Genomic DNA, 139528 nt, shown 5'->3' with positions numbered 1-139528 from the left:
AGGGATATTGGTCTGTAATTTTCTTTTTTGGTGGGGTCTTTGCCTGGTTTTGGTATTAGAGTAATGCTGGCTTCAGAGAATGAGTTTGGAAGTATTCTCTCCTCTTCTGTTTTTTGGAAAACTTTTAGGAGAATGGGTATTGTGTCTTCTCTAAATGTCTGATAAAATGCAGCAGTGAATCTATCTGTCCCGGAGATTTTGTTCTTGGGTATGTTTTTTTATTACCAGTTCAATTTCATTGCTGGTAATTGGTCTGTTTAGATTTTCTGTTTCTTCCTGGGTCAGTCTTGGAAGGTTGTATTTTTCTAGAAAATTGTCCATTTCTTCTAGGTTATCCAGTTTGTTAGCATATAGATTTTCATCATATTCTCTAATAATTCTTTGTATTTCTGTGTTGTCCATCATGATTTTTCCTTTCTTATTTCTGATTCTGTTTATATGTGTAGATTCTCTTTTTCTCTTAATAAGTCTGGCTAGTAGTTTATCTATTTTGTTTATTTTCTCAAAAACCAGCTCTTGGTTTCATTAATTTTTTTCTATTGTTTTATTCTTCTCAACTTTATTTATTTCTTCTCTGATCTTTATTATGTCCCTCCTTCTGCTGAATTTGGGCCTCATTTGTTTTTCTTCTTCAGTTTGAATAATTGTGAATTTAGACTATTCATTTGGGATTGTTCTTCCATCTTTAAATAGGCCTGGATTGCTATATACTTTCCTCATTGAACTGCCTTCGTTGAGTCCCACAGAAGTTGGGGTATTGTGCTGTTGTTTTCATTTGTCTCCATATATTGCTTGATCTCTGTTTTTATTTGCTCATTCATCCAGTGATTATTTAGGAGCATGTTGCTAAGCTTCCATGTGTTTGTAAGCCTTTTTGTTTTCTTTGTACAATTTATTTCTAGTTTTATACCTTTGTGATCTAAGAAGTTGGTTGGTAGAATTTCAATGTTTTTTAATTTACTGAGGCTCTTTTTGTGGCCTAGGATATGATCTGTTCTGGAAAATGTTCCATGTGCAGTTGAGAAGAATGTGTATCCTTTTTCTTTTGGGTGTAGAGTTCTGTAGATGTCTATTAGGTCCATCTGTTCTGGTGTGTTATTCAGTGCCTCTGTGTCCTTAATTATTTCCTGTTTGGTTGATCTGTCCTTTGGAGTGAGTGGTGTGTTGAAGTCTCCTAAAATGAATGCATTGCATTCTATTTCCTCCTTTAATTCTGTTAGTATTTGTTTCACATATGCAGGTGCTCCTGTGTTGGGTGCATAGATATTTATAATGGTTATATCCTCTTGTTGGACTGACCCCTTTATCATTATGTAATGTCCTTCTTTGTTTATTTGGATTTTTTAAAAGCCCTTTTTAGTTGTAAATAGAGATAACAAAATATACCATCTTAACCATTTTTAAGTGTCCAGTGGTATTAAGTTCAGGTTTTATTTTAAAGCTTATAATCTCATCAAGTTTAAATCACGTCAGTTCTCTGTATAAGGCTCAGAGCCTCAGGACTCTCCGTTTTCACCTACTTCCAGCCCACACTACAGATTTTGCTCCTTCTGACTCTTTCCTCAAAACCACCAGGACAGAGCAATCTGAGTCAGGCTGCCCTTGTGACCATCTTTTATAATACACTAACATTTCAACATATTTTTGTTGGTTTTCACATTAATTGGCTGTCATTTTGAAAAATAAAATATTAATGCTTAGTAAGGGTTGTGTTGTGGTCAGGCTGCTTGCCAGACCAGGAACTTGTATCAACACTTCCCCTGTTCCTCCTGCATATATGGCTTGTGTGACTTTGGGCAGGACCCTTCCCTTATTTAGGACTCACTTGTCATCTGTCAGTGACTGAGTCAAGCTAGGAATCTCTGGAAGGACTCCAGCCACTGATGACATTCTGTCACACCCTTCTAGCTCCCAGGCACCTCCCTCAGCACCAGGAGAAAGGAGCCTGGAGGGCAGCTGTCCAGGCTCTTGGAGTCTGGCCTAAACCTGTTTGATTTTGTTTGTTTGTTTTTTAAACTTCTAATTCAATTTTTAAACCTATCTATGCTCATTATCAAATAAGAAAAGATCAGAGAACATTTACAGTCTTCCGAACTTAGAATTAGGTAAAAAAAAGTGATCAGAAAGATGGAGGAAAGTTCTTTTTTTTATTGAAGTTTCATTGATATACAATCTTACATTGGTTTCGAATATACAACAAAGTGGTTCAACAGTTACCCATGTTATTAAATCCTCACCCTCACCCCCACTAGTCTGGTAACTATCTCTCAACAAAGAAAGATGCTACAGAATCATTGGCTATATTCTCCATGTTGTACTACCATCCCTGTGACCAACTTATACTATGATTGAGAATTTTTGTGCCCTTTTATCCCCCTCACCCTCCCTACCCAACCCCTGCCCCATGGTAACCACCAGTCACTTCTCAGTGTGTATGAGTCTACTGCTATTTTCTCTTTTCTTTTTTGTTTCTGTATTCCACAAATAAGTGAAATCATATGGTATTTGTCTTTCTCTGCCTGGCTTATTTCACTTAGCATAATACCCTCTAGGTTCATCCATGTTGTCACAAATGGCAGGATTTTTTTAAATGGCTGAATAATATTCCATTGTGTATATATACCACAACTTCTTTATCCTTTCAACTATTAATGGACACTTTGGTTGCTTCCTTATCTTGGCTGTTGTAAATAATGTGGCAGTAAGCATTAGGGGTGCATATATCTTTTCAAATCATAGATTTTGTTCTCTTTGGGTAAATTCCTAAAAGTGGAATTATTGGATCATAAGATATTTCTTTTAGTTTTTGAAGACCCTCCATACTACTTTCCACAGTGGGTGTACCAATTTACATTCCCACCAACAGTGTAGGAGGTTTCCTTTTTCTCCAAATCCTCACCAACACTTGTTATTTCTTGTCTTTTGGATGGTGGCCATTATAACTGGTGTGAGATGATATCTCATTGTGGTTTTGATTTGCATTTTCCTGATGTTTCATGATGTGAAGCATCTTTTCATGTGTCTGTTGGCCATATGGATTTCTTCTTTGGAAAAATGTCTTCTCAGGTCCTCCACCCATTTTTTAATTGGGTTATTTGATTTTTTGGTGTTAGATTTATGAGTTCTTTATATATCTTGGATGTTAGCCCTTATTGGATATGGTTTACAAATATATTTTCCATAACTGTAGGTCACCTTTTTGTTCTTTTGGTGGTGTCCTTTGCTGTACAGAAGCTTTTTTAGTTTGATGTAGTCCCACTTGTTCATTTTTTATTTTGTTTTCCTTGCCCAAGGAGATATGTGCAGGAAAAAATTGCTCATGCTTATGTTCAAGATATTTTGTCTGTTCTCTTCTAAGAGTTTTATGGTTTCATGTCTTACATTTAAGTCTTTGGTCAATTTTGAGTTTAATTTTGTGTATGGAGTTAGACAATAATTCAGTTTCATTCTCTTACATGTAGCTGTCCAGTTTTCCCAACACCAGTTATTGAAGAAACTGTCTTTCCCCGTTGTATATTTGTGGCTCCTTTATCATATATTAATTGACCATATATTCATGGGTTTATAGTTGGGCTCTCTACCATTGATCTATGGGTCTGTTCTTGTGCCAGTACCATACTGTTTTGATTACTTAAGCTTTGCAGTATAGCTTGAAGTCAGAGTGCATAATCCCCCACCTTTGTTCTTCTTTCTCAGGATTGTTTTGGCTATTTAGAGTCTTTTGTGGTTCCATATGAATTTTAGGATTATTTGCTCTAGTTCATTGAGAAATATCATTGGTATTTTGATAGTGATTGCATTGAATCTGTAAATTGCTTTGGGCTGAATGGCCATTTTGACAATATTAATTCTTCCTATCCATGAGCATGGGATAGATTTCCACTTATTTGTATCTTTTTAAATTTCTTTCATGGGTGTCATATAGTTTTCAGAGTATATGTCTGTCACCTCCTTGATTAGGTTTATTCCTAGGTATTTTATTCTTTGTGAGGCAGTCATAGATTGAGTTGTTTTCCTGATTTCTCTTTCTGCTAGTTTGTTATTGGTATACAAGAATGCAGCAGATTTCTGTGTGTTAATTTATTTCCTGAAACTTTGCTGAATCCAGTTATTAGTTCTAATATTCATGGGTTTTGGTAGAGTTTTAGGGTTTCTATATACAGCATCATGTTGTTTGCACATAGTGACAGTTTAACTTCTTCCTTACCAATCTGGATGCCTTTTGTCTCTTTGTGTTGTGTGATTGCTGTGGCTAGGACCTCCAGTACTATGTTGAATAAAAGTGGTGAGAGTGGACATCCTTGTCTTGTTCCTGATCTTAGAGGAAAAGCTTTTAGCTTTTTGCCATTGAGTATGATCTTAGGTGTGGGTTTGTCATATACGGCCTTAAGTATGTTGAGGTACTTGCCCTCCATACCCATTTGGTTGAGTTTTTATCATGAATGGATGTTGAATTTTGTCAATTGTTTTTTCAGCATCTACTGAAATGATCATGTGGTTTTTATCCTTCTTTTTTGTTAATGTGATGTATGACATTGATTGATTTATGAATCTCCTTCTTATGTATATTTGGATTTGGTTTGCTGGTGTTTTGTTCAAGAATTTGCATCTATGTTCATCAGAGATATTGATCTAAAATTTTGTTTTTTTGTAGTGTCTTTGTTTGGTTTTGGTATTAAAGTGATGGGCCTAAGCCTGTTTTTACACCCTGGACTCCTCCCAGAGGCCTGACATTGTTGCTATTCACGCTTCACCTCACAGATACTTTCCAACCAAAACCCAGGGCTAAATGGGTCTAAAAGTCTAGGAGATGTTCATTCATGAAAAGTATGGAGAAGGCTGGATCATGAGGGATAGCTGTGGGGGCTGGGGGCAGCAGTAGGTCAGTGGAACCCATTGGGCAAGACAGGGATGCAGTCACAGGGAGCAGGCAGAGCCAAGGGCTTTGGGGTTCTGGAAGCCCACTGGCCTGTGTGTCTTGGCCTCCAATGAGTATTCTGGGACCTGGGGCCTGCTGTGGGTGAAAAACAGTTCAACAGAAACACTGCCCATTCTGGCCCCACCTCTCACCAGGAAACGCCTCCCCACCGCAGTGACCACATCCCTCAGGTTGCCTTGGAAACACTCCGCAGGGGCAGGGGAGTAGGCACAGTTGCATAGCAACAGGTCTTGGCCTCCTTCCGCTCTCAGCTGAGGCTCCTGCCCTGTGCTCTCCTGGCAGGCAGGCCCGGGAGAGCACCTCTGAAGGGGCAGAGGGGCGCAGGCTGACTGTTGCCAGGGAGGCCCCTGCAGGCGGGCACAGGGACGGAGGCAGAGAGATACTCTGGGAGCCGGTGGCCAGAGAAGGCACCACGAGAGGCGGAGGTGACACCCGAGCGGGGTACAGCAGCAAACTCGTGGAGCCTGCGGAGAGCAAGCCCAACTCCAGGGGAGCTGCGAGGGCACAGGTGCCTTCAAGGTGCCAGCAAGGCGGCGGGAGGGGGACAGGCGCAGGGGTGGGCGTCGGAGGGGTGGTGCTCCTTAACTCACCCACCACTTCCTAGGGAGACTGAGCAAGGCCCAGTCTGGGGAAAGAAGCCTCTGGGGCCCTTAGAGTTTTGTCTGAGGAACCCTGGGGTCTGGGAGGGGAATGGGCTACTGAAAGGGGCTGGGCAGCCTGAACAGAAGGCCTGTCTGCGGGTGAGGCAGCCCCCTCTCTCTCCCACCATCTGATTCTCTCCTGCCGTTCTAGGTCCCCTTGGCTCTTCTGCCCAGGTCTATTTCTAGGCTGTGCTGCCCCTGTCTCATTTCCTTCTTCTCCTGACCCCTGTCCCTCCAGATGCCTTTGACTCCAGTACAGCCTTCTGCGCACATGGAGCCCTCTGTGTCGGAGCCGCTTTCCTGGCCTCTGCTGCCCTGCGGGCCCTGTGTCCCCATCATGCTGGCCCTGGCCTCCCTAGCTGCCCTCTTCCTGGTAACTACAGCTGTGTTGGCTGAACGCCTGTTTCGCCGCTCTCTGCGCCCAGACCGCAGGAGCTACGCACCCACCCTAGTCTGGCGCCCTGGAGGAGAGCTGTGGATTGAGCCCACGGGCACTGCCCGAGAGCGCTTTGAGGACTGGTATGGTTCTGCCGTGCCCCTGCTGATGGACCGGGCCCCAGACCCTGCCACACCCCAGGGCACCTTAGAAGCCCGAGCAACAGCCCCACCTGCCCCTTTAGTCCCACACTCCCCTCCCAGTTCCTTGGTCTCCCAGACCCCACCTCAGGCTCCAGCCCCACACTCTCCTCCCAGCTCCCTGGTCCCCCAGACCCCATCCCAGGCTCCAGCCTACAGCACCTTCTGGGAGGAGAGGGCCCAGGCCCCAGGCCTGGTAAGCTGGGCTGAGCCTGAACAGAGGCCAGAAGTCATAACATATTTGGGGAACCCCCAGACCCGGAGGCAGCAGCCAGGAAGCCCTGATCCTGAGTGGCGCCTCCAGCCTCGGGTCACTCTGGAGCAGATCTCAGCTTTCTGGAGGCGCGAAGATCGGACGACTGTGGGGTTCTGAATCCCCAGGGCCTGGAGGACTGGTCTCCCAGAGACCCCTGAAGAAGGCCTTACCTCAGAGGGTCCCTCTGAGACCTTAAGACCCTGAGGTTCCTGCCTATGAACCCAAGCTGATACCTGAGGCCCCACAAAGAAAAATGCCCCTCCCAGGACTTTTATGTCTGGATTTCAATTTCCCAGTCTGGGTCTGGACAGTCTGGGTGTGGATGGAGCCTGTGCTGCTGGAGAGACCAGAGGGGCTTCTGCTTGACTGCTGGGGTTGTGTGCAGAGAACTGGAGGTAGGACCAACTCTGGCCAGAAGCCTCCAAGATCTCACTCCATGTTAAAACTTGAGACACCAGACAGGAAGGAAATGGCATCAATGCAGCAGCTTCCACCTTCCTTCAGCATGCTCTAAGATACCTGTGTCAGAGTGAAGGGGTCCCCATGGCTGCCAAAGCACAGATGAGTGGGGGAAGATGAGTGTCAGTCTTGCTAACAGATGACAGGATGCCAGCTTCCCAGAGCCTCCAGAAAAACATAAAAACCAGGCCAAGGAGCATTTTATTGCATATGAACTGTGACTTTGACCCCCTACTCACAACAGGGAATCTTGTGAGCCAAGCTAGAGAGGCCCTCCTGTGCCTGCAGGTGGGACCTCCAGTCAACAAAGACCAAAGGGCAGCCTGTCCTATTAAGGCCAACATCTCTCAGCCCTCTGAATCTTACCCTCCAGGGTGAGGCAGGCCCATGCCAGGGAGATCTGAGTTTGATCCACTGTGGCAAAGAACACTGTCACAGGGCAAGGCAGCTCCCCAAATGCAGCCTCTGGCCATCTTCCCTCCCAACTTGCTGGAGCAGTCCAGAGAAAGATTAGCCCCAGGACTGGATTACTTACAATGCTTCAACCATAGAAATGGAGCACCAAAATGTCCTTGGCCCTATAGCAAGCCATCTGTATCAGTTGACCTCTCTTTTGGGAGAAGAGCCAGGGGTTGGGGAGAAGGGAAGAAGTTTCCATTCCTCAGGAGTCTGATTTCCCAAACTTAAGTCATGAATATTAGGATTTCTGCCATATCAATTTAACACCTGTAGTATTATTTACTTTGTATTCTTCTTTAAGTTGGTTTACTATTTGCTTAATAAACTTATTTTAAAAGCAATCTATTTTTTGTATCACTTCTGTAAATGGAAAACCATATCACTTGCCATAAATAGAAGGTAAAACATGAAAAGAAAAAGAATGTAAACAAAGATATTAAGTTCTAAGTAGACATTGTTCCCTGCTGGGGAGTATTCATTGACCCAAACATCTGTTCTTTCTTTAATAAAAGGGGGATGGATGGATGGATCATTAAAATGATAAATTTGTGTTATGTATATTTTATTACAATAAAAAGTTTAAATAATAATAATATAGAAAATTGAAACATAGAGAAGAAAATTATTCCTTGTAATCTCCTCACTCCCAAATAAACCTGCATTATTTTTTATAGGCTTTTGCAGGTTGGGGATCAGAACTAGGGTTCCTTCCATTCTACCACTCAAGAATTTCTGAAAAAAGGAATGAGGAAATCACTCAAGGAGTGTGTGCAATGGAGAAATCTCTGGGACAGAAGTCTATAAAACAGGCCTCTGGAGCAGGGCTGGGTGTTTTCCAGGTTATGCAAGTGTTCTTGGGGCCAGGCATTCTGGGATGAGCCCTACTGTGCCTGGAACCAATGAGAGAAACTGCTCCTCATAGACTAGTCAGCTGGCTTGTGGGCTGGCATGTACAGTTCTGTTCTTGGTGCTCTTCCCTCCTAAGTCTACACAGTGGTTTAAAAACATATCACAAATTTCTTGACACTCCTCCTATCGTAATAGTGAGTCTAATCCCTTGCCTCTTGAGTATGGGCTGGTTTCGTGATTCACTTCTCAAGAGTGGAATAGAGCAGAAGTGACAGTGTGCTTCCAAGGATAGGTTAAAAAAAAGGATAGAGCTCCCACCTGCCTTACCATCCTCCCAGTCCTTCCTACCCCACTTGCTCTTGGAACCCAGTCACCATGTGTCAGGAAGCCCAAGACACATGTAGACGCTCTGGTTAAAGTCCCAGCTAGAGTCCCAAGTGACAGTGAGCATCAACTACCTGTCCCACAAATGAGTAATTTTTCAGATGTCCCCAACTCCAGCCTTCAAGCCAGCCACCCCAGCTGATGCCAAGCAGAGCAGAGGTGAGTTATCCCCACTGAACCCTGACCAAGAGGTTTAGAAGAAAAGTAAATATTGCTCTTAGGTCACACTAAATTTTGGGGTGATTTGTAATACAGAAATAAATGGAACACCCTTTGTCAATGGTTCTCACCAATTGAGTAAGGACAGTGCTTCAGAATCACCTGTGGGCTTTCTCCAGCGTTCTCTCTTCCTCCCTATGCCCCTCCAGCCCCCCCCACCTACTTCATCACACTGCTTTAGGGCCTGAATCAGGTAGGTGAGGAGGAACACAGCAACAAGAGCACTGAGTTGGTTAAGAAACCCCACAGGTGATTCAGATACGTCCTCCACCCTTTCGAGACCCACTAGACCTGCTCTGTCCAATGTAGTAGCTGTTAGCCATGTGTGGTTCTTCAAATTCAAATAAAATAAAATGTTTAATCTGCAGTCTCAATAATTTCATTTCAAGTGCTCAACAGACACAGCTACAGAACATCTCTGCCACCGCAGGAAGTTCTACTGGGTGGTGCCGCATTAGAACATTGCTGCCCAGAGAGGACTGAGGGCCAGCAAGGCCAGCATCATTTGGGAGCACATTGGAATACAGACTCTCAGGCCCACCCAGACCTACTGAATCAGAAGCTGTATCTTATCAGGATACACAGGTCATCTGCAGACACACGAATGTTAGAAAAACATGGCATTAGCCAGAAGTTCTCAACCGTGGCTGTATTTAGAAGCTTTTTTAAAAGGCTGAGGTGTAGCCACACCCCAGTGTCTTGTCTGAGGGTTTTGGCCCCAGGCAAGTTCACTATGGATTCAGGGAGACTGAGAAATTATAATGGAACATTCTTGGGGTTAAACGATTTATACATGGCTTTATCCTCCTGGCAATAGGTTGGGCACTAGAATCACATCTGCATCCAGTGGTCTGCAGGTCCATAACCCACCTCCATTGCTGCCTCGGCCCAGAGTACTGGACAGAACTCTTTATATATTGACTCAGTCAATATTAGCTTATTACCTATGGGTGTGGAAGCATTAGCCTACCAGTAGGTCAATTACGTGATCAAGTAGTTTAGAGTATGTTGAGGATTCTGGCCATAGAACTTCCATTTTCCCCACACTCGGACCAAGAAAATCAGAATCTCCAGGGGTGGGAGTCAGCATCAACCTTCTTTAAAGTTTTCTGGGTGATTCCAGTGTGCAGCCAAGGCTGAGGACCACTGCTCCAATCTATATTCTCTGGAGGGTCCAACAGCTTCTGCCCAGCAGTGGGCACCGGTTCGATCATTTGACCAGCACCACTATGTAACAAATTGTCTTTTCTGAATAGCTGCAGTAAGAGCTGCTGCTTTCCTGCAATGTCAAGCACCACTGAGCCATGAATCACTGGGTTAACACCTCACATGAGCTGGACCAATTAGTTCCTCCCTTGGAATTTTGGAACTGAGACTCAGTGCCTCTGGGTGACTGAATCTATCAAGTTTAAAAGTTGGGAACTGTGAGTGGCCCCCTCCCATCATTTGGACAGAGAAGTAGAAGAACTAGCCAGCAAGGAGGAGCACTGGAGAGAATATTTCTGTGGTGTTGGAGTCCCCGGTTCCAGTTCCTTCCCCATGTGAAGATTTATTCCTATCCTTGGGTTTCTGTGTCCTTATAATACATTTCTCTTTGAGCTTAATAGTTTTGGCTGGGTTTCTTTGACTTGCAACCAAAAAATTCTAATTCACATAATCCTAGGTCTGTTAATTATGTTCCAGGACAGAATTTCCAAAAAGATTCTTTAGGTAACTCAAAACTAATATGTAAAAACAGCTGTATTATTATTATATGGTATATTTCTTTCAACTTTTCTATATTTGGAATTGTGATATAATGAGCTATAAGAAATACTTATTTGGTCATTCATATGTTCTTGAAAACACTGCAGCCTTAAAGGTGTAAAAGGTGCTTTTTCATGTTAATGAGAAACTTTTTTTCACACCCCCAAACCCAAGGGCTGGGGCTAGAGGCTGAATCAGCCAATGGCAAATAATTTAGTCAATCACGACTGTGCAATGAAGCCCTCACAAAACCCATGAGAAAAGCTGGCTCTTTCTCTCTCTGTCTGTGCTTTGCTCTGCTCTGCTCAGTTGGATCCTGCTTCTTGGTCAGAGAGAGCACCTAAGCTTGGGGAACCAGAACACCTCCATGTGCCACCAAGCCAGGCCCCAAGCTCCACAAGGACAGAAGCTCCTTTATTTGGGACCTTGCCCAGTGTCTCTGTCCATCTGGCTGTTAATTGGTGTCCTTTATGGTATCCTTTCTTAAACTGGTAAATGTTAAGTGTTTTCCTGAGGTCTGTGAGCCGCTCTAGCAAATGGATTGAACTTAATGGGGAGGTTGTGGGAACCTCCATACTGTAGCGGGTAGGTCAGAGCACAGGTAACTGCCTGGGGCTTGCAACCTGTGTCTTGATTTGGGGGTGGAGGGCAGTCTTGTAGGACGAAGCCCTTAACCTGGGAATCTGGTGCTGTCTCCAGGCACATAGCACCAGAATTGAGTTGAGTTCTCCAACACCCTGCTGGTGTTCAAGAATTGCTTGGTGTAAGTATGTGTGGGAAGACCCCCTCCCACATATTTATGCACATTGGAATTGGGTCCAGGTACCCAAATGAAGTTTTATTACTATTATTGCTGTGTATAATATTGTTATTATTATACACACATGTAGGGAAAAATACAACGTTGCATTTGGTGTTGGATGAGTGGCAATCAGAGAAATTCTATACAGAAATATGTATAGAAATAAATATATTTCCATATTTAATATTTCATAATAAAAAGCTTTTAAAAAGCCACCATCTCTTCCCTCTAAACTTATTATTTGGTCTATCTGAACTAATGGCGTCATGACCTGCCCAGTTTGCTGAGGTCAGAAATGTGGGAGATTTCCTGAAATCTATCCTCTTCCTCATCCCTTTCAACAGTTGACCAGCCCAAGTGCTTTTATATGTAAAATACCCTGCAAATGTATTTGCTCCTTTCCATCTCAACAGCTATGCCTCAGTGTCTTGTCTGCCTGTCTGAACAGACTTCTGATGTGGTTTCCCTTACTCTCATTTCTCCCCTAACCCTTTTTCCAGAGTAATCTTTTAAAGAGACAGTTCTGATCCTATCACCTTCCTGCTTTGAAATCCCTGAAGGCCTACTACTGCCAACAGAATCAAGTTGAAATTCCTTGGCTTAGCACACAAGGTCCTTCACAGTCTAGCTCCAAAGCCCCCTTCCCAGCCTCAGGTTCACCACTTCATCCCAGCCTCACAATCACACAAACTCATGGCTCCCTCAGCCCACTGTCTGCCTTCTTCACATACATACTTATTTATTTGTCCATCTATCCAATAAAAGTCCAGTTATGTGGCACTTCACTGGGTGCTGGGGATAGAGTATCCCCTGAGATTGGAATACCCCCTAATCTGGCTAACCTTTACTAGTCTGTCAAGACCCAGCTAAAAATCAGCTCTTTGAGAAGCCTTCATGATTTCTCCAAAGTCTAAGCTCTGGAGCTCTCTGTGGAGGGTGGAAAGGGTGCACAGGGAAGGCTTCCAAGAGTAAATGATGCTTGTCTATCCACTCAGGACCTCCTTAGGAATGACTTCATTTCTGGACTTGACTCTAGAAAAAAGATCAGGAACCATCTAGGATGGGTTGGCCTGGATTTCCAGAAAAATCAGCCAAGACACATTCACTAGCAGGTATATCATGCTGGAAATATGGCTGGACACCTAATTTTCAGGAAGAGAAGCCAGTGTGGGTTGGAGTGTGGGTGGATGGGTGGTCTGTGCACATGTGCTGGTGCTCATGCATGCCAGGGTGTGTCAGAATCCTTGATATTGGGCTGAATGGAGCAGTAGTCAGCAGGACAGCTATGATTATGCTCCAGGGAACCCCTCCCTGCCCAGGGACTGCTCACTTCGCAGGGAAAATCACCCTGTCAACCCTAAACAGGGACATTTTGGCTATCAGTAAAATCACAGATGCAAGCAATACGTATTGAGTACGTATTATGTGCTGGGCACAGAGATTCAACAGTGAACAATTAGACATAGTCCTGCACTTGTGGGGATTGCCTGGGGGAAACAGACAAGGAACAAAGCAATTATAGACCAGGGTCTTAAGCCCTAGCAACCAACACCATCCAAGCTCCTGCAGGTCTCAGTGGATATTAAATATGTGCTCTCCTTTGTGTGTGGAAGACGTGGGAATGCTTCCTGGAAAAAACTGCCTGATTTATTTGGGGGCAGGCAGATATGGGAGGGGAGGAAGCAGGTTTTTCCAGCAGTGTAGCCTCTCTGAGGAAACATTTGTAAAACTGGAGGCCACAGCTCTGGGCTATGTCCTCTGCAATCAGAAGGTCCAGGAGATGCCAGGACCAGTGTACATGATCCTCAAAGGGACAGAGATTTTGGGGGTGGTTGGTGAGCTACACCCAGGGTTCCTCTTACATTCAGCCTAAAAGACTTGCCAGCTGACCACCAGGTACCTCCTCCACTTTTGATGGGATCCCACCTCTATACCTCAACAGCTCTTTGCAGCCCTAAACTGAAGCTGAAGCTCACAGGGCCCCTCAGGAGGTAATGGGCCCTGATGAATCTCAAGGAAGCAATAAGCTGAGCTGAGTATGTGTAGGGGCCCTGTTTTCACATGACCACTTGTGAATTAGACTTGGGTCCCATTTATCTGCCATCATGCCACTTGGAAAGTCATTGAGGTCCATTCCAGACTGAGGCCTTCAGTGGCCAGCCTCTGGCCCGACACCCTGTGATACATTGCTGTCCACCAATGTTCTTTGGAGAAAAGACAGCCAAAGGGGTTACCACATCTCTTCCCAACTCCTGTTCATAATGGGCCTGACCATACTCAGGTTCTTAAAATGAATCTGGCAGAGATGGATGTGCTCAAGAAAACAGTAAGCTTCACAACATACCTGGCCATCACTACCCCATTCATCAGAAAGGTTTATGACCTCCATAGGCTGTTAGCCACCTGAGATTCAGCTGGAGGGCCACTTGTTCCCTGGTTCCAGGAGACTCATGTATCCTCTTGCCCTCCTGTCCCAATGCCAAGGGGTATCAACTGGATCCTGAATACATCACTCCACTGCTGTACTTTCTACATGTAGCAGGACTGACTGGCCAAACTTCATTTGTTACTATTTTTATTGAGCAATAATTCAAATGCTATAAGTTTCACCCATTTAAGTGTATAATTTAGTGGTTTTTAGTATATCCATAAGATTGTACAACTATCATCACTATCTAAGTTCAGAACATTTCCATCACCCCAAAAAGAAATCCCATACTCATTAGCAGTCACTCCTGATTCCCTCCTTCCCTGGTAACCACTATCTGCTTTCTGTCTCTAGTCTCTATAGATTTGCCTTTGTGCTTTCTGGATATTTCATATAAATACAATCATATAATATGTGGCCTTTTGTGTCTGGCATCTTTCACATAACATATGTTATGCATGAATCAATACTTCAGTCCTTTTTTATAGTGGAATAGTATTTCAGTGTATGGATATACTACATTTTAAAATCCATTCATCAGTTGATGGACATGTGGATTGTTTCCACTCTTTGGCTTTTATGAGTAATGCTGCTATGAACATTCATGTGCAGGCTTTTGTGTGGACGTGTTTTCAATTTCTCTGTGGCATATACCTGGCAGAATTTCTGAGTCATCTGATAACTCTCTGTTTAACTTTTGGAGGAACTGTGGGTGGTCAGATTTACAATGGCTGAGTTCATCCACTTCTCTTACTTTCTGCTCATAACTCACCCTCCCACAGCAATAAGAGCACCGCACCTTCTCCCTCACATGGTTGAATACCACTACAGACCTGGCTCCTGGGCAAAACATGGAGGCCACCAACCTCAAGCAAGAGGAGAATCAATAGCAAACACCACGGGAGACAACCCTTCAGGAAGATTTTGCTCTTTTGGGGCCATGCTTCTGCCACCCATCCTGGCTGAAGCCTGAAACCTCTTCTTATGCAATGGCACTGTCACTGGAGTGCTGGGTTTTATGTGTCAAAGCTGCCTTCATCCATGCAACCCCCATCTCACTGCTGCCAACTGAGCATGGTGTGCTTGGACCTTGCCACGTTCACCCAGGACAAGGCTGCAGCCAGGAACAGGAGAGGAGGTGATCGACTGGGGGGCTCATACTTTGTGGTCCAGGCCACACCACCAGTGAGGGTTCCAAGCAGCATGTTGCTGAAAAGTTGCTTTGCACTTTATTAGTTCAGCTTCAGCAGAAGAAGGAGGATTCAGTCGACTTTGAGCTTCTCCTGACCAAATGAAATTAATTGTTCCCTGCTCTTGTGTTCTCTGAAAAGCACAACCCTAGGTAGTGAGAAGCAGAGGAGTAGGCAGCAGATAGCCATATTTTATACTTAGAACTGAGGCTTAGAGGGGTTGAATAGCCTGTCTGGGATGACCAGTCATCCTGTTTTACCTGGGACTATCCTGATTTTAACACTGTCTTGCCAGTGGGTTTCAGCCCCGACAAGTTCACTATGGATTCAGTGAGACTGAGGAATGACAATGGAATGTTCTTGGGATGAAAGGATTTATTACCTGGCTTGTTCTCCCCACCATAGGTCGAGCACTAGAATTATGTCTTCATCCAACAGTGTGCAAGTCTGTACCCCCCCCCTTCATCTCTGCCTCTGCCCAGAGCCTTGAGTGGAGTTTTATATATAGTGACTCAGTCAATAATAGCTCATTGCCTACATGTGTGGAAGCAGTAGTCTAGCAGCAGGCCAGATACATCATCAAGTAGTTTAGGTTCAGGTAAGGATCCTGGCCATAGGAACCTTCACTTTATCCACAAGCACTGAAAGTTCCACGTCCTGGAAAACTCTTAATTCTGGGCCAATTGAGAAAGCTGGTCAATGTCATTCAAAGTCATGCAACTCAAGTGCTGGGGCTGAATATGAACCTAGATCCTACCATCATCCCCCAGCTGAATGAATGGCTCACTGAGCAGATCAATCACTTGAAACATATTCAGAGCTTCAACAAGATCCCAGGTGCTTCCTGTTTCTCCTCCCTTCCCTCTCACCATCCCTGTAGTGGTTCCAGGTGGCAGTTCCACCTGGAACTTACCCAGGGCTGCTATGCTGCCAGCAGGGAATAAAAATAGGGTGAGCTCTAGAGAGTTTCATTACTGCTCAGGGCCTGCCACATCTCACCTACCTGGCTGCCCTGGATCCCAAGAGTCAGATATTTGGACCTTGAGAGTTATGAAAAAAGATGAGGAAGGATTAGAAAGGTCCCAGGTACCACTTCTTTGGGGAACTTGGGGTGGTAGAAAAAAACCTGACCTTTGGAATCAGTCAGCCCTGGGATTAAGTCTGAGCTTTCTGGCTAATAGCTGTGAGACCCTTGACAATCTACTTAATTTGTGTCTGTATTTCCATTTTTCATGAATCCTTAATTTGAAGGGCAGTTGGGTGGATATTTACTTAGATAGCTTATATAAAGCACCTCATAAGGTAAGCACTCAACCCTTTGGTCCCCTTTCGCCTTGACCTAGCATTGCTTTTCATCTCTGTAAGACCACAAAGGATTTTCCCCTTCACATTAGGGACCCATCTTAACTCTTGTTACCTGTGGCGAAGTTGGGGTTCTATGGCCAGGATCCTTACTGAACTTAAACCACCTGATGATGTAACTGGCCTGTTGCTGGGCTGCCGCTTCCACACCTGTGGGCCATAAGCTATTGTTGTGCTATATAGAGAGCTCAGCCCACTGCTCTGCACGGAGGTAGGGACGCTAGTGCTCGACCTACCGCTGGAGAACAACCCGGGTAATAAACCCTTTCACCCCAAGAACGTTTTGCTGTCGTTTTCTTTGGTCACACTGAATCCACAGCAAACTTGCCTGGGGCTGAAACCCGTTGGCAGGATTCACTGTTGACCAAGGGAAAAGACAGAGTGCCCTTATGGGAGGGGCGCTTCAGCAGGCAGCCCCTGTGAATGGGGAGACAGTGGATCATCCCCCAATGGGTATGTGGTCTGAGGTGGCTTGCCTCCTAGAGAACTGGGCCCCACCCCAGGACTGGAGGCAAGTGAAGGTGACACCTGAGGCAGTAGGGGTGGCCCTTGGTATAGTAAGCAGATCCTTTGAGGAGCAGAGTTCCCGGGAGGCAGCAGGGACTGTGGGTTGGCTCCTTCTCACGGTCTTAAAAAGGTCTACAGAGGAGACCCAAGAAATGGTGGCGTGAGAACGTGAGCTGCAAACTTCAGTAGATTCCCTGAGGAGGGAAGTGGAATTGTTGCAAGAGGCAACACGAGAATGCGAGCTGCAGACTTCTGTGGATTCCCTGAGGAAGGAGATGGCCTTGATGTGGGAGGAGGCAGCACAAGAGCGCCGGCAGCAAGGTGCCATTGGAGACGAGATGGCAGCGCTGCCAGGTGTTCTGAAGGAGGAAGAGGCCATCAAGGAAAAAGATGAACTCCTGAGGAAAGCACAGGTGGAGGTGGCACAAGAACATCAGCTACGAAGCATTGAGCTGAAGGTAAGAGACCTTCTAAAGGCAGAGGTAGCATTGCTGCGAGGCACAGTAGAAAAGGTAAAGGTTGTAGCAGAGGAGGCACTCGGGGGAGAGGAGAGAAAGGTGCTATCAGCCCAGAAATGGAGGAGCTGGAGAAGGATGAAGGGGTGGTGCCGGAGGCACTGGCCCCTCCTGTATTGAAAGCACCAGCAGTGGTTGTAAAGAAAATAAAGACCCAGCAGCTGAAAGTTCCCCAAGAAGAGGAGCAGCCCCCTCCCCAGGTCGTGGAGCACTCTATGGTCCGCCCCTATACTCAGGCTGAGCTGGTGGATTTGGGCTCCCAGTTTAGGCAGAAGCCCTCGGAGTCAATATCAGCTTGGCTCCTGCATCTGTGGGACTTAGGGGTGGATGGAATTGTTCTGTCAGGATCAGAGATGGGAAAGCTGCCTTCCCTGACAGCGCAGCCTGCCTTGAGGCAGCAATTGCAATATGCACATCAGACCCCAGGGAGTCACTCCCTCGATTGGCTTATGGCTGCACTTCGTGCTGTATGGCCCAATCCAGGTGATCTGCCATCCTCTCCTGTTAGATGGCAGACATGCTGATCTCCAACAGGTGCTATGAGAGCGAGGCATAAGAAATGCTATCTATAGTCCAGAGAATTATAACCCAGATGAAGAGATTTTCACTACTGGGATGAGAAACATTGTACTTCAAATGACTCCTATATTCCTCTTTGGTTCTCCAGTGACCATTCTTACCCCTCACTTAGGGCAGCTCATAAGCAAGGTGATATGTACAGCAGCAGACTTAGGAGAGGCAGAAGCAACGAGAATCCAGAAAGAAATAAGACCTGTTATTCACAGGAAGAATTTATAGGGCCCTATGAAGGTTATGAAGACCCAGATGTGGGTTGATTTAATACAGGCAGGAGCAGATTGAAGGAAATTAGATGGGAAGTCAAATAGGATCTTACTAGAGCTATGGCAACAGCTGAAACCAGAGCAGCAGTTCCAGCCATTAAGGCCAAAGAGGCAGAGGTCAGAGACAGAGCCATGAGTCCAGCCTGTGTGTTTGCAAGACTTCCTGCTGGAGAACAAGCCAACCGCACTTGAGCCCACACAGGAAGGTGATTGGGGAGAATGGTTTGACTCAGTGAAAGGTCAAGGTATCTGCCCTGAGGGACCAGGGGGGAACTGGAGGCCACATGTTGAAATAGCTATCCATTGGTCCCCAGTGAACATACGTGTCCTTGTTCTGGTGGACACTGGGGCTGAATGTTCACTGATTCATGGTAACCCTGAGTGGTTCCCCAGGAGTCCCACTATCATAGATGGATATGGGGGGAAGGCTATCAGGGTGAAAAAAGCCCAAATCCCTTTGGGAATAGGGCATCTACCCCCAAAAGAGTATACTGTGTATATATTTCATATCCCTGAGTATATTTTGGGGATCGATATCCTGCAGGGTCTATGGTTGCAGACCACTGAAGGTGAGTTCAGACTGAGAGTATGTGTGGTGAAGGCAGTTCTGAGGGGACATGCTAGGCAGCCACCCATAGCTTTGCCTGTGCCTCGTTGGGTGACTAATACCAAACAATACAAACTGTCTGGAGGGCATAAAGAGATTGCAGAAACTCTCCAGGAGCTGAAAAAGGTGGGTATTATAAAGCCCACCCATAGTCCTTTCAATTCCCCAGTGTGGCCTGTAAAAAAGCCAGATGGTAGGGGGAACCAAGATGGCGGTGTGAGTAGAGCAGTGAAATCTCCTCCCAAAATCATATATATTTTTGAAAATACAACAAATACAAATATTCCTAAAAGAGAGGCCAGAAGATACAGGACAACAGCCAGACTACATCTACACCTGCAAGAATCCAGTGCATCAAGAAGGGGGTAAGATACAAGCCATGGCCTGGTGGGACCTGAGCGCCCCGCTCCCCAGCTCCTGGCAGGAGGAGAGGAGTCAGAGCGGGGAGGGAGAGGGAGCTCAGGACTGCTAAACACCCAGCCCTAGCCATCCTCACCGGAGCACAGACACACAGTGCATGCGTGGGGTGCTGGAAACTAGGGAAACATGACAGTAAGACCTGTGAGTGGGTCCCCGCAGCCGGCGCACCCAGGACAAAGAAAAGCGAGTGCTTTTTGAAAGTCTTAAAGGAACAGGGACCCCACAGCTGGACAGAAGCGTCCCGGGACACTTAGCCTAGCAGCTGGGAATCCCAGGGAACTCCGGGCACCCTAACCCCCTGGGCAGCAGCGCAGCTCAGAGGTCCCTCAAGGAGATAAACAGCCTCCCACCCTTTTCCCCTCTGACGTGGCTCAGCCATATTGGAGAAGCAGCCTGAGGCTGGCCACATCCACAGCAACTGCAGAGCTCCACAGCAGCCGGGCAAGAATTAGAAACCCTGTCTACACATAGCTACCCAGCACAAGCTGTTAGGGGTCGCTGTTCTCCCAGGAGAGGAATGCCACAAACCAGAAAGAAGGGACTTTCTCTTAGCCAGCACACCACCAGCTCCCAAAAAATACCTCTATTGCCATGAAAAGGCAGAAGAATTTGATACAGACCAAGATCACAGAGGCAAACCCTGAGAAGGAGATAGACCTAACCAATCTCCCTGAAAAAGAATTAAAAATAAAGCTCATAACCATGCTGACGGAGCTGCAGAGAAATATGCAAGAGCTAAGGGATGATGTCTGGAAGGAGATTACAGAAATGAAACAATCTCTGGAAGGATTTATAAGCAGAATGGATAAGATGCAAGAGGCTATTGATGGAATAGAAACCAGAGAACAAAATGCATAAAAGCTGACGCAGAGAGAGATAAAAGGATCTCCAGGAATGAAACAATATTAAGAGAACTGTGTGACCAATCCAAAAGGAACAATGTCTGCATTATAGGGGTACCAGAAGAAGAAGAGAGAAAGGGATAGAAAGTGTATTTGAAGAAATAATTGCTGAAACGTCCCTAACTGGGGAAGGAAATAATCGATCAGACAACGGAAATGGCACAGAACCCCCAACAGAAGGTACCCAAAGAGGACAACACCAAGACACATAATAATTAAAATGACAAAGATCAAGGACAAGGACAGAGTTTTAAAGGCAGCTAGAGAGAGGAAAAAGGTCACCTACAAAGGAAAACCCATCAGGCTCTCATCAGACTTCTCAGCAGAAACCTTACAGACCAGAAGAGAATGGCATTATATATTTAATGTAATGAAACAGAAGGGCCTTGAACCAACAATACTGTATCCAGCATGATTATCATTTAAATATGAAGGAGGGATTAAACAATTCCCAGACAAGCGAAAGTTGAGGGAATTTGCCTCCCACAAACCACCTCTACAGGGTATTTTAGAGGGACCTCTCTAGATGGGAGCACTCCTAAGACTAAATAGATGTCAGCAGAGAAAATAAAATCACAGCAAAGAAAGCAGACCAACCAAATACTAACTAAAGGCAAAAAATAAAATCAACTACCCACAAAAGCAGTTAAAGGAAACACAAAAGAGCATAGAATAAAACAACCAACATATAAAGAATGGAGGAGGATGAAATCACCAGTGTTTAAAATAGCTCAATAAGTGAGTTAAGTTAGACAGTAAGATACTAAAGAAGATAACCTTGAACCTTTGGAACCACGAATCTAAAGCCTGCAATGGCAGTAAGTACATATCTTTCAATAATCATTCTAAATGTAAATGTACTGAATGCACCAATCAAAAGACACAGAGTAATAGAATGGACAAAAAAGCAAAACCCTTCTATATGCTGCTTACAAGAGACTCACCTCAAACCCAAAGACATGCACAGACTAAAAGTCAAGGGATGGAAAAAGATATTTCTTGCAAACAACAGGGAGAAAAAGGCAGGTGTTGAAGTACTAGTATCAGGTAAAATAGACCTCAAAACAAAGAAAATAACAAAAGATAAAGAAGGACATTACATAATGATAAAGGGCTCAGTGCAACAAGAGGATATAACCATTATAAATATATATGCACCCAACACAGGAGCACCAACATATGTGAAAGAAATACTAACAGAACTAAAGGAGGAAAGAGAATGTAATGCATTCATTTTAGGAGACTTCAACACGCCACTCACTCCAAAGGGTAGATCCACCAGACAGAAAATAAGTAAGGACACAGAGGCACTGAACAACACACTAGAACAGATGGGCCTAACAGACATCTACAGAACTCTACATCCAAAAGCCACTATTTGCAATAGACAAGAAATGGAGGCAACCTGCGTGTCCATCCGTGGATGAATGGATGGGGAAGGTGTGATACATATACACAGTGGAGTATTGTTCAGCCATAAGAAGAAAGCAAATCCTGCCATATGCAACAACATGGATGGAGCTAGAGGGTATAAATAAGCCAGGTGGAGAAAGACGGACACCGACTGATTTCACTCATATGTGGAGTATAGGAACAAGGAAGCACTGAAGGAATAGAACAGCAGCAGAATCACAGAACCTAAGTATAGACTAATGGTTACCAAAGGGAAAGGGACTGGAGAGAATGGGAGGGAAGGGAGAGATAAGGGTGGGGGAAACGAAAGGGGGTATTATGATTGGCATGTATGATGTGGAGGGGGGGCATGGGGAGGGCTGTGCAACACAGAGAAGACAAGTGGTGATTCTGCAGCATCTTGCTACACTGATGGACAGTACTGTAGTGGGGTTTGTGAGGGGGACTTGGTGAAGGGAGACCCTAGTAAACATAATTTTCTTCATGTAATTGTAGATTAATGACCAAAAAAAAAAAGCCAGATGGCTCCTGGCATATGACTGTGGATTATAGAGAACTGAATAAAGTCATACCCCCTATGTATGCTGCTGTCCCCTCTATTGCAGACTTGATGGATACCCTCAGCCATGAAGTAGGAACATACCATTATGTGGTAGATCTTGCTAATGCCTTCTTTTCCATTGACATTGAGCAGGAAAGTCAGGAACAGTTTGCTTTCATGTGGGAAGGACGGCAATGGACTTTCACCATCCTTCCACAGGAATGCCTCCACAGCCCCACCATCTGTCATGGCCTTGTAGCCCAGGACTTGGCTACATGGGAGAAACTGCCAATGGTGCGGCTGTACCATTATATTGATGATGTCATGCTCACGTCCGATTCTCTTTCAGATCTAGAAGGTGCAGCACCTAGACTGCTGCAATATTTACAGGAGAAAGGATGGGCTGTGAACAGCACCAAGGTTCAGGGGCCTGGTTTGTCTGTTAAATTCTTGGGGGTCGTCTGGTAGGGTAAGACCAAAGTGATACCAGAAGCAGTTATAGACAAAGTCCAGGCCTTTCCTACTCCCACAACTGTAACATTGTTACAGGAATTTCTGGGTGTTCTAGGCTACTGGAGAGTGTTTATACCGCACTTGGCGCAAATTCTGAAGCCCTTATACTGGTTGGTATGAAAGGGCGTCAGGTGGGACTGGGATGAGACATGTGCATCTGCCTTTACTACAGCAAAACGGGCAGTCAAGGTGTGCAGGCTTTGAGTGTGATAGACCCATCAAGGCCCTGTGAGCTGGATGTTCATGTCACTGAAGATGGTTATGGCTCAGGTCACTGGCAGCAGCTTGAACGAACCTGCCAACCCATTGGATTCTGGTCACAACTCTGGAAAGGGGCAGAGGTATGATACACTTTGATAGAGAAACAACTGGCTACCGTGTATCATGCCCTGCTGGCTACAGAACCCATCACTGGAATGGCCCCGATAAAGGTAATAACCATCTGTCCCATCTTGGGGTGGGTACGAGACTGGACCCAAAAGCCAAGGAGTGGTGTGGCACAAACACCCACACTAGCCAAGTGGGGTGCTTACCTACAGCAGTGTAGTGCTCTCTCTAGTAGCCCCTTGAGTGAAGAACTCCAATGCTTGTTGGAGCCAGTGACAAATACTAGTGAAAAGCAGGAAGAACTTGCTTTTGAACCATTAGTAGCAGAGAGTCCCTATCGGGAGGGAAGAGACCCTATACCCGAAGATGCATGGTATACAGATGGCTCCAGTTGTGGGCAGCCCCCAGAATGGAGGGCCATAGCTTTCTATCCTAAGACTGAGACAATATGGATGGAAGATGGTGAGGGGAAGAGTAGCCAATGGGCAGAGTTGTGGGCTGTGTGGCTTGTGATCAGCCAGGAGCCCTCCTCTATAGTTGTCTGCATTGACAGCGGGGCTGTCTATCGGTGCTTGACCCTGTGGCTACCAACCTGGTACCATGCAAACTGGCTGGTTGGTCACCAACCCCTTTGGGAGCAAGAATTATGGCAAGACTTATGGGCTTGTGGTCAGACCAAAATAATTACAGTATACCATGTGACAGGTCATTTGCAACTGGCATCCCCAGAAAATGATGAGGCAGATAAATTGGCCCAGATACATTGGTTAGAAGGAAAGCCTGCCTCTGATGTAGCCCAATGGCTACATCAGCGTTTGTTGCATGCAGGGCAAAAGACAATGTGGGCTGTAGCCCGTTGGTGGGGCTTGCCTTTGACCTTCGAAGAAGTTAGTAGAGCCCTGCAGGAGTGTGTTGTGTGCTCCAAAAGGGACTTACACCAAGTTCCATAGCAACATGGAACAATCGCTAAGGGGCCTATATCCCTCATCAGGTGGCAGATAGACTATATTGGCCCTCTACCTGTATCAGAAGGATATCGATACATGGTGATTTGTGTGGGCACAGCTGCTGGACTTCTGGTTGCTTTTCCTACCCGTTGTGCAGACCAGCAGGCGACCAGAAGAGGCCTGGAGTGTCTCTTTGCTGCCTATGGTTGACCACAGGTAATTGAGAGTGATCAGGGCACCCATTTTACTGGACATACACTGCAAGAATGGGTACGACAGCTGGGAATCAAGTGGAAGTTTCATGTGCCATACAATCCTACCTCAGCGGGCACGATAGAGAAGCACAATGGCTTGTTAAAATCTGGACTAAAGTCAGATACCAATAGTCTGTGGGGATAGTCAGTCTGCTTATGGACCGTGCTACAGTGTTTGAATGAGAGACCCTGAAAGGGAGCTTTGAGCCCTGTACACATGTTAACACATGTGGCTGCCTCCCCCATACAACTGCAAGTACAAGCCAAGGAAGAATCACTGAAGCCAAGGTTTGGCCACCAGAATAACATCTTGCTGCCAGCACCAACTGCACTGAACCCCGGAGACTCCATTGAGTAGACGTGGCCTTGGACCTTTCAACACATGGACCAATGATGGCTAGCTCTCCTGGCACCTTGGGGACAAGGCCTGGAAGCTGGGCTCCTGTGTATTCCTGGAATAACAGCAGAGTGGCTGGCAAAGGTCACAGTAGTATATCCTAAACAGCCAGAAGGTAAGGGCATCTTACTGGGGAGTTTGGTTTTATCATTATGGCCAGTGCATGCACCTCCAGTAGCACTATACATAGACCCTTCAGTAACCCCCACGGGGAAAGGAGTAAAAGTATGGTATACTAGACCTGGGAGGGACCCCCCTTCCTGCTACAGTCCTATCACAGGACCACTCTCTTGCATGCATCCTACCTGATGGACAAGATTTGCCTATGTTGGTGTCATTAAAACATGTGTCTTATCACCCCTAAAGTCTTTGTGGATTGGGAACTTCCTCTGGCTTGAGGATGATTATAATTTTTATTACTAGGGACCTCCTCTGGCTTGAGGATTATTATAATTTTTGTATCAAAATCTTGCTGTATCTTAATTTTTATTATTATCTCTAAGTTGTTGTTATCCTCTGTTGCTATTGTGGAATATGGTTACAGTGCTCCAGCTTTCTTACACAGGGACCACTGAGGAAGACTGAAAGTGTGTAGACTGTAAGGCTAGAATCCTGGAGGGGTGGAGTGTGGGAAAGTTGGGGTTCTATGGCCAGGATCCTCACTGAACTTAAACCACCTGATGATGTAACTGGCCTGTTGCTGGGCTGCCGCTTCCACACCTGTGGGCAATAAGCTATTGTGCTATATAGAGAGCTCAGCCCACTGCTCTGCACGGAGGCAGAGACGCTAGTGCTCGACCTACCGCTGGAGAACAACCCAGGTAATAAACCCTTTCACCCCAAGAACGTTTTGCTGTCATTTTCTTTGGTCACACTGAATCCATAGCAAACGTGCCCGGGGCTGAAACCCATTGGCAAGACATTACCATTCAGAATTGCCCTATAGTGACTGTCAAATCCCCCAAGCTCTGAGCCTCTCTTTTTCCCCACTACACCTGCTGGTCCATTTTACTGACACTTCTCTCTCCTTAAACTGACATCCTAGAGTTTATCTCTGACCTGCCTTCCCTGATGTCACTCCTCTTCCTTTATAACCTTGACTTTATAGACACATGCTTCAGCCACTCTCTTTCCAGCACTTGCCAGCCTTGTCCTTCTGCCATGCCTTCCTCATAAATCTTCTGCCTTGGACCAATGCAACCACCTTCCTTTTGTCTTATTACCAGGTTAGTGTGCCCTACTGGAGAAAATCACACATCGCACCCCATTTAGTGTCTCTAAGTCCACATAGTCCTTCAGTTATCCTGTAACAGGGATCTGGGCAATTCTTTCCCTTCCCTACAAGTTGTTCTTCCAAATCTTTCACACCTCCCCTAAAGTGCCCCACCCGACTCCAGCAACTCTCTCCATCAGCTGGTATCCTCCTCTGTGTCTCCTTGAGGAAAGCAGAGGCCTTCCAACAGGAGCTCCAGCTCTCCTCCTTGTTGATTCTCAGCCTCTGACAGTGGGGTTGGCCTCTTTCACTCCTTATCCCCACCCCAGTGAGGATAGATTAGTAATCATAAACATCACATTCAGCTCTTAGCTCCATTCATGGCTTGTCTGGGGATTCTTGTTGGCTTCCTCTAGTTCCTGCAGCCCATCTGCCCTACTTTCCTTCAGTAGGGAAGGCAGATGGGCCCTGTGCTGTGATCTGCCCTGATCTGCATACCTTGTTCAATGACTCCACTCCTGCACTGCTGCTCCCAGCCATAACTGACGTGTCTTCTACAGGCCTAGCAATTTACTAAGCATGTTTTTGTATCTCATTTAATCTCCTAAAACAACTATTTGAAGTGGATTTTATCCCTTATGAGGAAACCGAGATTCAGGGACTTCAAGTAGCTTACCCAATATATGTGGCTGAGCTGGATGTCTGCCAGCTTTTCTCTTTTCACTCCACAGTTACACCACCTGTGGCCATACTTCTCTGGTCACAGGCAGGATCCTCATTCCTTCCTCCATGCTTGACTGAATCTGGTCTTCACTGCACTTCTAAAGAAGTGTTCCTTTATGCTTGCCCCTCACTGGGCTGTGAGCTCCTCCAGAACAGGAAACTTCATTTCCATGTCCCAAGAGCCCTTCAGTAAATGCTTCTGATTACATCAAGTTCAAGCCATTTGGGCCTGTGCATCAGAGTTTGGGGTTAATTGGCTATTTTGACCTTTTTCTTTTATAAAATGAATGGAAGTGAGAAAATGATGATCCTAGAGGGAAGACACGAGACCTTATAACGTTGATGCAATAGGAACATAGTTGAGACACACTGTGGATGTGAAAATCAGTGACTCTAGCCTCAGCTGAACACACAGTGGGTTTTAGTTGGTCTGCAGTGTATGAAAATTAATATAGGAAAATCTCATGAAAGTGGAGTTCAGAGGCCAGGAGGGGGAGCCATACCACTCCATGTCAAATACCAGAAAAATTGTCAGTTACAGACACCAACAGAGGAAGCCTTAGTAGGGAAGAATCATCAATTACAGGTCCCAATAGGAAAAGATGTACATGGCATCTCCTGTAAGAAATCGACTACCTCTGCAATTCAACCAAGGAAAAACTTAGCCTGCACTCTTGCTTTTCTCCAATGGATTTTCTTCAAAACACCCCCTCCCAACGTCCACCTCCTCCATAAAGTTAATTCTCCTCCTTTGTTTGATAGACTTGCCTGTGGGTTTGCTGTAGCTTGCTTGTCCTGAAATGCAATTCTCTGCTATTCCCAAATAAATCCATTTTTGCTGATAAAATAGCTGACCATTTTATTTTTAAGGTTAACAAATGTTGTCAGTTGGGAAGGAAAAGAACAAAATTGAAGCATATGTATAGAATGTCAGGAATATATGATTTAGATTTATAACTAAAACATGAGGGGTAATTAGGACTTTTATGATATTTCTCATTTCCACAGGATGGAGCCACCCCTTAGAACATGAGACCCTTGTGTCTGTGCACACTTGATTCATACAGAAACACTTGGCTTGGCATTCACCATAGACCAGGCAGTGCTCTGGAGCTTTACCTCTATTAAGCATTTAATTCTCCCAACAACCTTAAGAGGTAGGTCCAAAGAACACTTTTCCTTAAGATAAGAAAATGAAAGCAAGGAGAAGTAAAATAGCTTGCCACTGGTACATGGCTTCTGAATGGGGTCTGGATTCCACTACAGTCTGCATTCTACCCTGGTACACCACGCTGCCTTTGCTTTAATTTGTTTGCAGAGCACACAAGAGCAGATGACTGTTTGGACTTCCTATGATATATAAAGAAAGCTAAATCTACTTATATATATATATATATTTTTGGTTTCATTAATCTACAATTACATGAAGAACATTATGTTTACTAGGCTCCCCCCTTCAACAAGTGCCCCCCACAAACCCCATTACAGTCACTGTTCATCAGTGTAGTAAGATGCTGCAGAATCCCTACTAGTCTTCTCTGTGTTGTACAGCCCTCCCTGTGCCCCCCCACTAGACATGCTAATCATAATGCCCCCTTTCTTTTTCCCTGCCCTTATCCCTCCCTTCCCACCCATCCTCCTCAGTCCCTTTCCCTTTGGTGACTGTTAGTCTTTCTTGGATTCTGTGATTATGCTGCTGTTTTGTTCCTTCAGTTTTTCTTTGTTCTTATACTCCACATATGAGTGAAATCATTTGGTACTTGTCTCTCTCCACCTGGCTTATTTCACTGAGCATAATACCCTCTAGCCCTATCCATGCTGTTGCAAATGGTTGGATTTGTCTTTTTCTTATGGCTGAATAATATTCCATTGTGTATATATACTACATCTTCTATATCCATTCGTCTACTGATGGACACTTAGGTTGCTTCCATTTCTTGGCTATTGTAAATAATGCTGCGATAAACATAGGGGTGCATCTGTCTTGTTCAAACTGGGCTGCTGCATTCTTAGGGTAAATTCCTAGGAGTGGAATGCCTGGGTCAAATGGTATTTTTATTTTGAGCATTTTGAGGAACTTCCATACTGCTTTCCACAATGGTTGAGGTACCTTATATTCCCACCAGCAGTGTACGAGGGTTCCCCTTTCTCCACAACCTCACCAACATTTGTTGTTGTTTGTCTTCTGGACGGTGGTGATCCTTACTGGGGTGATCTGATATCTCATTGTGGTTTTAATTTGCATTTCTCTGATGATTAGCAATGTGGAGCATCTTTTCATGTGTCTGTTGGCCATCTAAATTTCTTCTTTAGAGAACTCTCTATTCAGCTTCTCTGCCCATTTACTAATTGGAGTATTTGCTTTTTGTTTCTTGAGGAGTGTGAGCTCTTTATATATTTTGGATGTCAGCCCTTTATCAGATCTGTCATTTATGAATATATTCTCGCATACTGTAGGATACCTTTTGTTCTATTGGTGGTGTCCTTTGCTGTACAGAAGCTTTTCAGCTTGATATAGTCCCACTTGTTCATTTTTGCTTTTGTTTACCTTGCTCTGGGAGATATGTTCATGAAGAAATCACTCGTGTTTATGTCTAAGAGATTTTTGCCTTTGCTTTTTTCTAAGAGTTTTATGGTTTCATGACTTACATTCAAGTCTTTGATCCATTTTGAATTTACTTTTGTGTATGGGGCTAGACAGTGATCCAGTTTCATTCTCTTACATGTAGCTGTCCAGTTTTGCCAGCACCATCTGTTGAAGAGACTGTCATTACCCCATTGTATGTCCGTGGCTCCTTTATCGTATATTAATTGACCATGTATGTTTGGGTTAATGTCTGGAGACTATTCTGTTCCACTGGTCTGTGACTCTGTTCCTGTGCCAGGACCAAATTGTCTTAATTACTGTGGCTTTGTAGTAGAGCTTGAAGTTGGGGAGTGAGATCCCCCCACTTTATTCTTCCTTCTCAGGATTACTTTGGCTATTCAGGATCTTTGGTGGTTCCATATGAATTTTAGAACTATTTGTTCCAGTTTGTTGAAGAATGCTGTTGGTAATTTGATAGGGATTGCATCGAATCTGTATATTGCTTTGGGCAGGATGGCCATTTTGATGATATTAATTCTTCCTAGCCATGAGTATGGGATGAGTTTCCATTTGTTAGTGTCCTCTTTAATTTCTCTTAAAAGTGTCTTATAGTTTTCAGGGCATAGGTCTTTCACTTCCTTGGTTAGGTTTATTCCTAGGTATTTTATTCTTTTTGATGCAATTGTGAATGGAATTGTTTTCCTGATTTCTCTTTCTGCTAGTTCAGTGTTAATGTATAGGAAAGCCATGATTTCTATGTGTTAATTTTGTATCCTGCAACTTTGCTGAATTCTGATATTAGTTCTAGTAGTTTTGGTGTGGAGTCTTTAGGGACTTTTATGTACAATATCATGTCATCTGCACATAGTGACAGTTTAACTTCTTCTTTACCAATCTGGATTCCTTGTATTTCTATGTTTTGTAAATTTGCCATGGCTAGGACCTCCAGTACTATGTTGAATAACAGTGAGGAGAGTGGGCATCCCTGTCTTGTTCCCGATCTCAGAGGAAAAGCTTTCAGCTTCTCGCTGTTCAGTATGATGTTGGCTGTGGGTTTATCATATATGGCCTTTATTATGTTGAGGTACTTGCCCTCTATACCCACTTTGTTGAGAGTTTTTATCATGAATGGATGTTGAATTTTGTTGAATGCTTTTTCAGCATCTATGGAGATGATCATGTGGTTTTTGCCCTTCTTTTTATTGATGTGATGGATGATGTTGATGGATTTTTGAATGTTGTACCATCCTTGCATGCCTGGGATGAATTCCATCTGGTCATGGTGTATGATCCTTTTGATGTATTTTGAATTCGGTTTGCTAATATGTTGTTGAGTATTTTTGCATCTACGTTCATCAGGGATATTGGTCTGTAATTTTCTTTTTTGGTGGGGTCTTTGCCTGGTTTTGGTATTAGGGTGATGTTGGCTTCATAGAATGAGTTTGGGAGTATTCCCTCCTCTTCTATTTTTTGGAAAACTTTAAGGATAATGGGTATTATGTCTTCTCTGTTTGTCTGATAAAATTCCAAGGTAAATCCATCTGGCCCGGGGGTTTTGTTCTTGGGTAGTTTTTTGATTACCGCTTCAATTTCTTTGCTTATAATTGGTTTGTTTCGATTTTGTGTTTCTTCCTTGGTCAGTCTTGGAAGGTTGTAGTTTTTTAGGAAGTTGTCCATTTCTTCTAGGTTTTCCAGCTTGTTAGCATATAGGTTTTCATAGTATTCTCTATATTCTCTAATAATCCTTTGTATGTCTCTGGGGTCCATCGTGATTTTTCCTTTCTCATTTCTGATTCTGTTGATGTGTGTTGATTCTCTTTTTCTCTTAATAAGTCTGGCTAGAGGCTTATCTATTTTGTTTATTTTCTCAAAGAACCAGCTCTTGGTTTCATTGATTTTTTTTCTATTGTTTTATTCTTCTCAATTTTTTATTTATTTTATGATCTTTATTGTGTCCCCCTTTCTGCTAACTTACGCCTCATTTGCTTTTCTTTCTCCAATTTCGATAATTGTGACATTAGACTTCATTTGGGATTGTTCTTTCTTCTTTAAATATGCCTGGATTGCTATGTTAAGGATTGCTTTCCTCTTAAGACTGCTTTTGCTGCGTCCCACAGAAGTTGGGGCTTTGTGTTGTTGTTGTCATTTGTTTCCATATATTGCTTGATCTCTATTTCAATTTGGTCATTGATCCATTGATTATTTAGGAGCATGTTGTTAAGCCTTCATGTGTTTGTGAGCCTTTTTGCTTTCTTTGTACAATTTATTTCTAGTTTTATACCTTTGTGGTCTGAAAAGTTGGTTGGTAGGATTTCAATCTTTTGGAATTTACTGAGGCTCTTTTTGTGGCCTAGTATTTGGTCTATTCTGGAGAATGTTCCATGTGCACTTGAGAAGAATGTGTATCCTGTTGCTTTTGGGTGTAAAGTTCTACAGATGTCTATTAGGTCCATCTGTTCTAGTGTGTTGTTCAGTGCCTCTGTGTCCTTACTTATTTTCTGTCTGGTGGATCTATCCTTTGGAGTGAGTGGTGTGTTGAAGTCTCCCAAAATGAATGCATTGCATTCTATTTCCTCCTTTAATTCTGTTAGTGTTTGTTTCACATATGCTGGTGCTCCTGTATTGAGTTCATATATATTTATAATGGATTTATAATGGTTATATTCTCTTGTTGGACTTATCCCTTTATCATTATGTAATGTCCTTCTTTATCTCTTGTTACTTTCTTTGTTTTGAAGTCTATTTTGTCTGATACTAGTACTTCAACACCTGCTTTTTTCTCCCCGTTGTTTGCATGAAATATCTTTTTTCATCCCTTGACTTTTAGTCTGTGCATGTCTTTGGGTTTGAGGTGAGTCTCTTGTAAGCAGCGTATAGATGGGTCTTGCTTTTTTATCCATTCTATTACTCTGTGTCTTATGATTGGTGCATTCAGTCCATTTACATTTAGGGTGATTATTGAAAGATATGTACTTATTGCCATTGCAGGCTTTAGGTTTGTGTTTACCAAAGGTTCAAGGTTAGCTTCTTTACTATCTTACTGTCTAACTTAACTCGCTTATTGAGCTATTATAAACACTGTCTGGTGACTCTTTATTTCTCTCCCTTTTTATTCCTCCTCCTGCATTCTTCATATTTTGGGTGTTTTGTTCTGTGCTCTTTTTTGTTTCCTTTTGAAAGGAAAGGAGTGACACACAGCAGCAATTCACTGGAGAATTCCGCTTTATTAGGGAAAGGTGCTGGGTTATATAGGAAGGGGCATGGGGTGATTGTGGTGTCACTTCTACAGGGCTGGTGGCTATTGGCTAGGTGCTGGGAGTGGGAGTGGGGAGAGAGGTGATTGGTCTTTAGGTGGCGCCGTTGGGAACTGAGGACCCGGAAGAGAAGCCGGATGTTGGCCATCTTACTGGTGGGGGCCCTTCATTCCCCCCTTTCTCCTCTATGGGGTTGTGGACGTTGCTTTCTTTCTGACTGCTTCCTGCTGAACAGGGGCAGAGAAGGGAGTGAGGGCTTGAGGATTGGGGGGAAAGGGTTGATAGGACTCCCCACAGTAAGGACGAGTAGATGTGGACTTCTTCAGGTTGGAAATTAATGAAGGTTCTTTGTAACTATAGGTTGAGGACTTGTTGATTCTAATGGTGCCAAGAGGATACGGGTGCCAGAAGTCAGGCGTCTGTGGCCATTGTTTCCAGGAACAGTTTCCAGCAGAGAGTGGGGTCCATCTCAGCGTGTGGTGAGGAGGTTACATGAGGGTGAGGGATCTTCTGTGGCCAGAAGCTGATAGTTCCTGAGTAAAAGCTGGTTGAAAGTTTGATTAGAGATTTTTCCGACTTGGGATTTGATGAACTTTATTATACAGGGTAAGAAGAGACAGGTGAGAAGAATGATTATTATGAGGCCTGCAATGGGCCAGAGCCAGGTAAGGTGGGGGTTTGTTAGTATTGAAGAGAATGGGTTGGAATTGGAAGCAGAGTGGAGGCTGGAGGCAAGGTTGGTGAGTTTGGTAATGTCAGTTTCTACAATGCCGGATTCATTGATGTAATAGCAGCACTCTTCTTTGAAGGAAGACGCAGTGCCGCCCTTTTTGGCTGTAAGCAGATCTAAGGCCTGTCGGCTTTGAAGGGTGAGTTTAGCTAGCGAAGTGACCTGTCTTTGGAGAGAGGTTAGGGAATCGGCAGTGGATGTCAGGGCTCCCTCAAGTTTGTCGTTGAGATTTCTAATTGCCCATAGAGAGTGACTCAAGGCTCTTCTGGAAAACCCTGCCCCAATGGCTGAGGTGGTCAAAGAGATACCAACCATGATGGGAAGGAAAGCAGCCCTTTTTGTGCACGAGGGCAAGGGAGGTTGGAGCTCAAGAAATTCTGCCATGCTGTAAAGTGTAAGCGGTGGGATTAGGGTGACGAGAATGCAGGGTATATCGGAATTGGGAGGCAGTGAGTTGAAAAGACTGCCATTACACTAAAAGAAGTGTCCCGGTTGAGTGAAAGTCTTAGAGCCGGAGGTAGGGGTGTAGACAGAGAGGCAGTGAAGTGCGCTGGAGGGGGGTGGAGCTGGGCCTACACAGTGGTGGATGGTGAGATTATCTGCATATTCTGGTTCTCATAGGGGTATGTCTGCCAGAGGGCAGAGGGGTTGTCCTTCTGCATGGAAGGAGTAGTTGGAAATATTAAGGGGCATGGTGGCCAGCAATGGGCACTGTAGTGATGCGCACAAGAAACAATTGGCGGTGTTGAGGGTGTGGTTGAGAAAGATGGTGGTGTCTTGAATAAACTGTAACCAAGAGTAGGAGGAATAAGAAGATGAAGAAGTGCCATCAAGAGTTTAGATAATGACTTTTTCGGAATGTCCGATATCTGATGCAACTTGAGAGATCTGGGAGTGAGAGGGAACATACTCTCGAGAGATATGAAGGGTACCATGAGGGGTCGAGGACTCCCCATAGTAAACTGAGGCTGTGACCCCGGTGGCCCACTGAGAGTCCCAGGGATCTGGGATTGATAAAGAGAATGAGCTGTTGGGGTATTTCATGAAACGGTTGGAAGAGTAATACTGTGGGTACTGGGAGTTACTCATGTAGTGAATGGCGCAGACCAGTAGGGACATCCCCCGTAGGTGTCTTGCCATCACCTGCAATAGGCTTGTCTTTGGTCAAAGAGGAAGCAGAGGTAGGGAGAATAAAGGTAGCTGCTAGTGAACACTTCGGTGGAGGGAGGAAAGTGGAGGTATAAAGGCTCAGAGCAGCTTTTCAGAGGGCAGTCTGATGTGGCAATGAGAGCAGTAACTTTTGTTTGATGCTGTGTGTAAGTCTGTCTTACTTTGAATCGCCATACAAAGGAGGGTGGGGTGGCGGGGTAGACAATAGGAATGAGGAGAAAAAGCAAGAGAGCAGTAAAGGAGGAAAAAGTCATGATTCGGGTATGGATGGCAATGGAGGTGAACGGGATTTTGGAGGAAAGAGGACAGTAAGGTCAGGAGTCTGGAGGGAGGGAGAGTCTGTAAACTTTTGTAGGTTAAGAGATCTTTTAGGTGATATGGGGACAGAATGGTAAGGGACGCCCCAAATGTCAGTTTATGAGCTTCCTTCTGCAAGAGCTGTCCAGCGGCTAATGCCCGTAGGCAGGAGGCCCATCCCTGAACTGTGGGGTCTAATTGCTTGGAAAGATAAGCTACTGGGGCAAAGGATGGGCTATAATATTGGCCTAGGACTCCTAGAGCTTGACTGGACTTCTCATGAATGTATAATGAGAAGGGCTTCGACAAATCAGGAAGATGGAGAGCTAGGGCTTCTACAAGGGCTCTATGGAGCTTAATGAAGGAGTGTCGGGGTGAGGAGGATAATGGTTCTTCAGGGGGGCCCTTGCTGAGGTCGTATAGGGGTCTTGCCAACAGGGAGAAGTTAGGGATTCACGCTTTAAAATACTCAGCCAGGCTTAGAAAGGAAAGGATTTCTGTCTTGGTTTTGGGAACAGGCAGGTCAGAGAGGAGCCGTATTCTGTCTAAGGTAATGGACTTTCTTTGTTGAGATAGAAGAAATTGGAGGTAAGTGACAGAAGGGGAAGAGATTTGAGCTTTGACGGGGGATACTTGGTAACTTCTGGAAGCTAGAAGGTTAAGTAGGGAGGCAGTGTCAAGTTGAGACTGTTCTCACGAGGGACTGCAGAGTAGAAGATCGTCCACATATTGTAATAAGGTGGACTCGGAAGCTTTGTGGCAAAACTGTCCAAGTGAGTTGTTCAGAATATCTTGTGTATGGGTCCGTCCAGGTGAAGGCGAAAAAATCTTGGGAGGAGGGGTCTTGGGAAGCCAAGGCAGGGCAGCGATAAAAGGGTGTATGGATTTGGGACTAAGGGATGGATAGGGACGATGGCCATGTTGATGAGGCGAAGGTCTTGGACGAGGTGGAAAGATCTGTTGGTTTTTTTAACAGCTCATATGGGGGTATTAAGCGGGGAGTGAGTGGGTCTGAGGTAATTTTGTTTAAAAGATCTTGAATGATGGGTTGGAGGCCTATGAGGGCTGAAGTGGTTAGGGGGTATTGGGCCTGACAGATATACTGAGAGGGGTCACGTAATTTGATAGAGGCAGGAGGACATAGAGCCACGGAGGGGCTTGTAATGTCCCAAACTCTGGGATTTACAGGGTGTATGAGGGCAGAACTGGAGCTTTCATTGGGTAGAGGGGGGTCGTCGGCTATGAGGGCCATTAGAAAGGGAATACTGGGGGCTGTGGGAGTGGATATAGTTATGGAAACATGGAGGAGAGAAAGGATGTCTCGTCTTAGTAAGGGGATGGGACACTGGGGCATAACCAGGAAGGAGTGGGAGAAAGGTATGGGATTGTCTTGGATTGTGCATAAAAGGGGGGGGTTTAATGGGAAAATCTGTTTACTTTTTACCCCGACTATAGGAGTAATGGCAGGCGTGGTAGGGCCCCGGTATTCCCACAAGACTGAGAAGGTGGCTGCTGTATCTAGGAGGAAGGAGATGGAGCGACTGTCTACTATTGAAGTAACCCTGGGCTCTTGTTTGGTGATGGAAATGGTCGGGCGAGAAGCTCCCAGGCCCCGTCAATCTTATTCTGCCAGCCCCACTACAGAGGGCTTAGGATGGGGGTTGTTCGTCCAGCCTCCCCTTCGGGTGGCTGGGCAATCAGACCTCCAGTGGCCCTTTTTGTGGCATCTGGGGCATGGGGTGGTAGGAGATCTGGGGGAGGGGCACACCCTTGACCAATGTCTTTCTTGTCCGCACTTAAGACAAGCTCCTGTGGGGGGCTTGTTTGTAGAAGAGTGCCCAGGTTGTGGTTTTATCAGCTGGGCCAACATTTGGAAATTGGCCTGATCAGCCTTTTGTTTACGGCGTTCTTTCTCCTCCTCCCAGTTATGGAAGACTTTAAAGGCCACTGTTAGGATCTCAGTCTGTGGGGTAGCGGGGCCCTGTTCTAACTTTTTGAGTTTAGCTTTAATGTCGGGGTAGCTTTGAGCTAGGAAGTATGTCATAAGGACATGTCTCCTGTCAGGCGTTTCTGGGTCCAGGCTGGTATACTGTAATAGGGCTTGAGTGAGTCTAAGAACTCGGAGGGAGCTTTTGAAAATTGACTATTTATGAGCTGCTTTTTTCAGACCTGCTATTAAGCAGCAGGTGAAGATATCTTGAGAGCGGAGACTCATGGTGGTGTTATAATCTCAGTGTGGGTCTTGTTCGGTGACAGCGGTGGGGCCAGGGGAAAGGTGGGGTCAGTCCTGTGGGTTTAGGTGGCGTGCATTTGGGCAAAGTCTCAAACTCGTCTGTGCTCTTCAGGAAGGAGGGTATTGGCCAGGAGCATGAAAATGTCATGATGTGTGAGGCTGTATGACTGGAGGGTCTATTGAAACTCTCTGATATATGTTGTGGGATCAGTGAAAAAGGAACTTAGGCATTTCTCAAGTTGGGCTAAATCTCTTAAGGAGAAAGGGACGTGGACGCGCACGATGCCTTCGGATTTTGCTACCTCTCGGAGAGGGGGCGATAATTTTGGGAGGCACTCGGGACTGAGTCTGAGGAGGACTGAAGGGTTCTGGCTCAGTCTGTGGGGGAGAAACAGGTGATGGGGGCAAAGACAGAGGAGGCTCTTGGAACTTAGTTAGAGGGGGGCTGAAAGGCTCAGGCTTGAACTGCAAGGGGGGTGAGGTGGGGGAGGAGATGGTGGTGGAGGAAGGGGGAGAGGTTGTTGTAGGAGAGGAGGGGAAAGGGAGTGAATGGGAGGCTTTTGCGGGGGAGACGGCTTGCAGGCTAGGAGAACTTGAGGGGGGCGGGGGGAGGTGGCGGAAAGCTTCGGTATAGGGAATCTCCTTCCAGTTTTTCAGGCGCTGGCAGTAGTTAAAGAGATCGCGAGTGATGTTAGGATCAAGAGTTCCCCCTGCAGGCCATTGGTTGTTATTGTCTAGGGGGTATGTCGGCTAATCTTGGGAGGAGTATTTGCGGAGAAGTTTTGGTTTTATATCAGGCGTCAGGGAGAGGGTGGCTAGATACTTGATCAGGCATTCAAGAGGTGAACTTTCAGGAAGGGATGAGGAGGCTCCCATGGCTAAAGGACAGAGAAGGAGACAAACAGGGGAAGACGAACGGAGATCCTTAGACTGGGAACAGACCACAAGGAGACAAAGGGCGTCCCCGATGATCCTTGGTGGTCTGCGGAAACTCGTATATGAGTCGGTTTCTTAGGAAGTGTGGGTCGTCACCCAGACTTCTCTAAGAAGGCAGAGTGCCAGAGTCCAAGGTACCTAGTACTAAGAGTTTACGGCGGACGGAACGGATTTTGGCAGGTAGAATGAAAGGAGGAAGTGGAAAAGGGAGCGTTCTCATCCACAAAGGAGTCACCTCGTTTATGGCTGTTGGAGGAGGGGCCTGAGGGTCTGCAGCAGCTGTGAAGGCCGGAGGTGGCAATTTATGGCTGTTGGAGGGGGGCCTGAGGGTCTGCTGCAGCCGTGAAGGCTGGAGGCGGGGAGAGTTCCTTCTTCGTCCCCGAGCGTCAGGGCCTTGCCAGACGATCACAGTCAATGGCACTGCGATAGCTCGGGGAAGAGTGGCCCACTCTGGGGGAAAACTTACCTAAAGGCCAAAGAGGAGTGGTGAGTGTGAGGAGCCAGTGCCGGAAAAAGAGGACGAGGGCAAGCTGCTGCTGGTGTCGGTGGGGAAGACGGGGCCCAGTTGGGCTGTCCCGTCTCCCGGGTTTCGGCACCAATGAAAGGAAAGGAGCGACACACAGCAGCAATTCACTGGAGAATTCCACTTTATTAGGGAAAGGTGCTGGGTTATATAGGAAGGGGCATGGGGTGGTTGTGGTGTCACTTCTACAGGGCTGGTGGCTATTGGCTAGGTGCTGGGAGTGGGAGTGGGGAGAGAGGTGATTTGTCTTTAGGTGGCGCCGTCGGGAACTGAGGACCCGGAAGAGAAGACGGAAGTTCGCCATCTTACTGGTGGGGGCCCTTCACCTTTGACTGCTTTTCTGGGTAGTTAAATTTTTTTTTTTGTCTTTAGTTAGTATTTGGTTAGTCTACTTTCTTTGTTGTGATTTTATTTTCTCTGGTGACATCTATTTAGCCTTAGGAGTGCTCCCATCTAGAGCAGTCCCTCTAAAATACCCTGTAGAGGTGGTTTGTGGGAGGCAAATTCCCTCAACTTTTGCTTGTCTGTGAATTGTTTAATCCCTCCTTCATATTTAAATGTTAATAATGGTGGATACAGCATTCTTGGTTCAAGGCCCTTCTGTTTCATTGCATTAAATATATCATTCCATTCTCTTGTGGCCTGTAAGGTTTCTGTTGAGAAGTCTGATGATAGCCTGATGGGTTTTCCTTTGTAGGTGACCTTTTTCCTCTCTCTGGCTGCCTTTAATACTCTGTCCTTGTCCTTGATCTTTGCCATTTTAATTATTATGTGTCTTGGTGTTGTCCTCTTTGGGTCCCTTCTTTTGGGAGTTCTGTGTGCTTCCATGGTCTGAGCAACTATTTCCTCCCCCAGTTTGGGGAAGTTTTCAGCAGTTATTTCTTCAAAGACACTTTCTAGCACTTTTTCTCTCTCTTCTTCTTCTGGTACCCCTATAATGTGAATATTATTCCATTTGGATTGGTCGCACAGTTCTCTTAATATTGTTTCATTCCTGGAGATCCTTTTATCTCTCTCTGCATCAGCTTCTCTGCATTCCTGTTCTCTGATTTCTATTCCATTAATGGCCTCATGAACCTCATTCAGTCTGCTCTTAAGTCCTTCCAGAGATTGTTTCATTTCTGTAATCTCCCTATGGACTTCATCCCTTAGCTCTTGCATATTTCTCTGCAGATCTATCGGAAATCATTATGACCTTCATTTTGAATTCTTTTTTGGGGAGATTGGTTAGATCTATCTCCCCTGGTCCTCTCTCAGGGGTCATCTGGACTATTTTGGACTGGACTAAATTCTTCTGCCTTTTCATGGTGATAGAGGTAGCTGTTGGCTGGTCCTGCATGTGTCAGCTGGGAAAACAAAGTTCTTTCCTGTTTGCTGGTCACCTTGTCCTTATCCACTGCTTGTGTCAGTTACCCGCACTCCTGGAGCAGCTTCTGGGTTAATTCCCTAAACTGCTGCGGGCGGGGTCTCTGTCACAGTAGCACTGAGCCCTGTGGGGAGTGGCAGGCATGCTGGTTGCGCTCTCCCATGAAAGCAGCGCCCCTGCCGGGCAGCTGTGTGCCAACAGCAAACTTTGGGTCTGGCCCGTACAGCTGTGTGCCAGGCTGAGCAGCTGCTGGTCATGCGGATGCTCCTGGGCTTCTCCTCCGCCGCCGCTGGCTCCCATGGGCCACTCCCATGCCCCTCTGGTGCCGCTCCGAGCTCACGTGGGCCTCTACTGGGCCCCTCTGGTGCCGCCGCTGCTGGTATGAGTGGGCCACTCCTGGGCCGCTAGGTCACCGCTGCCGCTGGCTCGCGCAGGCCACTTCCGGACCCCTATGGTGCCTCCACCCCAGGCTTGTGTGGGCAGCTCTGTTGCCGCTGCTGCTGGCCCACGTGGGCTGGTCCCAGGCAGCTCAGGTGCTGCTGAAGTGGGCTCACGCAGGCCGCTCTGTCAGCGCCACTGCTGCCACGGGCTCACGCAGGCCGCTCCTGGTTCCCTCTGGCACCACCTCCCCCAGCGCGTGCTGCCGCTCTCCCACTACTGGGCCCGTGTGTTGGGGTCCGTGCTGGTTGGGGGAACGACTAGCAGGCTGCTTATTGCCATGAGGGGCTTCAGAGCTGCGCTGCTACCCTGGGGGTTAGGTCACCTAGAGTTCCCCAGATTCCCAGTTGCTCGGGTGCATGTGTCAATGACTTCATCTAGCTGTGCGGTCCCTGTCCCTTTAAGACTTGCAAAAAGCACTCGCTTTTCTTTTGTCTCAGGGGTGCCAGTTGTGGGGACCTGCTCACAGGTTTGCTTTTCTGTTTCTCTAATATCCAGCACCCCGTGCACTGTGTGTCTGCGCTTCAGAGTGAGTGGAGTGTTGAAGTCTCCTAGAATGAATGCATTGCATTCTATTTCCCCTTTTAATTATGTTAGTATTTGTTTCACATATGTAGGTGCTCCTGTGTTGGGCATATAGATATTTATAATGGTTATATCTTCTTGTTGGATTGACCCTTTTATCATTATGTAATGTACTTCTTCCTCTCTTGTTACTTTCTGTGTTTTGAAGTCTATTTTGTCTGATACAAGTATTGCAACTCGTGCTTTTTTCTCTCTGTTAGTTGCATGAAATATCTTTTTCCATCCCTTCACTTTTAGTCTGTGTATCTCTTTGGGTTTAAAGTGAGTCTCTTGTAGGCAGTATATAGATGGGCCTTGTTTTTTTATCCATTCAGTGACTCTATGTGTTTTGATTGGTGCATTCAGTCCATTTACATTTAGGGTGATTATTTAAAGATATGTACTTATTGCCATTGCAGGCTTTAGATTTGTGGTTATCAAAGGTTCAAGGTTAACTTCCTTACTATCTAAGAGTCTAACTTAACTCACTTAATATGCTGTTACAAACACAATCTAAAGGTTCTTTTTTCTCATCCTTTTTCTCCCTCCTCCATTCTTTATATATTAGGCATTGTATTCTGTACTCTTTGTCTATCCCTTGATTGACTTTGGAGATAGTTAATTTAATTTTTCATTTGCTTAGTAATTAGCTGTTCTACTTTCTTTTCTGTGGTTTTGTTACCTCTGGTGACAGCTATTCAACCTTAGGAACACTTGCATCTATAGCAGTCCCTCCAAAATAGACTGTAGAGATGGTTTTGGGGAGGTAAATTCTCTCAGCTTTTGCTTATCTGGAAATTGTTTAATCCCTCCTTCAAATTTAAATGATTATCTTGCCTGATAAAATAATCTTGGTTCCAGGCCCTTCTGCTTCATTGCATTAAATACATTATGCCACTCCCTTCTTTCCTGTAAGGTTTCTGTTGAGAAGTCTGATGATAGCCTGATAGGCTTTCCTTTGTATGTGATATTATTTCTCTCTCTGGCTGCTTTTAATAGTCTGTCCTTATCCTTGATCTTTGCCATTTTAATTACTATATGTCTTGGTGTTTTCTTCCTTGGGTCCCTTTGTTGGGAGACATGTACACCTCCATGGCCTGAGAGACTTTCTCCTTCCCCAGATTGGGGAAGTTTTCAGCAATTACCTCCTTGAAGACACTTTCTATCCCTACTTCTCTCTCTTCTTCTGGTATCCCTATAATGCAAATATTGTTCCGTTTGGATTGGTCACACAGTTCTCTCAATATTCTTTCATTCTTAGAGATCCTTTTTGATCTCTGTGCCTTAGCGTCTTTGTATTCCTCTTTTCTAGTCTTTATTTTATTTATCATCTCCTCCACTGTATCCAATCTGCTTTTAATACTCTCCATTGTGCTCTTCAAAGATTGGATGTCCAACCAGAATTTATTCCTGAGTTCTTGAATATTTTTCTGTACCTCCATGAGCATGTTCATGATTTTTATTTTGAAATCCTTTTCAGAAAGATTCATGAGGTCAATGTCATTTAAATCTTTCTCAGGAGTTGTATTCATAATTTTTCTTTGAACCAGGTTCCTTTGGCATTTCATTTTTGTATATGGCTCCCTTTAGTGTCCAGAAGCTCTACTCTCTGGAGCTGCTCAGCCCCTGAGTCAATGTCGGGGGGGTCACAGGAGAGTAGTATTGGTGCCTGGTGGAGGAAAGAGCTGTTTCCTGCTTTTTGGCTGCTATGCCTGTGTCCACTGCCTGAACCAGTGGGCCGAGACCACAGCTATAAGCCTGTATGCTTTGCATTTGTAGTTGCTGTAGACAGGTCTTCCCTCTGATCAGCCAAATGCCAGGGTAGTGTTTGCCAGTTGTGAGCCGAGTGGCGCTGGCTGGGAGAAAGGAATAGGCTGCATATCATGGAGGGGTCCTTGGAGCTGTGTAGCCAGCCAGGGAGCTGGAGCACCTAAAGATTGTGAAAGCTCCCAACCTGCTGGGCAGAGTGCACCTGGACAATTTTGTCTACCTGTCCTTTCTCCTGAACATGAAGCTCTGGGCAATCCTTGCCCCTTTAGCAGCCCTCTTGCTTTTAGGAAGTCTCTCAGACTGCCCACCTTTCTTTTGTCCCAGAGCAGCTGGATATGGATCCCTGCTTTCCACAAGCAGCTGGAATCTCAGTCTCTCCAGGAATTCTGCCTCTCTTAGCTTTCCAACCCCCAAATCACGAGAGTACCATGCAAGCACCATGAAATATAGGTTTGTGCTCCTGGAGCAGATCTCCGGAGTTAGATATTCATCAGTTCCACGCCTCCTTTCCCTCCCTGCTCCATTTCTCTTCCTCCCACCAGTGAGCTGGGGTGGGGGAAGAGCTTGGGTCCCACCAGGCCACAGCTTTGGTACATTACCCTGTTCATGAGGTATATTCTTTTCTCCAGGTGTATGCAGTTTGGCGCAGTCCTCTTTCCTGTTGCTCTTTCAGAATTAATTGTATTATATGTGGTTTTAGGAGGAAGCCTCTGTCTCACCTCTCATGCCACCATCTTGAATCTCTGTTTGTCTACTTATTTTTTTAGATGAATCCTTCCTGACACAAAGAATGAGTGCATCCTTGTGATATCATTCCATGGTGCCCACTTTGATAGCTTATCCAGCATATGTGAACGGTGGATGTGGCTAACTTGGACAATTCAGGTGGAGACTGCATCCCTTTGATCGTTATATTGTTGTGTGCTCTGGAGAGTGACTATTCTTTCAGAGGAGGAAAATGAATAAAAGAAACAAAGTAAAAATAAACTAAACAAAGAAAAAAAGTTGCAGTTGATCAAGCATTTCAGTAAGATGTGTGCAGGCTGAAAAGGAAATTAAAGCCAGGTTCCCAAGGGACTTTAACATCAGTGTCCAGACCAGTCTACACAAAATTCTTTTTCAAGATGTGTTTGGCAAGATCGTCAGGATCTGAACTGAAGCTAACCCCTAAAATAAAGCTAACTGCAGAGGAGAAAGATAATGGCTGCCCAGATCAATTGTATCTGAGAGACTAAAAAGAAAGGCCATGTGTGGTGAAAATCTGGAGGAGAAGAGAATAAATATTTACTCAGGACCTGACATGTGCCACACCTGTGCCAGAAAGTTGACAAAAATTGGTTGGTCTCATTATCTCCAACTTACATGTGAAGAACCTGAAGTTCATAGGTCATGAAGCGAGTAGGGGCTGGAACCAGGCTTTAAGTCATGTCTCTCAGAAGACAACATTCTGTAGGTGAATTATTGGTACACTACTGTAGGTTTCTGACTTCAGAAATGACTAACTCATTTCGCAATATATATACATATGTCAAATTATTACATTGTATACCTGAAACTAATACAATGTTATATGTCAATTCCATTTCAATTTAAAAAATGATTAACAATGTATACTTACCTACCCTGAGTCTGGGTCTCCAGACCCATTCTAGTTACTGCCCTAGAGGTGTCCTAATCCACTGCTAGCCTGACAGTTTCAAACTAAGAGTGTTGATATATAAAGAACCTTACCCTTTGCGAAGAGGAAGAGTTTAATTTTTAAAGGATTTTGTTTTTTTCTAAACTGCAGTTCACAATAGGAAATAATATTTTATATTTTGACCAAGTACACACAATATAGAGTATTTAACTGAAACAGTATTTTAGGAAATAATATTAGCCTTTTTACATGAAATGCTCTCTGATTTTCTTTTCTATCCTACTTTTAAATATGCTGGTCTAGAGCTATTAAATTAATTTCATGGCCCAGTAGCAGGTTAAAACCTACAGTTTGCAAAACACTATCATTGAGGGTTTTGGTTGATTTGGAGACCTATTTTCCTCATATTACAAATGCAGAAATAAGAGGCTCCAGGGAATGAAGTGACTTAAGTTCACACAGCTAAGTGTTGGATGGAGGACCTCACCCCAGAATTCTGTCTTTATGTCCAGTATTCTTCCGAATACAGTTTCTCCAGAGGAATCGCAAATAAGAAACTAAAGAAAACCCAAATGCAGCCCTGTGAGAAGAGACACAGATGCATGAGAAGACGAAGGAGGGGCATTTATGGGCAGCCTCCTGGCAGCCTAGGCATTTATCAGGCCCTTATGGGATGCCTGCTCTGTGCCAGGTGGGGTGCAGGAGCTGAGATTCAGGATGGATAAGATGCAGTCCCTGCCTTGGAATGGGCTCCAGCTTTAGAAAAGCAGGCTGGCATGTAAACAGATAAATTGCAGTGCAGGGTAATTAGGACCATACATCATGTAAGAAGCACAGCTGGAGGCCGGAGAAAGGAGCAATGAATTCTGTTTGAAGTGGAGGGGCTAGGAAGAAAAGAGACCTGGGGAATGTGAGGTAAGGCTCTGGGGTGGGTGCAGGGAGGTGGTGGTGGGTCCAGGGAGGGTGTGGTGGGTGCAGGGGGTGTGGTGGATGCAAGGGGAGGCAGTGGACTTGAGGATGGGCTGATGTCTTTTTTTTTTTTTAGCTTTGATTGATATACACTCTTATGAAGGTTTCACATGAAAAAACAATGCGGTTACTACATTCACCCACATTATCAAGTCCCTACCCATACCCCAATGCAGTCACTGTCCATCAGTGCAGCAAGTTGGATGGGCTGATGTATTGAGGAGGAGAGCATTTTAGGCCGCTGAAGCAGGTCAACAAACTGTAGGGCACTGTAGAGGCTGGTCTGTGAGGCTGGGGATAGGAGGGGAGGGAGTGGAGCGACTGTCTTTGTGACTTACTGAAGTCACTTCTCACTAGATTTTAGTTTATGCATTGGAACAGCGACAGGTGAACAGAAAAGCAATATTCACATTTGTTTTGCAGTAAAACCCTTTGTTGAAATGAACTGCCATGGAGTCCCAGTGTGTAAATGAGGAGGTAGAGAATTTTTTTTCCTTAACAGGAAGCAGATGTGTCATTGTTTAGAAATATATTTTGAAAGATCCTTGATGGGGTGAAGGAGCAGATTCTCATCCTTAGAATTTGCGCCAAGACCTTGAGAAGAGGATGAGCTGCTTTGTCAGAGAGACGGAGTAGCTCTCAAGCCATCCAGACCAGGAGGACAGAGGCGCCAGAGAAATGGGAAAGGTTCACACACTCCTGCTACCTCTCGCCCAGCCCCAAGCCCATTCTCCACAGAATCCAGAGCAAATAAGCCTTTGAACAGGCAGAACCCTTTACTGGCTTCCCTTATTCCCAGAAAGACTCCAAAGCCCTGACCTGGCCTCCCAGGCCCTGCACCATCTGCCCACAGGCTGCAGCTCCCACGGCTTCCTTCACAGCATAGTCTGACGCCTTGCTGTTTCTAATTCATCCCACACACCTCCCACTCAGGGATTTGGTGCCTGAGCCCTCTGCCTGGCACTCTTCACCCAAGTATCTGAGTCTCCATCATTCAGTCAGGTCTCGTGGCAGATGCTACGGAGCAGAACCATCTACTCTCACTGCGGGCTTACTGCCTCAGAGTAAGTTACTGCTCTGTGCCAATGGGGAGGCACATCGCCTGCCTCTCCTGCTGGACTGGAGGCCCCCAGAGGTGGGGCTTGACTCTTCCTCCTCTTTGCAGCTCCCCAGCATCTAGAACAGTGCCTCCAATGTAGAGATGCTCTATAACCGTCTGTTGAGTGAGTTGCTTTGCCAGGGGGGCAGAGGAGGTAAGCTGCTTGGCAGTAGTGGAAAGCTCGATGGCTTTGGACTTTAACTGCCTCAGGGTCTGGCGCCAGAAGGCCCTCAGCCAGCCCCTGGGTGAAATGTGGGACAGTTCAGACAGGAGCTAATGAGGAGAAGCAGAGCTGGGACCAAAGGCCCCCTGCCCCTTGGTCCTCCTTCCTTCTGGCAAACCCTGGATGTCCCTTCATTAGCTAGTTGATAGCCTTCCTTGTCTCTGAGTTCCACAGAGGATGCATGCTGAGACCGAACCCCCGCTCCCCTCCCCTACACACAAGAGGGAAGGCATCTCTTGCCGTCTAAGAGAGGACTGAGGTCTGCTGTGGGGAACACAGGGACCAGTGTGTCAGCATGAAAGAGACTGGGTTTCTTCATGTGTGGGGTCAGTGTGTCAGTGAACCTTTGACAAGTGTGTGAGCCTCTGTTCTGAAGGTCCTAGAGGTATCTGATATGGAAATGGGAGGGCCTTCCTCCAAGGTGTTCACCTGGGACCTCTCTGACCTGCCATCTTAGCTTTCTGTGTTTGGTGACACACTGTGTAATAGGTTCCTAATAAGGAAGAGGAACCTTTGGAGAGATGGAGAGACAAAGAAGAGAAGAGGCAGAGGGGAAAAGGCACAGAGGGGATATAAAGAAAAAACCTCAGAGAAGGAGCTGCAGGGGAAAGATCAAGACAGAAAGGGAAAGATGAATCCTGGAAGAGAAGGGCCTACAAAGGGAAGAAATGGATGACATCAGCCCTAGCAAGTTTCAGACCCACAGGAAGAAGTGATAGTCCTGTGTATGCTACAGCCCCAGGGGGATTCAGCCATTGTGCCCAGGAGTCCTGAGGATTCTGAGCCCAGAACTGCTTATTACTCTCTGGGAGAGGACTTATTACTCTCTTACTGCCTCAGCTTCCCACTTGCCTGCTGGACTGACTCTGTCTGTTCCCAAGAGGGGGGATCAGTGTCCACCTGCAGCCCCATGTCACCCTTCTCAGAGAGAAAAGGTTCCAGAAGAGTCTGTGGATTGATGATGGAGAGCTGAAAAGAAGCAAGTACAGCAAAATATTAACCATGGTAAAACCTACATGGTGGGCATATGGGTGTTCACTGTACAATTCTTCAGATTTTCTATATGTTCGAATTTTTTTCATACAAACTATCGGGAGAGAGAAAAAATATATCTGGCAAATAATTGGCACTCCTAAGTATAAGGTGTAGGGAGTGTAACCCTTTTCTAGGATAATCAATATTTTAAATACATGGAGATGGCAGTGGTTATCCCGAAAGATGAAAGATTGTAGGTGAGAGCATCTGAGAATCCAAATAGGGGAGGAGAACCCTAGACCACACCCAGAGGTGATTAATAATTTTACCCACCCAAAGCTGCTGGTCCCTTGGTTGGTGATCTTTTCTCAAGATTATTCTGCCTCCCCTGAGATCTAGGCCTTGGCCCAGAGCAGACCCCACTCTGCCACCTGTAACCCTTGGGGAGGGGCAGCGATAATATGTTCCACACTCTGCCTGACAACTGACCCTAAGAGGTTGATCATGTTAGCTCAGGAGGTGAGGTTCACACAATTAAAAGGAGGGGCAGGGCTTAGACCTGGTATAAAAGTGCTGGAAGTTTCTGGGGAGTTACTTTGCGCCTGAAACTGACAGGTGAGGGGTGACAGAGGCATGTGCTTAGGGGTGACAGGTATGCCTGGATTTACATTTGGGGGAATTCAAGCTGAGCTGCAGAATAACTTGCCTGGATTGAGTGGCAGGGGAGACTAGGTGTCAGCAAACAGGAGCATTGGGATCTGAGCTAGTCTTGGGATAAAGCTATCTTGGTCTCAGCTGAAGGACTGGGGACATTTGGGGGGCTCAGGGGAATGGATATAGCTAGATTTGTGTTAGTGGAGAAAGAATTGTGTCAAATATACCAGGTGCCTGGGATCTACTATCTTGAGATGGTCTCAAGTCCTGGACCTTCTCAGTCTGTCCTGCCTCCCCAAGGACTGCTGGAACACTGGTCTCTTCCATTACCACATTCACTCCTCGGGTGGCACAGAGACACACCTCTAAAATGCTCCTTTCCTTTTGATCTGAAACCAAGGCAAAGTTAATTAAAAATTTATGCTATGCCCCTGATGCCCCGCAAACTGGGCCAGTCTGCCACAAGCTGGCTTTAGTTAGGTCTTGCTCCACTCCTGGTTTGGTATGCTCGACCATCTCTAAGATTTGGGGGTCTCCTCCACTTCTGTAGAAAACTCCTTTCCTGCTTTGCACCAGGAGGGAATAGGGCTTAACAGAGCTCAGTCCAGACAGAGGACTGGGACTGATCCAGTTTGAGGTAGAAGCAGAGGGTTGGCCACAGCCAGACCAGAGAAAGGCAGAGGGGTTAAGGACACAGAACATGGCATCTGTGAGGAACAGACTGGAGACTGTGGATAATCCTTTCTAAGCCCAAGGCTGGGTTGGTTAGGTCTGGTTTGACAGACCAAGAAGCCTGAACCTCAACTGGAGGTCAGGGATGCGTGGGTAAGCGAAGTTCAGAAGAAAAAGGGTAAACCTGCACTTTCTCCTTTCTTCCCCCTCCAGCCCCAGAATGTTGACCATTGCTCTTCTTGCCCTTTTGTGTGCGTCAGCCTCTGCCAGTGCCAGTAAGTGAGAAGCCAGGAGCCTGGCATTAGAGTCATGGGAAGGCAGCTACCTGCACTGCTGGCAGCCAAGGTTTCAGAGGATGGCTTGGGATGGTGGGAAGTGAATTGTAGGAGAAATGGGGTGGTGGGGAGAAACTGAGCTCTCAGGGGATTTCTCCCTTCAATTGGTCCTTTCCCCTCCAGTTCAGGCTAGGTCATCCTCCTACAATGGGGAGTATGGTGGTGGTGGAGGAGAGCGATTCTCCCATTCTGGCAACCAGATGGATGGCCCCATCACCGCCATCCGTATCCGAGTCAACAGATACTACATTGTAGGGTAAGTTTCTGTGGTTTGGGAACCCTCTAGGATCCTACTGAATCAGGAAATTCTCTGTCACTTTGGGTCACACATGTTTCCACCAACAAGCCCCAGAGATAACATCATATGTGAAAGTTGTCAGAGACCTGGATTTGAGACCTGTGCTGCTGCTACCCCTACAACCCAACACGTGCCCTTGGGTCAGCCATATACCATGACTCTCAGGAGCCTGGAAGTTGCCATTTAACCATCTCCCAAGATTCGGATCCCTTCTGGCACCTTCCAGATGCATAAGGCTTTTGCAAAATTTGGTCCTTCTGATCCTAGATCTGCATCCTTGGACAGCACGGACAAGTCCCTTCCCTCGTGGGAGCCATTCAAATGTTTGAAAAATCTCTTTGCTTCTTTCAAGTGGGTGTGGGGGCACAATGGGAGTCTAGACTTCATGTTCAAGCTATATTACTTGCTGTCTGGGACACTCTGGTTAAGTTGTTTCCACCTGTGAGCCTATTTGTCAACAAAGTGAGTTGAAGTTCCCTGCATGACCTCCAAGGGCTCACCCAACCCTCACATACTGTGGGACTAACAGGAGACTTGTCATCCCTGTTGCTGGCATGGAGGTCTCACCATCTAGGCCAAAGGGGGTCTGAATTCTGATCACCATGCTCAGTGCCTCCTTTCTTCCCTCCTCACACTGCCCCCAGGCTCCAGGTGCGCTATGGCAAGGTGTGGAGCGACTATGTGGGTGGCACCCAGGGAGACCTGGAGGAGATCTTCCTGCACCCTGGGGAATCCGTGATCCAGGTGTCTGGCAAGTACAAGTACTACCTGAGGAAGCTGGTTTTCGTGACTGACAAGGGCCGCTACCTGCCCTTTGGGAAAGACACAGGCACAAGTTTCAATGCTGTCCCCTTGTATCCCAACACGGTGCTCCGATTCATCAGTGGCCGAGCAGGCTCCCTCATCAATGCCATTGGCCTGCACTGGGACGTCTACCCCAGTGACTGCAGCAGCTGCTGAGCCCCGCCTCCTCAACAGGGCACTGCCGTGGGGGTGTGACAGCCCCCTTACCACTAACCCCACATGGCTCAGTACAAAAAAATAAAAGAATGTGGCTAAAGCTAGTGTGTATGTGGGTGTCTGCAGCTTGGATCCGCTTCCTGACTCTAGGTATGGATGTGCAAATCTCATTTCTAGCTATCTGTTGGACATCACTCTGGGGAATAGTGGGAGGAAGAGGGAGAGAGGTGTAAAGTCCTGAGCTTCTCTCCCTAATTTATCAAGAGCTGATAAGATGTTGGCTTGCACTAACTCTTTTTTCAAGGATAGGTCCTATGAGTATTTACCCAAACTGGAGTTTTGAGGCTCAGGGTAAGGCCGAGTTAGGGCTTATCTCCAAAACCCAAGATGTTCCACTCTCCAGCCTTTTTCTCCCTCCCCTTGAGATAGTGCCTCTCCACCAACATGCTGTCACCCTACTCTCTCGACCTTGATCCACCTGCTATATGTAGATGGCTTGAGCCATTGTCCTTTGTTCTTTCCCAGAATCCATATGACTCCTGAAGTGTAGTCTAGGTTTGTGCCAATTATCTGCCAATTACCCCAGCCTAGTTCCTCCCCATCTTTACCCATAAGCCCTGGTGTCCTTGCTAGTTCTCTCAGAACTGGGGTTCTTTCGTTAGGAAGCCACCACCTCCTCAACAGCTTCTACTCCGTCAATACCATCATCAACCAAGGGCATTCCGAGGAAGGACGATTTCCGCTGTCAGTTTCCGTGAACATAAGGGGTTGGCTAGTGTTCAGGGGAAGCATTAGAATGACTGGATAGATTCATCAAGGATATAAAATTGCTTTGAAATGGTTCTTTGAACTCTAGTCCCCAGTCCTAAAATTTTGACCTTTTCTTTTTCTTTTTTTTTTTTTTGGTGGTAGCAGTGGCATGGGGGGAGTTACTCATTGCTCCCAAAAGATTTATTCATATCACAGAGAATGCAAGAGTCATGTTTCTTCCCAATTGGACAAAGATAATAGCATGTACATGTAATTTTATTTTAAAAATTAGCACAATAGAGACAAAATCATAACTAGCCTGTTTTTATGACAATTCCTTTATTTCTCTCAATCAATTCCATTGAATGGGATATTGTTACTATAATTAATTTTTTTGTTGAGGTATGAACCACATAACATCAAATTCAGCCTTTTACAGTATGCCATTTCAGTGGCTTTTATAATGATAGATTGTGCATCCATCACCGATCTAATTCCAGAATGCTTTCATCACCTCAAAAAGAAACCTATACCTGTTAAGCAGCACCCTGATTCTCCTCCCTCCCAGCCCCTGGGAATCACTCATCTACTTTCTCTCTCCATGAATTTGCCTGTTCTGGCCATTTCATATAGATGGACTCATACAATAATGTGGCCTTTTGTGTCTAGCTTCTTCCACTTAACATAATGTTTTTAAGGTTCATCCATGTTGTAGAATGCAGGAGTACTTAAGTCCTTTTTATGGCTGACTCTGATAGACTTTTGATAAATCAGATACCTGGGCACCTTTAGGACAGTCTTTAAGCCAGTGGTTTTCACTACCCGTGCACACTGAAGCATTGCCACACCTAAGAGGCAGCCACAGCAGAAGTGGGCTAAGTGATGTCACCCCTGGCTTTTGTCTAGTCCACATATTGGGCTTTTGCAGAAGATTTTTTTTAAAGAAATATTTTCTTTCTTTAAAAAACGAAGTTTTAAAATTGCTGAATTGAGCTAATCACACATTTATAAACATTCCCTGGTAAGTGCCAGGAATATCCTCTAGCCAAATGGTTTTATTGGTACTATAATAAAGGTGTGTTTCATAGAAAACTAAAGTTGCCCAAAGAAGGAGCAACTTTCTCTGGGGATGTCAAGGAAGATTTTGTGAAGGAAGGTGTGTACATATATGTGTGAATGTGTGTGTATGTGGGGAGCAGTACTGGGCTCAGTGCCCAGCTTATGCAGAAATATGAAGATATGAAAATTACAAGTTGTTCAGTACAAAAAATGCAAAGTACAATTGGGCAAAAGATGAAGCCTCATGGAAAGGCAGGCATCATGAATGTTCTGCTAAACTATTTTAACTTTATCTTAGGGGCTACAGGAAGCCACTGAACCAAAATTTTGCCCAGGAGATTGATAAGATTTATGAGAAAATCATTTTTCTGACATAAGTGGGGAAAATGGAGTGAAGGTACAGCAGGACGAGATAAGAAAATAGTTAAGAAACTAAGTCTAGATCAGAAATGATGAATGTCTGTACAAAGGCAATAACATGAGGAAGAGAGCAAAGGGATGAATTTGAGAGATTTCAAGGGGAAGGTAGACTCAGAAGAACTTGATAACTGAAATGTGTGGGGTAGTAAAGGAAGGGAGTTTAGAAGTATTATCATGTCTGTAGCATGGGCAACTAGGAAGAGAGGATTATCTCTAAGATGGGGACTTCACAAGGAAACATTAACTAGTTCTTGGAGCCAAGGGATTTTGTTGTATTTGTGGTACATCCTGGTTGAGATACAACATTTGGCAGAGGGATATTTGGGAATAAAGCTTTGATGTACGTTTGAGGTAAGGATTAGATCCAGGACTCAGCAGCACATAGACAATGAAGTTTAAGTGATGGGCATAGACATCACCCAGGAAAACTATGGCTATATTGGGTAACACTAACTTTTGATGGTTGCGCCAAAGAAGAGGCTTTAAAGAAATAGAAAAAGCAATCGTCTGGGAAGTAAAGGGGATTAGGAGGGATTATACTCAAAGGAAAGACAGAAATTGAAGTCAATAAAAGGATGGCTCCAGTTTCCTTGACTTGGCAATCAGAAGGTCATTAATTACTTTGACAAAATTTCAGTAGATTTTGGGAAAGCTGGAGCCGGTATCCAACTGATTGAGGAATGAATGGAAAGTGAGGAAATACAGGCAGCAAGAGTTGATATTTCAAGATGTTTGGTTCTAGATAGCCAGAAAATAAGCTAGTAAATCATAGTTACGGAAGAATGAATGTAAGGAAGGTTTTGTTTTTCTTTTTCTAGACAAGAGAAACATGAACATGTTAATATGATGAAAAGAAGGAGTAGAGTAAGAGGGTGAGATTCAGGAAAGAAGAGATAATTGATGGAACAAGGTCTGAGAAGAGTATGGGGAGGACTTTTTTCAGAGTAGGAAAGTTTAAGAAAGAAAGGAAGAAAATAAAGATGAGTGAAGGTATAGGTTAGTTTGTATGGGAAGTAGGGAGGGAATTAATACCTAACCTTTACTAGTTCAGTTACATGAGTAAAGAAAGTTACTTGCTGTATCAGTCAGAGTCTACCACAGAAAGAACCAGTAGGAGATATACATACATATACACAGAAAGAGATTTATTGAAAAGAATTGGCTATGCAACCATGGAAGCTGCTGAGACAAATCTGAAATCTGTAGGGCAGGTTGGCAGCCTGGAAACCCTAGGCAGAAGGGGGTGCTGCATTCGATAGGTGGAATTTCTTCCTCAGGGAAACCTGTTTTGGTCTTTTTTCCCTTCTGCAAATTAATTTATTAGGTTATTGAAATGTATGCTTTTAGTAACTTCATTTTCTTTTCTAAAATATTTCTTCCAGTTTTAGTGACATATAGGCAACAAAGTTGTAAGGTATTTAAAATGTACAATGTGGTGATTTGATATATGTATATATTGCAAAAGAATTTCCACAATCAAGTTTAACACATCCACCATCTCACATAGTTAAATAAAAAACAATTTTTTTTTTGGTGAAAATCCTTAAGATCTACTCTCTTAGCAAATTTCATTTATGCAATTCAGTACTATCAACAACAGTCATCATGCTATGCATTAGATCCTCAGAACTTACCTTCTAGCCAAAAGTCTGTATCAAAATCTTTCCATTTCCCACACATTCTAGCTCATGTCAATCACCCTTCTACTGTTTCCTTTAATGAGTTCAACCTTTAATTTTAGATTCCACTTATCAGTGATACCATGAAGTACTGGTTTTGTTCTTAAAACCTTTCAACTGAATGGATGAGGCCTACCCAAATTATCCAGAATAATGTTGTTTACTAAAGTCAAATGATTGTAATTGGAATTACATCTACAAAGTATTTTTTTTAATTTTTATTAAGGTATTATTGATATATACTCTTATGAAGGTTTCACATGAAAAAACAATGTGTATGTTCCATCAGTGTAGTAAGATGCCACAGATTCACTGTTTGCCTTCTCTCTGCTACACTGTTTTCCCTGTGATTCCCCACACCATGTGTACTAAACATAATACCCCTCAATCCCCATCTCCCTCCCTCCCCACCCGCCCTTCCACACCCCTCCCCTTTGGTAACCACTAGTCCCTTCTTGGAGTCTGTGAGTCTGCTGCTATTTTGTTCCTTCAGTCTTGCTTTGTTGTTATACTCCACAAATGAGGGAAATAAAATCATTTAGCACTTTTCTTTCTCCACCTGGCTTATTTTACTTAGCTTAATATCCTCCAGCTCCATACATGTTGTTGCAAATGGTAGGATTTGTTTCTCTCTTATGGCTGAATAGTATTCCATTGTGTATATGTACCACCTCTTCTTTATCCATTCATCTACTGATGGACACTTAGGTTGCTTCCATATCTTGGCTATTGTAAAAAGTGCTGCTGTAAACACAGGGGTGCATATGTCTTTTTGAATCTGAGAAGTTGTATTCTTCGGGTAAATTCCAAGGAGTGGGATTTGTGGGTCAAATGGTATTTCTATTTTTAGTGTTCTGAGGAACCTCCATATTGCTTTCCACAATGGTTGAACTAGCTTACATTCCCACCAGCAGTGTAGGAGGGTTCCCCTTTCTCCGCATCCTCACTAGCATTTGTTGTTCTTAGTCTTTTCGATGCTGGCCATCCTTAGGATTGTGAGGTGATATCTCATTGTGGTTTTAATTTGCATTTCCCTGATGATTAGTGATGTGGAGCATCTTTTCATGTGTCTGTTGGCCATCTGAATTTCTTCTTTGGAGAACTGTCTCTTCATATCCTCTGCCCATTTGTTAATTGGGTTATTTGCTTTTGGGTGTTGAGGCATGTAAGTTCTTTATGTATTATGGACGTTAACCCCTTGTCAGATATGTCATTTACAAATATATTCTCCCATAATGTAGGATGCCATTTTGTTCTGTTGATGGTTTCCTTTGCCACACAGAAACTTTTTAGTTTGATGGAGTCCCATGAGTTCATTTTTGCTTTTGTTTCCCTTTCTTGAGGAGATGCGTTCAGGAAGAAGTTGATCATGCTTATAGTCAGGAGACTTTTGTCTATGTTGTATTCTGTGAGTTTTATGGTTTCATGAGTTACATTTAGGTCTTTGGTCCATTTCAAGTTTACTTTTGTGTATGGGGTTAAACAATAATCCACTTTCATTCTCTTGCATGTAGCTGTCCAGTTTTGCCAACACCAGCTATTGAAGAGGCTCTCATTTCCCCATTGTATGTTCATGGCTCCTTTATCATATATTAATTGATCACATATGGTTGGGTTTATATCAGGGCTCTCCAGTCTGTTCCATTGGTCTATGGGTCTGTTCTTGTGCCAGTACCAAATTGTCTTGATTACTGTGGTTTTGTAGTAGAGCTTGAAGTTGGGAAGGGAGATACCCCCTGCTTTATTCTTCCTTCTCAGGATTGCTTTGGCTATTTGGGGTCTTTTGTTGTTCCATATGAATTTTAGAATGACTTTCTCTAGTTTGTTGAAGAATGTTGTTGGTATTTTTATAGGGATTGCATTGAATCTGTAGATTGCTTTAGACAGAATGGCCATTTTGACAATATTAATTTTCCTATTCATGAGCATGGGATGTGTTCCGATTTATTGGTATATGTCTCTCATGAGTGTCTTGTAGTTTACAGAGTATAGGCCTTTCACTTCCTTGGTTAGGTTTATTCCTGGGTATTTTATTCTTTTTGATGCAATTGTGAATGCTTCCATTTCTTGGCTATTGTAAATAGTGCTGCAATAATGTTTACCTGATTTCTCTCTCTGCTAGTTCATTGTTAGTGTATAGGAATGCCAGATTTCTGTGTATTAATTTTGTATCCTGCAACTTTGCTGAATTCAGATATTAGATCTAGTAGTTTTGGAGTGGATTCTTTAGGGTTTCTTGTGTACAATACCATGTCATCTGCAAGCAGGAACAGTTTAAGTTCTTCCTTGCCAGTTTGGATGCCTTTTATTTCTTTGTGTGTCTGATTGCTGCAGCAAGGACCTCCAGGACTATGTTGAATAGAAGTGCAGAAAGTAGGCATCCTTGTTTTATTCTCGATCTTAAAGGAAAAGCTTTCAGCTTCTTGCTGTTGAGTATAATGTTGGCTGTTGGTTTGTCATATATGGCCTTTATTATGTTGAGGTACTTGTTCTCTATACCAATTTTGTTGAGAGATTTTATCAGGAATGGATGTTGAATTTTGTTGAATGCTTTTTTTTCCTACTCTGATTTATTTATTTATTTTTAATTCATTTTGTTATCATTAATCTACAATTACATGAAGAACACTATGTTTACTAGACTCCCACTTCACCAAGACCCCCCACAAACCCCATTATAGTCACTGTCCATCAGCGTAGTAAGATGCTGTAAAATCACTACTTGTCTTCTCTGTGTTGCACAGCCCACTCTATGCCCCCCCAAATTATACATGCTAATCATAAGGCCCCCTTTATTTTTCCCTGCCCTTATCCCTCCCTTCCCACACACCCTCCCCAGTCCCTTTCCCTTTGGTAACTGTTAGTCCATTCTTGGGTTCTGTGATTCTGCTGCTGTTTTGTTCCTTCAGTTTTTCTTTGTTCTTATACTCCACATATGAGTGAAATCATGTGGTACTTCTCTTTCTCCGCCTGGCTTATTTCACTGAGCATAATACCCTCTAGCTTCATCCATGTTGTTGCAAGTGGTAGGATTTGTTTACTTCTTATGGCTGAATAATATTCCATTGTGCATATGTATCATATCTTCTTTATCCAGTCATCTACTGATGGACACTTAGGTTGCTTCCATTTCTTGGCTATTGTAAATAGTGCTGCAATAAACATATGGGAGCATCTGTCTTTTTCAAACTGGGCTGCTGCACTCTTAGGGTAAATTCCTAGAAGTGGAATTCCTGGGTCAAATGGTATTTCTATTTTGAGCTTTTTTTAGGAACCTCCATACTGCTTTCCACAATGGTTGAACTAATTTACATTCCCACCAGCAGTGTATGAGGGTTCCCCTTTCTCCACATCCTCGCCAACATTTGTTGTTTGTCTTTTGGATGGTGGCGATCCTTAACTGGTGTGAGGTGATACCTCATTGTGGTTTTAATTTGCATTTCTCTGATGACTAGTGATGTGGAGCATCTTTTCATGTGTCTGTTGGCCATCTGAATTTCTTCTTTGGAGAATTGTCTGTTCAGCTCCTCTGCCCATTTTTTAATTGGATTATTTGCTTTTTGTTTGTTGAGGTGCATGAGCTCTTTATATATTTTGGATGTCAAACCTTTGTCAGATCTGTCATTTATGAATATATTCTCCCATACTGTAGGGTACCTTTTTGTTCTATTGATGGTGTCCTTTGCTGTACAGAAGCTTTTCAGCTTGATATAGTCCCACTTGTTCACTTTTGCTTTTGTTTCCCTTGCCCAGGGAGATATGTTCATGAAGAAGTAGCTCATGTTTATGTCTAAAAGATTTTTGCCTATGTTTTTTTTCTAAGACTTTAATGGTTTCATGACTTACATTCAGGTCTTTGATCCATTTTGAATTTACTTTTGTGTATGGGGTTAGACAGTGATCCAGTTTCATTCTCTTACATGTAGCTGTCCAGTTTTGCCAGCACCATCTGTTGAAGAGATAGTCATTTCCCCATTGCATGTCCATAGCTCCTTCATCATATATTAATGGACCATATATGTTTGGGTTAATGTCTGGAGTCTCTATTCTATTCCGCTGGTCTGTGGCTCAGTTCTTGTGCCAGTACCAAACTGTCTTCATTACTGTGGCTTTGTAGTAGAGCTTGAAGTTGGGGAGCAAGATCCCCCCACTTTATTCTTCCTTCTCAGGATTTCTTTGGGTATTTGGGGTCTTGCTGTTTCTATATGAATTTTAGAACTATTTGTTCCAGTTCATTGAAGAATGCTGTTGGTAATTTGATAAGGATTGCATCGAATCTATATATTGCTTTGGACAGGATGGCCATTTTGACAATATTAATTCTTCCTAGCCAAGAGCATGGGTTGAGTTTTCATTTTAGTGTCCTCTTTAATTTCTCTTAAGAGTGTCTTATAGTTTTCAGGGTATAGGTTTTTCACTTCCTTGGTTAGGTTTATTCCTAAGTTTCTTATTCTTTTTGATGCAATTGTGAATGGAATTGTTCTCCTGACTTCTCTTTCTATTAGTTCATTGTTAGTGTATAGGAAAGCCACAGATTTCTGTGTGTTAATTTTGTATCCTGCAACTTTGCTGAATTCCGATATTAGTTCTAGTAGTTTTGGTGTGGAATCTTTAGGGTTTTTTATGTACAATATCATGTCATCTGCAAATAATGACAGTTTAACTTCTTCTTTACCAATCTGGATTCCTTGTATTTCTATGTTTTGTAAATTTGCCATGGCTAGGAACTCCAGTACTATGTTGAATAACAGTGGGGAGAGTGGGCATCCCTGTCTTGTTCCTGATCTCAGAGGAAAAGCTTTCAGCTTCTCACTGTTTAGTATGACCTTGGCTGTGGGTTTATCATATATGGCCTTTATTATGTTGAGGTACTTGCCCTCTATACCCACTTTGTTGAGAGTTTTTATCATGAATGGATGTTGAATTTTGTCGAATGCTTTTTCAGCATCTATGGAGATGATCATATGGTTTTTATCCTTCTTTTTGTTGATGTGGTGGATGATGTTGATGGATTTTCGAATGTTGTACCATCCTTGCATCCCTGAAATGAATCCCACTTGGTCATGGTGTATGGTCCTTTTGATGTATTTTTGAATTCGGTTTGCTAATATTTTGTTGAGTATTTTTGCATCTACGTTCATCAGGGATATTGGTCTGTAATTTTCTTTTTTGGTGGGGTCTTTGCCTGGTTTTGGTATTAGGGTGATGTTGGCTTCATAGAATGAGTTTGGGAGAATTCCATCCTCTTCTGTTTTTTGGAAAATTTAAGGAGAATGGGTATTATGTCTTCTCTGTTTGTCTGATAAAATTCTGAGGTAACTTCTTCTGGCACGAGGGTTTTGTTCTTGGGTAGTTTTTTGATTACTGCTTCAATTTCTTTGCTGGTAATTGGTTTGTTTAGATTTTGTGTTTCTTTCTTGGTCAGTCTTGGAAGGTTGTATTTTTCTAGGAAGTTGTCCATTTCTTCTAGGTTTTCCAGCTTGTTAGCATATAGGTTTTCATAGTATTCTCTAATAATTCTTTGTATTTCTGTGGGGTCCCTCATGATGATTCCTTTCTCGTTTCTGATTCTGTTGATTTGTGTTGATTCTCTTTTTCTCTTAATAAGTCTGGCTGGAGACTTATCTATTTTGTTAATTTTCTCAAAGAACCAGCTCTTGGTTTCATTGATTTTTTTCTATTGTTTTATTCTTCTCAATTTTATTTATTTCTTCTCTGATCTTTATTATGTCCCTCCTTCTGCTGACTTTAGGCTTCATTTCTTCTTCTTTTTCCAATTTCAATAATTGTGATATTAGACTATTCATTTGGGTTTGTTCTTCCTTCTTTACATATGACTGGTTTGCTATATACTTTCCTCTAAAGACTGCTTTTGCTGAGTCCCACAGAAGTTGGGGCTTTGTGTTGTTGTCATTTGTTTCCATATATTGCTCGATCTCTATTTTAATATGGTCATTAATCCATTGATTATTTAAGAGCATGTTGTTAAGCCTCCATGTGTTTGTGGGCCTTTTTGCTTTCTTTGTACAATTTGGTTCTAGTTTTATACCTTTGTGGTCTGAAAATTTGGTTGGTAGGTTTTCAATCTTTTTTAATTTACTGAGGCTCTTTTTGTGGCCTAGTATGTGGTCTATTCTGGAGAAGGTTCCATGTGCACTTGAGAAGAATGTGTATCCTGTTGCTTTTGGATGTAGAGTTCTATAGATGTCTGTTAGGTCCATCTGTTCTAGTGTGTTGTTCAGTGCCTCTGTGTCCTTACTTATTTTCTGTCTGGTGGATCTATCCTTTGGAGTGAGTGGTGTGTTGAAGTCTCCTAAAATGAATGCATTGCATTCTATTTCCCCCTTTAGTTCTGTTAGTATTTGTTTCACATATGCTGGTGCCCCTGTGTAGGGTGCATATATATTTATAATGGTTATATCCTCTTGTTGGACTGATCCCATTATCATTATGTAATGTTCTTCTTTATCTCTTGTGACTTTCTTTGTTTTGAAGTCTATTTTTTCTGATATTAGTACTGCAACACCTGCTTTTTTCTCCCTGTTCGCATGAAATATCTTTTTTCATCCCTTGACTTTTAGTCTGTGCATGTCTTTGAGTTTGAGGTGAGTCTCTTGTAAGCAGCATATAGATGGATCTTGTTTTTTTATCCATTCCGTGACTCTATGGCTTTTGATTGGTGCATTCAGTCCATTTACATTGAGGGTGATTATCGATAGGTATGTACTTATTGCCATTTCAGGCTTTAGATTCGTGGTTACCAAAGGTTCCAGGTTAATTTCCTTACTATCTAAGAGTTTAATTTAACTCACTTAGTATGCTGTTACAAACACAATCTAAAGTTTCTTTTCTGTTTCTCCTCCTTTTTCTTCCTCCTTCATTCTTTATATATTAGGCATCAAATTCTGTACCTTTTGTCTATCCCTTGGTTGACTTTGAGGATAGTTAATTTAATTTTTCATTTGCTTAGTAATTAGCTGTTCTACTTTCTTTTCTATGGTTTTATTACCTCTGGTGACAGCTATTCAACCTTAGGAACACTTCCATCTATAGCAGTCCCTCCAAAATACACTGTAGAGATGGTTTGTGGGAGGTGAATTCCCTCAGCTTTTGCTTATCTGGAAATTGTTTAATCCCTCCTTCAAATTTAAATGATAATCTTGCCAGATAAAGTAATCTTGGTTCCAGGCCCTTCTGCTTCATGACATTAAAAACATCATGCCACTCCCTTCTGGCCTGTAAGGTTTCTGCTGCGAAGTCTGATGTTAGCCTGATGGGCTTTCCTCTGTATGTGATCTTATTTCTCCCTCTGGCTGCTTTTAATAGTCTGTCCTTATCCTTGATCTTTGCCAGCTTTATTACTATATGTCTTGGTGTTGTCTTCCTTGGGTCCCTTGTGTTGGGAGATCTGTGGATCTCCATGGCCTGAGAGACTATCTCCTTCCCCAGATTGGGGGAGTTTTCAGTGACTACCTCTTCAAAGACACTTTCTATCCCTTTCTTTCTCTTCTTTTTCTTCTGGTATCCCTATAATGCAAATATTGTTCCTTTTGGATTGGTCACACAGTTCTCTCAATATTCTTTCATTCTTAGAGATCCTTTTTTCTCTTTGTGCTTCAGCTTCTTTGTATTCCTCTTCGCTAGTTTCTATTTCATTTATCAATTCCTCCACTGTATCCAACCTACTTTTAATACCCTCCATCATGCTCTTCAATGATTGGATCTCTCACTTGAACTCATTCCTGAGTTCTTGGATGTCTTTCTGTACCTCCATTAGCATGTTGATGGTTTTCATTTTGAACTCCCTTTAGGCAGAGTCATGAAGTCCACATCATTTAAATCTTTCTTGGGAGTTGTATTAATAATTTTACTCTGGACCAGGTTCCTTTGGCGTTTGGTGTATGGTGCTCTATAGTGTCCCGAAGCTCTATTCTGGAGCTGCTCAGCCCTTGAAGCAATATCAGGGTTGGCAGGGGAGCAGTATTGGTGCCTGGGGGGAGGAAAGAGTTGTTCCCCACATCCTGGCTGCTGTGCCTGTCTCCACTGCCTGAACCAGTGGGCCGAGCACACAGATATAAGCTTTTGTCCCAGAGCAGCTGGATATGGATCCCTGCTTCCCAGAAGTGGCCGGAATCCCAGTCTCCCCAGGAACTCCGCCTGTTCCAGTTTTCCAACCCCGTAATCAGAAGAGTATGATGAAAGCACCATGAAATTTAGGTTTGTGCTCCCAGAGCAGATCTCCAAGCCAGGTATTCAGCAGTTCCAAGCCTTCCACTCCCTCCCTGCTCAGTTTCTCTTTCTCCCACCGGTAAGCTGGGGTAGGGGAAGGGCTTGGGTCCTGCCAAGCCACCCCTCTGGTATGTTACCCTGTTCGGTGAGGTCTGCTCTTTCCTCCAGGTGTATGCAGTCTGGCACCATCCTCTTTCCTGTTGCTCTCTCAGGATTAGTTGCGCCAGCTATATTTTCTAATTGTATCCAGTTTTAGGAGGAAGCCTCTGTCTCGCCTCTCACGCCGCCATCTTTCTCTGTCGAATGCTTTTTCAGCATCTATGGAGATGATCATGTGGCTTTTGTCCTTCCTTTTGCTGATGTGGTGGATGATGTTGATGGATTTTTGAATGTTGTACCATCCTTGCATCCCTGGAATAAATCGTACTTGATCATGATGGATGATCTTTTTGATGTGTTCTTGAATTTGGTTTGCTAATATTTTGTTGAGTATTTTTGCATCTATGTTCATCAGGGATATTGGTCTATAGTTTTCTTTTTTTGTGGTGTCTTTGCCTGATTTTGGTGTTAGAGTGATACCGACCTCATAGAATGAGTTTGGAAGTATTCCCTCTTCTTCTACTCTTTGGATCACTTTCAGGCAGATGGGTATTAGGTCATCACTAAATGTTTGATGAAATTCCACGGTGAAGCCATCTGGTCCAGGGATTTTTGTTCTTAGGTAGGTTTTTGATTACTAGTTCAATTTTATTCCTGGTAATTGGACTATTCAGATTTTCTGTTTCTTTCTGGGTCAGACTTGGAAGGTTGTGTTTTTCTAGAAAGTTGTGCATGTTTTATAGGTTATCCAGTTTGTTAGCATATAATTTTTCATAGTATTCTCTCATAATTCTTTGTATTTCTGTGTTGTCTGTAGTGATTTTTCCTTTCTCATTTCTAATTCTGTTTATGTGAGTAGACTCTCTTCTTGATAATTCTGGCTAGGGGTTTATCTATTTTGTTTATTTTCTCAAAGAACCAGCTCCTACTTTCATTGATTCTTTCTATTGCTTTATTCTTCTCAATTTTATTTATTCATGCTCTAATCTTTATTATGTCCCTCCTTCTACTGACTTTGGGCCTCATTTGTTCTTCTTTTTCTAGTTTCATTAATTGTGAGTTTAGACTGTTCCTATGGGATTGTTTTTCTTTCCTGAGGTAGGCCTGTATTGCAATATATTTTCCTCTTAGCAGGGCTTTCACTGCATCCCACAGATTTTGCAGTGTTGAATTATTGTTGTCATTTGTCTCCATATATTGCTTGATCTCTATTTTTGTTTGGTTATTGATCCATTGGTTATTTAGGAGCATGTTGTGAAGCCTCCATATGTTTGTTGGATTTTTCATTTTCTTTGCATAATTTATTTCTAGTTTCATACCTTTGTGGTCTGAGAAACTGGTTGGTACAACTTCAATCTTTTTGAATTTACCAAGGCTCTTTTTGTGGCCTAGGATATGATCTATTCTTGAAAATGTTCCATGTGCACTCGAGAAGAATGTGTAGTCTGCTGCTTTTGGGTGTAGAGTTCTGTAGATGTCTGTTAGGTCCATCTGTTCTAATGTGTTGTTCAGTGCCTCTGTCTCCTTACTTATTTTCTGTCTGGGTAATCTGTCCTTCAGAGTGAGTGGAGTGTTGAAGTCTCCTAGAATGAATGCATTGCATTCTATTTCCCCTTTTAAGTCTGTTAATATTTGTTTCACATATGTGGGTGCTCCTGTGTCAGGCATATAGATATTTATAATGGGTATATCTTCTTGTTGGATTGACCCTTTTATCATTATGTAATGTACTTCTTTCTCTCTTGTGACTTTCTTTGTTTTGAAGTCTATTTTGTGTGATACAAGTACTGCAACTCCCGCTTTTTTCTCCCTCTTAGTTGCATGAAATATCTTTTTCCATCCCTTCACTTTTAGTCTGTGTATCTCTTTGGGTTTAAAGTGAGTCTCTTGTAGGCAGCATATAGATTGGTCTTGTTTTTTTATCCATTCAGTGACTCTATGTGTTTTGATTGGTGCATTCAGTCCATTTACATTTAGGGTGATTATTTAAAGATATGTACTTATTGCCATTGCAGGCTTTAGATTCGTGGTTATCAAAGGTTCAAGGTTAACTTCCTTACTATCTAAGAGTCTAACTTAACTCACTTAATATGCTGTTACAAACACAATCTAAAGGTTCTTTTTTTTCTCATCCTTTTTCTCCCTCCTCCATTCTTTATATATTAGGCATCGTATTCTGTACTCTTTGTCTATCCCTTGATTGACTTTGGGGATAGTTAATTTAATTTTTCATTTGCTTAGTAATTAGCTGTTCTACTTTCTTTTCTGTGGTTTTATTACCTCTGGTGACAGCTATTCAACCTTAGGAACACTTGCATCTATAGCAGTCCCTCCAAAATAGACTGTAGAGATGGTTTTTGGGAGGTAAATTCTCTCAGCTTTTGCTTATCTGGAAATTGTTTAATCCCTCCTTCAAATTTAAATGATTATCTTGCCTGATAAAATAATCTTGGTTCAAGGCCCTTCTACTTCATGACATTAAATACATCATGCCAGTCCCTTCTGGCCTGTAAAGTTTCTGTTGAGAAGTCTCATGATAGCCTGATGGGCTTTCCTTTGTATGTGATCTTATTTCTGTCTCTGGCTGCTTTTAACAGTCTGTCCTTATCCTTGATCTTTGCCATTTTAATTACTATATGTCTTGGTGTTGTCTTCCTTGGGTCCGTTTGCTGGGAGAGCTGTGGATCTCCATGGCCTGAGAGACTAGCTCCTTCTTCAGATTGGGGAAGTTTTCGGCAATTGCCTCCTCAAAAACACTTTCTATGCCTTCTTCTCTCTCTTCTTCTGGTACCCCTATAATGCAAATATTGTTCCGTTTGGATTGGTCACACAGTTCTCTCAATATTCTTTCATTCTTAGAGATCCTTTTTGATCTCTGTACCTCAGTTTCTTTGTATTCCTCTTCTCTAGTTTTTATTTCATTTATCATCTCCTCCACCATGTCTAATCTGCTTTTAATACCCTCCATTGTGCTTCTCAATGATAGAATCTCTGACCAGAATTCATTCCTGAGTTCTTGAATATCTTTCCATACCTCCATGAGCATGTTAATGATTTTTATTTTGAAATCCCCTTCAGAAAGATCCATGAGGTCGATGTAATTTAAATCTTTCTCAGGAGTTGTATTAATAATTTTACTCTGGACCAGGTTCCTTTGGCATTTCATGTTTGTATATGGCACCCTCTAGCACCCAGAAGCTCTATTCTCCATTGCTGCTCAGACCCTGAGTCAATGTCGGGGTGTTGCAGGGGAGTGGTTTTGGTGCCTGTGGGGAGGAAAGAGCTGTTTCCTGCTTCCAGGCTGGTGTGCCTGTCTGCACTGCCTGAACCAGTGGGCCGGCCACATAGGTATAAGCCTGTATGCTTTGCATTTGTAGTTGCTGTAGACAGATCTTCCCTCTGGCTGGTCTAACACCAGGGTAGGATTTCCTGGTTTGTGAGCCAGGTGAAGGTGGCTGGGAAAAAGGTGCAGTAGGCTGCGTATCATGGAAGGGGTCCTTGGAGCTGTGTAGCCAGCCAGGGAGCTGGAGCACCTGAAGACTGTGAAAGCTCCCAACCTGCTGGGCAGAGTGCACCTGGACAATTTTGTCTACCTGTCCTTTCTCCTGAACATGAAGCTCTGGGCAATCCTTGCCCCTTTAGCAGCCCTCTTGCTAAGGGCTTCCTTGTTAAGAAGTCTCTCAGACTGCCTGCCTTTCTTTTGTCCCAGAGCAGCTGGATATGGATCCCTGCTTTTCACTAGAGGCTGGAATCTCTGTCTCTCCAGGAATTCTGCCTCTCTTAGCTTTCCAACCCCCAAATCACGAGAGTACCATGCAAGCACCATGAAATATAGGTTTGTGCTCCTGGAGCAGATTTCCGGAGTTAGATATTCATCAGTTCCACGCCTCCTTTCCCTCCCTGCTCCATTTCTCTTCCTCCCACCAGTGAGCTGGGGTGGGGGAAGAGCTTGGGTCCCACCAGGCCACAGCTTTGCTACATTACCCTTTTCTGCGGGGGTCTAGTCTTTTCTCCAGGTGTATGCAGTCTGGTGCAGTCCTCTTTCCTGTTGCTCTTTCAGGATTAGTTGTATTAATTATATTTTCGTATTATATGCAGTTTTAGGAGGAAGCCTCTGTCTTACCTCTCACAGTGCCATCTTTAATCCAATCACTGTCTACAATGTATTTTTACAGAAACACCTACAGTAGTTCTGATTGAAAGCCATACTATAGCCCAGCCAAACTAACACACAAACTACTCTTGTACCTGACAGAACCTAGGAGGGCTGGGGTGGGGAATCAGGAGAATGGTAGGAAGTGGTGAAGGAGTTTGCTGACCAAAGTCAGGTAATAGGCTTGCTGAGTAATGTTGGGAACCTAGCTATCAAAGGTCCCAGTGAGTTAGTTGATGGAGTACTGCACAGGAACTCAGGAAACCTAAGTTCTAGCTCCACTTGGTTATATGACCTCAGCCCAATCTCTTACCCCTTCTGGGCTTCAGTTACCCACTTGTAAAATTAGCTTATATGGATTAGATCCTTTCTAAGATCTATCCAGCTCTCACATTCTAGAAATCTAAATTTTAAGAATTTACTGTTACATATGTAAGAAAATAGTAATTTATCCTCCATTTGCCCCATGGTCCCAAGCACATAAGCCGGTGAGAATTATGCCTGGGCTTGCCTGGGGCTTACCCCGCCTTATCTCTAAACATCCTGACCCTCCCCCAAGGCAACAGGCCTAGCGGATCCGCCACAATAAAAGGCACCACGCTTCTGCCCTCTCCTTCTTTCTCTCTGTCTCTCTGCTGCTCTCTCTCTGTCTCTGTCTCTCTGTCCCCCTGCTCTCCATCTCCCTCTCTCTCTCTCCCCACCCTCATCTGGGGCAGCCACTCTCTCCTTCAGATAATAAAGTCTCTTGCATGGGCCCGTGTCCCCTGAGTCATTCTGGGTAAGGAGAGTCGCGACGAGATACCCTTTCATTGGTGCCATGACTCGGATGAGGCTCTCCCATTGACTTTGCTCTTCCTCCGGGAACCTGAGCTGCTTTGGGAACCTTCACTGCCTGATCCTCCTCCATGGGCTCACCGTCCATTTCCCCGGTCACTTGTCTTCTCGCCCAACACCGGCCTTCAATTTGGTGAGTCTCCCCTTCATGCTCGACTTAAATGTCCCTTTGGAACCTGGGAAGTGACTGTTGAGTGTCCAGCACCCCCAAGGGCTCCTCTGGGACAGGGGCACCCCCAACCACGACTTTCAGAGTCATGGTTGATCCCCATAGTCCACCCTTCTCTGCCTCCCCATGGTGAGAATCCTCATCCACTGAGGCCCGGTCTCCCTTTATCTACGTTTCTACTCAACTCGAAAACTCCTGGTACCAGGTACCAAGCCTCCCCAGCGTTTTCGCCTCGACCCCATAGTTAGAGGTGGTGACGACCCCCTAACTGTGCCTGGTCTTCTCCACGACCTTCTCAATCGCTCAGGGATGCCTCAGCGACTTCTGAACAGTCTCGTTCTCACCATGGGATCTGGCCCCTCTGTTCCCGCAGATTCACCATTAGGGTGCTTACTCAATAATCTAAAGCCCCTCCACCTCACTCCAGACCTCAAATCTGTTTGCTACTGTAATGAGATCTGGCCACAATATCCCTTACACAATCAGTCTAAATGGCCCCCCAATGGCTCTTTAGATCCTAAAATTCTCCACGACTTATACAACTTCTGTGAGCGTATGGGCAAATTGAAAGAGACTCCATATATCCAGGCTTTCTCCTACCTCTGAACCAAGCTCTCTTTCTGTCTCCTCTGCAATCCTAAACACCTACTACTTGCCTTAAAGTCCACACCCCTAAGCTTTTTTCACGTTCCCAAATATCCTCAACTGCCTATAAAACTCCTAGACAATGCACCACCATGGGCTCTCTTGTCCCCTCCTAGCTCATGCCAGGAGCTCTGTCTGTCCTCTCACTGTATCATTACGCCTCAATCTGTATGTTTGTGTCTAAGTGTGAAAGTGAAAAATATTTTTCTACCTCCGGATGGTATTAATAAAAATTGATTTAAAGACAAGCGCTTGTAAAAATTGGGCATTCTAAAAGTTCCAGAAAATTCTAATAGAAGATATTAAGCATTAATGCTAATTTAAGTTGAACTGAATAGACATGTCCTTATGGTTATCAGCCGCCTACATTTACCTAAAGTCATTTAAGTTGATGGTATCTGTTAAATCTTTCAAAGAAAAATGCTTAAAGTGAAGTGTAGCTTTGTCTAATGTGAGTAACTATTTAAGCAAGTGCCTTAAAACTTTTAACAACTTCCCAAAATCAAATGCAAAAAAGTGCTTTTTTACCTCTAGTTCACTCTGATATTTTCCAGAGGGCCCCTGGAACATGTCAGAGGAATTTTTTCTCATTGGAGAAAATATTTGGCTAATTTGGCTTATTTACCTGCTTAATTACCTAGAAGGCACTGTCACAGAGAATGATGCTAAACTTTGTTACTGAATGTTTTGTATTACAGAAAGATCTAAATTTCCTTATGACAACTGTCATAGTAAGCTCTCATCAGATCTTTAACCATTGTCAATTGTAAGTCTTTTGTCATCTATACTCACTGTTTTATTACTCCTAAACTAGTAAAAAACTAGATTTCAACAGAACAGGTATTAGTTACATAGGATTAAGTAAACTAAGGAAGATGATTTGGTGGCTTTTTGTTTCAAATGTTGTTGATAAAGTGTTTCAAGCTTTTTCTCTTAAGCTGAAAACAGTTTAGTAAATGACTGCCTTTACAAGCAGAATTGAAACTTTATCTTTCTCTCTACCTGATTCCTCCAGAATTTAAAAACTCTCAGTGACTATTTTTATATTTCATGGCAGTATGTTTATTTGCATAAGTTCAATAAGAATCTGCTTTCCTTGTAAGAGGACCAATTAAAACACTGGTTATATTACCAAGGCTTTGACTGGAACATCATACCTGAGAGACACGTGTGTAAACTCAGATATGAACAGATAGCTTTAAGGAACTAAGATTGACTTTATAAAGCCAACAAAGCCCCTTAGAAGAACTGGCCTGGTACCTTGCTTCCTGGGTCCCCAGCAGCCTGACCAGGTGAGTAAGGAAGGTCACTTCCTGGCAGGTGCAGGAAACTCAGGAATGTCTTGGGAACCTCAAGAAGAGAGGAATTCACCCAAATCTACAGGTACTGCAGGCACAACCTGATGGCAAGTCTGGCTTAGCTGTCCGGTCTTGAGAAGCCTTTAAAATTTCAATCTGAAATTCCTTACAAAAAGTTCCAGCAAAGCACATTTAAAAGATCCCACGTAATCAATTACTCTTCTTGCTGCACTTATGCAAATAATCAAGCCAACTGTTAATTATTTTCTTAATCTGGCTACTTCTAATAAAAATGAGGGTGATTTTAGAGAAAAGTATTGTTTCAATAATGCAGTCTTATCTATACTAAATCCTAATACTAGTCATTGAGATGTAAACTCAATCCAGAATTCTAGTTTCCCCATGATACCTGGCTATGATTCTCAATTAGACTCCTCATATTTCTAGTTCTCATATTCAGCCATGCATTCTTAATCTCGTCAAGTTTGTCCTTCCAGAATGGAAAATCCAACTCCAGATGTTGCTACTTAACCTAATAACAATTTGTTCTATCTTGCCTAAAAACCACAAAACTGCAAATAGTAATAGAAATGAAACCCGAAATAGAAGTGCCAACCTTCTGAGGCCCTCTCAACTGATCAGTGATGGAGACCTAGCTGCACCCTTTACTGCGCCCCCTCTCAGCATGAAGCAGCCAGAACGGTGGTCGCCCATTTTCCCTAGCAGCAGCTAGAGTCTCTATCTATAGAGGGGAGAATGAGACAGGGACCATAGGCTTTAGAATAAGATGAGAGCCTCTGGAGGGGGCAGGGCAGGATATTTGCTGTCAGAGCAATGTAACTACATGCAAGGACCACCCCCCCCCCCGCTAAAACTTTATGTTTAACATTGAGCTCCAAAATCATTCTTCAGTGAAATCAGTTAATGTTCCCCAGATAAAGAAGAGTAGCACACGTTTTATTATGCTAAACTTTTGTAACCATGTGGAAGATTCACTTTAGCATACTAAAAGGCCCAGGCCTATGTGCTGTCTTTCCTCCAGATCTGAGGAGGTAATTTTGCAAACTGAGCAACTAACTTAGCATGCAGACCCAGCTGTAGATGGCATAGTAAAAGGCAGGATTCTTTAGCAAATAGACAATACCTCAGCCCACCTTGGAAGCTGAGCAGGCAGCCTTTTGATATGCTCCCAGACCAAGACGCCGGTATCCCAGAGAAAAATCAAGGCAGGAAATTCCTTATGTTAAGTTAATTTTTAATATTCAGAGAACACTTAACAAGTCCTTCCCCAAGGCTTTAGAGATAGTCCCCACCTTTTTGGACAGGCTCTAGCACAAGACCCCAAATCCCTTACTCTCTCAAGCTCCACCCTCCTTCAATATGTAGATGATCTCCTTCCGTGCAGTCCCTCCCTATAAACCTCTCAACAGGACACTATTCTCCTTTTAAACTTTCTGTCAGAACACAGCTATCGAGTTTCACCCTCCGAAGTTCAACTGTCTGCCGCCCAGGTCACATACCTGGGAGTTCAGCTCTCCCCGCTCTACAAGGCCATTACCATAGATAGGAAAAAACGTCTCCAAACCATGCCCATTCCAAACACCAAGCAACACCATCCCTAACTCCCAAATGGCAAGGACCATACACAGTAATCCTTTTCATGCCAACTGCAGTTAAACTCCAGGGTCTTCCCCACTAGATACACAACTCCAACCGTAAGCGGTTTGTCTCCTCTTATTTCCCTCCCACCAAATCTCCCACAGGTTCCTACTCCTCCATCCTGACGGGACCTCTTACTCTCCGCATTTCGTGCTGCTCATCTCCACTTCCACTCATCACTGAAGTAGTTTCTGCCAGCACGGAGTCCCAAGACCTCCCTTACGACAACCATGCATCATGCTTCAGGATTATTAACCCTGGTCTCAACACTTATTCTCTCACCAGACCTATCTTCCCAACACCAGCCCTTTCCTCTCTTTCAGACTGTCCAAAAGATTGCACCATCAAGGATTCCTTTTGCCCTACAGGTTGCTTTTCTGCCTACACATATGTCTCCAAAGAATGCTATTAATTCAGCCACCCTATGTAAACATAGCAATCAGCCCAAATGCAAAAAATTTCTAACCAAACCTGTAACCAGTTTATATTACAGGATTACCAACCCCTCTCCAAAAACGGTGATCCTTATTGAACCTAGAAAATGCCAGCGCCACTGCAGACCAAGGGCTCATCTGAGGACCGCCCCCCATCAATACAAAAATGAACTTCATCACCCCTTCCCAAATCCTCTACCACTTATAAAACAGAAAAGGGAGGAATGTAAGAAAATAGTAATTTATCCTCCATTTGCCCCATGGTCCCAAGCACATAAGCAGGTGAGAATTATGCCTGGGCTTGCCTGGGGTTTACCCCGCCTTATCTCTAAACATCCCGACCCTCCCCCAAGGCAACAGGCCGAGCGGATCCGCCACAATAAAAAGCACCACGCTGTTGCCCTCTCCTTTCTCTCTGTCTCTGTCTCTCTGTCCCCCGCTTTCCCTGCTCTCTCTCCCTCCCTCCCTCTCTCTCTCTCTCTCTCTCTCCCCCCACCCCCGTCTGGGGCAGCCACTCTCTCCTTCAGATAATAAAGTCTCTTGCGTGGGCCCGTGTCCCCTGAGTCGTTCTGGGTAAGGAGGGTCGCGGCGAGATACCTTTTCAACATAAAAATAACTGGTTTCACTGTCCAGTGGTTGAATGCTACATAGGGATAACTGAGATGTGTGTATGGATAAGGAGGTCCCAGGCACATAGCCTGAGACGGCCTGGAGTGGGGGCATGTCTGGAATGACTGAGGCCCCCTCAAGCAGGGAGTGCTCTGGAGAATGCCTCAGGGCCCTCAGCTACAAAGGGAGTCTATAACTTCTCGATGACAGCCTGGAATTGAAAGGCAATGTCTCAAAAAGAAAACTCCCCCCACCCCCAGTCCTACAGGAAGTCACCAAATTAACTGGGTGATATAACTATGCCTACTTCCTTGTTTGGATCAAGTGGACTCCACAGGGGCTGATCCTGAGCCCTCAACTCCCGCTAAAAAGCAGAACGGTTCCATGTCAAAGGAACACAGTAAGAATAAAGTAACCTCAACCTGCACCGGCTGCCGCAGTCATCCAGGAGACAGCTGAGTAATCACCAACAGAACCCAACTCAAGTCATGGAAGACTCCCCTTAGACAGTAGCTCACGGATTTCAAGAAAGTTTTTGGCCCAATAAATTCAAGTTCAATCAATGAAAGTGTGCAATCCTTAATGGTATAATGAATTTGGACTTGGATATGCTAAAAAAGATAGCAATTATTAGTGATTATTAACATAGGGCATATGAGAGAACATTTAAGGATCGCTTCAGGTAGGAAGACTATATTAGGAGTTGTACATGTTTTGGGGGTGGTATTTCGTAGACAGAGGTGAAAAGTGGAAGAGGCAACTAACATTTATTGAGTGATTATGAGCTCGAGCAATCTTCAGCACACCTCATTTAATTGTCACAGCAATCCTCCTGAAAAGTAGTAGGGTTTTTCCCATCTTTCAGAGAAGTCACCAACACAGAAAACAGTTGATATGTTTGTAGGTGGTATGAGGGTCACACAAGCTGATGTGAGAAGTCGCTGTGTACCCTTTCCCTCAAACTATTCCCTCAAACTTACACCATTGCCTATTTTGAGCAAGGGTGTGAGTATTTAATAACTGAGCAAACCCAAGCAAAAGTGTCTTTTTTTCTATTCTCTGTTTTAGTTTGCCATTAAAAAGGAATCTCATCCTGAAACCCTCTATTATCTTGGGAGAGCAAATGAAAATGGGATTTATTGGACTTAGTACAAAACTAGAACTCAGAAAAATTATATCACTTCAGTCATATTACATATATTTATTAGGTGCCTATGATGTGTCAGGTACTCTGCTAACTACTGTTTCCTGTCCAAAGTCACAAGGTAGGTAGCAGAGTCAGGATTAAATTTAGGTCTTTCCGATGTCAAAAGCTGGGCATTTTTCACAAGTCAGTGAGTTACAAACAATTTAGAATCAAAGTCTTAGAAGGAATCGCAACAGTTGGAAAACCATATCATGCATCCTCACCTGAGTTCTGACAAATGTATACACCCTTTGTGACACAAACTCCTACTGAGATATAACATTACCATTACCCCAGAACATTCCCTCTGGGCTCTTCCCAGTACCTTCCTGCCCCCAACTCCCAAAAGGCAACCACTCATCTGACTTATTCACCATAGACTAATTTAGTCGGCTCTGCATTCAATGTTATATTATGTACCATGTGGCATTTGGAAAACTCCACTGTACAGTCATGAAAGAACAAGAGTGAAAAGGCAAGTAACATTTTGGTAGTATTATGAAAATACTTTTAACTTTGCAGAGGCCAGGGGCCCCCAGCCCAAACTTGAGAATTCTTGCTCTATGGATTTTTTTTTGTAAATGTTTGTATACTATTCTTTTTTTATCTTCTCAAGGCAACCTCTGCAGAGTAAGCCTCATCATTCCAGGGAGCACAGCAAACTTGCCCCAGGACAGCAGCCACCAAAGCTGACCTCAGTGCCTTCAGGAAAGGGCCTGTGGGCTTCTCAGCAGGACCTCTCTGGGTAGTGCCAACCCCCCATAGATCTTATATAATTGTATGTGAAGGATGTCCACATGGGGAGCCTGGCCCAGCTTCCTGACCACCTGTGGTGCTCTATTATCTAAGGCTTCCTTCTTCTCTATGTGGCCCCCCCAGTTCTGGGTATCTCTTTTCTAGCCCCCATTCTCTTCTTCATCACTGCCGCTATTCCTTTCACCCCAGATGACCCTCATTTAATCTTCCCAGGCTTGAAGGTCAGCCTCACCCACTAGTCTCTTTCTAATTTTATGACCTGAACTCTTCTGTCTACTTTCCTCTGCTCTCCATTGCTGCTGAAGGGTTTAATTTATAAATTAAAAGAAAAAAATCACTGCTTTTTTCTCTTTGAATTTCAGGTGTTAAACAATCCAAATTTCCAGCAAGCAGATGCAGATCTTGACACCCTGCCCTTATAATTCTGTTCAATGTCTGTCACCGTCACCCACTCCCACACCTCTCTTCCCACAAAAAATAAACTCCAGGAAAATGGGGACCATGTGTGTCTTCTCATTCACCATGGCATCCCCACCACCTGAGGACAGTGGCTAGTACCCTACAAGTGAACAATAACTTGGAGCTGAATTCTCTTATTCCCTTTGAATATCAGGTATCTAATAGCCCTCATTTCCACCTAGCAGATGCAGATCTTTCAAACAACCCTAGGAAGTGGATTCAAACATTATTCCCTTTCACATCTGAGGAAATGGAGACACTACTCTGGTACCAAAGCCCTGTACCTAAAGCTACCTATTCAAACTTGTAAGTTCTCATCCCCTGATCTGTGCTGTTTCCACTATTTCTGGTAGGTAGCTTACCAAACATCTTGGGACTGGCAACAAATAGGAATACCTGAACAACCCTAAGTGCACCGAAGACCAAACTGCCAATTGTAGTAATGACAGTCTTCCATTGTTTTGCTTTGTTTTGGAAAACAGTTATTTTTCAAATTAAAAATGTTATTTATATGTGATGGGTTTATTCTATTTTTTGGAAGATTTTTAAATGGAGATATAATTCATATAAAATAAAATTTACCATTTTCAAGTGTACAGTTCAATGGTTTTTAATATATTCACTATGTTGTGCAACTATTACCACTGCCTAACTCTAGAACTTTTCCATCACCCCAAAAAGAAATTCCATACGATAGTCCCAATTCACCAACCCCTTTCCATCCCCTGGCAACCATTAATCTACTTTCTGTCTCTATGTATTTGTTGCTGTAATTTTAGGTGTATTAATACATATTTTAAGTTTGCTTTAATTTCTAATACAGTAATTGTCCACAATCCAGCCAGCATGGATAGATAAAACCCACATAAACAGAAGATCTTTTGGGACTCAATTTTTAAGAATGTAAGAGAATTCCAAAGTCAAAAATATTGAGTACTGGTCTAATGTTGATTTTTTGCTTTGTTTTTAGGTTAGACATAAATGTCTAAATCAGAGTCCTACCAGGAGCAAAAAGATGGGATGATCATCCCTGGTTAAGTTTCCAGAGGGACAGAGAACTACTTAACAGAATATTTAACCTATAGGACATGGGACCTATGTGTGAAGCTTAGTAACAGACTGATGTGTTGAGTACCGAGTTACAAAGTAAGGAACATCTGAGCTGGCCTCAACTCAGACATATGCCACCTGAGCTCTGCACCTCACAGGGTGGCTTTGGGCTCTGCAAGAGCTGAGTGCAACGTTGACTGTCCACAATCCAGCCAGCGTGGTCCACACCTGCAGAAGTGATCAGATGTTAAAGCACTACTGACTGGCACTGAAGTCAAGTCCTGAAATGCACAAAACGACCACCGCACTCACCTCGTACACCAGGAGTGCGAAATAACTAAAGACGCAATAAACTGCAGAAAGATCACTACCAGTCGTTTAGAATAACCCTGTTTTCACGCAGCGTCTTCCTTATTCATATAATCACTTCCTCTGCCACTCAAATGGTGAAAACTATAGTTAATTCAGCGAAATTTTTGGATAAATCAATTAAAATATCTTCGTTGTGTTTGACTCGTACCAATATTTGTAGTGCGAAAATTGGTAAAGCCTCAGGGACAGAGGAGTTGGGAGGCCTGCAAAGTGAGCTCTCATGCCCACCACTCCTGCTCAATTGCAGACCCCACAGGAAGGAAGAGGACACTTTGCAACTCTATATTGGCTGCTTTATCATCCAGTAGGAGGGAAGAGTTTCTGACTATCCCAGCAACAGCCCAGCCAATGAGAGACTCTTACAATTCAACCCCGTGAGCCCCTATGACAGATGGGACTCCCAGTTTCCTCCAAAGGACGTTTTGCTTAGAACAGTCCTCCAACGCATCCCCTTTCTTCTATAAGAAGTCTTCTCTCCTTTGTTCTCTGGACACGGTTGTGGTTTTGCCATAGTTGCTTGAACCGCATCGCAATTCTCTGCTCTTCCAGAGTAAACCTATCCTGCTGGTAAAATAATTGGCAGCTTTATTTGTAAGGTTAACAGTAGTTACTTGAAGGAAGAAAATGAGGTGGAAACTCTCCACTTAAACAAACCTATACCTCAAAACCCAAAAACCAGAAGGCAAAGGGAGCCCAGTGATTGGCGAGGCTTGACACCTCTCCCACTGGGTGTGGGGACCCCCAGGGTTTGCGCAGAGCGCGGGCTACAACGCTTCGGTGACCCCCGTGCGCGCATGCGTCCTCCGCCAGGGGACCCTTATCCTTGAAGGACCCAGAGGCGAACCCTTAGAGGGCGGGATAGTTGCGGGCCGGGGCTTCCGGCGGTGAGGAGCTGTGATTGGTGAAGCCTAGGAGAGGGGGCGGGGCACAAGGAAATTCGAATGGAGAGGCGGTTCAAAGGAGGGCGTGGAGTGGACGCGGGGGTCACCGTGCAGCTGAGGCGACGCGAGATGGCGGCGCCGACCTCAGGTACCCGAACCTGGCGTGGGTAGGGCGGGGCCCAGAAGTCTGGATCCTTGTAGGATAATGCGTCGGAGTCTGGTCTGGGCTCTGGGGCTTGTCCCGAGAGGCCGAATTGGTGCGCGGGAGGGAGTGGAAAGGTGGAATTGTGGGAGTCGCAAGCTGGTCAGCCTTTCAGCTCTTTCCATCTCCTGTTTTATACTCTGCACGGATCTTTTGAGACCTGGTTCCTGCACTAAAAGCTTCCTTTGAGCCCAGCGCACTTTTTCTCTGTGCGCTTCTTTGTCTGTAAAATGGGGACAGTGACCCCCATCTTAAGAGATTACCTGAGTAAGCGAGCGAAAAGTGGCTAACACTAACCCTAAGGACCAAAAGAAAGGAACTGGGTGCGCGTTTTGCGGGAAGGGTTCTGTGTATGACGTGTTGTTTGGGTGAGGGGAGATCGAGAATGTAGGAGGGCAGGCGGAGGTTCAGATGAGCTGCAGCTGTGTGAGAGCTGAAAGCACAAGATGTGCTGATATCACAGAAAAGGGAAAAAAGGTACTGTTTCCTTTCACTCTAGCAGTTGAAGTCAATGCTATTTTAGGCTGTTAGACATTCATAATCTTGCATTTATTTGTTTACATATGTCTCTGCTCTCTTCTTCTAGACTGTGATTATGGGGGACACAATAGTAATTTGAGTCCCTTACTGTTAGGCCCTGTGGAGAAACATACAGTGTTTGACATTAGTAGAATGTCAAGCACATAACTGAGCCCTTGCTAGGTGCCAGGCACATAAAGTGTCGGCACTTTATGGTGATGAATCATTTAATCTACACACAATGCTATGAGGTGGTTTACTATTAATTGTCCCTGTTTTACAGATGAGGAAACTGAGGCATACATGGGTTAAAGAGCTTGCTCAAAGTTAACACAACTGGTAAATATTGGAGTCTGATTTTGCACTTAGTCAGGCTGACCTTACCCATTATGCCTAAATACATGATATTTCTGCTGTCTGAGCACAACCTTCCCAAGATCCACTGTGCCCCATACACAGTAGATACTGTAAAAATGCTTGAATGAATATTGTTCCTTCTTTAGAGGAGAATATAATAATCTGTTTCAGTAGATAGTCATGTAAACATTTATCATGAAAAGCAATGAGAGCTATGTATAAACTGCTATGGAGAGTGCAAAAGTAAACCCTCAGGTATTCTGGGAGGACTTCATTAAGGAAGTGATATTTGAGGTGGTTTTCAAAAGTTGGATAGGAGTTTGCTAGGCGTTGGTGGGATAAAAAGACCAACAAGTGTTTTCATATTTATGATGTAAAGAGAGGCCAAAGATGATCTCTCTGGCTCAATTTCCTCCTCAATAAAGGAGAGAAGAGTTAAGACTAATGAAATTTGGGGATTGTGGGAGAGAGAAAAATTAAAAGAAATAAGTGCTAACCTCATCCAACCTCGAAGTTGCTTTTAGGGTACACTCTTGTACTGTAAACAGTTGTTTGTGTGTGCTTCTCCTTCCCTCCTCCCCTCAACAAACTTTGGGACAAGAAAGGCAGTAAGCCACTTCAGGATAAACTGTTTTATGTAAATTCATTCACCAGGTCTTAATTTGTTTAGCAAACTGACTCCCCAAGGGCCTACTTTGTGCCAACCATTGGGGATATAAAGGTGAGCAGAGTAAGACTTGTTTACACTTGAGCTCAACAGTTAGAGAAGACAGACAAGCAGTTACAGTAGAGTACAGTAGATATTCTAGGGAGAAAGAACAGCATGTGCAAAAAGGCCCAAAGGTGTGAGAGAACTTGGTGTGTTGTAGGAACTGAAGGAAGTTCATTATAGCTGAGAGTTTACAATACGGGGAAGGAAATGGAGAGAGAATTATTGGATGGGAGTGAGACTGGAGGCAGAAAGACCAGTTGGGAGATGACTTTGGCAAAGACTGTGCAGTGCAGATAGAGGTGGACTCATTTAAAAAGGTAGAATTGTTTAAAGAAAAAGAAAAGGTAGATGTTAATGAATAATTAATGTGGGAGGTGAGAAGGAAGATGGGAGTTAGGAAAGATTCTCATTTTGGGGTTGGTTCCATTCATCTACCTTAGCACAGAAGGAAGGTGAGATTGCAGAAAGATGGGGAAAGGTTCAGTTTAGGACAGGTGGAGTTTGAATCACGTGAGAACCATGTAAGAGGAGTGGTCAGAACAGCAGCTTGGATCCAGAGTTCTGGATAGTGCTTTGATGTGGAAGTTTCCATCAGGAGTCATCAGCTTTCATATGTAATTAAAGCCAAGAGAGCAGGTGACTGTACACGTGAAATGAATCCGAGTAGTGGCTCTCAACTGTTTTTGTTCCCCATGTGGACATTATGGCTTCTGGAGACATTTTTGAGTATTATAATGGGAGAGAGGCAGGAACGTTAACTGCCATTGTGTTTGGCCCTTATGTGCTGAACATTGTACAATGCGCAGGATAGCCCCAACCCAAGCTGCCCAACCCAAAAGGTCGACAGTGCTGATGTGGAGCAACTCTGGTCTAGAGAGAGGACAGGAGATGCCTAGGAAAAGCACTGAAGGATGGCAGAAAGGAGTGAACAGAGAGCTAATGGGTAGCATGGAAATGAAGAGAAAAGTATATTTCCCAAAGGAAAGCAGATCAAGGGTGTTAATTACTGCTGGAAAGTCTAACAAGAGGGAACAGAAGCACCTACTGGATTTAGCAGTGAGGAAGGCATTGGTGACCCTGCTGAAAGGTGAGGGCAAGAGCTAGCTGCTGCTTTGACAAAGGAGTAGCAAAATTGTAATAATCACAACAGGGAACCTTTACTGAACACTTGCTGCCAGGCTAAACATTGGTTTAAATGCCAGGCTAAACAAAGGTGCTAAACATTGTATGCATATTGTTTCTCTGTCTCCCCACAGTCTTCCTAGGGTCTATACTGTTGTTATTTTATAAAGAGAAACTGAGGCTTGAAGAGGTTAAGAAGCCTTCCCAAGGTCACACAGCTAGTAGATGGAACCTGTCTCTGACTCCAAGGCCCATGGGGATACAAAGATGAAGAGGCTGAGGAAGCCCAGGGATTCATATAATGAACTTTGGAATTAGATCTTCATTTGAAGCTGTCACTAGCAAGCTGTTAATCACTAGCAAGTTAGGTAACCTCTCTATACTGAGGTTTCCTCATTTGGAAAATGGGATAGATAGAAAATAAAACACTTACTGAGCTTACACTAAGTACCAAATGCTGTCCTAAGTACTTTTACATGAATTACCTTATTATTGCCTGAACAACACAATGAGTAAGTATTCCCATTTTACAGGTGTGGAAATGGAGGCACAGGAATAGAAAATCATTTCCCCAGGCTTTTTAGTTAGTTGTAAGTGGAAGAGCTTGGATTTGAACCCAGGCCATCTCACCTTGAATAATGAACCTACCTACTATATGCTAGTTACTGTGCTGGCATTTTACATGTTACTTCTTCTGATCTCCATTAAGCCCTTTAAGGCCCACCCCACCTCATTTTATAGACAAGGAAACCAGAGCACATGAATGTTAAGTCATTTGCCCAAAGTCACAAGCTAGTAAGTGTTAGAGCTGGAATTTGAATTCAGCTCTGTCTGAACAGAGTCTATACTTTCTTCATCACTGCAGACTTCCTTTCCCTTATATCTATCACTGCACTTCCTTAAGTGCTTCTGTATCTGCCATCTTTCTCGTTCTCACAAAAAACTTTGTGTGGGCTAGGCTATGGGAGGCCCCTGCACACATTTTTGACAAGTCAGTAAACTCTGCACTGTAGTTTTCTAATCTGCACAGGTTTTTGCTTACTTGCTACCGACTTTCAGGATTGTTATGAGGATCAAATGAAAACCAGATGGCCAATTGCTTTGTAAACCATAAAGTGAGAAGTGGTGTTACTTGCTTCATTTATCAGATGAAGGAACAGAGGCCCAATTCTTGAAACAGGCCATCAGCTTATGGGTATGTCTTATTTTGTATAATATTCTTTCCAGGGGTAGTCTGTTCACTTTTGTCTTGGGTTTCTCTGTTGGCCACCACAGCAGTCTCTTGCCTTATATGTCTGTGGTTCCCAACAACCAGCTGCTAACCACTGGCAAAAGAGAAAGAGTCAGAACTGCCAAGAATTTTCTGAATTAGTATATAGCAGAAAGGCAATATGGCATCCTCATTAAAAGCGAGCTTTTGCAGGTGATCTGTTTGAATTCTGCTGCTAGCTACATCTTGGTACCCTCCAATGTAAAACAGAGAAATATCCTCCTTATAAGATACTTTACAGCTTTCAACCTGTGCAAAAATAAAGAGGTTTTTTTTTTTTGCTTTTAGTTTAATGTGTTTTCTGGTGATAAAAGTAATTCATATATTTTTTTTTCCCAAATAACTTAGATTGAAAGAAAACTAAACAGAAAGCTTATAATAGAGAAGGATTTGCATGTCAGTGCCTTTTGCAAACTGAGCAAGGACAGAAAGAGACTGAGGGCTGCCTCTCAACTTGATCCCTTCCAAACAAGGAATCCACAGTGTCTTTTTATTTTTAATGCAAATATTATAGACATTACAGCATTACAGAACTGGGTAACAGAAAGTAAACCCACATAATCCCCCATCAAGGGAAAACCATTGTTTACAGTTTAGTGTGTGTGTAAGTATGTATCGTAAACCTCAGGTAAGAAATAAAAGACACAGAAAAGTCAGGCAGTTCATTGACTGGTTTTGGGTGGAGAGCAAATGTCAACTATTTTAATCCTGAGAGCAACTCTGGGATGTTGGTCTGCAATACCTTGGCAGTCAGTGTGTCCCACCCACAGCATCCACCTCATCTGGGAGTTTGTTAGAAATGAATAATCTCAGGCATCACCCCAGGAACTGAAACCCAATCTGCATTGTAACAAGCTCTTCCAGGTTATTTGTGTACACATTACAATCTACACCCTGCTGGACCTCCTTGTAGAGCAGGGAAGGAACTGAGGCCAAGCTTGGGGACACCTATAGTATAGCTGGGGGAGAAAGCTCCCACAGAATGAGCTGTGGCCGTGGCCCCTGGCACTCCCAATGGCCTCCAGACCTGCTTCCCACCCAGGTCAAGGTTCTGGGGTCTCTAGTTTACTAAGATGCTGGGGTTTGTTTTGTTTGTAGACTATGCTTCTTCCTTCTTTGAAGAGCAAAAGGACAAAATGTAGGCTATGATACAGGACAGTAATGGCCACATGGCCCCAAGAATAAAATACCAATGTGTTCAGAAGAGCTGCTGCACCTCTGTGAGCTTCTTCGTTGGTAAATGGGACTAATAGAACCTACCTCTCAGGGGCACCATGAAGATTAAAGTGTGCCTGGCATGTAGTCAGTGCTTAATAAATGTTAATGTTTGCTAAATACACAATATGGTTTACAGTCCCTGAACTATACATAATCTCCTCTAACCTCACACCATACTCCTCCTGAGACCACATATTTGATTCATTTTTTCTTCTCTCCTGCCCTTCTCTGTTCACCCTCACTAACAGAACACACACAGCGTGCTGCCTGACCAGTTCCCCGGGGAGGGTATGCTTTCACACCTCTTTGCTTTTGCACATGCCATGCCTTCTGCCTAGAAGGCTTCTCAAGCTCCCCTTCATCCTGATAGAGCTCAGCTGTATTAAGTACCTCTTCCTCCAAGACTTCTACTCTTATCTCTCAGCAAAGCTGGTCCCTGCTTCCTCTGTGCTGCCACCATACTTCATGCCTAAAACTTATCTTCTCTCTAGGAGCTGGTCGCTGTCGGCTAAGCAAGGTGGGAGCTGGCCGGCGTCCACCTCCAGCTCGAGTAAGGGTGGCTGTGCGACTGCGGCCATTTGTGGATGGAACAGCTGGAGCAAATGACCTGCCCTGTGTACGGGGTCTGGACAGATGTTCTCTAGAGATTGCCAACTGGAGAAACCACCAAGAGACACTCAAATACCAGTAAGGTTTAGGCCACTCTTCCCTTTCATCCCTCTCTCTCCTGGGTCTGCTCATGCTATCACTCACCCAGACAATTAGTTTCTCAGACCTGCCTCCTCAGGGTCCTTGCTTTTTTTTAGCACAGCTTTGTTCCCCACACCTTCTTTTGTCCATTCAGGAAATGCACATGGGTGCCTGCTGTGGCAGGTCCTCTGTAGGCCACTGTGGGGAAAGACTGGAGGCTGAATCAGACATGCCTTACTGACCACAGCCTTGTGCAGGGAATAGGCACAGAGAGGAATGTGAGCAAGGGAGTCCCATCTAGGGTCTGGGGAAGTAAGGGAAAGGTTGGGGGAACACAGCCAGCTAGCCAACCAGGCTCTCACTTGGTGGTATCAGGGAAGACCACCCAGATTTGAGGACAGAACTCACAAGGGTAGCTACTTTAAATTCCATTGGACATTTAAAGTTCAGACTCTTGGCCTGTTATTCTAGGCTAGGGGTAGCAAACTACAGCCTCCAGGTCATATCTGACCAGGAGTCTTTTTGTAAATAAAAGTTTTATTGGAATATAACCACACTTATTTGCATATTGTCTGTGGCTACTTTCTGACTATAATGCCAAAGTTGAATAGTTGCAAAAGGAGCCACATGGCCCACAAAGCCTAACTATTTGCTATTTGGCACTTTACAGAAAAAACTTTGCTGACCCCATTCTAGGCCCTTGATGATTTGGCTTCAGTTTCTTTCCAGCCTCATGCTACACTCCACTTAGACTAATCCCTACTGTGGACTCAGCCACAACTTCTCCACCAGAGTGCAACGAATGGGCTACAGGTGTATAGAATCTCATAACCAGCATCCACTGTTTACTCCATTATGGTGTACAAATACTACTTCCTAAATATACTGTCATGTGAAAAAGATAGGGAAGCCCTGCACTTTCACACCAAGTCTTGTCTGTGTGCTATTTTTGATACATAGAATATCCTTCTCTTCTCTTTGGCAAAATGCTCCTTTCTCAAGCATAATCAGTTATACTTTCTAGTGCACTCTTATCTTCATTTCCTGAATCATAGCAAAGTATGGATATCTATCTATCCCAGTAGACTGCAGAAATCCCAAGAGCAGGGACCTCAGATTCATCTCATATTCCTCATACCAATATAGGGAATGGGACAGAAGAGGTTGTTCAGGGGGTGCCTTCTAACTTTATTCAATAAAAGGGACAGATTCTTAAATCTGGGGCCAGTATTCTGGTCTGGGTGAGAATGGCACCCTTCACTAATTCCCTTCTTTCTTCTTGCTTGCAGGTTTGATGCCTTCTATGGGGAGAGGAGCTCTCAGCAAGACATTTATGCAGGATCAGTGCAGCCCATCCTAAGACACTTGCTGGAAGGGCAGAATGCCAGTGTGCTCGCCTATGGGCCCACAGGAGCAGGTGAGAGCCAGACAGGGAACAGCTATGGGCCAACTAGGGAGTGGGGAGGAAAATCTCACAGCAATCTCCACTCTCCCTAGGGAAGACGCACACTATGCTGGGCAGCCCAGAGCAACCTGGAGTGATTCCCCGGGCTCTCATGGACCTTCTACAGCTCACAAGGGAGGAAGGTGCTGAAGGCAGGCCATGGGCCTTGTCTGTCACTATGTCCTACTTAGAGATATACCAAGAGAAGGTGAGGCCACACTCTTGTTGGGGAGGGAAGAAACAAAGGGTCAAAATAAGACCCAGTTCTAACATGAAGCTCTGCTCTAATAAGGAGGTAAGACCTAAAAGATGGAGGTTGGAGTAGCAGATAGTACAACTTTTGAAACTCCAACAGAGAAAAGGACACTGATCCCCAGGAAGTAAGCAGCTTTTGTCTGGAGAATTCACCCTGCCTCTCTCTGCTCCAACAGGTATTAGACCTCTTAGACCCTGCATCAGGAGACCTGGTGATCCGAGAAGACTGTCGAGGAAACATCCTAATTCCAGGTCTCATACAGAAGCCCATCACTAGCTTTGCTGATTTTGAGCAGCACTTCCTGCCAGCCAGTCGAAATCGGACTGTGGGAGCCACCCGCTTCAACCAGCGCTCCTCCCGCAGTCATGCTGTGCTCCTGGTTAAGGTGAGGCCCACTGACAGGCCTGAGGACCTGGGAAGCCCCTGGAGCCTCTTTGAACTAAGCCTGGGGCCCTTGCTTTTACTCCCAGGTCGATCAGCGGGAACGTTTGGCCCCCTTTCGCCAGCGGGAGGGGAAACTCTATCTGATTGACTTGGCTGGCTCAGAGGACAACCGGCGCACAGGCAACAAGGGCCTGCGGCTGAAGGAGAGTGGAGCCATCAATACTTCCCTCTTCGTACTGGGCAAGGTGGTGGATGCACTGAACCAGGGCCTTCCTCGTGTACCTTACCGGGACAGCAAGCTCACTCGTCTGTTGCAGGTCAGGCCACCCATCTTGGGGTAAATGGGGTTGGAGAAGGAGTTTCTTAGGTGTGGTAGGAGGCTGGGGAACAGCAGTCAAGGAATAGAAATGTGGGGCTTCTGGTCCACCTATTCAGCCCAATCCCCGTCCCTTAGGACTCTCTGGGTGGCTCAGCCCACAGCATCCTCATTGCCAACATTGCGCCCGAGAGACATTTCTACCTAGACACAGTCTCTGCACTCAACTTTGCTGCAAGGTCCAAGGAAGTGATCAACCGGCCTTTTACCAATGAGAGCCTGCAACTTCATGGTGAGGACTGGGGTTGGCAGGAGTGGAAAGGCTGTCTCTGGACAATTGGGGAGTTTGCTAGATCCACCAAGCATCAGCACAGAGGCTGATACTATCCCCACTCCAATCATCCCTAGTCTTGGCACCAGTTAAACTGTCTCAGAAAGAACTGCTAGGCCCATCAGAGGCAAAAAGAGCCCGAGGCCCTGAGGAAGAAGACATTGGGAATCCTGAGCCCCCAGCAGCTCCAGCCTCTGCCTCCGAGAAACTCAGGTGAGCAGGCAGGGGGTGGGCCTTTTCTGTTGTGTCTGGGTTGGTTGCAGAGCAGCAGTGGGTTTAGCCTGTAAAATCCTTTGCACTGCTAACTTGTTCCTCTCTATTGAATTCACTCAAAATCCTACTCTATTGAATTTACTGAAGTGTGAAGATTAATCTCTTATCTTCTGGACTGCTACCTGGGCCCTAAAAGGCTGCCTCTTTAAGCTTCTGGCCCATTCCCTTTTCATTTTCCAATCCCTTTAATGCCATCAGCAAAACCTCACATTTTGGGGCAGCTGTTTTGAGGACAAGCACTTTTGCTTTTGGCTCAAGGAGTAATCTGGGTGAGGTCTCTCAGGTCCAGAGAAGAACAGCAAAGCAAAGGAAAAAAGAGATGAAAGAGCTGTGTCTTGCTGAGACCTCTGTTAAGAGTCTAACCTCTCCATAACTCCAAGGAGCCAGTTGCTCTCCTAACTTTGCCCTGCTTCTACCCTCAATGCAAACAAAGCTTCTCTAAGTCCCTTCTGTGTGTATAACCCCCCTCCCTGGTTCTAATAGTCCCACCTCATAGCCCAGTACAAACTAATTGTCAGGTTACTTCTATTTAGTGGTCGTGCTTTCTCTGTCTGGCCACCTGGCCGTCCCTAACTCTAAGGAGCCAGCTGCAGCTTTAACTTTGTCCTGTTTCTACCCTAATGCCAAATAAATCCTCTCTAAACCACATTAAGTCCTAAGGCCACTGAACAGAAGTGCTTTGAGAGAAGGCCAAGGATTAGTACAATTTGCCCTGGGGGCTATTATAGTTGAGGAAGGATAGCATACATAAAAAAGGTGCTTGTTCACTCAGAACCCCATCTCTCAATCTTGTCCTCAAGCCATTTGTCAGCAATCCCCTTTCTTATGCACAAACTAGGGAAACATGCACATCTGTATTACATATGAACAGGCATGATCTCTAACAGATATGCACCCTAGGTAAGCTCAGAGGAAGGGCACATCAGACCTAATCAGATCCTGCCCTTAGGGGCTCACATTTCAGTAGGGGAAATAAGACGGAACATAAGTATATGACACAAGGTAGATAGTAGGAGTGCAGTAAAGATGGAGGAGCTGATTGATCTGGGAGAGCCAGGAAGTAAGAAGTGACTTGTAGCATTCACGCATATTTCTGATCCTGTTCTTCCTAGGCACTTACACACAAAGAAGAGAGCAGTCCCTGTCCTGGAGGAGTTAGTTCAGTGTAGGAAAGAAGACACACAAGCTGGGCATCATGGGAAAGGTGGCATCAAACTGACTTTAAATGATAATTGAGATCAGATGTGAGGGAAAAAAATTCCAGAGAAGGAATAAATGTTAGGCATTACCACATTTAGGCTAAGTCAGGACTCTGCTTGAATAGGCCTTTCCTACTGCCCAAAGGAGAAAGGTTTGGCATTTGACGTCTTCAGTGGATTCCAAAGCCCTGCTGAAGATGACCTCCTCTTTGAAGATCTTCCTGACTGCTCCTTCAAATGGACAGGCACATAGTCCTTGCTGTCACCTTATCATAGTCTCTTACTTTCTATTAGACAGTGAATGCTGCCAGGGCAGGGCAACATCTTAGATCCTGGATACCTGAAACTCAGGTGTTCATTAAATGCCCATTCTCATCTGATCTCCTGGCATCCCTGAGAGGCTATTTGTACAGATAGTGATCCATCCCCATTCATCTGTGAAGACACTGCACCCAGAGAGAGTAGATGATTTGCTCAGGGCTGCCCAGCAAGTAAGCACCAGGGTCTGGAATCCCAGAAAACACCAAGTTAAGGCATGATAAGGGGAATCCTGCTGTTAGAGAGGGTGATGAGAGGGATAGGTGGAGAGTAACTTCTTTGTCTGCTCAGCCCCCTACAGAAGCTAAGTAGCATGGACCCGGCCATGCTGGAGCGCCTTCTAAGCTTGGACCGTCTGCTGGGCTCCCAGGGGAGCCAAGGGACCCCTCTGCTGAGCACCCCAAGGAGAGAGCGGATGGTGCTCATGAAAACAGTGGAGGAAAAGGATTTGGAGATTGAGGTAAGTGTTGGGGAGGTGGGGAATGCGATTTCTACTGGCTTTGAGAAGCAATCTGAGGATCTTCAGATAGGGAAGGACACCCTTAAAGGCAGGACCAACATCATTTTCACCTAGCACCAGAATCTCTGTTCTCTCACTTCTGCTTGAATGTCCTTAACATGGCTGAATCTTGTAAAGTAACAGATCAGATGTGAGGAGGTGAGAGGAAGAAATTCCAGGAGAAAGGAACAAAAGTAAGATACTGCCATCCCCTAAAATCCAGCTCAAATTAAGTTAGGATCCTTTGCTTAAACAGTTCTTCCCTTCAGTGTTTTGCAAAGAGGCTTCTTCTACTTATGGCAGCCCTGATCATTAGAAGGCTCTTAATTATATTGAGTTCCCCAGTTGTCCTCTGGTAGCTTCTCCCATTGGTCCTTGCCTTTCTAAGGCCTCAGAGCTCTGCACACTCACTTACCTAATCCACTGCCCTTCCAGCTGCCCTAAAGTTGGTGCTGGGTCATCTCTCTCCCTGATCCTTTCTAACAGAGGCTTAAGATGAAGCAAAAAGAACTAGAAGCTAAGGTGCTGGCCCAGGAGGCTGCGGACTCAAAGGAGAAAGAGAATTGCTCTCCCACAGTGCTCCGACCCCTGACCCACCGCACAGTCACAGCAACGAAGTCCTTAAAAAAGGCTGTGGTGATGCCCTTACAACTAAGTAAGATTCATTCTGGGGTCCGGGAGGGCCCAGATAACAGAGCTCAGAAGGGAGGAGGTGTTAGAAGCAGCTATCCTCATATTACTCATGTCCTTCCATCATATGCTAGCCCCAGAGACGGGTTAAGAAGCTCTGAAGTAGAGCTGGGTGCTCTGTTCTCAGGCATCTCGTACAATGGGGTAGACTGACAAGTGCATGACTATAGTGCAAGACCACTTGAGATTACTTTCAAATACAGGTAAATGGTGGCGATGTGGAAACATAACAAAAGAAGAGGATAGATACCTTAGGAGGAAAGGGAACTGGGGAGTCAGGAATGGGAGAACCAAGCAGCTTCCAGGGCAGGTGAAAAGCAGCCTCAGCCATGACTCTCGTTCACAATTCTTGCTTTCAGTTCAGGAGCAGGCAGCCTCCCCACATGCCAAGATCCATATCCTGAAGAAGAAAGGCCGGAAGAGAAAGGTGAGAGGAGCTGGAGGGTTAGACCCTAGGAGAAATGGTAGTAAGGAAAAAGGGTAGTGGGCTCCTGAGCTCCAGTGCGCAGAGCACTGGCCATGGAGTTACACAACCTGTCAGAACACTTATCAGCTATTTGCAACTCTTCCAAGTTGCTTACCCTGGGAGGGCAGATACTTCACATTTAGGATGAAATGTACCTATATGATGAATGTACCTAACAGAGTAGGTGTCTTATCACCTACTTTCCTTTCTTCTGGATGGTTCTCACCCTGTCAGTAGTACTTAGTAGATGTGTATAGTCCTGATCCTGCCCTCTATAAACTTAAGGGTCCCGCGTTTGGGAAACATGACCTAAGCAATCAAGGAATGAAACAACACTGGAAGAACTACCTAAAAACGGAAATGACAGGTTCCAGGTGGGGAGGGGCTTTGGGGGTGCAATTTATTGAGTACCTTTTCCTGTGTGTTTTCCTAGCTGTGAAAGAACTTACTTTTTAGAGAAGAGAGACAAGATTTTAAGAGTTTACTGTGTGCTTTACATTCATTAATTCATTTGATTTTCACGGCAACTCTGTTACCACTTTTTCACAAGTCAGATAAAAACGGGATTCAGCCCAGAGAGCCACCATAGGGAAGGGTTTTTGGACACACTCGACAGGAGGAAAAGAAGTTGTCGGGGGCGGGGGTGGTGGTGGTGGTGCAAGGAGGTAGCTGCTGTTAGGCTCTTATCCTTAACAGAGGAGTCCAAAGCTGTTTGCTGCCGCAAGCTGCAGCTTAATCTGCTTTTGTTACTCACCTCCCCCTACCTCATATAGCTGGAGTCCCTGGATGCCTCAGAACCGGAGAAGGCTGAGGACTGCTGGGAGCTACAGATCAGCCCGGAACTATTGGCTCATGGGCGCCAAAAAATACTAGATCTGCTGAACGAAGGCTCAGCCCGGGAACTGCGCAGCCTGCAGCGCATAGGCCATAAGAAAGCCCAGCTCATCGTGGGCTGGAGGGAGCTTCACGGCCCTTTCAGCCAGGTAATGGCTCAGGGAGGGCAGCCCTGGAATGGAGTTGGGGGCTTGGGGGGGTGGGGCAAAGAATCTGGAACCCCCTAGGCCCCTTTGACATCGCTGCTGTCCTGCCAGGTGGAGGACCTGGAACGCGTGGAGGGCATATCTGGGAAACAGATGGAGTCATTCCTTAAGGTGAGTTCACAGCTTGGCCCCTTTCCTTTGGTCTCTGCTCTGCCGCGGGCTCTAACGCTGCTCTCCCTTCCCTCTTGTGTTGCAGGCGAACATCCTGGGTCTCGCAGCAGACCAGAGCTGTGGCCCCTCCTGATTCCCAGCTCCTCTCCTGACTCTGTCGCGTTGTTGTTTTTCTTTTTTAAATCCACGGATAACCGCTTGTCATGTAAATACAGTATTTACTCCTGTGCTTCAGCCTGATTCTTGAGACTCCGGGGCGGGGCCAAGGCAGAATTGCCCTTGGGAAGGCCCACACAACCTACAAGCTAACTTCTTGGGGCGCCATCTTTGGGAAAACACGAAGCAGCGCAGGATTGTAAATAAACCACTGGAGTGGGGAGGGGGTAAAAAACGGTGGCCGAAAGGAAACAAAAAGCTAACGTGAAAGTCGGAGGACGACGACCGTTAAGAGGGCACGCGCTTAGTTTAGCTCCGCCTCATCCGTACCCCCGGCGCGCGCTCCCCTATTCTCCCGCTCAGCAACGACAGCGGCATTTTGCGCGTGCGCGCGAAATAACGGCCGGTGGAGGGGTGTGGAATCTGAGGGGGGAGGTGAAGAAAAGCTGCACTGTCTTCCGCGCGCCCACCACCTGCGCCATCGTCAGCCAATCAGCGACCATCTCAGGGGTCTCGCGCTCGGGGCGACTCGGGCTGCTGGGTGGCTCCCCCGTCCCTCCTCCCACCAGAGTCCCTCTCGTACCGCCCTCCTCCCGCTGGCCTCGCGCGCTCGCGCTTGCGCTCGCGCCCGCTCCAGCCTCTTGTGTGTCCTCGCGCCCCCCGCCCGCCCTCCCCACGCGCAGTGTGCTCCGCTCCCCCCACCCTCCTCCTCCTTGCCCCCTCCTGCCCGCCGCGCGCACCTCCTCCCTGGGCTCCCCTCCCCCACTGCCGCCTCCTCCTCCTCCCGCCCCAGGGTGAGCGCAAGCTACCTCCCTCCCTCCCTCCGCCATGGATCCCGGCAACTGGAGCAGCTTCATCTTCCAGGTAACAACCCCCTCCCCCCGCCCCACTTCCCACACCCCCTCCCGTCCCAACCCCCTACTCCGCGCACCCGGTGCGCGCGCAGCTGTCCCCCTCCCTCCCTCACGCCCTCCCCCGCCCTCCCCGAGGCGCCGGCTGGGCGAGCGCGCGCGCGCGCGCGCGCGCGCGCCGCGGGGGCCGAAGCAGCTCCCTCGCTCCCCCCACCCCGCCCCGCCAGGCTCCAGCAGGGGCCGCCGCCGCTCGGGCCCCCGCCCTCCGACCCCGACCCCCAGCCCCGCGGGGCCTCGCGCCCCCACCTAGGGGGCGTCGCCGCCGCGCTTCGCCAGGCGCCCTCCTTCCTCCCGCCGGCCGGGGTGCGCGGGCGGCGGCGCGGCCTGCGGGCCATGCGTTCGGCGCGGCCCAGCCCGACCGGCCGGGGGCGGCTCCCCGAGCCTGGGCCCCGTGCGGCCCGCGCCCCCGGCCCCCGCTGAGCCCCGGGGGCACCGCCGTGACCGAGGCCATGTTCCCCGTGTTCCCTTGCACGCTGTTGGCCCCCCCCTTCCCCGTGCTGGGCCTGGACTCCCGGGGGGTGGGCGGCCTCATGAACTCCTTCCCGCCACCTCAGGGTCACGCCCAGAACCCCCTGCAGGTCGGGGCTGAGCTCCAGTCCCGCTTCTTTGCCTCCCAGGGCTGCGCCCAGAGTCCATTCCAGGTGAGTAAGGGCCGGCCGTGGCGGGCCGGGAGGGCGCCGACCCGCGGCCGCGGCCCACACGGCGCCTTGTCTTCGCAGGCCACGCCGGCACCCCCCCCCACGCCCCAGGCCCCGGCGGCCGAGCCCCTCCAGGTGGACTTGCTCCCGGTTCTTGCCGCCGCCCAAGAGTCTGCCGCCGCCGCCGCGGCAGCAGCTGCCGCGGCCGCCGCCGCCGTTGCTGCTGCGCCCCCGACCCCGGCCGCCGCCTCCACAGTGGACACAGCGGCTTTGAAGCAGCCCCCAGCTCCCCCTCCGCCGCCCCCGCCGGTGTCGGCGCCAGCTGCCGAGGCCGCGCCCCCTGTGTCTGCCGCCACCATCGCTGCAGCCGCGGCCACCGCCGTCGTAGCCCCAACCTCGACGGTCGCCGTGGCCCCTGTTGCTTCTGCCTTGGAGAAGAAGACAAAGAGTAAGGGGCCCTACATCTGTGCTCTTTGCGCCAAGGAGTTCAAGAACGGCTACAACCTTCGGCGGCACGAGGCTATCCACACGGGAGCCAAGGCCGGCCGGGTTCCCACGGGTGCTATGAAGATGCCCACCATGGTGCCCCTGAGCCTCCTGAGTGTACCCCAGCTGAGCAGCGCCAGCGGGGGAGGGGGAGAAGCGGGTGCCAGCAGCGGAGCGGCCGCAGTGGCCCCAGGTGGCGTGGTGACCACGACCGCCTCGGGAAAGCGCATCCGGAAGAACCACGCTTGTGAGATGTGTGGCAAGGCTTTCCGCGACGTCTACCACCTGAACCGACACAAGCTGTCGCACTCGGACGAGAAGCCCTACCAGTGCCCGGTGTGCCAGCAGCGCTTCAAGCGCAAGGACCGCATGAGCTACCATGTGCGCTCACATGACGGCGCTGTGCACAAGCCCTACAACTGCTCCCACTGTGGCAAGAGCTTCTCCCGGTGTGCACGGGGCCTCAGCCACCGTGGGGCGGGAGGGACAGCAATGGAGATGGCCTGGCCTTGGCTGGTGGGGTGGGAGAAAGTGTCTGAGGATGGCAACCGGGAACCACTCCCAGGGAGGGAGGGAGGAAAGCCTCTCCTGGTTACCAGGGAGCCGGGGGTGGTATTTAGGAGAGGAAGTGGGTCTTTCTGTTGAAGGGAAGTTTGGCGTGGGAGGAGGACTAGCCTGCCTTGCGTCAGGGGAGGGATTTCCAGCCTAACTAGGACTGGAAGGCCAGAAGGCCAGAGCTCGGGAGGAAATGCAGGGACCTTTGTTAAAGCCTGCTGTATACTAAGGCAGATTTGGGGGCATCTCCACACCCCAGGACCCTAACCCCAACCCCAACGTATTCCCAGGCCGGATCACCTCAACAGTCACGTCAGACAAGTGCACTCAACAGAGCGGCCCTTCAAATGTGAGGTAGGAAGTCTGTCTCCTCCTGTCCTGGTTTTCATGATTTTGAACCTCATTGTAGCTGTCTGAGTTCAGCCTCTCAGATCCCCTTTTTCTCTCTCTTTTTGTTTTTTCACTCCATTTTCTCATCCCTCCTTAAGGTCTTGTCATTTCATTCCCATTTCCTACAGATCAAAGATCCCCAAGGCTCTGGTTCCTTTAGCCTCTTGCCCCCCTCTCCCCACCTGCTGAAGCTTTAACTCTCCTGACAACCCCCACTCCCCTCCCGCTTCCCCAGAAATGTGAGGCAGCTTTTGCTACGAAGGATCGACTGCGGGCGCACACAGTACGACACGAGGAGAAGGTTCCATGTCATGTGTGTGGCAAGATGCTGAGCTCGGCTTATATTTCGGACCACATGAAGGTGCACAGCCAGGGCCCTCACCATGTCTGTGAGCTCTGCAACAAAGGTACGTGCTGAGCAATGCTGGGAGGGCCTGGGACAAAGGGTGGGGACAAACCCAGAGGTCTTTCCACAGATGTGGGTTAAAGGTGCTGTAGCTAAGGGCTTAATGGCATCTAGAGCACATTAGGACGCAAATGAAGCAGCACTGGGATGACTGAACATCATTAAGTTCTAAGAGGTCATGGCCGGAGATGGACCTGCCAGAAAGACATGACTTCTGGGTGTGTGTGGGACAGTGGGAGTGGGACATGGCTGCTCTGGGGAAGGTGTGGTCAAGAGAGCTAGTTCCCACTGGTCAGAAGGCAGAATCACAGCTACGCAGCCACAAGTTCTCCTCTTCGGCTCCTGGGGCAAGTGGAGTACATCAACAGGTGTTTAACAAGCACACGCAGTGCCCCAGTAGCAAAGAAACTGCTTTTAGACAGATCCACATATTCACCGAGTAACGGGCTAAGATCGTATGGGGTACTGGAGGGAGGGGACACAGCCGTCTGAGGGTAAGCCCTTCAAGTGGCTAGGAATCAGTGTCCTGTCACCCCAGGAGAGAGTCCCCTGCCACAGAGAATGGGCTCTGTGGGTACCAAGGCCAAGAGGCTGACACCACTCAAGCAGGTCCCAAGCTCAGGGCAGGGCTGTGCCACAGCAGAGTAGTTGGCCCCAGGCTACCAAGGATGTGGTGGGAGGAGAACAGGGCCATCTGAAGAGGGTGTCCCCAGCCTAGGAGAACAGCCCCGTCTCTGGGGTCTCCACTTGGCTGACCCCCACCCCCCCCAACCCCAATCCACCCCCCCCAATAGGCTTCACCACGGCAGCATACCTGCGCATCCACGCGGTGAAGGACCACGGGCTCCAGGCCCCGCGGGCTGACCGCATCCTGTGCAAGCTGTGCAGCGTGCACTGCAAGACCCCTGCCCAGCTGGCCGGCCACATGCAGACCCATCTGGGGGGGGCCGCCCCCCCTGTCCCGGGAGATGCCCCCCAGCCACAGCCCACCTGCTGAGGGGGACCCCTGCACCCACCAGGCAAGGCGTGGGGCAATGGCTGGGGGGGTGGGATGGGGTGTGTGGGACGACGGGGCTCAAAGGGCCCAATAGGGGATCTCAGGAAGGCGCCAGGGATACCCATCTATCACTCAAGTTAGGAACACTTCTGGGGACAGGGAGGGCCCTTCAGAAGAACTGGATAAAGATGCAGGCCGGAGACTGGGGACCAAATAGGAAGTAAGCAACGGCTGTGTCCCAAGGGAGGGAGTCTGGGAAAGTCTGGGACAAGGAGTGGTGGCTCTTGCCATTCAAATTGCACTGTGATCTGGTGTTTCTCACTGCAGGTACCGGTGAGGTTTGTCCAATGGCGGCAGCGGCGGCGGCGGCAGCAGCAGTGGTGGCGGCCCCTCCCACAGCTGTGGGCTCCCTCTCGGGGGCCGAGGGGGTGCCCGTGAGCTCTCAGCCACTTCCCTCCCAGCCCTGGTGAGCTCCAGGTTGGTGGGGGAAGAGGGGAGAATGGAGGAAAGTCCCTTGATACCATCTCCTCTTTCCCTCTCTTTTCCCACCAACTCCTCACTACTTCCCCCATCACCAAGGCGCCTCCAGAAGGAAAGGAGGAAAAAATGTTTTCTTAGGGGAATTCGCTAGGTTTTAACGATTTGTTTCTCCTGCTCCTATCTTCTCCCTTTCAGACCTGACCCCATACACACCTGTCCCCTCAGTTGTGTTGAAACCCCTGGACAGTGGGCAGGGGTGGCAGAGGACAGGAGTGGCCATAGCCCTCATGCCCTCTCCTCTCTGTAAGCCCCTGCCCTACCCTTCTGGGGATTTGTGAGCCTTCTCCCTTGATGGTCCTTCTTGCTCTCCTCCTTCCAGTCCGCCCCCACTACTGTCTGCTGCCCCTTATGGGGAGTTGGTGCTTTTTTTTTTCCAGGGGGAGGGAGGAGAGGAAGGAGGGGAATCAAAGATTCCCTCCCAAAGGGAAAGGTGCGATTTGAGAAGGGGCAGAAATAAGGAAGGCAAAGTTTGTGCCTTCATAAGGTGAGGTTGTTCAAGGTCAGGCCCTGAACATCCTACTTGAGAATCCGTCAGGGGAAAACAAGTCAAGGGGAGCAAAAGGAGGAGCCACTAGGGCCAGAGGTAGGATGAGAGATGGACTCTTAGGGAGCCAGGGTAAATGGGGGAATCCAGGGACTAGAGTGCTTCCTGGGAGTGGGGGGAATGCAGCTGCAGTGTATCCCACTTCCCTCTTCCATCCCAGCTCCAGCCCTGGCCTTTTCTTTTCATCCTCCTCTCCCACAACAGAAGCTGTGGCTCTGGCCATGTCATCGTGTTCCTGTGTCCCCTGCATGTTCCCCTCCCTTCACCCCCCCTTTTCTGCGCGGACCCGATTACAATAAATTTTAAATAAAAACCTGTCTGTGACTCGATTGAATGAATTGCTCTTAACCAGGCCCCCAGTTCCCCACCTCCAAAGGGCTTCTACTTGCACCTGCTGTCAGTCCCTGTTGTTGCCCTGCCCAGCTTTGGGGCCCTGGCTCCTCCCTCCCCAGAGGCAGCATCAGTGGCTGCAGCCAGATTCAGGGTGCGGCCAGGCTCCTGAGGCTGTGGAGAGCAAGTTCCAGGACCCCCCAGGTCTCTGGGGAATACTCAGTCTGGACAGGCCCAGAATAGTCACTAGTGGTTTGAAGAAGCCTGGGTTAGAAATCCAAATGGGCTTGCTGGACATAAGATGCTTCTCACCCCCATCCATACCCACTACCTGCTGCTCAGTCCCCACCCAATACCTGTGCATCCCCAAGGCTCTGAGGTGGTGGTGGTGGATGTTGCAGGACGGCTAGGGGAGTCTGAGCCCTAGAACGGGGCAGTGAGGTCCGGAATAGAAACTGCACTTGTCCGTTTAATTCTTGGCACCTTCCACCCTGCGCTTACTCGGGCTCCTCCGCCCCAGCCCCCTCCTACTGTTCCAGATTGCCCTTGCAGCCTTGGCCTTGCCTCTTGGAATCCCCTTTCCAGTCCTGGCTTCTTCCCTTCCAGGTACCTTTTCTTGAACTTTACAGTATCCATTTCTGCTGCTGCTTCCTTGGAGGTAGGGGGATTTCCTGTTCTGCAGGCTGTCCTGTGAAAACCCACCATACTTATGTGCAGCCTCCCCAAGATTTGCCTCCCTTCTCTTTTCTTTGCTTGTCGGGGTGCCTCCACCCGTCCTGCCTGTCTCTGGTCCTGTCTCCTCGCAGACCCCTCCGTTTCCTCCAAATCCTGCCTCTGCCAGGACCCCCGGTGACCGTTGGCGGGAGCGGCCCAGGGCTTGGGAATGGGGCACCCCTCGGAGGCGCGCGTGAGAAGGGACAGGGAGGGGGTATGAGCGGACCCCCGGCAGGTTGCCCGGGTAACGCGGGGCCTGGCACGCAAGGCTCCCTCCCGGAGAGGAGCGGCGGGAGGCGTGCAAGGGGCGGGGGCGGCGCGCGTTGGCGGCGGCGGCGCGTAGGGGAGGGGTGGGGACCTGAGAGGAGGGGAGACCCGCCGCCTCCCTCCCTCGCTCGCTCGCTGACTCGCTCCCTCCCGGCTGCGGCTGCTGCAACGCAGCGGTGGCGGCAGCAGCGGGAGAAGTCTGGAGGCCGACGTCGAGGTGAGACGGGAATGGACTGAGGCCGAGGGTAGGATACGCGCACGGACAGACGACGGGCTCCTAGAGGGCTGCATAAACATGCGGGCGCCTGGCGGACTGGTTGATGGTGCTGGGCGGGCCACGCCAGTGGGAGAGGTGGCGCCGGTCCCCCGGAGGTGAGGGAATCCCTGGGCGAGGGGCTGAGAAGGGGCTCAGAGGAGATACCAGGTCCTCCCAGAGAGGGGCAGGGGCGTCTGCACCCCCAACACGCAGCAAGAAAACCGCACCGGCTGGGCGCCCAGGGAGGAGGGGAGGATGCAGAGGGAGTGGAATGTGAGTACCGAGTCATTTGCCCAGTCTGCCTGTCGGAGTGAACGAGTGTTTATACAGCTTGTTGATTTGGGGGTGCTGGGGCATCTTATGGGATCTCAGAGTATAGGTATTGTTGGGTGAACCCAGGAAGAGACCACGGGAGGGTTCTGTTTACAAAAGGGTTAATCTTCCCAGGGCTCTCCTAGCAGAAGACTGAGCAGAGCACCCCTCCCCTCCCCAGACTGTCCCACCCAAGGCAAAGTAAACCCCAACTTTTCTTCCTCTTCCCAGAGGCACCCCAAGGCTAGCCCTGCGACAGGAGCATAGCCCTCTTGAGCTGTAGTGCTGAGAGCCACCTCTTCCCTCCTCATACCAAGCCTGTCTCCTCCTCTTCTAGGATTTGCTGCTGTCTCTGCTGCTCTAACCTCCCCACAGAGGCCCTCTCCCTGTTCCCATCTCAAGATGGCAGTCAGCAGCTCTGAGGTCTCTAAGATGAAGCAGATAGAGGAGGGTCCCCAGACCCAGGGAGAAGGGCCTGGCCATCCTGAAGCCAAAACTGGCCCTCTCCAGGTCCCAGAAGAACCAGAGGCCCTGCAACCAGGCCCAGACATCGCTGGGGACCCTGTGGACTCAGAGCCCAAGGCTGGACTGGCTCCAGAAAACACAGAGACCCCAGCTGGGGCCCCAGAAACAGCCCAGGCCAGAGACCTCAGCTCAGGCCCAGGAGGGGAATCGAAGGCCAACCCCAACCCCAAAGAAGCATGCCAAGAGTCAGCACCCAAACCAGAAGTGAGCAAAGAGGCCACTGCAGACCAGGGGTCCAACCTGGAGTCTGCAGCCCCACTTGAGCCAGCCTCAGAACCCACTCCCCTAGCAGACCCCCAGTCAGACCCTCATCCAGATCCCCAGTCAGGTTCCCAGCCCATCCCCAAGCCAGCCCTTCAGCCAGAGACCCCTACCCAGGAGGACCCTACCCCTGAGACTCTGACTGAGAGCATGGGGGAAAAACAGGAGAATGGGGCCGTGGTTCCCCTGCAGGCTGGTGATGGGGAAGAGGGCCCAGCCCCCCAACCTCACTCACCACCCTCTACAAAAAAAACCCCAGCCAATGGGGCTCCTCCCCGTGTGCTACAGCAGCTGGTTGAGGAGGACCGACTAAGAAGGGGTCACAGTGGGCATCCAGGATCTCCCCGAGGTAGCCTGAGCCGCCACTCCAGCTCCCAGCTAGCAGGGTCTGGGGTCGAGGGGGGTGAAGGCACTCAGAAACCTCGGGACTACATCATCCTCGCCATCTTGTCCTGCTTCTGCCCCATGTGGCCTGTCAACATCGTGGCCTTCGCTTATGCCGTCATGGTGAGCCCCATGGGACCCTGGCCCAGGCCTGCTGTGACTCCCAGATTCCGGCCACCGCTGGGACAGAGCCCCAGGAGTAACCTCACCTTCCCTCTCTGCATGGATCTCACTTCCCAATTATGGGGCCTTTGCTTGCCTCTCCCTAGGACTCCACCCTCTGAGCCATGATTGCCTTACCCCTTTAGGTGGGAGGGATATCAAGACATGTTTCACACTGCCTTGCTGACCTGTGCCCTCCTCGCCTTGCCTTTCCAACCCTCCTTCCCTTAACCACTGTCCATGGGGCTGGCCTATCTCCTCTGGACGACTCTTTCACCTGATCCCTGCTGGGCTGGCTTCTCCTGAACTGGGCTATGATGCCCCACCCCTCACCTAACCCCAGTCCCGGAACAGCCTGCAGCAGGGGGACGTGGATGGGGCCCAGCGTCTGGGCCGCGTGGCCAAGCTCTTAAGCATCGTGGCCCTGGTAGGGGGGGTCCTCATCATCATCGCCTCCTGCGTCATCAACTTAGGCGGTGAGTGGGGGTCCGGGACAGACTGGGAGGAATGGTAGGGTTGACAAGGGCAGCTTTACTAACCCCTGCCCCTGCTCTCTCCTGTCTGTCCTCCCTACTTCTCCTTTGTCTCTCCTTGTCTCCCCCTCCCCCCTAACCCTCTCTGTCCCTCCCTCTCCTCTCCCACAGTGTATAAGTGAGGGGCTCTGCCCTGCATTCCAAGACTTTTCTTCCTGTTGGGAGCTGCCTTGGGCCCATCCTCCCCAGGAGGAGCCTAATTGATGGCCCAGGCCTGCACCCAAGGGGACCAAGGGAGCCTGGGCGGCCTTGTTTACAGCTTCTTTCCTGTTCCTGCATCCTGCCAGGCTCCTCTGCCAACCTAGGCCTCCCATTTCCCTGCACTGTTTCCAACCTTCCTGCACTTCTGCCTGTATTCCGTCCAGCCTCTTGGCCTCCCATCCCTGCACTTCTGGAAACCTCCTGCACTTCTGGAAACTTCCTTGAACATCTCCCAAACTCTGTTCTCAGCCCCCTTGCATCTCTCCCAGCCTTCCTGCACTTCTTCCAATGCCCTGAATTCCCTGCACTTCAACTCTGGTGTCCCCCTCCCAACTTTCATTGTCTTGGCATATTCCCCCATTCCTTTCTTCCTTCTCTCCTTTATAATTTCCCTTTCCCTCTCCTCATGCTCCACCACTTTCTTCTTCTGCCTCCTCATCTTCCCTCAGCTACCTTTCCTCCTCCCCTCAGGATCCTCTCCCCTATCCTCCTGCCACCGTTTATTCTTCAAAAATTCCAGCACTTAGATAAGACGGGGAGGGAGCGGTGTAAGGAGAAGGCTCCCTAGCCCAGGGCTCCGACTGTTCTCCGACTGTCCAGACGTCCCCCGGGCGCCTCAGGGTCGCACTGCCAGCAAGCCAGGCCTCTTTGGGGGACTTGGGCAGGGGTGGCGAGCACTGTTTCAAACAGCACTGGGAGAAGGGAGGGCCGCGATTGCTGCCGCTCCCTGGTCAGGCCAGTGGACTTGCCCTACCTGGGCTTCTTAACCCAGTCAACGAGTTTATAAAGGCAGTGGGGCTGTGGTCACGTGCTTTGTAACGAAAGAACCCCCAAAATAGGACCAAAGCTCTCAGCTGCAGGGAGCGAGGGAGGGGTGGGAGCTCTATAATTACTTTCTAAGAGATCGAGGGAGGTTTGTCGCACTCAACAGTCCGCTGGGGAGGCGGGGATCCAGCTATGACGCGATTCGAAGGTGCGGGTCTTTGTTTTCTAAAAAAAAGTGTGGGGAAAAAAACTAAAAAGTCTTAAAAGAAAAAAAAAGGATACATCAAACTGATTACCCCTTTTTGTATGCCGGATGCTGCATGAGTCTGAAACGTCAATAAACGGAGACTGCATGAGACTCGCCTCCACTCTTAGTTGGTCCTTACATCCGTCTGCCGAGGGCTCTGGTATCGCCGCCGTTAGAGCAGAATTGCGGGGCGATGTGCGCATGCGCCTTCTAGGTCGCCATCTTTATTGTGGGCAGAAGCCTAGTATGCCAAGCACCTACCTGCGCATGTGCAAGCCTCTTGCTTACCTCTTCCAAATAGTTCTGATTAGAGTGGCGCTTCTCGCGCCATCTCTGTGCGCCTGCGTACTGTGGCTCTGCGCAGCCTGGGAGGCGGGTCGTAGTTGCGGTAGGGTACGGCGACTGAGGAGGCAGAACTGCGAGGTGTGGGGAGAGGGCGCTGCGTAGTGTGGAGAGGGGCGGTGTGAAGGTGAGAAGAACCGTTCCGCAGCTCTCCGGCCGGGGACTAAGCGCCTCCTCCTGGGGACAGACGGTCTGGTTGCAGGGGCCGCGCTCTTGGAGCCTGATTGGTTGAAGAGACATTCTCAAACCCCTGGGGAACCCAAGCCGCTGTGGGGTAGGGGACCCCCTCCTCGGTTTAGTACTTCTACGCCTCTTATCTCAGGGCCCTTTCCCTAGTGGCCTATGACCCTTGTCCGCGGTCTTGGAGACACTGCGGCCACCACAGTGGCGCCTCTGTCTGAAGAGGGGCAAGTGACCTCTGGCCTCCAAGCTCTAGCTGTGGTGGATACCGGAAGCCCTTCTGCTTCGGCCCATAATGCCGAGGAAGAAGGGGGAGGAGGCCGGAAAGAGGCTGAGCCTGAGGAGTCTGGGGTCGAGGAGGTGCAGGCAGAAGTCCCCAGAGCTGAGGGGGAAGAGCAAGCCAAGGGAGAATCCGAGGACTGGTGTGTGCTCTGCAGCGATGAGGAGATGGAGCTGCCCGAGGATGGGCAGCCCTGGATGCCACCCCCCTCCGAAATCCAGAGGCTGTATGAACTGTTGGCTGCCCACGGTACCCTGGAGCTTCAGGCTGAGATCCTGCCCCGCCGACCACCCACGCCTGATGCGCAGAGCGAAGAGGAGAGATCCGATGAGGAGCCAGAGGCCAAAGAGGAGGAAGAGGAAAAGTGAGGGCACACCCTTACACTTGTTTACATCCCTGGGGCTGCACTGCTGATGCCTGGAGGACATTGGGAGGGAAGTTGGTACCCAAGAGCTTGAGAAGTGGAGGGAGGGAGGAGAGTAGGAGAGGAAAAGCCTGCAGGCTGGGGAGAAACACGTGTGTGGGAGCTTGAGGGGACCATCCTCACCCTTCACTTTCTGTCCATTTGTACCAGACAGCACATGCCCACAGAATTTGACTTTGACGATGAGCCATTGACACCAAAGGACTCTCTGATTGACCGGAGACGCACCCCAGGTACAGACAAGAAGGGAGACCTCCACTCCCACTTAGTCAATAGCTGACTCCCTAAAACGGGCCTTTTGGTGCCTTGGTTGCTACACAACTTGTATCTGCAGGAAAGAGCATTCACACCCAGTGGCGCCATCTTTCCGGTTTAGATTGATACCCCATTTTCATTTAAGAAGCTATCACAGATAATTCTGTCCTGCTTCCCTTTTATCTCCATCTCCCCAGAAGTCCAGTAGTACTGTATATACACCTCCTAATCTGACCCAATTCCCCACCCCACGTGCCTTCCCTAGAATTTACCCTTGAAGCCATTCTTGATTTCTCCTTTTACCCCAACATTCAAGGCAGCAGCAAGTCTTGTGAGCTCTGCCTCCACAGCATTTCCAAGTTCATCTACTCTCCACCTTCAACACTGCACCCTCATCACCTTCAAAGCTGCCATCTCTTGCCTGGATAGTTGCAGTGGTTCCTAACTGGTCTTCCTGTCTCCAGTCTCAGCAACCAGAATGATACTTTTAAAGTATAAATCTTGTCACTTCTTGGGGGAAGAGCATGTTGGGAGAGACCCCCCAACACACACATAGCTTCCAAAGACATTTCCATCTAAACTAGAGATCCAAATCCCTTATGGCCTGTAAATCATTCCTTTGGCCTCATCTTTCACCATTTCCCCCAGCTCTCAACACTGTCTTTGAACAGATCTCCCTGTTCTTACCCTGGGGCCTTTGTACTTGCTCTTCTCCTATCTGGAATGCTCTTCCCTGGTCTTCACACTACTGGTGCCTTCTCATAATTCAGACCTTCGCTGCCTACCCCATCTAAGGCCCAACCCTAAACCTCAGAGGCTTGAGAAGTCTTTATGTTTAACGTACTCCCCAAGTACTTAGTAACATCCTGGCAGGTCTGGTGCACACTGCCTCGCTCCCTTCTACATTTTTCATCTTACCCTTCTCTAGGAAGCTCAGCCAGGAGCCAGAAACGGGAAGCCCGCCTAGACAAGGTCCTCTCAGACATGAAGCGACACAAGAAGCTGGAGGAGCAGATCCTTCGCACTGGCAGGGACCTCTTCAGCCTGGACTCAGAGGACCCCAGCCCCAGCAGCCCCCCACTCCGGTCCTCAGGGAGTACTCTCTTCCCCCGGCAGCGGAAATACTGACTGCTGCTGCCCTAACCCTTAAGATGCAGAGCATGTCCCTGGGCCTTGTCCTGCCCTCCCTAATCCAGGGCACTGAGAAACCTGGAAAGAGGAGAGAAATTCCAAGCTCCCAACACAGTACCTTGCCAGAAAGAGAGTATGTGTGTGTGTGTGTGTGTGTGTGCTGTTGAACATCTGTTTGGATTTTCTGAATTTAAAATAAAAAATTCAAAGTTCTCTTAGAGGAGGAGCTTCAGCTAGAGCCCAAACCATTATGGAAAGGCAGAATTGTATTTGCTCAGATTGGGAAACTAAAGCCAGATGAGGCAGTCAGTCTGCACCTGCCCCCTGTCTTGGACCTTCCAGCTGTGCAGTCTCACTCCAGCACTGCCACCTGGCCGTCAGGCTGAATGAGTTGCAGTTCCTTCAGCTGCACCCAGAGGAGAAAAGGAGAACCAGCTGCAAGGGCCCTTTAAATGCCCAAGCCCCACCCACCGAGCCTGCCCTGCCTGGAACTTAGGGCTGGCCTGGGCCAGGCCTGTCAGTTTCCTGATCTGAGGAGTCTTGTAGCCGCTGTATTTGTGGATGTGAGTACTTTGCTGTAGCTCCAAAGCCCCAAACCAGTGGTGGGATCTTGTGTCCCTCAAGGCTCTCTTAGCCCTCACCCGCTTTCTAGGGCCTTGTTCTGCCGGGGAAGGTAGGACCTCTGAATGAGAGTAGGGAGGAAGTGGATTGGGGTGTGGCCTCAAGACATTTTGCGTTTCTTGTTGGATGTTTCTGTCTTTGGAAGTAAGGTAGATCAATTTGTCACCTTGCCAACACCCCTCACCTTCAAAATTTCAGGCCCCTCTGACCTAAGGCTCTCACATCAGAAATAACATCAGGAGGCCACTCAAACTCTCTTCTGGAGCTAGACTGATCTCTGCAATCTATACTCATCTGTCCCCTTCCCTGGGGACCTAGACTCTGGCCTGTCCCCTTGAGCTTTTAGAATGTGACTTATCCCCGTTGAGATCACTTAACTATGCCAAATGTTGAGATTTTCCTACTGCTCCACTCAGGGCTGTGCCAACTGTGGCCCTTGCAGATCACTTGACAAGTCATTAGCAGAAGGAATTTAAGGTAGGCTTGATTTCCTGAAGGTGTAGTTTGGTGAGCAAGGCTTTTTTTATTTCATTTTTTTTTACTTTGAGGGGAGGAAGTGAAAAGCAGGAAACTCATTTGGACCCACCAGCCTGTGGTGGATCCTGGAGCTGGCACTCAGGAGCAGAGCATAAAGGGGCAGGAAGTCATAGTGAGGCAGATATCCCTCTGTTCTCTGCTCCCTGCCTGGGTAGACTCCTAGGAAAGGCTGGTTGTCAAGTGCGATGTCAACGGACTCCCTGGAAACTCCTGTTTTAGCCTTTAGCACACAGGGTACCCAGCCTGCTCCTGATGAACCTTTCTGGGCAGGGAAGCCCTCCAAAGCCTTGAGTAGGTAGGGCAGCCACTTTGAATGGATGATGGTCCAGGGACAGCCTGAGGGCTCCAGGGTAACTCATGCCTCTTTGTTGGGTGTTGCCCTCCCAGGTTGCAGAAAATGCTCACCTTTGGACTGCTATTGACACTGTTTCCTCCAGAGTGCCCAGCCCTAGTTAAGGTCCTTACCTTCTTGTTCTGTGCTTACAGTCTTAACACTGCTGCCTGAGAAGCCATGCTGCCTCCTGGTTTGAGGGCTCTGCAATCATGCTACCTGGTGTGGAATTCTGGATCCATTTTTTGATCATTGTGTGATCCTGAGCAATGTTTCTTAACTTCTAGGCTCTTGTGAGGATTAAATGAGTTAATTAAAGGCACTTAATACAATGCCTGACACAAAGTTCTTAATAAGTGGGGGCTGTTATTTGGGATTACTTTGAGATTACCAAAGATACAAATTCCAGAATTCCTCTCCTGGAAACCCTGGCCTGGTGGGTCTGGGGTGAGGCCTGGGAAGTAGGACCAATACTGCCGGCTGAGTCCTATAATTGGACGAGATGAGAAAACATTGATCTGGATCAGGGGTTCTGAAGCCTGGTTCCTGAGTCACTGCTAATTGAGGCATCCTCACCTTCAATGACTGACATTAATTGGCAGCGTCTGGGAGGTAGGATGGAGGGAAGGCAAGAGATATCCTGAGTAGGCAGTTTCTGTTCTGTCCCTAGTGAGACCACCAAGCTGCTGCTCTCTCAAAGCAGGCCAGTTGGGCTGGAGTGTCCTAAGATTTTCTTAAAATAAGGGAAACTGCCTAGTTGAGTCCCTGTTTATGCTGAACTTCATATGTTTTCCTAAACCTAAGCTCCACAGAAGTGATGCTGGCAAGGCTGTCACCAGCTTCACCTCCAACTTCAGGCCTGCCTGGGACGTTTGTGTGGATAAGGGGGCTGCTTGGACCTGGAAGAGGTGGAAGGGGGATGGAAGAGAATAAATGAAATCTCCAGCCCTTGAGGAATTGGCAATAATCTGAGCTCATTATTCCTCCCAGCAACCCTTTGTTGAGCTCCTGTGCATTAGAGACATCCTCCAGTCCCTAATCCCTTTAAGTCTAGGAAACAGGCACTGTTATTCCCACTTCAGTCTAGGAGAGTACAGCTCAGAGCTAGTAAGTGGCCCAGGATTCTGCTGGCAGTGACAGAACTCAGCCTTTGCTATATAACCATCTGTGGGAGAGCTTTTAAATATAGCAATGCTTGGACCATACCGCAGACCAATTACATCAAAAAGTACCCAGAATGGGTGGTTTTAAAAGATCTCCAGGTGATCATAATACACAGCCAGGGTTGAGAGTAGCTGCTGAAGACCACAGCTGCTCCTTAGTTTAATCTGTGCCCAAATCATTGGGGATCTGGTTAAAATATTGTTTGATTCAGCATTTCTCAGTGGGGCCCAAGATTCTCCCACCCATTTAAGCTTCCAAGTAATGGTGATGCTGCTCTTCCTTGAAGACCAGTACACGTGTAGCTGGTCCATTGGACACCTGCTGTTTTAAGACTGTGTCAGCCATATACCCAGCATATACCCAGACAACAGACTTGTGGGCAGATCTCAGATATGTAGATATGTATCTCATGCTCTGGTAAAATGTAATAAGTGTACTTTTGAGCCAAGAAGGTCAAGAGCTGCCTCTTAACCAGATGAGCCCAGCCTCTGCTTACAAACTGTTTTGTTCTCTGCTCAGCTGCGCAGTACCCTCCCTTCTTTGTGTGGTGCAGCAGGGGAGCTACTGGTCGCTGAGACTTTGGGTGAAAGTTGACTGGTTCTTCTGGGAACCTTATGACACTTGAGGGAGGTGTGATCAGGCAAGGCTGGGCATATACCCAGACAACAGACTTGTGGGCAGATCTTGGAAGCAAGCACTAAAGTGAAGTCTGGGTAGGTGAGTGGACTTAGGGTATTGGGACCAACCCCAAAGGCTGGACAGGCTCTTCCAAAGGTCAACACCATCTTTAGCGTTTTTTGAGAACCCTGATATATTGGAAATAAAATGCTCTAACTATTTCATCTGGCAAACCACAAAAACCTAAATCAGATTTGTCACAGACATGCAGCCTGACTCAAGTGGTTTCCCTGGATCCCCTGCAAGGCTCTATATTGAAGCTCACTTCTGCAGATGGGGAGAATGAAACAACAAAGCCTGTTCTTGGGTGACTAGCAGGAGGTCTAGGTTCAAGGCACAGCTTTAGGGCATGGTAGGTGGGTGGTCAGAGAGGTAAGACAAGAGTCCTGGTACTTAAAGATAGTTGGCAAGGGGTTGGTCTGGAACAAGGCTGGAGCCCAGCCTGATCAGCTATAGGGATGACTCTCAGCTGAGTCACTGAGTTGGGTGAGGCTTTCAGCCCCCCTGAGTGGGCCCAGCTGGGGTGACAGATGGTGGAGAGGCCTCAGCCATAGGAGGTGGGGGATCATCCAAAAAGGAGCCATTGGAGGCTGTTCCCGGAGACTGCTTTCAGCCTTGCACGGCCTTTGAGAGTTCAGATCTTTGCTGTGGGACCTCAGGAGACCTGTCCACACCTCCGCCTACAGCCCTAGCCCGTCCTCTCCCCCCATCTGGCTTTCTGGCCAGGCTTCCACCCCACACAGAACCTGGCAAAGGAGCAGCTGGAAAATGCTTCACTTGGCTGTCAGATACACCTTCTGTGCTGTTCTTCTAGCCCCACAGCTGGGATAACAAAAGACTTGCCACGTTCCTGACCAGTAAACATGGAGGGTTAAGGCCAAGATGCCAGATGATGTAGGGAGCCTCTAGTGCTTGCTTCCATCCCCTAACTGGATAGGGAAGCTGGGCCTTGGGCTGTTCCCTGCCTCAGCAGTTAAGACATGCGGTGCTTCTGAAGAGCCAGGCTCTGTTCCAATTGCTTTATGGTGAACCCAGTCCTTATAACTTGGGTAGATGCCCAATCCCCTATAGGTTAGGAAACCGGTATAGGGAGGGCAAGGGACTTGTCTAAAATCATCAAACCAATAAGGGTTAGAACCAAGATCCAGGCAGCCCTAGCTCCAACCCATCTGGGTCAGGGCCACATCAGGGAGCAACTTTGGGGAGTGTCAGCATAGCTAACAGGTAGGGATAATAGAGAGGTGTAGGAAAGAAGGTTAAGAGCGGGGAAAACTGAGCCCGCAAGTCAGAAAGCCTGCTCTAGTATTTTCAAACACTACCTGAAAACAACAGAAGAGGGAGCCCTGACATTAGAAAAGCTACTCCTACACTTAAGGAGAAATGAACTTTGCCAGGAAAGGAGCTACAGGTCAAGGTCAATTCCCATACAAAGTTGTAAGGTAAAAGAATAAGGAGCAGAATAACATCCCTCCTATATGGAAAGTGTACCAGGAAAACAAATCAAAATTGTTAACCTCTTTCAAAATGAGGTCAGACATTAAGGAAACACAAAGCAAGGCAGGAAAGTGGTGAATCAGTACTGTAAGTAAGCCCAGGCAGTCTGCTGATCCGGGCCCCTAAATACTATGCCTTGCTGCTACTGGAAAGAGATAGAACAGATGAAAATCCCTATGGTACCACTAGCTTGCTGTGGCCTTAAATGCCTCATTGTCCCACTCTGGGACTCAGCTACTTAGAGCTACACTGTATAATATGGGATCAACCAACCTCATTTGGCTCTTTTAAATAAAATTTTAAATCCTAAATCACACTAGCCATATTTCAAGTATTTAGTAGCTGTGTGTGGCCAGTCCAGAGACAGTACAGACCTAGAATATCTCTTATCATTGTAAAAAGTTCTGTTGGGTGGTGTGTTAGAGGGTTTTAAGCAAACATCAGGCAGGTGCTGAGTGCAACAGCCCATGTGTAAGACAATGGAGTAGGCAGAAAAGCTTGTGTCCCATCTAAAGTGCCCAGCTGCTACTCGGCTGTAGCCAGTCTGGCTGGTGGAAATGTAGGGCCTGGTTCCTAATTCTTTAAGAGAAGCAGAAATTTGGAGTTTGTGAAAACACAATTTCTAAACAAAAAAATGAAACTACAGATAATGTGAATCAAGTAAAAAACCCCTGATCTTCACCTTGATTATGTAATTCCATGAGTCCTGCCTATTTCTCCTGTGCCAGGCCACTCCCTTCTCTTTGCTTGCCATTCTTACCCAGGTTGGTAGTTGGATGAATGGTGGAGTAGATGAAGTGCCATTCCTTTCTGGTGGTGGCTTCAAAAGTCTCATCGAAGTCTCAGGACAAGGCTCTTGAGTTGCCTAGTAAACTTGGTTCCCTTTGTGTGACTTCAAGGGACATGTCCAAAATCCAAGACTAGCTGAAGGAAGGGATGGGGTTTAGGTGAGAGGTGTGACATTCCTGAACAGGCCAAGCACTGGATGAAACTACCCAGGATTCAGAAGCAGGTGGGTGGAATACAGTACTCATATATTCCTTTCCCCCTCTTGCCTCTACCCACAACAGCAGGGAGCCAAGGGGGAGCAACAGACCAGAGAGAACTGGAGAGGAAAGGGCTAGATTAACATGTGGTGCTTCTGATCCATTTGATTCTATGGGAGCATCAGTGTTGCCTGAGATCCCTTCCTTGAGAGGTCACCCAAGTCTGAACAGTTCATCTGAGGATCGCTTATAGCAGGAGGGGAGAGAGTCGTAGACAAAGATCATGCTCATGTTTGAATATAGTCGGGGCCCTCTCATTCCCTGAAATGAGCCTGCCCCTGGAGGAGCCTCAGCTCCCCACAGTGCTGGTGAAGGAGCCAGTACCTCCAGAGATACCAACTCTCCCAGCCTCCTACACCACCGTTGGGAGATTAGGAAATTTTGATCTAAAATCCCTCCAGGTGCTGAAGGCAGCTTAGGAGAGGGAAGGTTGATGGGAATGAGGGAAATAAATCAGTGGAGAGCCCTGGGCTACTGTGGTTAACTGCATCAAGCAGTTTTTGACAGGGGTGAGGTCTGGATGGCCTGTGTTGCCCTGGGTGGGAAGAAGAGGTGGATGTGGGGATGGTGAAGGTGGAACAATCTGAGGGGGAGGAGGAAGGTTGCATTTCCCAACCCTACCTGTCTTCAGGCTTGTCCCTTGCCTCCTGCCAGGCCCCTGTGTTCATCTTGCATCTTTTCCCCACCTGTCTGTCACTCTGTGCCACCCTGGTCTTAGAAGTCACCATGGCAACTGAAGAGTCCATCATCCGCATCCCTCCATACCACTACATCCATGTGCTGGACCAGAACAGCAACGTGTCCCATGTGGAGGTTGGGCCAAAGACCTACATCCGGCAGGACAATGAGAGGTTGCTGTAGGGCCTGGGGAGGGGGAGGAGTGGGGTGCCTGTGAGTCTGGCTGTCATGACCAGCTCCTTCCTGCTCCCAAGTAGGATTGACTCTGGCTTGGGTGACTGGAAGCTTTCTCTCCCATTTATTGCCTCCTTTGGGAGAGGAAGCAGGGTTCCTCTGGGTCCTCATACCACTTCTCACCCTCCAACAGGATCCTGTTTGCCCCCATGCGCATGGTGACTGTCCCCCCACACCACTATTGCACAGTGGCCAACCCAGTGTCCCGGGATGCCCAGGGCTGCGTGCTGTTCGATATCACAGGACAAGTACGGCTGCGCCACGCTGACTTAGAAATCCGGCTGGCCCAGGACCCCTTTCCCCTGTACCCAGGAGAGGTTCTGGAAAAGGTACCTGGCTTGCCTCCCTATGCCCACTCTACCTGTCATGCCACCTTGTTCTAGGGCTCCTCACTGCCTTCTGGAGGGCCAAGGGAAGCAATGAAGGATGACATTCGCTGGTTCTCACCAGGGGCAGAATTGACTCATTGCCCCTCTACTCACCTTCCATAAACACCTCTGCCCCCTCACATGTGCACAACAGACTTGCCCCTTTATTTAAAGCTATAGGCCTATCTTACCACCTAATCTACTAGGCTCCAGAGCCTGCTAGAAGCTCCCAGTCAATATGGCAGTAAACAACTTGTGTCACTTAGTAAGCAAGAGTAAATGTTTCACTCACACAGCAACAGCAGATGAGGTCCAGGCTCCAATGCCTGTGACCACTTCACAGGAAGGCATTGCAGGCCTGCGACTTCCAGCCAGACCCATATCCACACTGCCCTCAAGCCTGGGTCTGAACAAGTGGGCATCTGCCTTCATCTCCTTAACTGGCCTTCCACCTTCACCTCCTTGATTCTGGAAATATACTAGCATGACCGAGGGAGCTTGGAGATGTTTCCACCTACTACTGAGTTGCAGACACTTTGGGGAAGAAGTTGTGTGTGTGTGTATAAAGTGATGAAGAATAATTAGAACGTTTATCCATGAGGAATCTGAGTGAAGAGTGCAGGGGAATTATTTGTACTATTCTTGCAACTTGGCTCTTTTATTTATTTATTTATTAAGGTATCATGATATACAATCTTATGAAGGTTTCACATGAGCAACATTGTGGTTACTACATTCACCCATATTTTCAAGCGCCCCCACACACCCCATTGCAGCCACGGTCCATCAGCGTAGTAAGATGCTATAGAGTCACTACTTGTCTTCTGTATGCTATACTAGCAACTTTTAAATGAGTCTGGAACTGTTAAAAGCTGAAAGTTACCCATAGTCAGGTCCTACCTCAGACCAACTAAACCCCTTGTGGGTGAGGTATGTGGGGTACTCAGGTCATAGTACTGGAAAGCTCCCAGATGAAGCCATCTGTTAGGGTAAGATCCTTCCCTTATGTAATGCCTGCCCTTATCTCCTTTCTGCCTAAGGGAGCCTCAAGGAGGTTCTCCTCCATCAGGTGGATCCAGGAACCTGACACATCCTTCTATCTCTTGAGGCCTCAAGTATCATTAGGATGTTCCTGATATGTAAGGAAAAATAGTGCTTCACTGAATAGCCTTGTCTGTGTGTCCTCATGCACACTATTTTGTTTTTTTAGTAGAAGCTATTTAAGAATTTCAGCTCCCCAGATGTGCACACTAAATCTGTATGGGCTTTTAGGAGTGGCCTTGGGAATCCAGTTTCTAGTGATTCACTGCTTTCTCTTTCTCATTCTTTCTTACTCTTTGATGTACTTGAATATTCTCTGCCCTATTCCCTGACAAGCCTCTGCATCTGGCCCCTGCCCCTGTCTCCACTGAACTCACTTTGGAGGCCCAGTGGACAATCATTCTATGTCTCAAGGGCCCTTGCAGCTACACACATTGTTGATCTGCCCTCATATTGAAACTTGTCTCTGTTTTACTCTGTGGATGTCTTTTTCCATCTTAGTTTTCTCCTCCCTCTCCTCCCCCCAACCTACCACCTTCAGTTTCTTTCCTGAACCTCCTGTGTGTTCTCTCACCCTGTCTTTGCTTTCAATACTTTTTGTTGAAGATGCCCAGCCCTGTACCTTAGCTGGGAGCTATGGATGTCCAAGTCACCTAACTGCCTCTAGGAGGCCCTCTCCTGGATGTCCCACAGCAACCCCATGCTGGACATCAAACTTAGCACCTTCACTTACCCTCTCATCTGTTCAGCTGTATTCCCCTTCTTACCGGATGATACACTGGGTACCCAGTCACCCAAGCTGGAAGCCTGCAACGGTGTGGGGGCCAAACTGGAAAGAGAGAGGTGGTGACCAGGAGACCAGTTAGGAAGATATTTCCATCCATCCAGGCGAGATCCGTTGGTGGGTTACGTAACGGTGATGGCAGGAATAGGTAAAGGTAGAGCCAGCTTTGCGATGAAACAGAAAGGAAGTGACAATGGCACACGTGCTCCTCCTGGAATGCTTACCTTCCCTTCCTCCCACACCTCTGTACCCAAAGCCAGCTCTTTCTTTGAGCCCCAGTTCAAATGCTACTTTCAGAGGGCCTCTCCTAACTTCTCCTGCATCTGACCTTCCACAGCCTCTCTCCTTGACACTGCACACTGCCTGCTTGAGAGAGTGCTCTGTGTCTGTCTTACCACCTGCTGGAACTTAACCTCCATGGAGACAGGGTATGTCCTGCTCCCAGCACAACCAGTCGAACATCACGCATGTAGAGGGTATACAGGGAAGGGCTTGCTGGCACCTCTCCCACCCAGTACCTGGTCAGTGAGTAGTTACTCAGTCCTCTCCACTGCAGGGCCACTCTGGGCTGACTAAGAAGCAGCAGGTAGGCTTCCTTAAAAACTGAGTTCAACTCTTGATTCTCTTTCTTGCTAGTTGTGGTCTTGGTCATGTCCCTTTAGAACCTGAACCTGTCTTTCCTTGCTTTCCTGCCTCAGTCAAAGGTCAACTGAAGTCCTATTTTTAGAAACATTTCTACAGACTTCTAAAAGGTTTCGCTGCTTGCTGCTAGGTCCCCCTTTCATGATTGGAAGGAGACATGATGAGTGAAGTACAGTGGCATTCTTGTAACCATGAGGCAACCTTGAAAACAAAACCACAGACTTAAAGCATGCTTGCGATGACAGTTTGTATCTTCCACCTTCTAGAGAGCACTGTGCACACTAGGCCATGAGATAGTCATTTATCCAGTTTCCCGGTACTTCTCCCACATCTCCCATCAAGCCCTCCACCAGATTTCCCACCTAAATTTCTAATTCAAGACCACTTCTCAGCACTTCCTATAGAGGAATGTGTCCTTGGCTCATTGGCAGTGGTGTCTTCTTGCTCTGTGAACTTCATCTTAGTTCTTCAGACTAGATGGCTTTGGGACTACCCCTACCTGTACATTCTACCCGGGGTCTTGTTTTGGGATGTGTAATGATTTGGACTCTAACCTCCAAGGTATCAGGTTTGATTCCTGGAGTCACAGCACTGAATGTTCCATGATTCCCTCTTCCCCGATCAGGACATCACCCCGCTGCAGGTGGTCCTGCCCAACACTGCCCTCCATCTCAAGGCATTGCTGGATTTTGAGGATAAGAATGGAGAGAAAGTGGTGGCAGGAGATGAGTGGCTATTTGAGGGACCTGGTAAGTTCTTTCCACTGGGCCATAATTGGGGTGAGAGGCTCCCTGCCTTCCCATTATAGCCCTGATATTTTCCGACCTTCAACCTCTGCTAACCTTCCCTTCCCAGGCACATATATCCCCCAGAAGGAGGTGGAGGTAGTGGAGATCATTCAGGCCACAATCATCAGGCAGAACCAGGCCCTGCGGCTGAGAGCCCGCAAGGAGTGCTGCGACCGAGACAAGAAGGAGCGGGTGACAGGTGGGTCGTGAGGAGATGCTGATGAGGGGCAAGCAGGCAGTACCTCCACCTGCCTTGGCTGCAGGGGAAGTGAGGGAAGGTTGGGGATAGCCACCAGCAGCCTGGGAGGAAGAGCTTCCCTGGTATCTTGTAAGTTTTTGGGGGCTGCCTGTTGCTTTTTCCCCCATCCCACCGTCATGGTGGGGCCCGGACCTGATCTTGTTATCATGATCATGTTGATAAGATTTTTCCCACCCCTGACGCTTTACCGTGAGCTGGGATGGTAGTCCTGTTTCTGGATCAGCAAAACATGTGTTCATGTACAATTAGCAGTTTTATTTGACAAATGGAAAGTAGTAAACAATGAGTTAACAAATGCAGTGCTTACTCTGTGCCAGGTGTGGTTCAAAATGCTTTACAAATGGTAACTTATTTAGTTCTCAGACAACTTGGAGGTACTGTGATACCCATTTTCCATATGATATAACTGAGGCACAGGTGTTAGGTTACTTGCCTGGGTTTCTGGCCAGGAAGGCCAAGGCTGGACTTGTACACAGGCCCTCTTGCTTCTCCGGTAAACTAAACATCATCTACAACTCTAATGAGGCAGTTCTGCCCATTTTAGGGGAAGGAAAAAAGTTGGTCCTTGGAACTTAGAGAAGGCACAGTAGCAACTTGGGTACTTTAAAAGGACTCTTTTAATTTTCCTGGGATGGGGTTAGTTTTCCTCTGGTCTCAACAGAAGGAATGAAATCAAGGACTCCTGTGAGGCCTTTCCATCTGGAGGCAGTGGCATCTCCTTGCCTACAAAGTCTTGCGGATCTCCTGTTGTCTAGGCTGCTGGAATGAGCAGCTGGGGAGGGGGCTGGGTGACCTTTGACCCTCACCTCTCTGCCCTTGGCCCAGGAGAAGAATGGCTGGTCCGCTCCGTGGGTGCATATCTCCCAGCAGTGTTTGAGGAGGTTCTGGATTTGGTAGATGCTGTGATCCTTACAGAAAAGGTTTGTGCTCTGGGGGGTGTGGGTTAAGGGACCCTGGGGTGGTCCCAGTACTCAGGGTGGCAGAGCATGGCAGCAGATTACGTGAAAGTAAAAGAGAAGCAATAATTCTAGAGCCACTAAAAGAAATTCAGAGGTCAGATTATCTGACAGTCAACTGAAAGGATTAAAAAGTCATCCTAGGTTGGTAGAAACTGTCACTCAGAACTGGGAGCACTTAGTGGCCCAATGAGGTTCCCAGACTCTCTAAGGAAGTTGGAGGCAGGTTTTCTCAAACACCACAACATGTTGCTCTACAGACAGCCCTGCACCTCCGGGCTCGGCAGAACTTCGTGGACTTAGGAAGAGTGCTCCGCCACACTGGGGAGGAGTGGCTGGTGACTGTGCAGGACACGGAGGCCCATGTGCCTGATGTCTACGAGGAGGTGCTGGGTGTTGTGCCCATCACCACCTTGGGCCCCCACAACTACTGTGTGATTCTTGATCCAGTTGGACTGGATGGCAAGAACCAGCTGGGGCAAAAGCGTGTTGTGAAGGTGAGTGTCTCCCCCTCACCCAGAGGCATGAGGCCCTCAACCTCTTTCCCTTTTTTCTTCCCACCCCAGATACATGTTCTAGAAGCACCAAGCTTGCTATGTTCCTCTATGCCTTAACAACACTTGGTTCTCTCTTTGAGATAGTGTCCCTTTGATTTTCCTGGCAATGGAGTGCCTACCTGGCCCTGCCCTGTGCCCACAGACCCCAAAACTCCCATCATATTTCACATCCCTGTTTTAGAAATTTTGTCATCCTACATAAAATGAATAACTTGGTTTCCCCCTTTCTTCACTCCCTGCCTGATCCCTTCTTTGAACTATATGTGAGACTGCCAATGATTGACAAACTCTGTAAAAGCCTGAATCATAGATATTGTAGGCTTTGTGAGTGGTATGGTTTCTGTTGCAGCTGCTCAACTCTGCTCTTGTACCATGAAAGCAGCATAGTCTGCTCATGAATGAACAAGTGCTGTGGAGTCCCTGTACGTTTTATTTGCAAAAACAGGAGGTAGAAAAAGTAGAAGCAACTCAAATGTCTGTCTCTAAATTGGTAAATTGATACAAAATTGTGGTATATCCATACAGTGGAATATCATTCAGCTATAAAAAGAAATGAACAAGTACTGACATCTGGGAACAGAAGGTTAGCGTGTACCGATGCATGCTGCAGCACAGATAACCTTAAACATGCTAAATACAAGAAGCCAGACATAAAAGACCACATATCATGATTCCATTTATATGAAATGTCCAGAATAAGTAAATCTGTAGAGACAAAGTAGATTAGCGGTTGATGGCGAGGGTGGGGACAGTAACTGCGCGGTTCAGGGATTCTTTTCAGGGTGGTGAAAATGTTCTAGAACTAGATAATAGTGATGGTTGGACAACTCTGTGGATATATTAAAACAACTGAATTATATACTTTAAATGGGTAAACATTATGGTATATGGATTATATCTCAAATATATATTAAAAAATAAAATAAAGGCAGCAGATCAGATTTGGCCCACAGACGAGTTTGCCAACGCCTGGATTATATCATCCCATACAAACAAAACATGGGGGAAATGAAGAGCAAAAACAGATTAGTTCTTAACTGTTGAGCTTGTGAGGATCCAGGTGTTGACCATTCACGGAATTTTTCAAGAGCAGATGAGATCTGTGGGCATTTGTAAAGAGCCTCAGAGTCCAGATAATTCCTCACTGTATTTTAAGATGGAGGTGGGGAGGGTGCTTTGGGGTTCTGTCCGCAACACAAGCCTGTAGTGCATGGGGCTGGGGGAGGTGTCATGTGAAGTACTTGAAAGCTTGGGTGGCCATTGCTTCTCACCCCATGTCTCCCTGCTAGGGAGAGAAGTCTTTTTTCCTCCAGCCAGGAGAGAGACTCGAACGAGGCATCCAGGATGTGTATGTGCTGTCAGAGCAGCAGGGACTGTTGCTGAGGGCCCTGCAGCCCCTGGAGGAGGGCAACGATGAGAAGAAGGTCTCACACCAGGCAGGGGACCGCTGGCTTATTCGGGGACCCCTGGAGTATGTACCTTCCACCAAAGTGGAGGTGGTGGAAGAGCGTCAGGCCATCCCTCTGGATGAGAATGAAGGCATCTACGTGCAGGACATCAAGACTGGAAGGGTAAGAGCTGAAGGAGGGGCACTGTTACTTCTGTGGGCCAGGTGGTGGCTTGCCCGGACGAGCAGGTAGTGCCTAAGGGGAGAGGTGTCTGGTGGAGGTGGGGGAGGGCACTTCAATAGCACTGATAGAAGCACCTGGGCTGGCTTGTAGGTATGAGGGCATCTGCAGAGTATTGAGTATTTGCCTTCCCTTTGTCTTAAATATCTAACTTCAAATTTTAGAAACCCCTAAGGAAGATGAGCCAGGTCCCCACTGCAGATGTGACCTCCAGCACAAAGGTCTTACTGAGGGGTGGCCTAGAGACAATAAGAAACGCCCCCCTCCATGAGGTTTCTGGTGGAATCCATCCTCTTTGCCCTTCACCTGAAACCTTGAGCTTGGTCAAACTGAGGATTACATCTCCAACCTGTTTTTCCAAAAATCCAGCCAAGAAGTAGAGCTCAGAATCCTAGGATGTTAGTGTGTACTGCCTGTTTCCCAGGACTGCATCTGTCCCTGGCATCAGAGGCCAGCTTACCCGAGGAGTGTCATCCAAGATGCCCCATGAAGGAAAATTCCAGAAGAAATAATATCAAGTACTTACCACTTACCAAGTTCTCAGCACTAGGCATGGGAGATGTCATTCACTCCTCAGCCCTGTGAGGGGGTCACTATCATGTACATTTCACAGATGAGGAACTGAAGCACAGGGCTGGCAGACGGTGAACCTAAGCACAGCCTCTCTCTCGAGACCATGTTTAACCATGATGCTGTACTACCCCCAGACCAGGTCTGCTTTAGGACCGCTCAGTGGGTCTTCCTTGCTTTTACCTCCCTGGTAATGTCGGTACTCATCCTCATCTCTCAAGGTGCGTGCTGTGATCGGAAGCACCTACATGCTGACCCAGGACGAAGTCCTGTGGGAGAAAGAGCTCCTCCCTGGGGTGGAGGAGCTGCTGAACAAGGGACAGGACCCTCTGGCAGACAGGGGTGAGAAGGAGGCAACCAGGACCCTTCAGCCTCCTGCCCCGCGGAACAAGTCCCGTGTGGTAAGCTACCGTGTGCCTCACAACGCTGCTGTGCAGGTGTACGACTACAGAGAGAAGAGAGCTCGGTGAGGGGCCAGCCATGGGGGGCACTGCCGCGGGAGAGGCTCTCCATGTGTCTGAATCCCGGCTCCCTCTACAGCGTGGTCTTTGGGCCTGAGCTGGTGTCACTGGGTCCTGAGGAGCAATTCACAGTGCTGTCCCTCTCGGCAGGGCGGCCCAAGCGTCCCCATGCGCGCCGTGCGCTCTGCCTGCTGCTTGGGCCTGATTTCTTCACAGACGTCATCACCATCGAAACAGCAGACCATGCCAGGTTGCAGCTGCAGCTTGCCTACAACTGGTAAAGGATGGGGAGGAGTTGGTGAGGGCTTCTGTGGTGCAGCTCCCGGGGAGTCATGAGGAGGGATTGTCCCTGTAGTGCTGGGCATATAGAGGGCAAAATGCCTGACTACGTGCCAGGGTCAGGAAGGAATATCATCGTAGTCATGCCTATCCAGTCTGATGCCCAAGGGGAATGACAGGGAAGATGCAGGCTCACGTCCTGGGACTGGGGTTTTGGGGACAGGGTAGGAAGACACTCCCCTGCTAAACTCTTAGCATGTGTTCAACTAAACACATAACTTCTGTGTTATAAAAATATCAGCTGGACACAACCAGCGGGAGTGGGCAGCATGGGCAGGGGCTCAAAAGCACACACTGTGGGGCTGCCTGTCTGCATCTGCATCCCAGCCCTGCCATTCACCAGCTGTGGATCTAGCCAAGTGACTTGGCACTTTCCTCAGTTTGGCAGTCTGTAAAATGAGATGACACTATAACCATCAACTTCACAGGTTACAACTTCACAGTTGTAAGAATGCCTGAGAATTAGAACAGCCCCTGGTATGTAGTTAGAGCTCCAATGGCAGCGATTTGAGTCAGGGGAGATAAATCCCACATGAAGCAAAGCTCAACAGCTCCCCAGCATGTGGTGCTCACCTCTTGGCTGAGTAGCCAGGATGTGGAAGAGGCAGACATCTTTGGGGGCACGATAGCATGACAGCTAAGAGCATAGACCCAGGCACCATACCACCTGAGCTCAACTTTCTGGCTTGCCACATATTGCATGACTTTGGGCCTGTCACTTAACCTCTGTGGACCTCTCTTTCCCCATCTGTAGGTTGGGGATAATGCTCATCCCCACCTCACAGAGTGGCTGAGAGAAGTGTGAATGTGCATAAGTTTCTCACCTGGCACATGGTAGGCACAAATTGGCATTCTCTATGAGAGAGAGTTGCTGTTTCCTGGAGAAAAATGACTTCCCCATTCCGGGCCTCTTTGCTCACAGGCACTTTGAGCTGAGTGACTGGAAGGACCCCCGAGAGATGGCCAAGCTCTTCTCAGTGCCTGACTTTGTGGGTGATGCCTGCAAGGCCATTGCATCCCGTGTGCGGGGGGCTGTGGCCTCTGTCACCTTTGATGACTTCCATAAGAACTCAGCCCGCATTATTCGCACTGCTGTCTTTGGCTTTGAGACTCCGGAAGCCAAGGGGCCTGAAAGCATACCCCAGCCCCGAGACCAGGCTGTCTTCCCCCAGAATGGACTGGTGGTCAGCAGTGTGGATGTGCAGTCAGTAGAGCCCGTGGATCAGAGGACCCGGGATGCCCTACAGCGCAGTGTGCAGTTGGCCATTGAGATCACCACCAACTCCCAGGAGGCAGCTGCCAAGTGAGTGGGGCCTGGCTGCCCACAATGCCTGCAGCAGGCCACTTCTGGGACCTGGGTGATATTGCATCCCCTGGGAGGCAGCCTGTTGCCGTCCTTCTCATATGATCCCCTGAAAGTGTGGCTGGATGGCAGCCTTGCTCCTGTTGTTATGCTAGAACCCAAACTTGTTTCTATGGCCTTCCAGGCACTTGGGGGCACAGCCCTGCCTTCCCTACTTTCTCTCCCCCAGTCCCCCAGGCTCAGGTGCTCCAGTCCCACCAGCTCTTTTCTGCTCCTGACACACACAGCTGGGTGCCCACCTTCAGGTCTGGCTCTGGCTGTTCCCTCTGCCCAGAATGCTCTTCCCCTAGAGCACTTCAGTGCTGGCTCCTCCTCTGGCCTCAGCCCAAGGTCACAGGCTTGGAAGGCTCTTCCATTCCTCCCCCAACTGAAGCAGCACCCTCTCTGCCCACTCATGTTATTACATCACCCATTTTCAAAGAACTTGCGACTGTCTGAAATCACTCTCGCTTGCCTGTTTTCCCCACTTGAAGGGAAGTCAGAAAAGCAGGGGCCTCAGTCACAACTGCATTCCCCCAGCATCTCGAGGGGCACCAGGCTTACAGTACACACACCCTCCTTACTTTTGTGTGTTGAGTGCCTCTCCTGGGCCAGGGCTCCCAACAGATTGGTGATCTCTGCACTTGGAGCTCCTGGCCACATGCAGCATCTTACCTGTCCCCTCTCCCGTCCAGGCACGAGGCTCAGAGACTGGAGCAAGAAGCCCGTGGCCGGCTTGAGAGGCAGAAGATCTTAGACCAATCAGAAGCTGAGAAAGCACGAAGGGAACTCTTGGAGCTGGAGGCGCTGAGGTGGGTTAAGAACTAGAGGAAGAGATGGCTAAGGGTTTTGGAAAAGCAGTTGACGGAGGGAGTCAGGGGTGGGTGTGTATGAGAGAGAAAGCTGCCAAACAGAAGTCAGGGTCTGAGGAGGGCGGGGCTGGGCTTTATCCTGGGTCTAGCCTGACTCTGGGCTGTCTCCAGCACTGCCGTGGAGAGCACTGGGGCAGCCAAGGCGGAGGCAGAGTCCCGTGTGGAGGCGGCACGCATAGAGGGAGAAGGCTCTGTGCTGCAGGCCAAGCTGAAAGCAGAGGCCTTGGCCATTGAGACGGTGAGTCAGGGAGGTGCCCATGGAAGGATGTGGCCTCAGGGTCTGGAAGAGGCTCCATCACTTCAGTCCCTGAAGCCAAGCAGGATACCAGGGAGGCCCGCATAGAATCCTGTTAAAATACTTGTGGTTTATAAAGTCCTTTGCTCTCCATCAGTTAACTTAATTCCTGCCTGGAAGGTAAAGACTGTTACACCCATCTTACGTGTAATACATACTCAGACAGTGGTCAGCTTTGTGCCATGTGTTACATATGTTTTAAAGCATGATCTTATTTAATACTTAACATCCATCTTACTGAGATTTCATCTCCATTTTACAGATGAGAGAACTGAGGCTTGGATTATGGACTACCCTGGGGCACTAGCTGAAAGGTGGCATAGCCAGGATTTGTACCAAACTGGCCATAAGTGTGCAGTTCCATCCCTTCTACCTCAGTTTGCTCAGGCTTGCTGGCTAGGGTGATTTGATGGACACTTTCCAGGAGCCACACAAGTGAAAGAATGCTGGGTCTTTTCCTTTCCAGGAAGCTGAGCTCCAGCGGGTACAGAAAGTGCGGGAGCTAGAACTGGTCTACGCCCGGGCCCAGCTGGAGCTGGAGGTGCGCAAGGCCCAGCAGCTGGCTGAGGTGGAGGTGAAGAAGTTCAGGCAGATGACAGAGGCGCTGGGTCCCAGCACCATCAGGGACCTTGCTGTGGCTGGGCCAGAGATGCAGGTAAGGGCTGGGGGTGTGCAGGGGGATGTGTGTGTATCTTAAAACCATGCTTGAAACCAAGAAGGCAGAGCCAAGGGCTGGGGGATTGGTGGGGGCAAGTACAACCACTAGAGAGATGGTAGAGAGATGGGGACGTGGTGACAGAATTGTCCCTTTATCCTGACCTGTATCATTGAGCACGGTGTCATATCAGGTACTGTACTGCACTCAGCAGTGAGCTGGAGCTCTGGGGGAGGCAAATAGATGGGACGTCAGTCTGTGTGCTTAATAAGAGATTGAGCAGGGTGATAAGGGGAAAGGGGAGGTGACACAGCAAAGTACTCAGTTGCAGCAGGGTCGCTGAAGAAGGGACACTAGAGTGCTGTAGAGTTAACAAGAGCTTCCCAGGGAGAGTCCGAGAGAGAAAAGAGTGAAACTTGGTGCCTTTGAGGAACAGAAAGGCCTGAATGGCAAGTAGGGGGTAGAATGGGGAGCAGTTGGAAGCAGCTGCAGGTGAGGCCAGATATTTCAGGCCTTCTAGGTCCTTGAGAGGATGAAACCCTCAGGCTTCTTTATGCTCCTCCCTTAGATCCCTGATCAGGAGGGTGGCTTGGTCAGCTGCAGGATCAGATGAGAGAGGATGGCAGTCAAGGAGATGAGGGTCAGGGCCTGACAATCTTCTCACCCTCCCCTTGCTGCCTCCCTCCAGGTAAAACTGCTCCAGAGCCTGGGCCTGAAATCAACCCTCATCACCGATGGCTCCACTCCCATCAACCTCTTCAACACTGCCTGGGGGCTTCTGGGTCTAGCGTCTGAGGCCCAGCCCCCAGCCAAAACAGCAGTGGCAGTACCCAGCCGCCAAGACGGCTCACTTCTTCAGCCCCCTCTTGCCCCTCATGCTCTTGGCAGCAACCGTATGGCACCTTAGCTCCGTACTGCACTGACAAATAAAACCAACACTTCTGGGCATTTAAACCCTCTTCTGTTGCCTCAAGTCTGCCTCACAAGGGAGGTTAATGGCAGAGGGGGAGATAAATAGCTACTAAAAACCACCCTCATCGGTAAGGTCAGGAGGAAACTGAGGCAGGGAGAAGACTGACCTGAAGTCAAGCTGATAGGATTGCAACCCCAGTCTTAGCCATGAGATTGCCCTTCTGGCAGATGGCTTTCCAGACCCCAGGTAAGGGAGGTGATGCTGCAGGGAAAAGAACAGGGCCTGCCTGGCCAGCCCCCCTGGGATGTCTCCTTCACTAATAACATCTGTTCTCGCTGCTAATGCCTCTATGAGCCCAGCTTGGCCAAGAAGGGGGGAATCCAACCCTCTGGCTCCAGGTGCATCACCACAGCACTCCCCACCCACCACTTGGGAGGACCCCTCTGGCGCCACTTTCTGGTCACACCACACAACGGGCAGGCCAGTGCGCTTGTCCCTCTTAGATGAAGATGTCAGCTGCGGGGCCTTACTTGCTGTGTGGCTAGAGAAGGCAACTTCTCTGATCTCTTTTTTTCTTGTGAAACGGGCCGGCAGTTCCCTAATAAGCAGGGTTGATGCCTTTTGTAGGGTCTTATTCCTGTTCCCACACTGGGCCTGACCCGTGGCCCGTCTCCTTCCCAGCTGAGCTGCATCTGTGTGGCCAGCAGGGGCTGTTTCCCACTGTCCCTGGGGCTGCCAGCTCAGTGTTGATGGAATGGGCAAGTGAGTCGGTGCCTCCAGCCTCGCTTCCTAACTCTCCTACCTCTTCCTGTAAGAGAGGTAACTAATTTAAAGCTCTTCATCAGGTACATGACACATGGTAAGTGCTGTGTTAGCACAGTTTATTGCCAAGGCCTTCTGGGATGAGTGACAGCCTGCAAGGTTTGTCTCTGCTGGGGATGTTCCATCCATCTCAGCTGCTGGCTCCCACGGCCATCCCTTGACCTTGTCATTAATAACCACACCACATCTGAAATCTCAACTCCTGCTACTTCGTCCTCGCCTTCCAACAACCATTCATCCACCTCAAGATTTCAGTGACCTTGACCCCAACCACTTTCTCAACATTGCCCCCGCCTATTTCAGTCTTGCCCAGCTTACATTTTGTAGTCTGTTTTGTAGTGTAATAACTCACTCAAAGCCTCCCTTAGTGTATCCCCCAACCACCCCATGATACTTAGTAGAAAAGCCCCATCCCTTCTTTTTTTTTTTATTAAGGTATCATTGATATACACTCTTATGAAGGTTTCACATGAAAAACATGTTATTTCATTCAACCATATTATCGAGTCCCCCACACACCCCATTGCAGTCACTGTCCATCAGTGTAGTAAGACACCACAGAGTCACTGTTTGTCCTGTGCTACACCGTCTTCCCCATGACACCCCCACACCATGTGTACTAATCATAATACTCCTCAATCCCCTTCTCCCTCCCACCCCACCTGCCCTCCCCCACCCCTCCCCATTGCTAACCATTAGTCCCTTCTTGGAGTTTGTGAGTCGGCTGATGATTTGTTCCTTCAGTTTTGCTTCGCCATTATACTCTACAAATGAGGGAAATCATTTGGTACTTGTCTTTCTCTGCCTGGCTTATTTCACTGAGCATAATAACCTCTAGCTCCATCCATGTTGTTGCAAATGGTAGGATTTGTTTCTTGTGGCTGAGTAAGTATTCCATTGTGTATATGTACCACCTCTTCTTTTTCTTTTTTTTTTCCCTCGATAATTATTTTTTATTGAAGGGTAGTTGACACACAGTATTACATTAGTTTCAGGTGTACAACACTGATTCAACATTTATATACATGATAATTCTAGGTACCAGCTATCACCATACCAAGTTGTTACAATATTTTGACTATATTCCTTATGCTATACATTACATCCCGGTTACTTATTTACTTTACAATTGGAAGTGTGTTTATATATATATATATATGTATATATATTTTTTTGTGTGTGAGGGCATCTCTCATATTTATTGATCAAATGGTTGTTAAAAACAATAAAATTCTGTATAGGGGGGTCAATACTCAATGCACAATCATTAATCCACCCCAAGCCTAATTTTCGTCAGTCTCCAATCTTCTGATGCATAACGAACAAGTTCTTACATGGAGTACAAATTCTTACATAGTGAATAAGTTACATGGTGAACAGTGCAAGGGCAGTCATCACAGAAGCTTTCGGTTTTGTTCATGCATTATGAACTATAAACAGTCAGTTCAAATATGAATATTCACTTGATTTTTATACTTGATTTATATGTGGATACATTTCTCTCTTTATTATTATTTTTAACAAAATGCTGAAGTGGTAGGTAGATACAAGATAAAGGTAGAAAAGAGAGTTTAGTGTTGTAAGAGAGCAAATGTAGATGATCAGGTGTGTGCCTGTAGACTATGTGTTAATCTGAGCTAGACAAGGGCAATAAAACATCCATGTATGCGGAAGATTTCTCTCAGAACATGAGGGGGGAGGTTCTAAGCCTCACCTCTGCTGATCCCCGTTTTCTCACCAGATGGCCCCCTGCGACTGTGCCTGTCTTAGGTTGTTCCTCCCTTGAGGAATCTTACCCGTCTCTGGCTAACCAGTCATCTTCCGGGGCCATACAGGGAAATGTAAAGTTGGTAAGTGAGAGAGAAGCCTTATTGTTTGAAAAGGTTAGCTTTTTACTTCTTTGCATATTTATGCCCTGTGGCTTCTATGCCCAGCATTTGTCTTGAGGTGTCTTTACCACTTGGAAGAATTATGATACTCGGTAAATTCAACATGTGGCACGAATTCTATTTAAGGGTTGTAATTAAGAAGGAAGAAGAAAAGCTATAGAAGTAGCAGGTGGAAGAAAACCTGGGAAGATTGATTATTTCTTTGACATATCTTCTTGTAGAGTAACTTCAGCATGGATAGGTTTTAAACTACTAATTAAATTGTGCGCACACATTAACAAAATAGGAGTACAGTTATGTAACCAAAGCATACCTGTAATTACCAGCCATCTCCAGTGAAACCAAGAAAACCAGTTAGGCACCTTAGGCATTTGTGAAAACTTGTCTATGATATGGTGGATATTGTCCAACTGAACTTGAACAGTCTGAGAGAATTCAGATAAATTAAAACAACCCATTCCTGGGGACTGTTCACATCCCATATGTTCTTTTAACAGTAAATAGTCTGTGGTTGTAAGATTTTGGAGTGCTACAATTTGCACTTCTCCTAATTCTTGGTTGAGTTCCAACAGTATAGATCCAGTCAAATTTGTTGTTTTACTGTATGCACAGGCCAGCTTAGATATCTCCTTCATCATTCCCATGGCAAATCTAGGAATTGGTGGGATGAGTGCATCTACACCTGTGGCAGTGCGTGGATCTTTGTTGGTGTTTTTTGTGCTGATCATCTTCTGTCATGAGTCTTCCCAAGAGTGCTGATGTTGGAAGTTCTTTTTCATATCGTATCTTAGTTCATTTTCGGGGTAGCCAAATTACGCTTTGATCCTCTGTATAAACACAAACAGACCCTTTGCTACACTTTTATATGCCCTTTATATCATTGTGTAGAACTCATTGGAGATCACCACACAGGAACTGCTTTTTTTTTTCTTTTTTTTTTTTTTATCATTAATCTACACTTACATGATGAATACTTTGTTTACTAGGCTCTCCCCTATACCAGGTCCCCCCTATATACTCCTTTACAGTCACTGTCCATCAGCGTAGCAAAATGTTGTAGAATCACTACTTGTCTTCTCTGTGTTGTACAGCCCTCCCCTTTCTCCCACCCCACTATGGATGCTAATCTTAATACCCCCCTTTTTCTCCCCCCCTTATCCCTCCCTACCCACCCATCCTCCCCAGTCCCTTTCCCTTTGGTACCTGTTAGTCCATTCTTGAGTTCTGTGATTCTGCTGCTGTTTTGTTCCTTCAGTTTTTCCTTTGTTCTTATATTCCACAGATGAGTGAAATCATTTGGTATTTCTCTTTCTCTGCTTGGCTTGTTTCACTGAGCATAATACCCTCCAGCTCCATCCATGTCGTTGCAAATTGTAGAATTTGTTTCTTTCTTACGGCTGAGTAGTATTCCATTGTGTATATGTACCACCTCTTCTTTATTCATTCATCTACTGATGGACATTTAGGTTGCTTCCATATCTTGGCTATTGTAAATACTGCTGCAATAAACATAGGGGTGCATATGTATTTTTGAATCTGAGAACTTATTTTCTTTGGGTAAATTCCTAGGAGTGGAATTCCCAGGTCAAATATTATTTTTAGTTTTAGTTTTTTGAGGAACCTCCATATTGCTTTTCACAATAATTGAACTAATTTACATTCCCACTAGGAGCGTAGGAGGGTTCCCCTTTCTCCACATCCTCGCCAGCATTTGCAGTTTCTAGTCTTTTTGATGTTGGCCATCCTAACTAGTGTGAGGTGATATCTCATTGTGGTTTTAATTTGCATTTCCCTGATAATTAGCGATGTGCAGCATCTTTTCATGTGCCTGCTGGCCATCTCGATTTCTTCTTTGGAGAAGTGTCTTTTCAGATCCTCCGTCCATTTTTTTAATAGGGTGTTGAGGCATGTGAGTTCTTTATATACTTTGGATGTTTACCCCTTATTGGATATGTTGTTTACAAATATATTCTCCCATACTGTAGGATGCCTTTTTGTTCTGCTGATAGTGTCCTTTTGCTGTTCAGTGCTTTTTAGCTTGATGTAATACCATTTGTTCATTTTTGCTTTTGTTTCCCTGCCCGAGAAGACACATTGTGGAAAAAGTTGCTCATATTTATATTCAAGAGAATTTTGCCTATGTTTTCTTCTAAGAGTTTTGTGGTTTCATGACTTACATTCAGGTCTTTGATCCATTTTTAGTTTACTTTTGTGTATGGGGTTAGACAATAATCTGGTTTCATTTTCTTACATGTGGCTGTCCAGTTTTGCCAACACCAGTTGTTGAAGAGGCTGTCATTTCCCCATTGTATATCAATGGCTCCTTTATTGTATATTAATTGACCATATACACTTGGGTTTATATCTGGGCTCTCTATCATGTTCCATTGATCTTTGGGTCTGTTCTTGTGCCAGTACTAAATTGTCTTGATTACTGTGGCTTTGTAGTAGAGCTTGAAGTCGGGGAATGTAATCCTTCCAGCTTTATTCTTCCTTCTCAGGATTGCTTTGGCTATTCAGGGTCTTTTGTGGTTCCATATGAATTTTAGAACTGTTTGCTCTAGTTTGTTGAAGAATGCTGTTGGTATTTTGATACGGATTGCATCGAGTCTATAGATTGCTTTAGACAGGATGGCCATTTTGACAATATTAATTCTTCCTATCCATGAGCACAGGATGTGTTTCCATTTATTGGTATCTTCTTTAATTTCTCTCATGAATGTCTTGTAGTTTTCAGGGCATAGGTCTTTCACTTCCTTGGTTAGGTTTATTCCTAGGTATTTTATTCTTTTTGATGCAATTGTGAATGTAATTGTTTTCCTGATTTCTCTTTCCACTAGTTCATCGTTAGTCTATAGGAATGCAACAGATTTCTGTGTATTAAATTTTGTATCCTGCAACTTTGCTGAATTCAGATATTAGTTCTAGTAGTTTTGGAATGGATTCTTTAGGGTTTTTTATGTATAATATCATGTCATCTGCAAACAGGGACAGTTTAACTTCTTCCTTGCCAATCTGGATGCCTTTTATTTCTTTGTGTTGTCTGATTGCCTTGGCTAGACCTCCAGTACTATGTTGAGTAAAAGTGGGGAGAATGGGCATCCTTCCTTGTGGTGTTCCCGATCTTAAAGGAAAAGCTTTCAGCTTCTCACTGTTAAGTATGATGATGGCTGTGGCTTTTTCATATATGGCCTTTATTACGTTGAGGTAGTTGCCCCATATACCCATTTTGTTGAGAGTTTTTATCACAGATGGATGTTGAATTTTGTCGAATGCTTTTTCAGCATCAATGGAGGTGATTGTGTGGTTTTTGTCCTTCTTTTTGTTGATGTGGTGGATGATGTTGATGGATTTTTTAATATTGTACCATCCTTGCATCCCTGGAATAAATTCTACTTGATCATGATGGATGATCTTTTTTTGCGTTCAATTTGCTAATATTTTGTCAAGTATTTTTGCATCCGTGTTCATCAGGGATATTGGTCTGTAATTTTCTTTTTTTGTGGTGTCTTTGCCTGGTTTTGGTATTAGAGTGATGCTGGCCTCAAAGAACGAGTTTGGAAGTATTCCCTTCTCTTCTACTAAGCCCCATCCCTTCTTTTTTTTTTTTTTTTTTTAATTTTTTTTTATTGAAGGGTAGTTGACAACAGTATTGCATTACATTAGTTTCAGGTGTACAACACAGTGATTCAACATTTATATACATGATAATTCTAGGTACCAGGTATCACCATACCAAGTTGTTACAATATTTTGACTATATTCCTTATGCTATACATTACATCCCGGTTACTTATTACTTATTTATTTTACAATTGGAAGTGTGTTTATATATATATATATATTTTTGTGTGTGTGAGGGCATCTCTCATATTTATTGATCAAATAGTTGTTAACCACAATAAATTTCTGTATAGGGGGGTCAATACTCAATGCACAATCATTAATCCACCCCAAGCCTAATTTTCGTCAGTCTCCAATCTTCTGATGCATAACGAACAAATTCTTACATGGAGAACAAATTCTTACATAGTGAATAAGTTACATGGTGAACAGTGCAAGGGCAGTCATCACAGAAGCTTTCGGTTTTGTTCATGCATTATGAACTATACACAGTCAGTTCAAATATGAATATTCATTTGATTTTTAAACTTGATTTATATGTGGATACCACATTTCTCTATTATTATTATTTTTAATAAAATGCTGAAGTGGTAGGTAGATATGAGATAAAGGTAGAAAACAGAGTTTAGTGTTGTAAGAGAGCAAATGTAGATGATCAGGTGTGTGCCTGTAGACTATGTGTTAATCCGAGCTAGACGAGGGCAATAAACATCCATGTATGCAGAAGATTTCTCTCAGAATATGAGGGGAGAGGTTCTAAGCCTCACCTCTGCTGCTCCCCATTTTCTCACCAGATGGCCCCCTGCGACTGTGCCTGTCTTAGGTTGTTCCTCCCTTGAGGAATCTTACCCGTCTCTGGCTAACCAGTCATCTTCCGGGGCCATACAGGGAAATGTTAAGTTGGTAAGTGAGAGAGAAGCCTTATTGTTTGAAAAGGTTTAGCTTTTTACTTCTTTGCATATTTATACCCTGTGGCTTCTATGCCCAGCATTTGTCTTGAGGTGTCTTTACCACTTGGAAGAATTATGATACTCGGTAAATTCGACATGTGGCACGAGTTCTATTTAAAGGTTGTGATTAGGTAGGAAGAAGAAAAGCTATAGAAGTAGCAGGCAGAAGAAAACATGGGAAGATTGATTATTTCTTTGACATATCTTCTTGTAGAGTAACTTCAGCATGGATAGGTTTTAAACTACTAATTAAATTGTGCACACACATTAACATAATAGGAATAAAGTTACCTAACCAAAGCATACCTGTAATTACCAGCCATCTCCAGTGAAACCAAGAAAACCAGTTAGGCACCTTAGGCATTTGTGAAAACTTATCTATGATATGGTGGATATTGTCCGACTGAACTTAAACAGTCTGAGAGAATTCAGATAAACTAGAACAACCCATTCCTGGGGACTGTTCATATCCCATATGTTCTTTTAACGATAAATAGTCTGTGGTTGTAAGATTTTGGAGTGCTACAATTTGCACTTCTCCTAATTCTTGGTTGAGTTCCAACAGTATAGATCCAGTCAAATTTGTTGTTTTACTGTATGCACAGGCCAGCTTAGATATCTCCTTCCTCATTCCCATTGCAAGTCCAGGAACTGGTGGGATGAGTGCATCTACACCTGTGACAGTGCGTGGATATTTGTTGGAGTTTTTTTTTTTTTTTGCTGATCATCTTCTGTCATGAGTCTTCCCGGGAGTGCTGATGTTGGAAGTTCTTTTTCATATCGTATCTTAGTTCATTTTCGGGGTAGCCAAATTACGCTTTGATCCTCTGTATAAACACAAACAGACCCTTTGCCTACACTTTTATATGCCCTTTATATCATTGTGTAGAACTCATTAGAGGTCACCACATAGGAACTGCTTTTTTTTTTTTTAATCATTAATCTACACTTACATGACGAATACTTTGTTTAATAGGCTCTCCCCTATACCAGGTCCCCCCTATATACTCCTTTACAGTCACTGTCCATCAGCGTAGCAAAATGTTGTAGAATCACTACTTGTCTTCTCTGTGTTGTACAGCCCTCCCCTTTCTCCCACCCCGCTATGGATGCTAATCTTAATACCCCTCTGTTTCTGCCCCCCCTTATCCCTCCCTACCCACCCATCCTCCCCAGTCCCTTTCCCTTTGGTACCTGTTAGTCCATTCTTGAGTTCTGTGATTCTGTTGCTGTTTTGTTCCTTCAGTTTTTCCTTTGTTCTTATATTCCACAGATGAGTGAAATCATTTGGTATTTCTCTTTCTCTGCTTGGCTTGTTTCACTGAGCATAATACCCTCCAGCTCCATCCATGTTGCTGCAAATGGTTGGATTTGCCCTTTTCTTATGGCTGAGTAGTATTCCATTGTGTATATGTACCACATCTTCTTTATCCATTCATCTATCGATGGACATTTAGGTTGCTTCCAATTCTTGGCTATTGTAAATAGTGCTGCAATAAACATAGGGGTACATTGGTCTTTCTCATACGATTGCTGCATTCTTAGGGTAAATTCCTAGGAGTGCAATTCCTGGGTCAAATGGTATGTCTGTTTTGAGCATTTTGATGTACCTCCATACTGCTTTCCACAATGGTTGAACTAACTTACATTCCCACCAGCAGTGTAGGAGGGTTCCCCTTTCTCCACAGCCTCGCCAACATTTGTTGTTCTCTGTCTTTTGGATGGCAGCCATCCTTACTGGTGTGAGGTGATACCTCATTGTAGTTTTAATTTGCATTTCTCTGATAATTAGCGATGTGGAGCATCTTTTCATGTGTCTGTTGGCCATCTGTATTTCTTTTTTGGAGAACCGTCTGTTCAGTTCCTTTGCCCATTTTTTAATTGGGTTATTTGTTTTTTGTTTGTTGAGGCGTGTGAGCTCTTTATATATTCTGGACGTCAAGCCTTTATCGGATGTGTCATTTTCAAATATATTCTCCCATACTGTAGGGTTCCTTTTTGTTCTATTGATGGTGTCTTTTGCTGTACAGAAGCTTTTCAGCTTAATATAGTCCCACTTGTTCATTTTTGCTGTTGTTTTCCTTGCCCGGGGAGATATGTTCAAGAAGAGGTCACTCATGTTTATGTCTAAGAGGTTTGTGCCTATGTTTTCTTCCAAGAGTTTAATGGTTTTGTGACTTACATTCAGGTCTTTGATCCATTTTGAGTTTACTTTTGTATATGGGGTTAGACAATGGTCCAGTTTCATTCTCCTACATGTAGCTGTCCAGTTTTGCCAGCACCATCTGTTGAAGAGACTGTCATTTCGCCATTGTATGTCCATGGCTCCTTTATCAAATATTAATTGACCATATATGTCTGGGTTAATGTCTGGATTGTCTAGTCTGTTCCATTGGTCTGTGGCTCTATTCTTGTGCCAGTACCAAATTGTCTTGATAACTATGGCTTTATAATAGAGCTTGAAGTCGGGGAGTGAGATCCCCCCTACTTTATTCTTCTTTCTCAGGATTGCTTTGGCTATTCGGGGTCTTTGGTGGTTCCATATGAACTTTTGAATTATTTGTTCCAGTTCATTGAAGAATGTTGCTGGTAGTTTCATAGGGATTGCATCAAATCTGTATATTGCTTTGGGCAGGATGGCCATTTTGACAATATTAATTCTTCCTAGCCATGAGCATGGGATGCATTTCCATCTGTTAGTGTCCCCTTTAATTTCTTTTAAGAGTGACTTGTAGTTTTCAGAATATAAGTCTTTCACTTCTTTGGTTAGGTTTATTCCTAGGTATTTTATTTTTTTTGATGCAATTGTGAATGGAGTTGTTTTCCTGATTTCTCTTTCTGTTGGTTCATTGTTGGTATATAGGAAAGCCACAGATTTCTGTGTGTTGATTTTGTATCCTGCAACTTTGCTGTATTCTGATATCAGTTCTAGTAGTTCTGGGGTGGAGTCTTTAGGGTTTTTTATGTACAGTATCATGTCATCTGCAAATAGTGACAGTTTGACTTCTTCTTTGCCAATCTGGATTCCTTATATTTTTTTGTTTTGTCTGATTGCCGTGGCTAGGACCTCCAGTACTATGTTAAATAACAGTGGGGAGAGTGGGCATCCCTGTCTAGTTCCCGATCTCAGCGGAAATGCTTTCAGCTTCTCGCTATTCAATATAATGTTGGCTGTGGGTTTTTCATAGATGGCCTTTATTATGTTGAGGTACTTGCCCTCTATTCCCATTTTGCTGAGAGTTTTTATCATGAATGGGTGTTGGACTTTGTCAAATGCTTTTTCAGCATCTATGGAGATGATCATGTGGTTTTTGTCTTTTTTTGTTGATGTGGTGGATGATATTGATGGACTTTCGAGTGTTGTGGCATCCTTGCATCCCTGGGATGAATCCCACTTGGTCATGGTGTACGATGGTTTTGATGTATTTTTGAATTCGGTTTGCTAAAATTTTGTTGTGTATTTTTGCGTCTACGTTCATCAGGGATATTGGTCTGTAGTTTTCTTTTTTGGTGGGGTCTTTGCCTGGTTTTGGTATTAGGGTGATGTTAGCTTCATAGAATGAGTTTGGGAGTATCCCCTCCTCTTCTATTTCTTGGAAAACTTTAAGGAGAATGGGTATTATGTCTTCCCTGTATGTCTGATAAAATTCCGAGGTAAATCCATCTGGCCCGGGGGTTTAGTTCTTGGGTAGTTTTTTGATTACCGCTTCAATTTCGTTGCTGGTAATTGGTCTGTTTAGATTTTCTGTTTCTTTTTGGGTCAGTCTTGGAAGGTTGTATTTTTCTAGGAGGTTGTCCATTTCTCTTAGGTTTCCCAGCTTGTTAGCATATAGGTTTTCATAGTAGTCTCTAATAATTCTTTGTATTTCTGCAGGGTCCGTCGTGATTTTTCCTTTCTCATTTCTGATACTGCTGATATGTGTGGACTCTCTTTTCCTCTTAATAAGTCTGGCTAGAGGCTTATCTATTTTGTTTATTTTCTCGAAGAACCAGCTCTTGGTTTCATTGATTTTTGCTATTGTTTTATTCTTCTCAATTTTATTTATTTCTTCTCTGATCTTTATTATGTCCCTCCTTCTGCTGACCTTAGGCCTCATTTGTTCTTCTTTTTCCATTTCGATAGTTGTGACATTAGACCGTTCATTTGGGATTGCTCTTCCTTTTTTAAATATGCTTGGATTGCTATATACTTTCCTCTTAAGACTGCTTTTGCTGTGTCCCACAGAAGTTGGGGCTTAGTGTTGTTGTTGTCATTTGTTTCCATATATTGCTGGATCTCCATTTTGATTTGGTCATTGATCCATTGATTATTTAGGAGCGTGTTGTTTAGCCTCCATGTGTTTGTGAGCCTTTTTGCTTTCTTTGAACAGTTTATTTCTAGTTTAATGCCTTTGTGGTCTGAAAAGTTGGTTGGTAGGGTTTCAATCTTTTGGAATTTACTGAGGCTCTTTTTGTGTCCTAGTATGTGGTCTATTCTGGAGAATGTTCCATGTGCACTTGAGAAGAATGTGTATCCTGTTGCTTTTGGATGTAGAGTTCTGTAGATGTCTATTAGGTCCATCTGTTCTAATGTGTTGTTCAGTGCCTCTGTGTCCTTACTTATTTTCTGTCTGGTGGATCTGTCCTTTGGAGTGAGTGGTGTGTTGAAGTCTCCTAGAATGAATGCATTGCATTCTATTTCCTCCTTTAGTTCTATTAATATTTGTTTCAGGTATGTTGGTGCTCCTGTATTGGGTGCATATATATTTATAATGGTTATATCCTCTTGATGGACTGAGCCCTTTATCATTATGTAATGTCCTTCTTTGTCTTTTGTTACTTTCTTTATTTTGAAGTCTGTTTTGTCTGATACCAGAATTGCAACACCTGCTTTCTTCTCTCTGTTGTTTGCTTGAAATATCTTTTTCCATCCCTTGACTTTAAGTCTGTGCGCGTCTTTGGGTTTGAGGTGAGTGTCTTGTAAGCAGCATATGGATAGATCTTGCTTTTTTATCCATTCTATTACTCTGTGTCTTTTGATTGGTGCATTCAGTCCATTTACATTTAGGGTGATTATTGAAAGGTATGAATTTATTGCCATTGCAGGCTTTAAGTTTGTGGTTACCAAAGGTTTAGGTTTAGCTTCTTTACTATCTTACTGTCTAGCTTAACTCGCTTGTTGACCTATTATAAACACAGTCTGATGATTCTTTATTTCTCTCCCTTCTTATTCCTCCTCCTCCCTTCTTCATATGTTGGGTGTTTTGTTGTGTGCTCTTTTTAGGAGTGCTCCCATCTAGAGCAGTCCCTGTAGGATGCCCTGTAGAGGTGGTTTGTGGGAGGCAAATTCCCTCAACTTTTGCTTGTCTGGGAATTGTTTAATCCCTCCTTCATATTTAAATGATATTCGTGCTGGATACAGTAGTCTTGGTTCGAGGCCCTTCTGTTTCATTGCATTAAGTATATCATGCCATTCTCTTCTGGCCTGTAGGGTTTCTGTTGAGAAGTCTGATGATAGCCTGATGGGTTTTCCTTTGTAGGTAACCTTTTTTTTCTCTCTGGCTGCCTGTAATACTTTGTCCTTGTCTTTGATCTTTGCCATTTTAATTAATATGTGTCTTGGTGTTGCCCTCCTTGGATCCCTTGTCATGGGAGTTCTGTGTACCTCTGTGGTCTGAGAGGCCATTTCTTCCCCTAGTTTGGGGAAATTTTCAGCAATTATTTCTTCAAAGACATTTTCTATCCCCTTTTCTCTCTCTACTTCTTCTGGAATACCTATGATTCTTATATTGTTCCTTTTCGTTTGGTCACTCAGCTCTCTTAAAATTCTTTCATTCCTGGAGATCCTTTTATCTCTCTCTGCATCAGCTTCTCTGCGTTCCTGTTCTCTGTTTTCTAGTCCATTAATGGTCTCTTGCATCTCGTCCATTCTGTTTTGAAGTCCTTCCAGAGCTTGTTTTATTTCTGAATTCTCCTTCCTTAGTTCTTGCATATTTCTCTGCAAGTCCATCAGCATGGTTATGACTTTTGTTTTGAATTCTTTTTCAGGAAGACTGGCTAAATCTATCTCCCCAGATTCCTTCTCAGGGGAAGATGTAGCAGATGCCAACGCTGTCTGGGTTAGTCTTGTCTGGATCATATTTTTTTGCCTTTTCATGTTGACAGGTGCTATTGACTGTCAGCTGGGAGGGCCAAAATTTTCACTTGCCTTTCTTTACTGGGACAACTGCGACCCCTAGTGGCTTGTGTTGGGTAATTGCGTGTAGAGTGGGTCTTTGTGTCTTGCCTGGCTGGAAGGGAGAAATTTCCCTTTCTGTGGGCGGAATTTGTCTCAGGCTGCTTCTCTGCTTTCGCAGCGCCCAGAGGGGTAATGGATGGGGGGGCTGCTTGACTGTTTGCCTCCGTGAGGGGCCTCAGAGCTGTTGCCCATGGGGTTAGTGCACCCGGTTTTCCCTGTAATTTCCAGCTGCTGTACTGTGACCTGGGTTGTTTCCGTCAAGCTGTTAAGTCCCTGTCCCTTTAAGACTTTCAAAAAGCCCCCGCTTTTCTTTGTCACAGGGGCATCAGCTTCGGCACCCGCTCAGAGGTCTTACTCCCTGTTTCCCCAGTATCCAGGGCCCCCTGGGCACGTACTGTGTCTGCGCTCTGGCCCGGATGGCTGGGGCTGGGTGTTCAGCAGTCCTGGGCTCCGTCTCCCTCCCGCTCTGCCTATTCTTCTCCCGCCGGGAGCTGGGGGGAGGGGCGCTCGGGTCCCGCCGGGCCGGGGCTTGTATCTTACCCCTTTCACCAGTCGCTGGGTTCTCGCTGGTGTAGCTGCAGTCCGGCTACTGTCCTGCGTCTTCTGGTCTCTCTTTTAGGGCTAGTTGTGTTTGTTGTATTTTCAAAAGTATATATGTTTTTGGGAGGAGATTCCCACTGTCCTACTCACGCCGCCATGTTGGCTCCGCCCCCCCATCCCTTCTTAAGCCAACTGCACTCTCTGCCCACCCATAACCAGCCTTGTGCTACTGGAGGAAGAACACCCCACATCCTGACTGATCCCATTTCAACTCATGGCAACACATTTCAAGGAAGACCTACTGCCTCTGACTATGCTCTAGTTGCAGGAGCTCCCCTCCAAATAACTGTTCTCACCTCTCCTCTCAGCCTCCCACACCCCTGCCCACTTTCTCTCACCCTTTGAGAAAATAGAAGCAAATGAGGTGGGAAGGCCCTTCCCAGCAGCAAATCCAACGAACCACTAGCACCTGGCCTCCTGCTCCCTCTGAACCCAGCTCCTCCCTCTGGGCTCTCCCATCCCACCCTTCTCAAGTCCTCAGTCCATGCCTACCCCTATTGATGCCAGGGTTCTTGTTTGCAGAGTCAAAGAATGAACTTAGCAAATAGTCAAGGTAGGAGAGCCAGGGAGACTTTTATTGAGAGATACAGTGAGAGGACAGACAAAGCTCCTGGCATGAGCCAGGAGGGGACAAGAGAGCCGGGGGTGGTACATTGTCTAGGGGATTAGGCAGTTGAGGATTTGGGGGAACTGAGGGCTTAGGGTGTGGACTTGTGCCACCTGCCCTGCTCTCAAGGTGGGCTGCATTGTTGTCTGTTTGCTAGGGCTGTTTACAGTGAAGTCACAGGTTATGCTGGGATACCCTTGCCGTACACTCAAACATTCCAGGCCAAGTTGCTCGTGGCCTTTTCACCTTTTACTGATTGCAATGGAGATGTCTATATTCCTAGTCTGGTATCTTTACCCTAGAGAATTAGTGTGACCTTGACTTTATATAATGCTGAACACAGAGTTTCGATAGGGACTTTACACTGTTACATTGCTTTGACTGTAAATTTCCTGCCTTGCTTTTTCCGGAGGCCCTCACCCTACTCTGACTACACCCACAGTCCCTGTCTCACTATCACCTTTCTCTCCTGCTCCCAGTCCCTCCTATCTCCCCAGGAATGTCTTACCACAGTGTACATGTGCTCTACTGTCTCCCATGTAGAACCAACCAGTAAATGTTCCCTCAGCCCCACTTTCCCACCAGCTGCCACCTCTCCTCTCTCTCTCCTTCACAGCCACATTTCTCAGTTTCCATTTCTCACTTCGCATTATCTCAAACTGTTGGGGGAGTGTTGTTTATTTTCTTCCGTCCTTGTCTCCACAGCAACAAAGAATTGAAGGGCAGAGACACAGTAGTGAAGCAGAGTAAAAGTTTTATTTAAAGTTACTTAAAGAGAGAAAAAGTACAGGCCACCTCAGCAATGAGAGGCACCCTGAAAGTTTGGAGAGAGAAAGCTTAAGATTAAAAGGTTATGCACTTAGAAAGTGAAGGCGACCTCAGAGAGAGGAGCACCCTGAAATGTTGGGGGTATCCCCTTTTAAGGATTTTTCAGGAATGTAACAAAGGCCTGGGGGTGCAGACTCGTTAAGTGGTCCCTGAATATTTAAAATTGACTTAACACAAGGAACTTCCTGCTCTGATTTTTCCGAGATACCAGCGTCTTGGTCTGGGAGCATATCAAACGAGATGGCCTGCCCAGCCTGTAAAGTAAAATCGAGCTGAAATAACCAGGCGAGGAGGCTACAAAAGAGCCAAAAGTTTAATAGGGCACAATCCTGGGCGATGTTCGCCTGTCTGGTTAGTCACAGGCCGGAGAAGTCATGCCAAGCAGGGCAGGCAGTGAGTTTTTAAAGAAGTTAGGGGGAGGGAGAGAGCATAGGTTTATAGTGGTGGATTGGCTAGCCTAAGGCACCTTTTCCAGGTTGGGAGGGGGCAGCAGCCGGGGATTTTGGCACATCATCAAGCCAGAATCTGTTGGTCTCTTTCCCTTACTAGGCCGGGGTTGGGGGCTTTGCTGTCCTCCCTTTCCCTATTTGGTGAGAGCCGAGCTCATCCGGCGTGCTCACCCCTCCCTCCAGTGCCTCCAGCCTTACATAGCCCCCAAGGTGGGCTGAATTATTGTCTGTTTGCTAAAGAGTAAGTTAAGAATTTTACTTCTTAACTTCCTGGGTATTAAAATACAATCTTTAAGATGGAATTCTTCCTGCCTTTTACTATGTTGTTTAAGGCTGGGCCTGCATGCTAAATTAGTTGCCTAGATTACAAATTACTTGATTAGGACAGAAGGAAAAAAAATACAGCATATAGGTAAAGGTAAAAAATAAGCTAGGCCTGCATGATTAACACAATAAAGACATGGGCTATGCTGAGGTACCCTCCTTTATCTGGGGAATATTCAAACATTCCAGGCTAAGTTGCTCCTGGTTTTTTGAGCTTTAATTGATTAACTCTGGGTCTTTTTATGGACTTTCCTGTCCTTTTTGTCTTTCCACCCCACTCATATCTTCCTAACAAAACCACTCCAATCAGCTTCTGTCTCTGCCCCTTGCTTCAAAGAAACTGCTCCAAGTGGCACCCCCAATAACCTCCCTGTAACTAGACCTGTTCAGCACCCCCATCCTTCACAGTGGGTGCCCCCTTCCACATGGGGCTCCATGATATACACAGCCTACTCCACTTTTCTTTCCACCTTGGGGCCACTCCACTTCCTC

The 139528-nt window shown here is 46.3% G+C and overlaps 7 protein-coding genes and 2 long non-coding RNA genes across 19 annotated transcripts; 8 read left to right on the top strand and 1 right to left on the bottom strand.

Moving 5' to 3' along the window:
- The first annotated feature begins 5167 nt into the window (after positions 1 to 5167).
- C10H16orf54 (chromosome 10 C16orf54 homolog) lies at positions 5168 to 7671 on the top strand. 2 transcript variants are annotated; one of them, XM_036917687.2, is made up of 2 exons: positions 5168 to 5447; positions 5819 to 7671. In XM_036917687.2, exon 2 carries the CDS (start codon positions 5819 to 5821, stop codon positions 6527 to 6529), a length of 711 nt encoding a protein of 236 aa, XP_036773582.2. In that variant the 5' UTR covers positions 5168 to 5447; the 3' UTR covers positions 6530 to 7671. The 2 variants fall into 2 exon arrangements, with proteins under 2 accessions (XP_036773582.2, XP_036773581.2); XM_036917686.2 differs by having other exon boundaries at positions 5168 to 5458.
- Positions 7672 to 37844: 30173 nt separating this feature from the next.
- On the top strand, positions 37845 to 76119 carry LOC130679151 (uncharacterized). The gene is made up of 2 exons (XR_008992166.1): positions 37845 to 38124; positions 75532 to 76119. It is a non-coding gene; the product is annotated as an uncharacterized LOC130679151 (long non-coding RNA).
- ZG16 (zymogen granule protein 16) lies at positions 47768 to 50227 on the top strand. Its single transcript, XM_036917689.2, has 4 exons — positions 47768 to 47819; positions 48744 to 48805; positions 48989 to 49121; positions 49808 to 50227. Exons 2-4 carry the CDS (start codon positions 48751 to 48753, stop codon positions 50121 to 50123), a joined length of 504 nt encoding a protein of 167 aa, XP_036773584.2. The 5' UTR covers positions 47768 to 47819; positions 48744 to 48750; the 3' UTR covers positions 50124 to 50227.
- A 141-nt stretch (positions 76120 to 76260) lies between the features above and the next one.
- LOC118928456 (uncharacterized) lies at positions 76261 to 101285 on the bottom strand. Of its 2 annotated transcripts, none has more exons than XR_005031239.2 (3): positions 101150 to 101285; positions 88915 to 89064; positions 76261 to 76547 (listed from the first exon to the last, which is right to left on the bottom strand). It is a non-coding gene; the product is annotated as an uncharacterized LOC118928456 (long non-coding RNA). The 2 variants fall into 2 exon arrangements; XR_005031237.2 differs by lacking the exon at positions 101150 to 101285 and adding an exon at positions 100911 to 101136.
- KIF22 (kinesin family member 22) lies at positions 76909 to 90507 on the top strand. The gene is made up of 14 exons (XM_036917697.2): positions 76909 to 77012; positions 82756 to 82951; positions 84244 to 84371; positions 84452 to 84606; positions 84830 to 85039; positions 85125 to 85355; positions 85493 to 85646; positions 85763 to 85898; positions 87767 to 87935; positions 88461 to 88629; positions 89024 to 89091; positions 89904 to 90113; positions 90222 to 90281; positions 90367 to 90507. The coding sequence occupies exons 1-14, from the start codon at positions 76925 to 76927 to the stop codon at positions 90412 to 90414; spliced, it is 2022 nt and encodes a 673-aa protein (XP_036773592.2). The 5' UTR covers positions 76909 to 76924; the 3' UTR covers positions 90415 to 90507.
- On the top strand, positions 91122 to 96221 carry MAZ (MYC associated zinc finger protein). Of its 5 annotated transcripts, XM_057487141.1 has the most exons (7): positions 91122 to 91301; positions 91903 to 91989; positions 92068 to 92921; positions 93318 to 93381; positions 93653 to 93824; positions 94618 to 94842; positions 95148 to 95281. In XM_057487141.1, exons 1-6 carry the CDS (start codon positions 91266 to 91268, stop codon positions 94818 to 94820), a joined length of 1416 nt encoding a protein of 471 aa, XP_057343124.1. In that variant the 5' UTR covers positions 91122 to 91265; the 3' UTR covers positions 94821 to 94842; positions 95148 to 95281. The 5 variants fall into 5 exon arrangements, with proteins under 5 accessions (XP_057343124.1, XP_036773597.1, XP_036773598.1 ...); XM_036917702.2 differs by lacking the exon at positions 94618 to 94842 and having other exon boundaries at positions 91126 to 91301; positions 95148 to 96221; XM_036917698.2 differs by lacking the exon at positions 91122 to 91301 and having other exon boundaries at positions 91472 to 91989.
- Positions 97312 to 100889, top strand: PRRT2 (proline rich transmembrane protein 2). The gene is made up of 4 exons (XM_036917706.2): positions 97312 to 97432; positions 98121 to 99076; positions 99459 to 99591; positions 99760 to 100889. The coding sequence occupies exons 2-4, from the start codon at positions 98186 to 98188 to the stop codon at positions 99768 to 99770; spliced, it is 1035 nt and encodes a 344-aa protein (XP_036773601.2). The 5' UTR covers positions 97312 to 97432; positions 98121 to 98185; the 3' UTR covers positions 99771 to 100889.
- On the top strand, positions 101172 to 105294 carry PAGR1 (PAXIP1 associated glutamate rich protein 1). The gene is made up of 3 exons (XM_036917708.2): positions 101172 to 102027; positions 102238 to 102320; positions 103271 to 105294. The coding sequence occupies exons 1-3, from the start codon at positions 101546 to 101548 to the stop codon at positions 103468 to 103470; spliced, it is 765 nt and encodes a 254-aa protein (XP_036773603.1). The 5' UTR covers positions 101172 to 101545; the 3' UTR covers positions 103471 to 105294.
- On the top strand, positions 103922 to 122771 carry MVP (major vault protein). Of its 5 annotated transcripts, none has more exons than XM_057487138.1 (15): positions 103922 to 104036; positions 110063 to 110195; positions 110390 to 110585; positions 113717 to 113840; positions 113947 to 114078; positions 114964 to 115058; positions 115355 to 115591; positions 116941 to 117222; positions 118071 to 118315; positions 118390 to 118587; positions 119572 to 119952; positions 120687 to 120803; positions 120975 to 121101; positions 121625 to 121813; positions 122502 to 122771. In XM_057487138.1, the coding sequence occupies exons 2-15, from the start codon at positions 110071 to 110073 to the stop codon at positions 122718 to 122720; spliced, it is 2667 nt and encodes an 888-aa protein (XP_057343121.1). In that variant the 5' UTR covers positions 103922 to 104036; positions 110063 to 110070; the 3' UTR covers positions 122721 to 122771. The 5 variants fall into 5 exon arrangements, with proteins under 5 accessions (XP_057343121.1, XP_057343120.1, XP_057343119.1 ...); XM_057487137.1 differs by lacking the exon at positions 103922 to 104036 and adding an exon at positions 106520 to 109310; XM_057487136.1 differs by lacking the exon at positions 103922 to 104036 and adding an exon at positions 106520 to 109310 and having other exon boundaries at positions 109999 to 110195.
- The last annotated feature ends 16757 nt before the right edge of the window (positions 122772 to 139528 follow it).

This window comes from Manis pentadactyla, chromosome 10, assembly GCF_030020395.1.
Source record: "Manis pentadactyla isolate mManPen7 chromosome 10, mManPen7.hap1, whole genome shotgun sequence".
Lineage (NCBI taxonomy): Eukaryota > Metazoa > Chordata > Mammalia > Pholidota > Manidae > Manis > Manis pentadactyla.
This window is presented reverse-complemented; position numbering and strand designations above follow the sequence as displayed.

What these genes read in the sequence shown, in the direction of transcription:
- MAZ (XM_036917698.2), top strand. Translation starts at nt 91,798, where the DNA reads ATGTTCCCCGTGTTCCCTTGCACGCTGTTGGCCCCCCCCTTCCCCGTG. An exon ending in TGTGGCAAGAGCTTCTCCCG is followed by an intron (nt 92,922 to 93,317) that starts GTGTGCACGGGG and finishes ACGTATTCCCAG; the next exon opens with GCCGGATCACCTCAACAGTC. An exon ending in AGCGGCCCTTCAAATGTGAG is followed by an intron (nt 93,382 to 93,652) that starts GTAGGAAGTCTG and finishes CCGCTTCCCCAG; the next exon opens with AAATGTGAGGCAGCTTTTGC.
- C10H16orf54 (XM_036917687.2), top strand. Translation starts at nt 5,819, where the DNA reads ATGCCTTTGACTCCAGTACAGCCTTCTGCGCACATGGAGCCCTCTGTG.
- PRRT2 (XM_036917706.2), top strand. Translation starts at nt 98,186, where the DNA reads ATGGCAGTCAGCAGCTCTGAGGTCTCTAAGATGAAGCAGATAGAGGAG. An exon ending in CCTTCGCTTATGCCGTCATG is followed by an intron (nt 99,077 to 99,458) that starts GTGAGCCCCATG and finishes ACCTAACCCCAG; the next exon opens with TCCCGGAACAGCCTGCAGCA.
- ZG16 (XM_036917689.2), top strand. Translation starts at nt 48,751, where the DNA reads ATGTTGACCATTGCTCTTCTTGCCCTTTTGTGTGCGTCAGCCTCTGCC. An exon ending in GTCAGCCTCTGCCAGTGCCA is followed by an intron (nt 48,806 to 48,988) that starts GTAAGTGAGAAG and finishes TTTCCCCTCCAG; the next exon opens with TTCAGGCTAGGTCATCCTCC. An exon ending in AACAGATACTACATTGTAGG is followed by an intron (nt 49,122 to 49,807) that starts GTAAGTTTCTGT and finishes CACTGCCCCCAG; the next exon opens with GCTCCAGGTGCGCTATGGCA.
- PAGR1 (XM_036917708.2), top strand. Translation starts at nt 101,546, where the DNA reads ATGACCCTTGTCCGCGGTCTTGGAGACACTGCGGCCACCACAGTGGCG. An exon ending in AAAGAGGAGGAAGAGGAAAA is followed by an intron (nt 102,028 to 102,237) that starts GTGAGGGCACAC and finishes CATTTGTACCAG; the next exon opens with ACAGCACATGCCCACAGAAT. An exon ending in TGACCGGAGACGCACCCCAG is followed by an intron (nt 102,321 to 103,270) that starts GTACAGACAAGA and finishes ACCCTTCTCTAG; the next exon opens with GAAGCTCAGCCAGGAGCCAG.
- MVP (XM_036917691.2), top strand. Translation starts at nt 109,909, where the DNA reads ATGGTGAAGGTGGAACAATCTGAGGGGGAGGAGGAAGGTTGCATTTCC. An exon ending in TACAGAGAGAAGAGAGCTCG is followed by an intron (nt 118,316 to 118,389) that starts GTGAGGGGCCAG and finishes CTCCCTCTACAG; the next exon opens with CGTGGTCTTTGGGCCTGAGC. An exon ending in TCCCAGGAGGCAGCTGCCAA is followed by an intron (nt 119,953 to 120,686) that starts GTGAGTGGGGCC and finishes TCTCCCGTCCAG; the next exon opens with GCACGAGGCTCAGAGACTGG.
- KIF22 (XM_036917697.2), top strand. Translation starts at nt 76,925, where the DNA reads ATGGAGAGGCGGTTCAAAGGAGGGCGTGGAGTGGACGCGGGGGTCACC. An exon ending in ATGCTGTGCTCCTGGTTAAG is followed by an intron (nt 85,040 to 85,124) that starts GTGAGGCCCACT and finishes TTTTACTCCCAG; the next exon opens with GTCGATCAGCGGGAACGTTT. An exon ending in AAAAGGATTTGGAGATTGAG is followed by an intron (nt 87,936 to 88,460) that starts GTAAGTGTTGGG and finishes CCTTTCTAACAG; the next exon opens with AGGCTTAAGATGAAGCAAAA.